We start from the raw sequence: 144,179 nt of genomic DNA, 5'->3' as shown, positions 1-144,179 counted from the left end.
AGTAAAAGACCGCAAAAGTATACGACACCGCCCCATGCCATTGCAACTACCATCACATGGGCATTGAAGAGCAATATTCCAAAAGAGGTGAATTACGCTCAACACATCCACGAGCAAGTAATTGCCATGCACAACGAGAAGCCAAAGTATATAGGAGGAGCTGAAGTTCTGACAAGAATAGCTTATGAAGCTATTGGAGCCAGAGATCAATGGCCAAAGGTTCCCTCCCAGAATGAGTGGCTTAGAGAAGCCGATGAGGAGGAAGAACAGCCTGAAGTATCCAAGAGGGCGTCCACAAGAGCACCCACGAAACTAGAAATAGTTTCAGAACCTGAAGAGAATGTGGATGAGCCGATTATGAAGAAAGCAAAGAAGAAGGTTGCTCCCAAGCAAACCAAAAGTCAGAAAGCGGCACGAATGGAAAGACTAGTGGAGCAGTTTAGAGCGGAAAGAGCTCTAAAGGGGGACTTTGAAGAAAAGTGGGTGCCAGACCCCACTAAAGTCGGAACTAGCTCAGCCAGGCCACATGTTGATCAATATGATCAATATATTAGAGCTTATGAGGAGTCAGAGGCTATACTGGAGCAGCAACCTGTCGAGCCATACACTGAAGAGGAAGTACAGCTTTTAAAAGCTGAGCTGCAAAAGGACGACAAGGGGAAGAAGAAAGTAGATGAGTCTACTGAACCTCAAGAGAAAGACGGGCAAGCAAACAAAGGGAAAGCCAAGATGACTGAGGACAATCAGCCCTCCTTTACTGATGTACCCAGCCCGAAGAAGATGGAAATAATTGTGGAAGAGACCACAGTAGAGATGGACACGGCTGGTATGGAAAAGCCGGAGGCCGGGACCAAGGAAAAGGAGATAGATCCAATTCAGAAAAAGAAAAACGATTATGAGGATCTGGTAGCAATAGGGTACACTGAAGAAGAGGCCCTTGAGGCGGTTTATGGGATCACCCTACAAAAACGAGATGATCAGAGAGGGACAGAGGAAAATACAAAGAGTACAAAAGAAAGTGATGAAAAACTGGACGAGCAGAACGTACTAGAAGAGCCGAAGCCAGTGGAGGTGGTGGCCAAAAAAGCTTTAGAGTTGACAGATGAAGATGAAAAAGACATGCACATGGTGCATGAACTGCTCAACAAGATCAAAGAAAGATCCAAGGCAAAGGAAGCGGAGATTGAGATAGCCAAACAAAGGGAAGCCGAGTTGCAGAGGAAATTAGAGGATGCTATGACTGAATCTGAAAGTCATAAAGCATCACTCTACGATGTGGAAAACGAGAGAGATGGCTTGATACTCCAGCTAGCTGAGGCCTCAAGAGAAGTAACAAGTGCACAGGAAGCAAGGGAGCGAATGGAAGACGACTTGGAGGCGGCTAAAGATGAGCTCATTGAGCTAAGGGAAAGAGTCGAGCTCCAAGAAAGAACAATCACTAGACTCAGGACTACCCCTAGAGCTAGCAGAGCAGGAACCGAACAAGAGGGAGCTCTTGTACCAGCTCTGGAAGACCAGGTCCGAAGCTTACAAAGAGAGCTAAGATTAGAGCAAGTGCAAAGGTTGCACATTGCGGAGGGATCATTGGCACCAGAGGAGAGGCTCACTTTAGAAAATCAAACACTAAGAACAGAGAATGAGACCCTCCGCAAACAGCTCCAAGATCTACAAGAGCAACAAAGAAGAGAGACAGAGACACCACAAGAAGAATCAGGTGGAGCAGCCATAGAACTACCAGAAACTGGAGAGGCAACCACAATTGAAGATCTAGCCCCAGTTCACGAGGTGACCTCAACTTCAGGAATCTCTGAAGAAGAAGAACAAAGGCTCCATGACCAAATAGAAAAGTCAGCAGAGGAGAGTGCCAAGGCGGAAATGGAATGGGAGAGGAGACTCCTCATCTCCATTAGACTTCAGGGATTAGACACAAAAGTGCTCCATGAAGAGTGGATGCAACCCAGCCTGCCTTTCCCTTTGATGAAGTTTGAAGTGATAAAAACGAAAAAGAGAATAGAGGAGGAGCAGTATGTCGCTCTTTACGAAGGCGACATCACAAAAGAGGAACAATCAAAGAAGATTGTAGATTCGCAGCCTAGATGGAGGAAAGGTTGGCTGAACAAATACCCAGCCTACCTCATCTACTTGGTGGAGGCACCAAAGGAGATTCGGGAGAATGCAACCTTCTGCCCGGTGCCAAGAGTCAGAAGCTGGAAAGAGCATGGCAGGATTGTAGAAAAGAAGCCAAATTGGCTTAATTACCCCAGGATGCCAGGACCAAAGGCAGGAGAGAGAATAGGTAAAGCCTACATGGTGAAAACCCTAACGGGCACCATCAAGCTCTTTACTGGCTCTCCTGACCTTTCGTGTCAGATGCTCAAGAAAATTTGCAGGACTCTCTTAGCTTGCATTGAAGTGTTCGCGCCAGATAAAGCCACGACCTCGAGTCTACTATCGACGGCCGACACAGTGACTGATATGATGTATGACCTTTCATTGCAGCCTTCTCCAAAAGTGTTGCACCTCCTATACCATAGGATTATGTTTTTGCCTAGCTTCCACATGCAAACATTCGAAGAATCTTTCTACACAGGCTTTTTCACCCACGCAAGCAAAATATTCAGCCCAACCTTCACCATCGGCAACCTGCGATACGAATCACATTTGCAGATGCTCAAGACGACAGGACTTTATTGACCAAGCATAAAGGTCATGTCAGGGACGACATGAACGCGGAGGGGGGGAGTGTTGAGCCAGCAGAGGATCACACCCACATTTTTGCTCACACTCATCATTTTTGTAACCATTGATTGTAATAAATGTCTTTCCGACATTGATTTTGAATTGAGCCATTCATTAAGTAACGGGACTCAATTGAGTTTCCAGCTTGTAATCCCGAAGTAATTTCACTGGCTGATGTAATTAGTTAGAGATGTTCTCACCTCCAAGGCTGAGGTATATAAGCCAAAGTTTTTGTAACCTAAGGGGATTCAGATTATTAATCAAAGTGAGTTTTTGAGCGCCGTGACTGTGTCTGAGAGAGAGTGAGAGAGAGAGAGAGAGTCTTATCTACTTGCTACGCGAGCTATGGAGCCGCCATTGGAGAAGCGACACCGCCATTGTGTTAGCAACGGCGAGAGCTACGCACTGATACCAAGAGTGCGCGCTATCGGCTTCTATGTGTGGTAAGTTCCTACGAGCTTCGGTGTGAGTTTTCTTCCAACTCGTGTGTCAGAATAGAGCGTGCAGCATATCTATAGAACCACAACGAGTAGAGCTACACATTAGTACCATCGGGGTCAAGTTTCGGTCACCTGTATTTTTCGGCCTGTCTTCATACGCGTTTACCGCACGGAGTGATTATAGGTTGATTTTGCAGTTCAAGTCTTTAGGGCGTTGTTCTTACCTAGTGCATAGACTTCCCCTTGAGTTTGAGATCGATTCAATGATTCTAGATCCTGTTTCGTATAGCATTCGTTCGTAGTACGGATTTCAGTCACTTGCGTATTTTAGAACTTAGATTTGATTTCCTTAGTAGTGATTGTCATTAGAAGGTCGAGTAGGTGATTTGACACCCACCTAGTTGTTTCCATGCGCCTGCGGGTCAAGCTTCGTCCTCGTCTGACAAATTCTGTTGTTGGTTGAGTTCTCGCTATTTAGCTTCCGCTAGCGGCGTAACCGCCTTAACACTATCACATAAATTCTACATCATCCATTTTGGCACATATGGAAGCTTGCTCATTTTTTACATGATCCTCATAAGGTACATCTTGTATATCTACATCAGTGATGGGATGATCTATGACATAATTTGAAAATTGCATAGGTTGTACATGTGCCTCAATTGGATATACATCTATATTCCCACCATTAAAGAGAGTAAACAACCTATCATACTCATTTGATGGCATCATATCTATCTTCTTGGTACTTGCTGGAAATGGTTGAACTACGTCTTCCACAAAAATTATGTAATGGAAATTGCCTATGAACTTTGAGAGTAGCGGAATTAGGAAATTAATGAAGCACTTTTGAGAGATTCTTTGTGAGCATAGCGGTTGACTCAATTGACAGTAGCAACATAAACATGGTAATTGGTTAACTTGGCATGAACAATACTTTTGCAAGAGAGAGAGTTTAGAGAACATGACAATAGTTGAGGACCGGATTCATATGGAGCCGGTACCCCTTCCAATAGGCATTTGTATTATAGTTTCTCCCATCAAGAGAGACTTGGTACAATACAATCTTTGTGTTCCTTGTAACCTAGGTGATGCAATGAATATGGAAAGCTTCATGCATCACAAGCATAACATAAACTTGAAGAAAACATTAACTATCCCAAGCCTCAATCCCAAGGCCTCAAACACCTTCGAAGGTGGAGAGAGCTAGCGGGGAATGATGATAGGGAAGAGGAAGAAGATACATTCCATAGGAGAAAGAAATAGTTCCTCACTTATCATTACTATTCTTACTAGCATACATAGCATAGTAATGAAGATGGAAAAGATGGCAAGCTTAAGCATCGAAGCACGACTCTTGGTTGGATTTGCATTCCATAGCCAAGAGTGTTGATGTAGGCTCACACTCTCACAAGCTTGGAGAAGGAGGTGGTGTTCCTCAACTTTCACCAAGTGAGAATGGCCTTGCAAATGAGTGTGAGTGTGGAGTATATCCCCCTAGCACCCCCCCTCCTTGCTTTGGGCGAGTGGTGGCCTTTCTGCATGTTGCAAGCTCCTTGGACCCCTCTCCCCCTAGCCAATCACATGCAGCATGCAATCAAGTACATGGGTAGTCTTTTGACAAGTGTCCTCCTTACCCCTGAGAGAGAGAGAGAGAGAGAGCTTGAAAATATCTAGATATTTGTTAGATGGAAGTAGAAGCTTATTGGACTCCTCTTTAGCCCAACCAATAGCATTCAAGCACACCATGTGTTTAAGCTTAGTGAGAGTCTGACATGTGCCCCATGTGCTCTTTTAGAATTCCCCTAACTTTGAGATTTTTATGCATAGGAAGTTTCTCAATCAACTTCCTCATTAAGTGTGTAGGTTCTGTTTTTGACTCAAGCATCTTACCCCCCATGCATAGGAAGCTTCTCAAGCAACTTCCTCATTAAATGTGACAAGTACCTCAAGTACCTTAAACATCAAGCATGACAAGCACCTTAGGTGGAGTTCCCACCTCAAGCACAACCCTAGCTTGCTTAAGTTTAGTCCGGGTTCCCACCTCAAGCACAACCCTAGCTTGCCTAAGTTTAGGTCGGGTTCCCACATCAAGCACAGCCCTCGCTTGCTTAAGTTTAGGTCGGGTTCCCACCTCAGCCCTAGTTTGCTTAAGGTCAAAGGACTTTTAACGCTAACCATTGGAGGTCTTTAATAAAGATAATCCTAAGGTCTTTTAAGCTTCATTAGTTAACCTTGCTCTTTGACATACCATCTCTCATTTGGGCCCCTTTACCATTGGCCCCGTGTTGAGATAGATCAGTAAGCACATGTCTATATTCTAGCCCTTGTTCCCATTTATTATCCCATATTAAATGATCAGTTTAATATGAGAAAATCATTTGGGTTGGTTAGATATTAGATATTTAATGACATTACCTCTCTCTTGAAATCATAGTCGTCCTCGACTATGAAGTAAAAGAGATAAAGTCATAGTCATTAGTCAATTTGTCTTAGCAGGTAGAGGATCCCTTTTTACCCTACGACATCATTCCAAGATGGATGACTAATCCATTTGGTGCTTGGGAGACATAGTTGCCGCAAGAATGTCTGCTCTTTAGTCCTTCATCCTCCCAAGTAGAGTGACAAATTCTACATGGTGTTTGAGTGACGTCGTCATCCCAAACATGATTCTTAGTATGCATACTACTTAAATTTGTGCACAATAAAGAGAGAATTAGTCTTATAAGACAAAACCATTGATCATTTAAAAGAAACATGTACATTTGGTTACTCTAATGCAGCATTGTAAGTGTTGACAAGGTTCATACTATCCTTAAGTTGGATTCCTTGCATCCATCTAGCATCTTCCAAAGGATAATTTTTTAACTCAATAAGATACCGTCGGATAATCTTACCATGTCATAGTACCTTGTCTTCATGCTGAAGGATAGCTTCAGGTTGTAGTACCTCTTCTTGATCTTTGATTTTGGGAGGGTCTTCAATAATTGGCTCATTTGGAGGCTCTCCTTTGTAGGGCTTGAGTAGGCTCACATGAAAAGCATTGTGTATGAGCCAATGGTTAGGTAACTTGAGTTGATAAGTCACATCATTGATTGGCTTCAAAATTTGAAAAGGACCATAGTATCTTTTTGCTAGTTTAGCATAATACTTTTGATGGCCCGTAGGATTTTTGCCCGTCGTTTGCCTCAATCGAGCCTTAGGAAACTTAAGTAAGACCCAATCATTTTCTTTGAACGGTAAGGCCCTTCTGTGCTTGTCAGTAGCATCTTTTTTCCTTAGTTGGGAGATGGATATACCCTCCTTAATCTTTTGAAAAGATGTTTGCAGGTCACGGCTATACTCATCAGCAACGAAGATCTTTCCATGTACTTTAAGTAGCAAGGGACTTCCCTCTATGATTTCAAAAGGTGCTTTTCCCGTAGAAGTATGGATAGTATTATTATACGCATACTCTACAAGAGGTAAGTACTTTTCCCATTGTGAGCGTTGATCTACTTCTGTAACATAGGTCTTTAGTAGATCAAGAATCATAAGATTGGCTATCTCACTTTGGCCATCCGTTTGTGGGTGGCAGGCCGAAGAGAAATTCAATCGTGTACCTAGATTTTCGAAGAGACCTTTCCAAAAATTACTGGTCATTCTAGGATCTCTATCTGACACGATGGATGTTGGCAATCCATGGTGTTTGAAAATATGTGATATGAAGAGAGTTGCCATTTGGTGTGCCTTAATAGTCTTCTTGACAGGGATAAAGTGTGCTTGCTTGCTAAACCTATCGACTATTGTCCATATTCCCGTATTCCCATGGATAGATTTTGGTAATCCAAAGATAAAATCCATGGATATACTCTCCCATGGTGAATTAGGAATTGACAATGGCTGGAGTAATCCAGGTTGCTTCCCTCTATCATACTTGGTCTTTTGGCATACTACACATTTTGAAACATACTCTTGTATGTCCACTTTCATGGTAGGCTAATAGAAGTACGTCTCTACTCCTCGAAGAGTAGGCTAAATGCCTCTATGCCCGCATAGGGAGGAGCATGGGATTCATACATGACTTTCTCATGAAGGGAGTGGGTAACACATAGTCAATTTCCATGGAAAAGATAACCATCCTGCAAGGTGAATGGTTCCTCTTTCTTCCTCAAAGCAAGGACTGACATTATGTCTTTAAAGCCAGGGTCAGTAGCATACTTATCTATCATAGAAGATAGATCATTGTGAGTTGCTATTGAAACAACATTAACTTTTGGTCGTCGTGAAAGTGCATCAGCCACTTGATTGTACTTTCCAGCAATGTGAGCAATGTGGAAATTAAATTGTGAAAGAAAATTTGCCCACCTCCTTTGTTTGTTGGAAATCTTTGTTTGCATCATGAAATACTTGAGACTTTGATGGTCTGTTTGTAAAATGAATGGAGTCCCCAATAGATAGTGCTTCCATGTGTCTAGGGCATGTAGAACAGCTAACAGCTCTTTCTCATAAATGCCTAGGACCTGTTCATCCGTGTTGAGCCTTCGGCTCTCATATGCTATGGCATGCCCTTCTTGAAGCAAGACTGCTCCAAGGAAATCACCACAAGCATCACATTGGACCTCAAATGGCTTTGAGAGATCCGGAAGCATAAGGACTGGTTGGGAGATAAGCTTCTCTTTGAGCTTGTCAAAATCACTTTGCTCCAAGGTTAGCAGTCCATGAATACTTAACGTTTTTCTTTGTTAAGTCATGTAATGGTCCTGCTATTTGAGAGAAATTTTGCTATGAAGCGTCTATAGTATGCACACAGACCAATAAAGCTTCTTAGCTCATGTAGATTCCTTGGATTAGGCCATGCTTTAATTACCTCCAACTTTGATGGATCCATACGGATACCATCTTGAGAGTTTATATGACCTAAGTATTGAATCTCTTGAAGGAAAAATTATCTTTTCTTTTGATTGAGAAAAAGCTTATTCTCCCTTAATGCTTGAAAAATCACTTGGAGATGTTGCTTGTGTTCCTCCAAGGAATTGGAGTAGATGATGATATCATCAAAGAACTCTCTAGTGAATTTGCGGTAGGGTCTAAAAATTTTCTCCATTAATCGATTGAATGTAGCTGGTGCATTAGTCAAGCCAAAAGGCATAACTAGATATTCATAAAGGCCAAACGTTGTATGAAACGCGGTCTTTAGGATATCTTCATTCACTATCCTTATTTGATGTTAGCCACTTTTAACGTCAATCCTATTGAAGTAGGTAGCGCCTTGTAGCTTATCAAACAAATATTCTACCCGAGGTACGGGAAATCTGTTTTTGATATTGATATGGTTTAGTGAGCGATAGTCCACACACATGCGATATGTACCATCTTTCTTTTGCACTAAAAGGACTGGAGAGCAAAAGGGAGAGGAGCTAGGTCTCACCATTCCTTTGTCTACCAATTCTTGTACTTGCCTCATGATCTCCTCTTGTTGAGCTTGTGAAAGTCGATAGGGAGGTTTATTAGGCAATGAGCTTCCTGATAGGAGCTCAATTCGATGGTCATCATCCCCTCGTTTTGGAGGTAAGTCCATAGGGATATCGTCAATGAACACATCTTGGAATCCTTTTAGAAAGTTAGACAAGTCTAACTCTTCTTGATCCTACCATTCACCTTTGATGAAACATTAGGACCTTTTAGAAATTCTTTGATAAAACTCATGTACGCAGAAACTAAGCTTTTCATTGATTTATCAAGGGCGAGAGGATTTACAAGTGGTATAGTACGACCAGACTCATTAGCATCTATATACATATTCTTTCCCCTGTAGGTGAAGTAGATTCCCCTTTCAGGGAACTTCATGTTGGCAGCCATGCGGTTGAACCATGGTATCCCTAGGATAGCATCCTCATGTTGGAGAGGAGAGATGAAGAAGTCTTCTTTGTCGACATAGCTTAGGACATGAAGCCTCAACTTCCCAATCAAGGGAGTAAAGGAGGTTTGTTGTCCCTTGAAAGCGGCATCGGCAGTTACATCATCTCCCATCTCAAAAGCTTGAATGCCCAACTTGGTGGCCAACTCCATTGATATGAAGTTGAGAGTAGAACCAGGGTCAAACAAGATGAAGGCATCATGATCGCTTACCTTCCCCCAAGCATAGGAGAGAGGTGATTTTTTGCAATGAATATCCTCTTTTGGAGCTTCGATAGTGGAAGCTCTAGGAGTATCATTGCGAGTATTTCTTTTGGGGCTAGAACGATAGCCATGTCCTTGCTCCCCACACTTAAAACATTTGTGATCCTTGCGAAAAGTTTCAAGCTCTTTACGAGAGAGTTTATTTTTACCTTTGTAAACTCCTTTCTCCTTGGACCGATTGTTGTTGTTGGAATGGCCGTGGGAAAAATTTTGGGCATTAGTTTTTCCCTTTGCATCACTTTTGTCTTTATTTTCCATGGGTTTGACATTCCGTCTAACCCCTTGTTGGAAATTGATGCGTGAAGCAACCATGGTATGGTGGATTACTTCGCTGATAGAGTCAGGCCGTTGAGAGTTGACATACTCGGACATCTCTTCACGTAATCTCGCACAAAATTGTTGTTTTTGCTCAGCAAAGTCTATCTTTTGAAAGACAATAGCCTTGAGATGTAAATCCCAAAACTTGTCCACATATTTGTGGATAGACTCATGAGAGAGAAGCCTTAAACTCCGCCATTTGGTCAGCACTTTGTCCTTTGCATCACTTGCAAGGAATTGCTTCATGATGGAAACTCATAGAGTTTTCCATGTCTTTGGGGCTTTTCCATTGCCTCAAAGGCTAGCCCACCATTGACGAGTGGATTTTTGGAAGTGCATAGCTACATGGTGTAGCTTGGAGGACTCCGTGAAGCGCTCGTCTCTAAAGGCTGCATCAAATTGTTGGATGAAGGCCAATACTTTGTAGGTAGCACCAAAGGTGCCATCATAGGTGAGAAAAGAGATACTCTTTCCTCCCTCTTTGAACTTCTTGAGCTTTTGTGACCTTCACCATGCAAGCTAAGATTTGCGATGTCCTCCCCTCTTATATTCTCTAGGAGAATAGCCATAGCTTTCATCGGTAGAGGAGGAAGGTGAAGAAGAAGGAGAAGAGGGTGACCTCTTTCTTGCCCTTTTCTTCCTTGGTTTCCTCTCTTTCCTTTTGGAGTGACGAGGAGAAGGACTATGGGTTATCCGTTTCCTCTTGGGAGGAGTTGGCGATCATTTAGTCCTCCTTCTTCATGGAGCCACATCTTCAGAGGAATTTAGGGATTCATTGCTTTCTTGATCTTTGGATTCCTCTTCTCGTATGGGAGAGAGTCTTCTTTTGGGGTTCTCTTCAAGAGGCCTCGTAAGCTCTCTCTCCTCTTAGAGAGGAAAGGAAATCCCATAAGCACGAAGTTGTTGAGTAACTTCGGCTTGCAAAGTGGGGTTGCCCATAGCTTGTTGCAACCTAGTGACAAGATAATTAACAAACATAGGGGCATCATCATTGGCACCTTCATGTGCAAAATCAAAGTTATCAATGTTCATTCTCCTCTCTTGGTTATTGTCAGGCATGCTAATTAAACTTATGTGTTTACTTAGTGTATGCTTTGGCAATTCCAAACCTTAGTTGCTACTCCTCTTAGCCTTTGAAAATAGGCACTTAAGTATCTACACCCACGGCTCGAATTGGTTAATTATAGAGAGTAGTGGAGTGAGTCTAACATAGCGAAGTTGTCGAGGGATAGCTCCTTTCGGACTTCTTATGGCTCAATAATGGTAAAGTCATAGGCAAGTCTAAAAAGACTCCATTATGAAGACCAAATCTCCCGAGATGTGCACCATATCCCACATAGTGGGCTCAACAAAACGATAATAGATCCCAGACCCACTTACACTAGTATAATTAACAAAAACAACCATTAATAGGCTACTTAAGTACCTCTCTTCTTAAGCAAGAAAAGAGAAACAAAATGCTCTGATACCAATGAAATGGAAATTGCCTGTGAACTTTGAGAGTAGCGGAATTAGGAAATTAGGTGAAGCACTTTTGAGAGATTCTTTGTGAGCATAGCGGTTGAACTTAATTTGACGGTAGCAACATAAACATGGTACTTAGTTAACTTGGCATGAACAATACTTTTTCAAGAGAGAGAGTTTAGAGAACATGACAATAGTTGAGGACCGGATTCATATGGAGCCAGTCCCCCTTCCAATAGGCATTTGTATTATAGTTTCTCCCATCAAGAGAGACTTGGTACAATACAACCTTTGTGTTCCTTGTAACCTAGGTGATGCAATGAAGATTGAAAGCTTCATGCATCACAAGCATAACATAAACTTGAAGAAAGCATTAACTATCCCAAACCTCAGTTCCAAGGCCTCAAACACCTTCGAAGGTGGAGAGAGCTAGCAGCGAATGAGGATAGGGAAGAGGAAGAAGAAACATTCCATAGGAGAAATAAATAGTTCCTCACTTATCATTACTCTTCTTACTAGCATACATAGCATAGTAATGAAGATGGAAAAGATGGCAAGCTTAAGCATCGAAGCATGACTCTTGGTTGGATTTTCATTCCATAGCCAAGAGTGTTGGTGTAGGCTCACACTCTCACAAGCTTGGAGAAGGAGGTGGTGTTCCTCAAATTTCACCAAGTGAGAATGGCCTTGCAAATGAGTGTGAGTGTGGAGTATATCCCCCTAGCACCCCCCCCTCCTTGCTTTGGGCGAGTGGTGGCTTTTCTGCATGTTGCAAGCTCCTTGGACCCCTCTCCCCCTAGCCAATCACATGCAGCATGCAATCAAGTACATGGGTAGTCTTTTGACAAGTGTCCTCCTTACCCCTTAGAGAGAGAGAGAGAGAGAGAGAGCTTGAAAATATCTAGATATTTGTTAGATGGAAGTAGAAGCTCATTGGACTCCTCTTTAGCCCAACCAATAGCATTCAAGCACACCATGTGGTTAAGCTTAGGAGAGTGTGACATGTGTCCCATGTGCTCTTTTAGAATTCCCCTAACTTTGAGATTTTTATGCATAGGAAGTTTCTCAAGCAACTTCCTCATTAAGTGTGTAGGTTCTGTTTTTGACTCAAGCATCTTACCCCCCATGCATAGGAAGCTTCTCAAGCAACTTCCTCATTAAATGTGACAAGTACCTCAAGTACCTTAGTCATCAAGCATGACAAGCACCTTAGGTGGAGTTCCCACCTCAAGCACAACCCTAGCTTCCTTAAGTTTAGGCCAGGTTCCCACCTCAAGCACAACCCTAGCTTGCCTAAGTTTAGGTCGGGTTCCCACGTCAAGCACAGCCCTGGCTTGCTTAAGTTTAGGTCGGGTTCCCACCTCAAGCTCAGCCCTAGTTTGCTTAAGGTCAAAGGACTTTTAACGCTAACCATTGGAGGTCTTTAATAAAGCTAATCCTAAGGTCTTTTAAGCTTCATTAATTAACCTTGCTCTTTGACAAACCATCTCTTATTTGGGCCCCTTTATCATTGGCCCCGTGTTGAGATAGATCTGTAAGCACATGTCTATATTCTAGCCCTTGTTCCCATTTATTATCCCATATTAAATGATCAGTTTAATATGAGAAAATCATTTGGGTTGGTTAGATATTAGATATTTAATGACAAATTACATCTTAACTAATCAAGATAGCTTGGTTTGTGGATGATACAATTCATAACCTTTGCTTTCTAAATTGTAACAAATTGAAAAAAAAAGAATTATCACTAATTTTTTGTGTTATTGCTTAGGTGCTAAAGCATAACCCAGACATCGAAAGACACGAAATGACCAATATGTGACTTCTTGCCATGGAAAGCTTTATATAGAGTGATAGAGTGAAATGCTTTCGTGGGAAACTTGAGTAGTACTTATATAACACAAAGGATAGCCTTAAGCAAGAATATATGTGGCAAAGCTTGGCTTTTGACAAAAAATCATAGTATCTCCATAAGTGACCTATTTTTCCTCTCAATATTGCCATTTTGTTTAGAGGTTCCATTACGTGCAAGGGCTTCTTCATGCTATCAATATAAATATGGATTCTATTGAACATGGCATTGTAATACCTCGTTGTTGCTATTAGCATAAAAAAAACTATCAGCATGAAACTTGTGGTATCACCATTGGTATATACCAACAATGATACAGACAATAATACGGATACTAAAAGCAATGGTAATACTGATAGTACAAAACCATACATATTGATGCTCATAAGAATGATATCTAGAGAAACTTTTTGGTTGCAAAGTCTTCACCCCATCAACCATGGCATAATTGAGGCTAAGTCTCAGTAAGTTTTCCAACAAAGGCTAGACTTTGAACGTGAATTCTCATGAAGCATAACTTAAAAATACAAACCAAGAGAATTGCAAGAATGAGACTTCAGATAATTTGTTTACTTTATTGCTTTGAAATCGTACAACCAAAAGTGATGCTTGATACAGAACATTGAGTGCATATAGAAACTCTTAAAGTAAAAAACCACGCGTCGAATGCACTACAACACATTGCACAAATACTGATGCCTATATTGACAAAAATAAATGATTTTTAAAATTCCAAAGCGTTGATATGCACGTCAGTATCATACCGTCTGAATAAGCATCAGTGTGCATACCGTCGGTATAAGGGGTAAATGGAAGTCAACAGGTTTCTCAAGGAAGAGTTGTTGTAAGTGATTGAGAATAAACCAAATGGCATGGTTGAACCACATGATATTAGACTCACACGAGGCTTTAGGGTCCAGAAACTTGTAGACCCATTTTATGTAAGGCCAAAAAAGATTCCAAATAGACTCAGTGTAGAAGTCTGGATTGCTCTTGGTGAACTTCATATTTCCTTTCGTGCAAATCTATATACTAGCATTAGACGAACACTTAGAGTGGTCAATAAAATCTAGGTTAAAAGGGACCTTAATGAACTCCCCTTTGTCCAGGAACTTTCCACCTTTAAGAACTTTGAGTATGCAATCCTCCATAGTGGAAGCAAGGAAGTTGGCCATATATACCCAAGTTTCACTAAGAATAGGTGCCAAGAAAGCTCTATTAGGAAGGACCCAGAGTTGATGGTCAACACCAAAAGATTCTACCTCAGTTTGTCTAACCGAAAGAAAAGGGAAAACTTTGAGTGGAAAACTTGGGAACCATTTCCAATAGGTTGGAGTCACTGAGGGAGCAAAGGTTGTTTTGAAATTCCTTGATAGCTTCTAGGGTAGCATTGTCCCTACAGAGGATGCCACCAGGTTGTGGGATAATAGGGGTACGTGTTGGGGTTAAGGCCTATGTGCCTTGACCGGTCGCCCAGGTCATGGGCGCCCGCCCACTGTTACCCTATACTTATAGTGAGTATACTGTATAGGGGGAGCTGCCACTTCACAATCTCCCCACCCACATCATGTGTGTGTGTAACCTTCTCTCTCTCACTCTCCGTCTGTGGTGCTCCCCGATCCCCTTCAATTGGTATCAAAGCTATGGTCACCGCGGAGAGCACGACGGCTTTGAGAGCTTCGAGGCGATAGCTCACTCGCTCTCGACGAAAGAGAGATTAAGAAAGCAGAAGACTTGCTGTGCGAATGCAATGGGAGCTTGTGAGCTCAGTTGAGAGTGATGTATGCTCTTGTGGAAGCTCAGAAAGGAGTGTGGAAGATTGTGTGTAAGTGAAGGTGCTGCCCTAAAACTGTGTGCGCAGCAACACTGTTTTCAGATTCGTTTTTCTCCTTGTAGAATGCAGATCTGATAATTCTGTGTCTACTGCCCATCCGTTTTGACGTGGCTATATTTTTGCAAAAGAAACTTTTTGCAAATTCCTCACCGTTTTGCTGATATTCACCTCAGACTGACTGTATACAGAAATTCCAAATTTTTTGTTGTTGCATTGTGTGCGAGTTTGATGCACTTTTGGAAGCACGGGAGATGCTTGAAATTGAGTACATAAATTCTGAGCTGAAGATGCAATTGCAGCTTGTGTAAAGCTTGTGATTTGAGGGTTTTTTGGTAGACTTGGACAACGAAGTACGGAGGCGTTTACACACCACCGAAGTGGTCTCTTGAGAGACACAGTTTTTTGGAGCACACAGGTGGAGCTTCTTTCACTGGTTTTCACAGGATACTTTGGCAGTGATTTTGTGCTTGGATTCATGGTCTTTGCGGATGGTTTGCATATGGTTATGGCGCATGGTTGATGCCCATTATACATGCATTTTGGCGAGCACTTTCAAGTGCCGGTGAGCTCTCTTGAGAGCATTGTTTTCGCATTGATCAAGTTTCCGGATTGCAAATCTTTTGGCGCTTGCTTATGCGCGGTCACTCCGTTGATGTACATTGAGTGCGGATTGCCATTGTATGTGAAAATGTGGAGCCATTTTGGCATTTCTACTCATTGGCATTGAGTAGTGTTATGGTTTATGGTAGAGATTGTACTTGAGTTTTTTGCTCAGTTTTCAGGGGAAATTCTGTCGGATTTTTCCCAGATTCTCGCCATAGTTTGTGATCGAGTATTTACTCTCACTTTGACAGGTTTTGTCAGTTTGGACACAGTTTTGTGTTTTTGTATCCACTCTCGCAAGAGTGAGGAGTTGTGTATCTTTCTTTGCTTGAGACAGTGGTTTGCTCTCGGGTGGGAGAGTTGTGATCTCGAGCATTGTTTGCCATAGTTTTGCAGAGCTTATATATGTATGTTGAGTGTAGTTTGATGCGCATTGATTGCTCATTGTATTGAGCTTGCAGGACAATGGTTATTTTGTGTTGATAGCCATTGTGCGTTGAAACTCTGGCGAAATTTTCCCAGGAGTTTTATGCGTATCATTTATGCGATCTAGGTAGAGATTGCGGGTTGCACTCAGCATTTGCGTGCGGTGTTCTCTGCAGGTGGGAGATTTGTGCATGTGTATGCATCAATACCACACAGTGTGAGCTTGGTGATTAGCTCACAGATTGCAGTGTGATACTAGAGCAGGCGAGGTTTGTATTGACATTGCGGGAGCTCTATTTTGGAGTGTGTCTCACAGGTTTTACATTGTGTTTCTGGCCATATTGGTAGACAGTTTCCAGGTGTTGCTGGTGAGGTGGTTTTGCTTTCTAGTTTGCTACATTGTGCTCATGGCAGAGACAGGTGATCGATCAGATTGTGACCTCTCATAGATGCGCGTGTTTGATGGGTCAGACTTTGCGGCATGGAGAGAGTGTATGCTTGATGCATTGACACAGTGAGGGTTGCATTGACCATTGAGTGGTGATGCAGGTAGACCTTCAAACATGTTTGACGATCAGTGGCAGAAGCTAGAGGAGATGGCACTATCTACGCTCTCTTTGCACCTTGCGGAATCTGTATATGCTCTTGTTATGTATGAGACTACTTCGAGAGCACTTTGGCGCAAATTACATGATATGTATGATAGATCTGAGTCATCAAGGACTCCTGTGAGACATGTACATTCACGAGTACGCCGACAGGTGATATGTTGGTATTGTGGTCATTCTGGACACGTTAGACGGCGTTGTTTTCGTCGTATGCAACATCGTAGGAGACATGGCAGTCTCAGAGATGTATGTAGTGATGCCATGGACTCAGTTGCTTTGACAGTTGAGGCACATGTAGTGTCGGAGTATACTAGTGACGGGGATGTCACTTTTACCTCGCGCTATGCACGAGATGCTATACATGTGGATAGTGCACTCCCTTCGCAGTGGTTGCTAGATGCAGATGCTATGTTTCATGTCATGCCGCATCGTGAATGGTTTTGTAGCTATTCTAGCGGGATGCTTGGCAGTGTACATTTGACTGATGGATCGGTGCATGCGATAGCAGGTACAGGAGATGTGAGACTGTCATTACCGAGTGGTGAATCTTACTTGTTACGACATCTGCGCTATGTACCAGATTTGACAGTGAGTTTGATCTCGATTGGTCAGCTTAGAGATTGTGGATGTCAGATTTCGCTACGAGAGCGAGATTTTGTGATGCATTTGGGTTCGCTAGTGATTGCGAGAGGTGCCAAGAGTGGTACAGGTTACCCATTGCATGTGGATCACGGGAGAGACGGTGTTGTCTCTTTGATCATGCAGCCAGGTAGAGAGCGAGAGAGCAGGCGAGTCTCTTTTGCTTGTGGGTTGCACGATGCTTTGCATGGAGTGCAGAGCAGTGACCTTTTTGTGCAGGTTGCATCTACGGATGCACAGGTAGAGCGGGACAACTCTAGTGAGTCACAGCAGGATGAGTCATCAGAGGTGATGACAGAGATGACTCACATGGATGCTGAGATGTCGGCTATTGTGGAGTCATTTCTTGATATGCTTATGCCAGAGCTTGATGCAGATTCAGGACAGATGGATACTCTTGGTACACATGTGATATGTGGTGGACACGAGGAGTCACTCCAGAGCTCGGAGTCAGAGTGCCATGGTCTCTATGATAGGGGACAAGATTGCCATGAGTTGAGTTCTGAGTTGGAGGTGGCAGAGGTTGCCAGGGTTGCGTCAACGTTCGGTGTCCTCATGTACGAGATGCTGATCTCGAGGCCCGACATAGCAGCTCCTACAGTGGGAGCATTTGCAGCAGGTTTGATTAGTTGTTCGATGACTGATCTCGGCTTAGAGAATAGGGGAGGTTTGCAGGTATTGGACCGATACTTGTAGGAGTTCATGAGCTCTTGTAGCTATTTGCAGAGCTTGGAGCTAGCTCTGTGTGGCTTCTGCAGCGGGATGTTTGCCTATCAGTAGAGCCGGATGCACTAGCTCATCGAGAGTCAGTGGGCATAGGTTGAGAGAATATCTCACCTTCTATTAGTTGTATACTAGTAGATCTTGCTTAAAGGCACATTGGCCTTTAAGTGGGAGGTTGTTGGGGTTAAGGCCTATGTGCCTTGACCGGTCGCCCAGGTCATGGGCGCCCGCCCAATGTTACCCTATACTTATAGTGAGTATACTGTATAGGGGGAGCTGCCACTTCATAGTCTCCCCACCCACATCGTGTGTGTGTGTCTCCTTCTCTCTCTCACTCTCCGTCTGTGGTGCTCCCCGATCCCCTTCAGTACGAATAAAAGTGGGATCGAGACTGCATAACTTCTTTAGAAGATTGGACAGTTCTGCACTAGAGGAGTAAAATTGAGCCAACTCTTGGTTGTATTGCATGGCAAGTATAAGTAGTTGAGCAATGTATTGGGAGATCATAGCAACACGATAGTTACCATCTTTATCTAAAGTAGCCAGAACTTGAATCCAGTATTCAAAGAGAGCATGACATTGTAAAATAGAAGATTTTTTTTCTGAAGAAAGGGCAGATTCATAGATAATTTGTGATGCTTTACATCACAGGACAAGGGAGGCTGCCATAGAAAGAGGTTCAAAAGATTACTCCAGGACTCGAGAGAGGGATATGGCCTATAAAAAATGTTTTGAAGAGTTAGAAGGCGATTATTTAGGGTAAGAGATTACAATGCTTTTGGCCTTTCAAGCAAGAAAGTGTCTAGATGTAGGGGCATGGGTTTTTTTAGAGGGATGGTCTTTTAGGTAGAGTTTAATTTGTTCTACAAATCCTTGCATGTTTTTCCGCATCCTAGATGACTCTCATGCGAGCAATCATTTTATACGGAGTGTGTACCCGAAAGATAATGTAAAATCAAGGTCAGAATAGGGGGATAGACCTGCAACCTTGAAATCAAAAAATTCCAAAGACTACGATAGCCATGAGTAGGAATCAAGAACTATAGTCTAGGAGGGACCCACCTAACACCAGCCAACCTAACCAAGAATTATAGACAGTGGGTCCGACCTAGCCCTATAGCCTGAGAATCTCTAAAGCCAACGTCCCAGTTCACCTAGACAACTGAGAGGACCTTGTGTGTAGGACGTGTGTGTTGCTGTTTTAAATTAAGAGTCCTACCAAACACTGAGCGAGAATTTTCGAGAAAACCAAAAACCGAGCTAGGTTCATAGAATGGAATCACAAGCTTGATTTAGTTTGATTGCTTGCATAATGCTTACATCATAAATTCCAAGTCATAAAATCCAAGGAGCTTGCATAATGCGGCTAGATGCTCTTGAAGAAAACCAATAGAATTTTACAGTGTGTAAATTCTAGTAAACACTTCAAATTTTAGCCTAAAAATTAAATGAAAATTAAATGCTTTAAATTTTAGCCTAACCAAAAAGGGCCCTGGACTCCATAGGAGCATGTAGCAAATTCTATAAAACACTATACTCCACTAGATGTTCTGCTAGATCAATAAGCATTGACTCGTTAATATTGTCTGCAGTTTTTGAAGGTTATCTTTCCAATAGATCCCTCCTTTTCAACCTAAGATTCATCATCGATCTCCTCCCACACCAATAAGAAAAGCAAAAAAAGACAATAAGGAATAGCAAGCCACAGATACATATTCCTCCAAATATAAAACCAGCTTGAATTCGTAGTCACAAGATACTCTTTTGCTGCCCATTATCCAACAACCTACAATTGAAAAATAGGACACAATATGATGCTAGTATTGTTTGGAAAAAAAACAGTGACGACTATCTTATTCACTTCTCTCACTATTACAAGTGTAGTTTTGAGTGAAACATTCAAGACACCTGCTCTAAAAGCAAGTGAATGTTGAAAATATTACAAGGCCTTACCATCATAAATGTCGTAGGATTTAGCATCATTGAGGACTTTGAAATGGCCATCTTTCGTGCAGTTGCAGCCTTGGTAACTACCATGATTTGAGGCACCGGCATACATGCACTCAACGTTGTAGTATTTGTAGTAAAGATGTGCAGAGTTGAAGAGTAGAATTAGTTCCATCACTCTTGGAAGCCACTACCCAAATTCTACAATTTGATTTGGACCACCATTGCTACTAACCACAAATACCTCAAAATGTGTGCATGATATATTATCCAAGATTGATTGACATCTTATGATCTCTAACACCTGCTCCACAACCGCATCCTCTATGGCATATATTATGAATTGAGAATGTAGTCACATCATTGGTGGAATCAATTGTGATAATACTTTGACAACACATTCACGGAGGCTGACATCTGCTTTGCTGGGTGCATATCGACATGATATGATGATCAACCATAGAGAGTTTTCTCATCAAGCGTCATCGATGAACTCCCTCAAAAGCTGAGAGAGAGAGAGAGAGAGAGAGAGAGAGAGGATGAACATGGTGATGGAGGGCTTGTTGCTGACAATGCTTTTGAACCACCCACATAAACCTTAAGAAGAAGAATCCCGCATTAGGCATTCAATGTCGAAGCCAGCCGCACACGCGCGCGCAAGAGAGAGAGAGAGAGAGAGAGAGAGAGAGAGAGAGAGAGAGAGAGAGAGAGAGAGAGAGAGAGAGAGAGAGAGAGAGAGAGAGAGAGAGATGAGAGAGAGAGAGAGAGTGATAAAACTTGCTGATGGTCTCCGAGAGAGAGAGAGAGAGAGAGAGATGACAGAGAGAGACTGATAAAACTTGCTGATGGTCTCCGAGAGAGAGAGAGAGAGAGAGAGAGAGAGAGAGAGAGAGAGAGAGAGAGAGAGAGAGAGAGAGAGAGAGATGAGAGAGAGAGACTGATAAAAATTTCTAATTGAACATTTAGAAGCTATTGAACCAACCAGGTACTAATACACCGCTACACCCCCTCTCCGGCGAGCAATAGTTTCTCAATGTTGTAGTAACACCATGTAATACCTGCTCGCCGACGAGCGGCAATTGTTGTTGTTTGACTCTAGGATGCTAGGATGCCAAACAAGAAACCACTACACTCGGCTCGATGTCGAGGAGCTATAAAGGTAAGAACCAAGATTAAGCTACACGGGAAAGAAACCGGTTGAAGTTGTAGTAGTTGCCACTTATGCACCCAGAGGGAGTTGTAAATATAAGAAATTGATCAAAGCTATGGCATTACCACGGCTAGAAAAATACATTTTCCCTAACCAATGAAATTAAGGGCAAATTTGAGATTCTCTCGGTTTTTAGGTCAAAATTTGAAGGATTTTCTGGCATTAGGGAAATATTGGACTCAAATTTGGTTCTTTTAGTGCTAGAGAGAGAATGCGTCGTGACCAATGGATGGCGGGCTACCGTAACGGTAGCATGGATTTTCTTTGTTTTTATCTCAAATTTTGGCATTTTCATAAAACAGTTTTTTGTTGCATAAAAAACCTTAACATAATATACGTTGTGATTTACTCGAATCTTGCTTGTCAAGACCGAATATAGGAAAAATGTACCATAACTCACACTCAATGCAGTTGTGCGCACTTTTTCAATAGAAGAGACTTCATAGTATTCTCGCTCATTCTTATTCATTTGCACTCAAACTAACTATTATGCTCGCATTTGACTGTATTGTGTTTGCACTTAGAAACACTCCCCCTCTCACATATGTGCTATGCATCTTGCCATACATAGATGAATCACTAATGGAGAACAGAAGACCTCAACGACCATCTGCAAGTATTAAGTCTGTCAAAATTTTCATAGCTTCGATTTGGACAACGGTCGATGGCTTTCCACCACCATTACAGTTGGAAGCTGGGTTCTCCTGTAGACGAGGAAGAGAAAGTGCACAGGCAACGAGTTTGTGAACAATTATAAAGGTAGGGTGAAAAACTTTCGCTTGTCACAAACGGGCAAAAGAGTCAAAGAGGTTCTCATTGAACACGCATATATGCACTCAGAGTTGCATCTACAAACAACATCGATAGGATTTTCAACAAACCGACCAAATTGTAAGTTTTCTTACATCCACAATGGTCACTCATGTATTGTGTGTTTAACTTGCCAGTTGTTGCAGATATTTATCCTTCCATGACAAAGAAGATTGGCAGCCGGTGGATTGCATTATTGGCATTTTTTATGTATTCCATGGAATTGTGGGAGAGCTACTCTATAACACCAGCGCGCGAAGAGTGTTGGCTGAAAGGGGGTTTTTTTTCTTCGACCACTTTTATAATGCTCCGCGTTCTGCGCTTGGCTTTGGTACTCTAGAATATCTCTCGGTTCCTTTGAAGGACAGTCCAGAGTGGCCAGTCCCTTCATCTGAAACCTCTAAGTGTTTTAGACTAAAGCTCCATCAAGAAATACAAAAGTGCTTAAGAACAAATATTGCTAGTGGACTGGTACGTGTTTCAATCTTCATGCCCATGCATGTGTTCATCAACTTTTTCCATGATGAAGTGATTAGGAAGACAGGAACTATGCTACTCTGCAAGACAGAAAAATGCCTCGATTTTCTAGATGAATCCTGGGATGTCCATGATTCTGATGGCATCTTATGCAAGGTAAATAAGAAGTCTATTGTGTGTAAGTGCATGATAGCTTCTCAAAATTTCATAGCTTCCTTCCACTACATAAGGCGATATCAAGTGAATGGTCATTTGGTAGCTTTGGACCAAGGTTTAATTGGTGACCTTAACAATCCTTTGAGAATGCTTGAGGTATGGTGTGACCTGATCTGCTAACTGTTCTTAGCATTCGAGGCAATGTGACACTACGACAAGTGCGTGAGGATTTGGACAATGAGGTTGACCTCAGCTTGTCTCCAAAATTTCTTTTCCAGTGCAACAAGTGAAAGGTAGTATGTTTTGTATGTAAACATTAATGCCGTGTTAATTATTTTCCTATTGGTTATCATCACAAAATATTGGTCTAATCTAACTGTTCGATTAATTGTTGTGCATGTGCCTCAGAGAAAGGAGAAGAAGACATTGTGCATAGAGATAAAGGATGACCAATTGTTTCTAGTGCAATGCAACTCTTGATTGAAGAAGCCGACTCACACAATATATCACATTGCTCTGTACTGTGAATATTATAGAAAGTTGTTGACAGCAAGCTTGCAATCTACATTCATGCAAAAATGCATTGTTAAGGAGTTTCTTGCAAATAAAGTCTGAGAACATTTATCTTTTAAAAATCGACTCAAGTTGTCTTTACATTGCGTTTAATAATGTACATTTTAATAATTTCTAATTAAATCTTAGTAGCTCTCATTTACAATTGAGGGGAGCTCCTCCTGGCTTGATTATCATGATTAGGATGCAAAGGCTCATGAGACGGACTGGGGGTTAGGTCATGGGCTTGGGGTTGAGAAAAACATTGTGCAGTGGCATCATCTTCCTCAGTAAAATCGGGTGTTACAAAAAGACTAGAGGTCAAGTGGCCAAAAACACGAAGGGAGGCAGGTCCGGGCGCTTGGTCTGTCATTGGTGGAGGTGTTGCTTCGTACCTCCAAGGTGGAGGCCGAGGTTGTGGTCATGGTGGTGGTACAACAAATGCATCGGCAACTCCTTCAGGACAAGTCTCCACAATATTGATCATATTGTGGATGATCATCGTCCAAAATGCTTCCACATGCAAGTTCAAATAATGTGCCAGATTCTTTCCTGCAAATGAATTCCATAGCTTTTATAGATAATTGAAAGAAATCATGTGTGCAAGGATTACAAAAGCAAAACATTGCACTTGCACTTCTACGCTCCTCAGCATAAATGCATTCCAGAAGAAGCTCTGCATTTGCAAGAACTCTCCCTCCACAAGAATGCACGTCGTCTTGCTTTGGAACCTTGCAACTCAGAATCAACACATCTTCCCAAACACTATCTTGGGTCAATGCTTCCCATGCAGAATCAAGCTTCTGAATAGACCTGCAATACATAGCATATGGTGACCACACGTTGCATCAAAATTGTAGATTCAAGAAACAAGTAACTATGTACCTTCGGACATTCCCATGAAAACCATGCGCAGAGTTTGCACGGTAGCAACACTTGTGCTCAATGTTTAAGCCTACAAGGCTCCAATGTGAATTGATTGCGCAAAAAAAGAAATTAGTTTGCTATTCGTAGTATACAAAATATTGAAGACTAGCGGTATTAAAAATACTTATACTTTGTTGTAAGTTAGAAGTAAAACTTTCATCGTGTCCATGTTCACTCGTTGAAACCAATCAACTACTTCAATCAGGGAAGTGTCCTTTGAGGTAAGCTCGACTGACAATTGTGCATCCAAAACAGCTACCTTGGACTGTGATTCCATGCAAGGTTTGAAACGAGCATGCTGCGAATTGGGAAAATTAATCGATGAGGATCTCTAATAAGCCAAAATCAAATAAATACCTCTGCAAAAATAATTTAACATACCAGAGACCGAAGTTGATAATTTGTTCCATAATCTCCCTTCCACTATTCCGAAAAACACCTATCTCGTGAGGGCCAAAACGAAAGTACAAAATTTGGCCCCATACAAGAAGCACTACGTCAAAAGCTGGGTTGAGGAAACATAGGGTGTCATTATTAGCTTGGTCAATTGCTAGCAACATCTCCTTTTTATTTGACTCCTCCGAAGGCTGTTCCACAAGTGCCTCTTAGGTCCGCTCCACATTCAAACGTGTGTTGTATGTGTGCTGTGTGGTGCTTTACATCTGTCACCTTCACTTTAGTTATTGGAGTGATTGCCAAAATGTTGTCCATTCTCCTGTCAGATAGATGGATCGGTGCAAGTGTCTTGTCGTACCTAAATCGTAACAGCCTTAGAGAATTGATATCTCGGGGTATCATTGTCACTCTGTGGGCATGAGCTGTGAGGACGTAGCTGTCTTGAAACAGCTTGATCAGAAAGTCCTCGACTACCTCGTGGAGGCAACCCATTGCACTTCTAGCCCACCGAAAATCCAAATTTGCGCTCTCACAAATTTGGTGAACTACTCTTTGAAAGGGTAACTTAGGAATAGCAAGAGAAACATGCCTCTGGAGTTTGTGCACCTCAAGCAGAACGCTTGGGTTCTGCTCGTACCTCAGACTGCGCATTGTTGCCCAAAGATCAGGCAAGGTTTTGCCTGCAACTCTTGAGGATGAAGGTTGGTTGTCTTGCACGTAAACCTTCCTTGCGGTTTGATTCTTGCAAGCCATGGAAACAAGTGTTTACCCTGGAAAGCATTGTGGGGAAGAATAAGAAGAAGATTGAGCAATGAGAAGGTTACGTTGCAAAAGCTGATTCTAAGAGGTGAGGACAGTTGTCAAACAACAATGGGGTATTTGAAAATAGAAACATTATATAATTGTCAAGGACATCATCATCATTATCAAACGTGTAGCGGCAACAAATAATTGAGTCGCTCATCATCATTGGAAAGAGTGCGTCAGTGCATGAACGACACATGACATACTGCATGTCGATTGGGGTATGAGGTTGACAATGTGGTTGTCACAACACAACACGATATGGAATGTGCCTTGTTCGACCAAACCACCTCCTCGCGTTGTGTCGCGACAAGAAAAAAATTTGTGGCACTATGCGAGTAGGGGGAGTGTACCGCAGTCAGAGATCTCCATATCACGTTGTGGTGCATACTCTCAAAGGCGCGTCATAGTGTGATAGGGACTAACCATGCCTCTCTATTGCATTGTGGTGCAACATTTGCATGTCACGTCACAACGCGATAGGGACCACCCATATCATGGACATACCTCCCTATCGCATTGTGGTGCGACATTTGGATGTCGCGTCACAACGCGATAGGGACCACACATATCGTGGACATGCATCCCTATCACGTTGTGGCACGACATTTGGATGTCGCGTCATAACGTGATAGGGACCACCCATATCTTCAACACACCTTCCTATCGTGTTGTGGTGCAACATTTGGATGTCGCGTCACAACGCGACAGGGACCACCCATATCGTGGAGAGAGCTCCCTATCGCGTTGTGTCACGACATTTCTCCATCGATGCACAACACAAGCAAGTCAACAACTGCGACATAAATCTACCACTCGCATTGTTGTGTGACACATTTTGATCAAAGCTCTTCCTTCATAATCATTAAGCAAAAAACGAAACAAAGAGACAAAGGAACAATATATAAAGACAATTGCATTATCTTCAAGGACTCCATTACAACTTCAAGAAAGAACAATCTTGTTTGTCCATTTCAATTATTCTTTTTCCTCCTTTATCGTTGGTGGTTTCTTATTCTCGGTCTTTATGGTGTTGTTTTCTTCAGCCTTTGCCTTTTGGTTTTACTTCTTTAGCTCCTTTCAAAGAGCTTTTGTCTCAGCTATCTTCTTCTCTACCTCCTTCATTTCCGCCATCATCTTTTGGGAAAGCTTCACCTTCCTCTCTTCTTGTCCTCCATACCTCCTATGTTATGTAGATGTGAGCGAGTTCTGGAGTGTGCAGTCAAGGTGCTTTATATAGCTATAGTACTCACCGCATGAAGGACATGTGTCATACGGATGGTGGAGCTTGCCTCGGTCTTTGTGCTGCATTCATTGCACCGGTTCTAATGCAATCATAAGGGTGGCTGAAATGACGTGGTCGAGTTCCTGAGGAGTCTATATATAGGAGGCCAGCTAGTCCTCCCTTGGTACTCTTTAGTGTTAGCTAGTGCCTTCCTACCTTCACCCTAACCAACAACCCAAGTTTTCTTACCTCTCTCCATAAATGGATCCCTTTCAGATCGAGATAGAGGAGGAGCTGCCTTGCTCTAACGAGGCACCCAAAGACAAGCTATACCATTTTCTCTATAGAATTGGGCTTCAGCAGTGGGAGTAGGAATTCAAGTCTATTTTTAATCGTGCCTTCTCATTGCAAGAGTTTTTGGCTTTTCCTTGCAGAGTTTTATCAGACATACGATCAATAGACGATCAATGGCACATTTGAGTTTGAGGGTTGTCGATATGTTCATATGAAGGATATCAATTCTGATCCTTTAAAGAAAGATATTTTCTACAGAAGTAGCCTCAAGTTTCCACTGCAGTCTCACAGGAATGACATCAAATGTCCCGTACATAATCAAAAGTGTCGAGTTGCAGAATACTATGCTGGATTCATACTCTTTTTGAATGTTACTGTGGACAATCATCGGGACACAGCAGAGGAGGCTAAGAGCAGTCACCGTTCAGTCTCGCTGGTGACAAGTTAGAGCAACCACCTAATGGTGCTGTGTGTGTTTCAAAAGGTGTTTAGTTGCCCGAGGGAGCTTTGCCAACAAATGTGCTCCCTACCATCTCCAGCGGTGATCATCATTATGTAATGCTCAATGACATTATGGAACTGTTTGACTTGAGAGAGGACTACTGCCTTGCTATAGTCACTCAAAATCTACAAGAGAATGGCAATATAATTGACCCTACCGATGAAAAGTATTCTGTCATGGATGCTCATGTAACAGCGGATGAGTTTATCGAACCAACAAAGGCACTAGCAATGATATACAAGGATGCAGCCGCATGTGCCGCGACGCTTCTAATGGAGTCAGAGTTCAAGGCGGTACAGGAAAGGCTTGGAATTACAGAGATGGGGAGAAGTGCTCCATCAACAACATTGACGCCATCCTCATCCTCTGCAAACGAGAGTACACTTGACTTATGGAATGATGCATTACTCAAAGAAGACAAAAATCAGAAGGTATACTCCTGTAGAAATATTTTTTTGTTTCCCTATATGAGAGTTTCATGTGTATATACCAACACTTTGCTTTTATTTCTTGTAGCTCATAGTCTATAATGATAAGTTCATTCCTCGTCCCTATGGAGGAGGTAAAGGAGACTTGGGAAAGAATTCCTCTCTTGGTCAGTACTTGGAGATTTTGAATGCTCCAAATTTCCTCTGCTTCCATTCCAGCTTCTCAGAAGACAAGGCTTAATTTCCCCTTTTTGTATTGAAAACACTCTCAAGATATCTAGGAGGCGCGGCCATCCGATGGAACGCAGACAAGGTGACGCTGCTAGACAAGCAAGCAGCGGTCTCAATTTTTTATGTAGGGCCTGGTATGTATGGACTATGCAGTCGTTACTTTTTGACACACACTACGTATGGTCTAGCTTGTGGAATCACAGACCCATGCCAGTTGCCACAATATGGAAAACATGATCTATTGAAACAAAAGCAGCCAATCATTCAACTTATAGAAGAGGCCCCACAGGTTGAGGCAACTGAGGAGACCCAATTGCTCGACCTCAATGTGCTTGCGACAAATGTTGATGATGAAATACGTCATTCAAAGAGACCAAGGCACGAGGAAGAGGGTCCTTCAAATAAGGACAAAAGGTCATAATATTATGTATCATTTCTAGATGACTAGAAATAAATAGAATGTATTTGTTTTATGCATCAAAGTTAGATTGATTATGTAACAATGTCTTGCAATGTATTTTTTTTTGTTGCAACCATCATTCACAATATGAAAAGTTGAAATTACATCTATTCTTCTAGATACATTAAGTTTGCTATTTGGATCTTGCTATGGCTAAGAGTTATGGCATAACTTGCAACGGTGTTGTCCAAACCCTTCCAACGCATTGTTTTTGTGGCCGCCAATCCGCATGCTACCTAGCCGCAGACGATAACTCCCATATCTCCTTTCTTCGCCATTTTTTGGATGATCTCACTGCATGGCCAATTTGACTTTGTTTGACTTACTCCTTGCGATATGACTTGTGCATTAGTTTCCAATACGTCCATTGGTGTAGCTCCTCTAAGCTATTTGCTTTGTCCGCACCACCTCCATGTTGAGTGTGACTGGTATAACCAGTACGAGCTTGGTAGTGGGTTTTTTCCATGCCCTATGTAGACCAAACACCCAAGCTACCATATTGCCTTGCAAACCAAGGCATGCGGTTACAGATAATGTGCTGCACACAAAGCATGCAGACATTATAAGGATGAGTATGCGCATTTCAAAAGATTATCATGTCTTCAATAAATTATTGTACCATGTAGTGAGTAATATGTTGATTTTTCCATGCACTTATGAATGTTTTGTGGTAGGTCTCCACGGCTTCTTGGAAATTTGTATAGTCGCCATCAGTCCATGAATTCAATTCGTAGAACTTGAATATTGCATCCAAAGTTTTCCATACCTTCGCATTGCGAGTCCTTGCTGCACCATTGTCTGCATGGTCAACTACAACATTGTGCAAATTTTATGAAAAACCCAATTCAATATATCAAAGCTCTTAGTGGGCACCTGAAAAGATAATTTTGAACTTTTTATAATGCACATTCGAAAGCATTCAACTGAAACATAACGATATATTATCTTAAACATAACTTCTATAAACATTGAACATCCAAGAAGGAAAATGTTGTGCTCAGATTGCACCCTAAAGTTTTGAGGATCATCCGGTCCAATGCTTGCATCCAGAGTTCTGTTCATAAGTGTGACTGTGACTCGCTCAACCTTTGTCTCCTTTACAAGCTCGCACTCATCTAGCTTGATGACAAACTTCATGACGCCGTTGCGAGTCCTTGTTGCACCATTGTTTGCATGGTCAACTACAACATTGTGCAGATTTTATGAAAAACCCAATTCAATATATCAAAGTTCTTAGTGGGCACCTGAAAGGATAATTTTGGACTGTTTACAATGCACATTTGAAAGCAATCAACTGAAACATAACAAATAAATATCGTAAACATAACTTCTACAAATCTTGAATGTCCAAGAAGGAAAATGTTGTGCTCAAATTGCACACTAAAGTTTTGAGGATCATCTGGTCCAATGCTTGCATCCAGAGCTCTATTCATAAGTGTGATTGTGACTCGCTCAACCTTTGTCTCCTTTACAAGTTCGCACTCATCTAGCTTGATGACAAACTTCATGACGCCGTTGCACTCTTCAGCAGTGACATCAAATAACTGCACAATGTATGATTGCAAGACGATGATATCATAAAAAATATTGTTATAATTGTCATAGACCATTTCTTCTTCTTTTGGCGATCTGTATGTCGATTCAATGTGGAAAGGAATTCGTAGCTTTTGAAGCACCTCCTCATTAAATTTTCGTCTTGTTTTTTGAATAGAGAAAGGGTTTGGAAGAAGCGTGTGCTTTGTTACCATATACATGTGGTAGTGATGTGTGTGAACACACTAGGACCCTCGGGGCATTTTTTCCCTCTTTAGGAGGTTTTTTCCCCCGTGCATTGTATATACGCCCATCACTCTAGGGCTATCTATTATTTCATAGCACACTAAGTAACACACTCTCTATTGTGTGCCTTGAGCTTCCTTCGTCTTCTCCAAGCTATGTGTGTTTCTCTGCAACCCTAATTCCAACAATTGGTATCAGAGCAGGTTGCGTCCTCCCGGGCTTAGTCACCAGCAGCTCCAGTACACGCCTGCTCACTTTCTCCAATTTCAGTGAGCTTTGGCCTCCGTTTCCACTACCGGTAGTAATGCACATGCTATTTCATCATTTTGTGTAGAATTTTTGTCAGTGCTTTTTTCTGCATAACAGGTGCCTTATAGTCTTCTACGGTTTGTGCTATATAGCACGTGTTGTTCCCGCTCCGTTTCTCCTATTTTCGGGCAATTTTCACATTAGGTGCAGCATTTACCATGGCTGACAACAACAACATAGATGTGTTCAAGATGTTTGCTGCTGCTGAGGACAGGTTGGATGGGGACAACTACCCTATGTGGGCTTATATGATGCAACATGTTCTTGTGTCAAAGGGCGTCTGGAACATTGTGCAGGGCATTGATGTATGTCCTGGTTCTGAGGATGTAGGCGATGTTGAGGATGTTGCAGGTCTTGCTACAAGGATTGTTGCTGTTAGAGTTGTTTTGCCTACGGCAGAACAAGCTCGTTGGGATGTTAAGGATGCGCATGCTCATGCATTGATTGTGTTTTCTGTGAAGCGCACCATTGTTCCTCACATCTGTTTAGCAAAATCTGCAAAACAGGCTTGGGACATTTTGGCTGGTCTTTATGCAAGTCGCAATGAGGCTAAAATTGCTTTGTTGCGTAAAGAGCTGGAGTTGAAGATTATGCATGAGGAAGATGATATGGACACTTTCCTTGCTAGTGTCAAGGATATCAATGAGCAACTTATTTTTGCAGGTGAAGTCATTTTAGACAGTTCCCTTGTACAGACTGTTCTTGATGCCTTACCATATTCTTACCAGACTTTTGCTAGTGCTTGGAGACTTATGACCCAAGGAAATCCTGAAGTTGTCAAGTTTGATGCATTATGCACATTGCTGTTGCAAGAGTCACTTTCCAGAAAAAACAGGACTAGGCAGCGTGTAGTTGAACAGGCTTTTATTGCTTCTCAAAGAAAGGGTGGTAACAGCAATGCAACCACTTCTTATGGTTCTGCTGCGAGTGGCAAAAATACTGTTCCTAATGCTTCTGCTCGCAACACTTCGTCTGGCAATATTGGTGATAAGGGCAAAAAGAAGATGCGTTGCCATTATTGTAAAGCTAATGATCACTTGATCAATCAGTGTCCTAAGCTGAAGGCAAAAGAGGCTAAGAAGAAAGAGGGTGGTTCCACTGCAAATGCTGGTTCCACTACAAATGCAACCATTGTTGAGTCTTCTGTAAAAGAAGACTGTAATGCTGATGTTGATGCAAAATGGGCTTTTAGTGCAGAGTACACTTACAATCCTGCTGTCCATGATGCATGTTTGTCAGTTGCTGCAGATTCACATGTGTGGTATTTCGATAGTGGTGCTACAAAGCACATTACCTCACATCGTGAATTGTTTACCTCTCTCGAGTCTGTCCCTCATGGGAATTCAGTCACTTGTGCCAACAATGCCTCTTATCCAGTTCAGGAAGTTGGAAAGATTGTGCTTACTGCTACTAATGGCAGTTCTTTCACACTTGTTGATGCACTTTATGTACCTGGGATCAAGAAGAATCTCTTGTCTATATTCGCACTTGCTAGACTTGGACTTGTAGTCAAATTTGTGGATGACAGATGTACAGTTCATGATCTCAGTTTTGGTGATGAAATTGTTGCATCTGGCCTTTTGTTCTTTGGGTTGTATAATCTCACTTTGTATGACAAGTGTGGAAAAAATTTTGCAAATGCTGTTGCAGATTCAAGGGCTATTTCCGATGCAAAACTTTGGCATGCACGTTTTGGTCATCTGAATTTTGCCAGTTTGCTGCGTTTGCAGAAATCTGATATGGTTGCTTCTTTGCCGCCTCTTGAAGCACCTGTCAAACATGTTTGTGAATGCTGTATTTTGGGTAAGATGCAGCGTTGTAAGTTTCCAAAGGATGGTTCATTTCGGGCCACATGCAGGTTGCAGCTTGTGCATAGTGATGTTTGTGGGCCCATGCAAACTCCGTCCTTGGACAATTACCTGTACTTCATGACTTTCATTGATGATTACTCCAGGCATGCATGGGTATTTCCGCTTAAAGCGAAGTCCAAAGTTTTTATGTGCTTCAAACAATTTTTGGCTATGGTGGCTATGGTTGAAAATGTCTCGAAATGTACTATGGGCACCCTCCGTTCTGATCGAGGGGGGGAGTATATGTCTCATGAATTTAATGCATTTCTGGCTAGTCGTGGGATAAAACACCAATGTACAGTTCCTTATACACCTCAGCAAAATGGTGTTGCCGAGAGAAAAAACATGTCATTGACGGAAATGGCACGATGTATAGTCAAAAGTCAAGCTTTGCCGCATTCTTTTTGGCTTGAGGCCATCATGCGTGCCACTTATGTACTTAACAGGTATCCTACGAAAGCTTTGCAGTGTATTACTCCATATGAAGCATGGCATGGTAGAAAGCCTTCTATTGAGCACATGCGTGTTTTTGGCTGTTTGGCATATGCTTTGGTGCCACAAGTGCAGCGCAAAAAATTGGATGATAAGGGTGTCAAATGTATTTTTGTTGGTTATAGTGCTGAAAGCAAAGGTTACAGGTTGTATCATCCGCAAACAAAACGTATTCTAGTTTCTCGGGATGTAGTGTTTGTGGAAGATTCTGTTCAGCCCTTGCTGTCATATACTAGAGACAGTAATGTAAGCTCACAAGACATTTATGACACTCTGTTGCCTCTTTTCAGTGGTGGAAATACGAATGTAATTTCCAATGAGGCAAATGTACAGCCTATGGGGGTTTCTGAAAATGTTATAGATCAGCCTATTACTGATGCAGATGTACATGATGTACTTGATGAGGAAAGGGCTGAAAATGAGGAGGCTAGAGGTATGCCAAAATGGCTGGTGCACACTTTGCGTGACAATAAATTGGATGCACCTTTGTCTAGAATATGATGCACTCATAGAAAATGCCATTGGTATGAAGTGGATTTACAAGTTGAAACGCAAGCCGGATGGTGAGATTGATCGCCATAAGGCTCGACTTGTTGCAAAGTGTTATGCACAACAAAAAGGCATAGATTATGAAGAGACTTTTGCTCCCACTTGTCGTATGACTACTGTGCGTTTTCTATGTGCATTGCCAGCTCATTTTGGTTGGGATGTACATCAATCATACATTGTTACTGCTTTCTTGAATGGTGACATATTTGAGGAAGTTTATGTAACGCAGCCTCGCGGTTTTGTCATAAAAGGACAAGAGGACAAAGTGTGCAAATGTAACAAGGCTTTGTATGGGTTGAAGCAATCTCCTCGTACTTGGTATGAGAAAGCTAACACTCATTTGGTCAAACAAGGCTTTCGTAACAATCCAACAGAAAGCACATTGTATGTAAAGCGTGAGGGTGATGTACTTCTCATTGTGGTTCTTTATGTCAATGATTTGTTGATCACTGGCCCAAATGAGATACATATTGCTGAATTTAAGGCTGATTTGAATGCTACTATCAAGATGAAAGATTTGGGGCTGTTGCATCATTACTTGGGTATACAGTTTAAGCAAGGTGATGGTGGTATTGCCTTGTGTCAGAAAAGTTACATAGAGACATTGCTATGTAAGTTTGGACTTGAGGATTGCAAACCTACTGCCACTCCTATGGAAACAGGTTTGAAGTTGAGTCTACATGATGCTGGCGATCCTGCTGATGTCACTCTTTATCAAACTGCTATTGGCTGCCTCATTTATGTATGCAACACGAGGCCGGATATTCAGTTTGCAGTCTCACAGGTCAGCAGATTTATGCATAGCCCAAGGTCTAAGCATTGGCAGGCTATGAAGAGGATTTTCCGCTACCTTAGTGGCACTTTACATCTTGGTTTGTTTTATCCCAATGGGGGATCATTGCCGCCAGACTTACATGCTTTTTCGGACTCAGATTGGGCTGGTTGTCTTGACACGCGAGTGTCCACAAGTGGTTTTTGTTTCATGCTTGGCAGTTCATGTATATCATGGTTGAGCAAGAAGCAACCTACTGTGGCCACTTCGAGTTGTGAGGCTGAGTACAGGGCAGTCTTCACAACTACGGTTGAGTGTGTATGGCTCAGACGCCTTATGGCTGATTTGGGTGTTGGATAGGACACTGCCAACACTATCTACACTGACAGTCGGAGCGCATTGGCAATTACGAGGAACCCAGTTTTTCATGCTCTCACAAAGCACATTGAGGTGCATTACCATTATGTCAGGGAGAGGCTCTCAGCAGGAGAGATCAGCTTGGCTTATGTGCCAACACAGGACAACCTTGCAAATCTTTTCACAAAGGCATTGTCTCGTGAGAAGCTTGAAGCTTTCCACAAAGCTTTGGGCTTACTCCCCTTTGTGGATTGATCATGTCCTTAGGGCATGGCACTTCCCTTTACTCATGTGCCATCTCTCGTTCACAGCATCACTCCAGGGGGGATTTGTTACCATATACATGTGGTAGTGATGTGTGTGAACACACTAGGACCGCCGGGGCATTTTTTCCCTCTTTAGGAGGTTTTTTCCCCCGTGCATTGTATATACGCCCATCACTCTAGGGCTATCTATTTTTTCATAGCACACTAAGTAACACACTCTCTATTGTGTGCCTTTAGCTTCCTTCGTCTTCTCCAAGATGTGTGTGTTTCTCTGCAACCTTAATTCCAACATGCTTGATGCGGAACTTTTTGACCTGTCTTTGCATAGACCCGAGTAAGAGGATTTAAGAATCAAACCCCTTTTCTAGTGGAACAGCACTACAAATGGTGCAAAACCCTTTTCTAGTGGAACAACACTGCAAATGATGCTACATACTTGAAAATGACAGCATATCCCTTATTAGATATACCAGCTTCATCCAAAATTGATTGAACGTCTCGTGCAGTTAGTTGGTTCTCCATTAAAAGGTTGTCAAGCTGTTTAGCACCGATCTTACAATAGCGCTTATCATCCAAGAGGCCAGCTACATTTTCGCGATTCAATATTAGCCCGTAATGGGCCGAGGAGGTGGTTGTGCTTTGCTCCACTTCCTTATTAGGGCGAAGCAAAGTTCTGTACAAGCATGTTAGCAGTAAGAGATGTATGAGTTTATGAATATAAACCTAAGAAGGATCGACACACTCACTTGATGGCTTGCACTCTTTTCTTAATTCCTCCCCAGCAAACTTTCAAGTCCTCGATGTCTCTTAGTTTTCTTTCTCTCTGGAAAAGCCTACCACCAATTTTTTTTCTCTGAGTTGTTGTGTAAGCTCCTTGATGGTCTCCTTGCTACCTTCAACCTGTTGAGCACATTGCACGACTTTCTAGTGTATAAGCGGACATTCTTGCTGTATACAATATCTCTCTTTTGTTTCTTGTAGCCAACTGCTTAGTATAGCCATACAAGCCATGGTGGCCATCTCCGACATAGTTCACCAAGGATGTAATATCCTTAAAAGGTGGAGTGGAGTTTGTGACGGGATGCTTTGGATACATTCTGCCATCCAGCCAAAGGTCCACATTTTTCATGCCCTGTGATCTTAAGTTCTCTTTAGAAGCTTCAGACTGCTGTTTGTTTTTCTTGCAGAGGGGTTCATACTCTCCTGAGAGCGCTATGTGCATGTGATATACATCTCCTATTCCTTGTAGAAGTTCTTCATGGAGAAGCTACAAGTGTCGACTGAGACATGAGTTGATCAAAACTGTGTGCAGAAGGAGGTGGGGGCGATTGAAGAATGGCAATTTGAATATTGCGCACACGAGAGAGAACGCAGGAGGGAATGGGGGGAAGAAGGACGCGAGGAAACATAGCTTAGTTTTCAAAAATGTAGAAGATTGAGATATTCGGCATTGAATTCAGTAGCCGCCACGCACAGTGAAGTGTTATCATGACTCGAATACTTTTTGGGGCTTTTAATAAACGTACTTTGCATGAATAAGATATCCAAATTTTAGAAAACAGGTATAAAAAGGGTTAAAATGAATTTTCTATTATCTCTCTCTATGCTGACATGGCATTTCTTACAAGGCCCAAATTTGAGTCCAAACTTTTCCTAATGTTTTCTTAAAGGCAAAGGGCTCAAAATCTAATCGGGATTTTACAATTTTAGTCAGCTAAAATACATTGTACCCCTATTTTTTTCTAACACTTGGCATTACCTTGGGCAAGAAATTTGACAATGAAGTTGCTAATCAGAGACTATTAGAGAAACATGTCCTGCTTTGGTAAAAATGTAAGTCAATTGTGGTACCCTCACAAAAGCTCAAAGTTCATAACGAAGATGTGGTCTCTTGGAGTAGGATATGCCCACCACCATGGCTATGAGGAACCTCTATACTATTTCTCCATATGCCAAGCAAAAGGAGCCCCTCTCCAAATACAATCACCTATGCATACACCTTCTAAGCTTGTGGAAGTTTGATAGAAGTTACCTTGGGAAAGAGAGTTAATGATGAGGCTATCTATAAGCGGACATTTCCAAAACATGCCATGCTTTTACATGTTTTGGTCGATATGTATACCAAATATGGTGCCCTTGCAAAAGTTCAAATAGTTGTAGATCAGCTTTAATCCTTGCCCAAGATTTCGTCTCTTCAAGTCGGTTGATTTTGGGACATGCTCAACATGGCTATGTAGAAAGATATGGACCATTGTCACCAAAAAAGGGCCCCTCAATAGATGCACACACCTATGCATGCACCTTGTAGGAATTTTCATTAGACACAAAGTAAAAAGGGCCACTCTCTCTAGATGCAATCACCTATGATGCACCTTGAAGGCCTCTCACATTGTGAAATATGTTATCGTGGTCAATATGTATTGCCAAATGTGGCATCCCTACCAAAGCTAGAAAAGTTCCATATGAGCTCCCTGCCTAGAATGTGGTGTCTTGGAGTGGGGTCAAAGCTCTTGACTATTTTCACAAGATGTAAAGCAAAAGGGCCCCTCTCTAGATGTAATCACCTCTCCAATATGCACCTTAAATGTAATCATCTCTACAATATGCAACTTGAATGCTTGTGACATTGTGAAAGATGTTGCCATGGGTGAGATTATTCATTCTGATGAGGTTGCTAGTCAATGACTATTTGAGTGTGTGTGTGTGTGTGTGTGTGTGTGGGGGGGGGGGGGGGGGGGGGGTGTGTATTTGTTGGAATTAGGGTTGCAGGAAAACACACACAGCTTGGAGAAGACGAAGGAAACTCAAGGCACACAACAGAGAGAGTATTATTTAGTGTGCAATGGGAAAGATTAGTTAGCCCTAGAGTGATGGGCGTATGTACAATGCACAGGGGGGAAAACCTCCTAGTGAGGGAAAAAATGCCCCGGCCTGTACTAAGTGTGTTCACACACATCACTACCACATGTATATGGTAACAAATCTCCCCTGGAGTGATGTGGTGAACAAGGACTGCCCCATAGAGTAAAGGGAAGTGCCATGCCCTGAGGACATGATCAGTCCACAAAGGGGAGTAAGCCCAAAGCTTTGCGGAAAGCTTCAAAATTCTCATGAGACAATTCCTTTGTGAAAATATCTGCAAGGTTGTCCTGTGTTGGCACATAAGCCAAGCTGATCTCTCCTGCTGAGAGCCTCTCCCTGACATAGTGGTAATGCACCTCAATGTGCTTTGTGCGAGCATGAAAAACTGAGTTCCTCGCAACTGCCAACGTGCTCTGAGTGTTAGTGTAGATAGTGTTGGTAGTGTCATATCCAACACCCAAATCATCCATAAGGCGTATGAGCCATACACACTCATTTGTAGCTATGAAGGCTGCCCTGTACTCAGCCTCACAACTAGAAGTGGCCACAGTAGGTTGCTTCTTGCTCAACCATGATATACATGAACTGCCAAGCATGAAACAAAAACCACTTGTGGACACTTGCGTGTCAAGACAACCAGCCCAATCTAAGTCCAAAAAAGCATGTAAGTCTGGTGGCAATGATCCCCCCTTGGGATAAAACAAGACAAGATGTAAAGTGCCACTCAAGTAGCAAAAAATCTTCTTAACAGCCTGCCAATGCTTAGACCCTAGGCTATGCATAAATATGTTGACCTGCGATACTGCAAATTGAATATCCAGCCTTGTGTTGCATACATAAATGAGGCATCCAACAATAGTTTGGTAAATAGTGACATTTGCAGGATTACTAGCACCATGAAGACTCAATTTCAAACGTGCTTCCATGGGAATGGCAATAGGTTTGCAATCTTCAAGTCCAAACTTACATAGCAATGTCTCAATGTAACTTTTCTAACACAAGGCAATACCACCATCACTCACTAAATTGTAAACCCAAGTAATGATGCAATAGACCCAAATCTTTCATCTTGAAAGTAGTATTCAAATCAGCCTTAAATTTAGAAATATGTCTCTCATTTGGTCCAGTGATCAGCAAATCATCCACATAAAGAACCACAATGAGAAGCACATCACCCTCACGCTTTACATACAATGTGCTTTCTGTTGGATTGTTACAAAAGCCTTGTTTGACCAAATGAGTGTCAATCTTCTCATACCAAAAGCACGAGGAGATTGTTGCAACCCATACAAAGCTTTGTTACATTTGCACACTTTATCCTCTTGTCCTTTCTTGACAAAACCGTGAGGCTGTGTTACATAAACTTCCTCAAATATGTCACCATTCAAGAAAGCAGTAACAATGTCTGATTAATGTACATCCCAACCAAAATGAGCCGTCAATGCACATAGAAAATGCACAGTAGTCATATCACAAGTGGGAGAAAAAGTCTCTTCATAATCTATGCCTTTTTTTTGTGAATAACCCTTTGCAAAAAGTGGAGACTTATAGAGATCAATCTCACTATCCGGCTTGTGTTTCAACTTGTAAACCCACTTCATACCAATGGCCTTTTTGCCAGGAGGCAAATCACATAAAATCCATGTGTCATTTTCTATAAGTGCATCATATTCTGATTCCATGGCAGCCATCCAATTTTTTGAATTCTGTGCTTCATCAAAAGATAGAGGTTCCTCAACATCATGTAAGATAGACACAACCAAAGCATAACAATCAAAAGATCCACTTTTTTTTGTTTGATTGTAGGGTGCCACTTTTTTCAGTAAGATTGATGGTCCAATTATCAGCAAATCAATATGCATGCATTTGGCATTTTTAAGACCTCATTTTGCACCTAAAGTGGTCAATGTGACTTTCTTGTTATACCTTTTGGTCTCACAAGTGCACGTGCATCTTTCAATTGTATCATGAATAGACTCTCTATTTAATCATATGATTGTGTGGATGTCATCAAACGCTGTAGAGAATTGCATGGAGATTATGAAAAGCATTTATATTTAGTCAAAAAAAATTGCAAGGATCAGTTGCATCCAATCTCATAGTCCCACGGCTAATGACTTAAAGAATGTTCATGACAAGATTATCCCTAATGGAGTTTGATTGACTTCTCAAAAGATTCATGAAGTTTGAGCTTTCTTAGGGTTGTCACAATGATTTTTGTCGTATATTTATGAAAAAACTTCGCTTACTGTTGTTGCATGGACTTCAAAGCCTTTAAATAACCTTGTAATGTCTCTTTTTTTAATATATAGAAAGAGTGTTGTATATATTATTCTTCAAGTTACCCTTCCTCCCTCTCTTGTTCACCTCCTCCTCCTTCTCCACTCCCATCTATTCTCATCAATTTTTGTTGAATCTCTTCAATCATCGATCCAATGTCAATTTGGTCATAAATAAATAAATATAGATTCAGTCGCCAGGGATTCTTTAGTCAATCATATTTCAATTACTATGGTTTTTCTTATGCATTACTCTCATCATAATGACGTATATTTGGTTTTGTGGAATGACATGATATATACAAACTAATCATTATTCATTTTGAGAAAAATTGTTATTGAACTCACATTTGAATGCAGCAGTCTAGTGTGCTTTGAAGGAACTTTGTTTATCGTTAGTGAGTTTTAGCAAGAGGAATGTAGGATACCAGATAGTCAAATGCAAATGGGTCTCTAGAATGGAGGTTGATCTTGAGGAAGTAAACACTTGCAAAAAGTTATCCATGGATTTCAATACATGCTTTTCTCTCATCCCATCACAACATGACATGATATGGACAATTGTGGATATATTTAGCAAGATCATATATCTTATTGCATGAAATAAAGCATTGATAACACCAAAAGCTCCCAACATTTGGATAAAAAAGATATTGATTTTCCAAAAGGGATCATTTATGATAGAGATTCACACTGTAATGAGATTTGGATGTTTTCTACTTAGGATGCAAAATGGATTCGAGATACCCTTTTTGTCCAAAAAGTCACCAATAGTATTCCTTAGGTGTTATAGACTTGACCACCGACTCATCGAGACGATTATTATAACATACATATAGCAACACTAATTATTCTGCCACATGAAAAGTTCACGCGGGGGCGACTCTTTAGAACCTCCCTATATAATGTGCATTCAAGGAGTAATTCTCTTTTTTCACATATTTGAATGAATAAAATGATCCGTTATTTTAATAATTTATTAATGAAATATAAAAACCCCTTTTGTTAATGTATCTCTGTTAATTTTCCTAAAATGTTTGCATCTAACCCCAACCCCCCCCCCCCCCCAATTAGTGTACCCATGGATTTTTCCATATACCTTTACGATGCCACAATGACATATGATTTTGCCCTCCTAGAAGATGGTACAAATTATCAACCAAGCTAGTGAGTGATATCATAGATTTTTTGGTAGAGTATAATTTGAGAAAACTCAATGGATTCAAGCATTACTTATCATGCTTCAAAATCCATCACTCATATTGCCTTTAACAATCAGACACATTAGATAGCACATAGATTTTCAAGTGAGGGAGTGTATGGCTCATTAATTATGTAGAACTCTAATCAAAGAAACACATAGGTAGCATATGATTGTAGAGAATTCATGGAGGTATCACTGTTGAAAATTTTAGGTTCCCTAATGTTGTCAATATATTGTGTAGAGCATTTAGTGAGACAACTTTATCTTGTGTAAATGGAGGCTACAAGGACTCCCTCACTTTGGGTGGTGTCGACATTTATATTTTGTAGGAACATCAATGGTTAACTTTGTGTACTCTGCCTAGTTCACACTCCATGTTTAAAATGACGTCTCATATTTTTAAGTGAAACTGAAATGTACATCTAAAATGAGCACTGTGATGTCAATTAATATAATTACATGGCGAGGGATGTGCTCATTTGTTCATGGACTTGGATCGAAGTGTGCATGCCACCTGTACGTATCACACCGTTCTATGCCAACATATCACCGCACAAAATAGTTGAAGATGAAGGTCCACAAACTTTGAAAGCACAAAACCAAGATTATGATACACTAACTAAGATAATTTTATGTTTGGTCATACAAAAGAAAATTTTGGCGAATATATTTTCCATGGTTTTAATATAATTAACATGTCGAATGCAGAAATGTTTTTCTTCCACATTACAAGAAGGTGCACAATATGTTGAATGGTCTAGTCAAATACTTTTTATTTTTTTTATTTAAACAAACACCAAGCTTTTAGGGTATAGAAAATCACCTCAAAGTAGAGTTTGGGTTGACTCATTTATTCTTTATTGACACACACATGTGGCTATTGATATTTCTTTTAAAATTTGGGACTTTAAAGTAGTCCCATATAATTTGTAATTTATTCAATCAATGAGAGATGTTATTGTGGAATAGATCGACAAGATAATATCCTTGGGACTAATCAAATACTTAAGTGCTCATTACCCATGACTCACCAATAGCTTATGAATTTTATGAGTTGGATGGGTATACCTAGTACTTGATGTTTTAGTAAAATATATTTAGGCATGATGTCTATGGCTTCTTTATCTTTGATATTCTTCCAAAATTTGAACCACATTAAACCACTTACATATTTATTTCCTTTGAAGGAAAACCAAGAAAATTTGAGAATTGTGATGCATTCTAAAATATATTGGACTCATTCGTGTGCATTGAATTTGCTAAGTTTCCTATGTATAGAACGTGTACTTACGAATTTCTCCCTCTCTATACTGAAAAGCTAAGTGCTTGTTGGCAGATGTATTTTTTTCCTATATGGAGGACATGTGTACTTAGGAATTTCTCCCTCTATATTAAAAAGCTTAAGTGCTTGTTGGCAAATGTACTGTTTTTCCAAACATTTCAAAAACTCTCTTTTTCATGTCTCATGCAATATGCATGCCAAGAATACAATTGGCTTCTCCTAAATCTTTCATGACAAATTCTCATGTAAATCATATGTATTTTTTGTATTATTGACATACCATCTGCATAGAGGATAAAAATCCAAAAGTTCGTCCTTCCTTGCATAGATGAAAATATGACTTTCACTTTGATGAAATCCTTGAGAATTAATGAAGTCTTCAACTTATGGGGCCATTAACTCAATGCATCCTTCATACCATACAGGTTCTTTAGCATTACTATGGTCAAAATAAATAAAAAGAGCAAAATATCTAGAATATGAACTATAAAATTTACATAATCATTATGTCAATGTATCTCTTTTGTGGATACTATAAGTATGACTAATGTGAACTCCACCTCGTACCGTAAAGGTTCTTAACCGTGTATGTCAAGTAAACTAGAAAGAGCAAGAAATCTTGGAGATTGACTATTATATTTACATTAATTATAATATCAATCTACATCTCTTTTAGATAATATTGGTATAATTAAGCGACCCCCATGCCATTTAATATTCATTTACAGTAATACTCTACTTATTTGTTAACATTAAAAAACTTCAAGTAGAACAAGTTAGGAAGCCTAAAATCCATAAAACCGATAAGGGTTATCTTTAAGAAGCTTGGCATAAGGTAGAAAAGAGTACTTTGGTCATACTGTTTCAAATAGGAAAGAATATGGTTATTTTAAGGCTTCTTACTTACCAAGTGTTTTGTTTAAGCTAGACCGTGACTCTTCCATTGATGGTGCAACTTGTTAGCTTGTTGAGTGGAGGTTCAAACTCTCAAGGTGGCCGAACAATTTTAGCAACAATTAACTCCAACCATAAGAACTAAATGATGGTGCAACTTGTTAGCTTGTTGAGTGGCGGTTCAAACTCTCAAGGTGGCCGAACAATTTTAGCAACAATTGACTCCAACCACGAAGTGTTTTTTATTTTGGATAGCATCCCATAAGCCATATTTGCTACATTAGGAGAGAGAGTGCTCCAATGGGATTCACATCAACTGCAATCTTTCCTACATTTCTCTCTTACCTTAAAAGGTTTGCATATTGTATGTGTGCATGCATATCAACTTGTGGGCCTTGTAAAATTGTTGTGTTAGCAAAGTTTGCTTGGTGCACTATTAATAGTGTGCATCTCCAGCAATGTGGTCATCACCATAAGAAAACAATCAACCCCTCACCATTTCTAAGAGGGAAGTCACCTCCTTTACAAGGCAAACTTTGTCGAAGTGAGACTATGGTTCACACTACACATACAACTTGAGCATGACACTTGGTGTAGCAAGATCTCTACAAGGCTTTCTACCTTTTCTTGCAATTTATAATGTGTTCAAGCTAGGTATTTGACAAAAAAGTGTTGGCATACTTTAAGGACCTATTCATAGACACAATATTTTGGGTGTAGAAACATTGTGAAAATGTGCACATAAGTTTTTTAGGGAATACATTAAAACTTGTGTCAAACAAATGAATGATCCTTCCTTGCAAAAATTACCTTGGAATCCTCGGGTCCCATGTCTATGGATGATAAAATTGGCAATTAAACCCACGGCTTTCCGTGTGCACCAAAAGAAAAGATAACTTCACAAAGGAGGAGATTGTAAGAGGTCATCTCATCTAACAAGTCTCTTTCTTATTGATGTTGTGCTTGTTAATACTTAAATTGTATATTGATAGCTACTTGCTTCATTTCAAGGTGGAATCCTAGCATCTCAAAAAGTTAACTCAAGTTGAATTTTGGGTTGTCAGTGCTGCCCGACTGAGTCACCCCTTTGCTGCATCCTTAGTAGAAATTTTGCAATTTTGTTGTTACAATAGATAGTGCTTAGATAGGGTAAACCCGCCTTCCCTACCAACATACGATTTGTGAGGAGGATGCAACTATGGAAGCCTGTTCTTATGGAGCATTGTATCTAACAAATGACTCCACCTACAATTTCCATATGCCTTCAACTCAGGATGAAGATAAACAGGGCTTTGAATAGTGGCAACCACTTTGGGACAAGATAGAGGCTTTTGGGACAAAATTGGAACCTCTCACTAGACGTATTTTTCCTCGAGTCTGATTTGCTCCAATTCCTCTTCTTCCCATCTAATCTAAGCACTTGGCAAACTAGTCATCCAAAGTTGATCAAATACCACATCCCCACTAACATCATCGGTGGAGACCTACGTACAGTGTAAAGCCATGCACTAATACATGCTCCCAACCATGCGCGTGCACACACGCACAGGTACTGTCATGACATAAGAACTGGAAAAACAACATTTTTTTTAAAAAAAATCATAACAGAAGTGATGAGAAGATGACTCACTCTAATTGAACACAAACAGAAACATTGCTTGGATTGACTAGTTCATCGCAAAGAGAGGCAAAGTCCTATCTAGTAAAGATAAAAGACCATAAATGAAATAACGAACGCTAGCGGGGGGGGGGGGGGGGGGGGAGGGTGGAGGGGAGGGGAACTAAGGAGCAGCAGCAGTGGAGAGAGCGGGTGGCAGTGGAGACAGAAAGCGGGTAGGTAACCAAGTTGGCTTAGTGACCAAAGTAATTTCATATTCATGGACCATGGTTCATAGCCAGAGTAGTACAAGTGGATAACAACAGAGAGAAGCCAAGAACGGATGATTTTGTGCTACGGCCACACACACACACACAAAACTATGCACAAATTGATGATCCTTGTACAATCAAATACAAAGCAACACAGATAAGGAGATTTTTACCTCTAAAAGCCACATTACTACTGTATATCTCTTGTCAGATATTTTTTTTATAAAAACCCAGTTTGTTTCAGCAGCCTATTTGTTGGAGATAATTGGCAAAATGGAAACAAAGCTTAAACAGAACTAATTTTACAAGTTTTAATTTGACTTCAAATCCAAAGAAACAGTAATCACTTTGTATGCCTTTTTAGCATGTTGAAACATGCCATAGAGGAGAGGGGAGAGAGGCGTACAAATTTTTAGATGCCTTTTTTTAGCTTGTAAATGAGTCCCCATATTTAAGGCTTTCATGACTTCCTCAACTTTCTGTTTTAAACTGCCAACATGAGCCCCTTCACCTTGTTTTTCAAGAGATACTGATTTTGCTGCATTAGCTTATTGCTTCTCAAGGTGGCAAGCAAGAAAATTGGTACACAGAAAGTAAGTTAGAAATGCCACAACCTCCGTAGATCCCTTCATTAACTGTCTCCTTGTGCTGCCATGAACCTTGGCCCTTCTACTTTTCATGTGCCATGTCCACTATACCCAGCATAGAAGAAGTCAAAGATGAATTGGACTGTAAGAAAGATTCATGACTGTCAGAATGGGTAGATAGTCAACATCGGAGTATCTTTATAGTCAGATACCTTCGTGAGGAGGAATGCTGGGTTGGTCTGCAATAATGCTTTGCAAGGCTACCATATCATTCAAACTGTCAAGTCATCATAAAAACCCCATCAAAAGTCATTTCTCTGCAAAATGTATGTTAGGACAAGGGTCCTATGGAAGGCAACCCTTAGGAAGCTAGCAGTTCATGGGATACTTTTAGGCAAGGGCCTATAAATATGCAGGTTTGGGTGTAGATTAGCCAGGCTCATACCCATTGGGTCTCAGGTAGAGGGCTTAGTGGTGCTCAGAGGTCCCAGCTATGGAGATGCGGTAGCCAGTGCCCTCTCAATGTATTTCTGCAAGCACGACCTTGCAAGAAGACTAAACTAGTGTAGTCTAATTAAACCAGCACAGAAATCTGTTCAATATGCTTGAAGACATTAGACATGGTATGAAACCTACTTTGATGTCAGAAAGGGAAAGACAAGACAGAGGCTTACTTTGAATTATATGAAAGAGCATTTACAGAAGCCACTTTGAGTTGATATCTGAAAGGAAAAAAGCACGTTATTTTCAAACAGATTAGTCCTTGATGCAAGGGTTCGATTTCTTACTCATCTTTATGCATGGTAAAGAGATTCTCTAATCCTTCAATGCACTCATTAAGGCTGGGTCCGAGACCAAATCTTTGCTGAGCTTGACTGGAGGTTGATTGAAGCTTCTCTGCCTTCAGAAGCTGAGAAGATTCATGCCACAATCTCTTAAACGCATCTTTTATTTTTTCAAAGTCTCTCCTGTAAACAAGAAACTTATACGTTGCTCAAGTTGAAATCACTTCAACAAGGACATCAAGCATGCAAAACTTGTCCATTAAAAGCCATAGCTTGCAAAAGATGCTGAAAGCTACATCGTTTCCTTCAGATGCTTTTCACACAGACCATAAGCTTACAAAGTGTACATTGACCAAAGCACGTGCACAAAACACAATCAAGACACACACTAAAACAAAAAACATTCAAAAGAATGCATTCCAATTTAGTTCAGTCAAGCAGTAGAAGCTGCCTTAATAAAATTCATGTTATTTGACAAAAAATGAAAGTGATTGCCACTAAATTTGTGGAAGAGAGAGAGAGAGAGAGGGGGGGGGGGGAGGGGCTGATGAATTGTCTTAATTTCAAATAGATACATAACATTTATTATTTCAAATGAAGGCAATTACATTTCCATGTAAGACTTGCCTTTGTAGACCACCTAAGTGAGGAGCATAACCACATTTCAACCTTCTATTCAACACTGTAGCTTGTCTATACAGTATATTCCAAGCATTACACAATGCGTTTATCACAACAGATGTTTTGATGGAACAGCATGACAGCCTCATTTGCTTGAAGAGGGTAGACTTACAATGTTTTATGAAGCGCACTAAATAGACTTTCCAATGTTTCTAGTTGTTTTGCAGGCAAATCATTGGCCATATTCTCTACCTTCTCTAGCACACCATAATTGCTGTTGTCCATTAGAATCTGCAAGTAGAAAACAGAAGCAAAATTGTAAAGCCAGAAGTGGAACTGAAAGTAAGCAATAACCACTTCTCGACTACAGTGCCCTTTAGCTTGAAGACATTTAAAAGCAATGACATGTAAACAGCTTCTATTATTTTGACAAGTACCTTGTCTCATGTTCCTACATTTCACTCTTGTCCGACTTTTTCCTGCTCCCCTCTGACAACTTTCAGCTAGAATTCTACCTTATACTTCTTGGTCATGAAAGAGGATGCTTTGTTACCCTGATGTAGCTCTTCCCATTATGATGATTTTCCTTTCCCTCTTCCTTCTTTCGTGTGACATTGTTGAATGTGGTGTAAATGGAGAGCTCTTTTGTTTTATCCATGTTTCAATCCATATCTGTCACAAATTGCTGACTAAGTGAACTTTACTTGAGAAGCTTCAGCAGCTGGTTACCATGGTATCAGAGCATAGCTGATTGCTCTTCTGTGGGTATTCCGATCCAGATTGGACAACAATTTTCAGCGGCTACGGAGGACGCCAAGGATATTAACAACCATCAAGAGCAGTTGGAAGAAGTTGAGGTTTAACGCTTCAAAAGAAGAAGACAGCGATGGCGATGAGGTTGAGATAGTCCACGGTATCAAGACGATTGTAGAAGTGTGCAAGTCGCTCATAATTAGAGCTTGCACTAGGAGATGCTATGATCAGAGGATCACACATTTGTAGAAGCAGATGAAGAAGAGGAGGATAAAGGATCCCTTCTTCTTAGGATCACAAAGCACATGGATGATAGGCATGCTATAGCCTAGGAAGTCACCTTTAAACAAAGATAAAGATGATTTCTGTAGATCGGAAAGCAAAGAATGCAAGAAGCCAGGTCAAGCAAGAATTGCATGCGTTACATGGAAGTGGTTTCCATCAGTTTGACGCTTCACACAGATAGATGTGAAAGCATCATAGGTGCAAGCCAAGAGGTGTACCAAGAAGGTTGATGCATGATTGCAGAGCAAATGGACGAATAACCGTGGACATACAACAATTTTTCTGGGTCAAGTTCTTCTAGCAAAGAAGCTCCCGTTTGTGAAAGCAACAGATGAATATTCTTAAAAGATTCTCAATTTGTTTCTAGAAGAAGGATCACAACACATCTAGTAACTGGTCTTTAGATATTTCGTGGTGTTACACTTGGATAAGTACCTGCAAGAACAAGAAGGTAGATCTTTCTGAATTGATTGGAGGTGGGCCAAGAGTGATTTGGTGATGCCAAATAATTTGGATGCAGTGGAGGGTGAATTGGCAGATACCCTTAGGTTTTTTTATTTTTACCTTAAGATCTTTGGTTTTGGACCTTGTAGGGAAAAAGCTAACTCAAGTCATTTCAACAATTGATCTAGTGCAGTGCCTGCTCCATAGAGGGGAGCACTCCACTCCCTTGTCAACACATTGACAGATATGTAGTCACGGTTTTGTTCTTTAGCACACCCGAGATACTGATACTGAGCTCACACTACTTTGCTCATGAGACTTCTATGAGAGATGCGTAACTTTTTATCCCTTGATAATTATGAGTTTGATGAGAAAGAGGAAAGCTGCATGGTGGTAATCTCTTTCTCTTTTTGGACACACATACACCCTTTCATTTTTATCCATGGAGAGACTACCTCTATTTAAAGAGGCTCTCTTCTCATTCTAGTCTCTTTGAAGAAGAAAGAGAGCATGCCTATGCGCTCTCTCAGGCTCCCGTGAAGGATTGAAGGATGTAGAAGCTCAACACACACACACACACACACACACACACACACACACACACACACACACACACACACACACACACACACACACACACACACACACACACACGGAGTGCTGGCTGAATTGTTCGTGAGAAAGCAAGTTTTTGAAGGCTATTGCTGAAATTTTCAACATCGAAGGATTCCACTCCCACACATTCAAAGCGCTGGAGAAGACAACTGGTTGTGTGCATTGGAAGGCCTTTGGAGTAGTCCCACAAACAGGTGAGTTACTCCAACATTTGTATGTGTGGGTGGATGAGACCACATGTGCAAGCCAGTAGAAACTAGGTACTTGTTTGCTCTTGTTTGTTGGTGATTCCATGCTGAATTCTCAGCCTATACGCTTGTAATTCTGGAGAAAATAAACTTATTCCTGTGAAGAGGCCCGGCCGTTCTAGGTCAACTCTCTCTCTCTCTCTCTCTCTCTCTCTCTCTCTCTCTGGCAACCCGATCAAGCTGCTCCTCATGGAAATCGAGATTTGTATGATGGAGCACGCAAATGGAGATACATGTGACGGTGATAGAGGCATATTAGTAAATAAAGACATCATGCCTAGTGTCTGTCTGGGGCGTAACCAAGTGAAATCCCCCAACTAGGCATACCATCAGAGCCCACTAAGATGCCATGCAACTTGTGCCCGTTGATGCGGGCACCACTAGCCAAGCAATAAACATCAACAACTCTGCGAGTCGCCTCCAATATACCTGATCCACTAAATCTGGCTCCTTGCATTAGGCTGCTAAGCTCTGACATAGATTATGACACAAATAAAAGCAAGTATTTTACTAGTAGGCAGCCCTCTCACAAATCTAGAAAGGACAAATCCGTGACCAATGAAGCTGCCAATGGTCACTCCACTCATTGTTAAGCCGTAAAATGCGAAAACCCCTCTAATCAAAGCTTGCGGAAACCTCATTTGGAGTAGCGTACCCTCCAAGAAGTCCCAATCAACTGTATCATACACCTCAAAATCAAGGACTAGTACAAGTGAGGTTTGGGTGGATCTTGCCCGCACTACTACCCTAAGAAAACAAAAGCTATTGTTTCGTATACATCTGTCTTGGACAAGTTTTGACTCCAAGCCATGAATAAGATCCTATAAGAGGGGTCACAATCTAGCATTCATCATCTTGGCCAAAATTTTATAAACGAAGGGAGAAGGGTGATCAGCCTCTACTACAAACGATAGGTGATACCTCCTCCATTTGGCATAAAAGATTTGAGGCCGAAATACAGACTTAAGCATATGTCCAGGTGTGAATATATCCAGAAACCTCTCAACTCTCTAGTGAGCCCATCCTCCTTGGGCAAGTAGATGTGAAGTCAACTATGAGGCGCTCCCAACGTTCACAAGCAACTAGGTGGTTGTACATGCGGGTATACTATTCTCTAGCAGATTGCTTTAGACCATGGATAAATGGTTGTGTCATATAGACTAGCTCAGATAATATGCCAAGCAGAAATGCAGTTTTGATATCAAGATGATGCAATGGCAGATTACATTTTGCAGCGATAGTAACTGGTAGCTTGAAAGTGGTCATGCCTAGAACAAGTATGTGTTGAGGTAGTCAATGCCATACTTTTGAGTATAGTTGTCACATGTGCATTGCACTTGAGCCACGTGGACAAGCTACTGCTACAGTCTAGCGTCAGTCTTAGTTAGCTTAGGATCTAGCCTGGCACTATGTGAGCCTCTAGCAGGACGTGCATGTTCAAGCAAGTCATAGTTGCATACCCTCTCTTGCATAGTATAGTTAGTTTAGCATATCAGCATATATGCATGTGAACAGTCCCTTAGGTTATCAGTTTTCTGCCTTATCGCAACCAAGTTCAGATTTCAGACCTTCATTATCAGCGTTTATAGCATTCAGCCTTAGCCTCGTAGTACCAAGTATCTACAGCAAGTACCCCTCAGCATCTCTAGCAAGTACCTATCGGCATCTCCACAGAACCAAGCATCTCTAGCAAGTACACATCAGCATCTTAGCATCTAGGATCATTGTAATAGCATTGTGCAAGTAATAAAAGCAAGTATTCAATCTAGCAACAGAGCAAGGGAGCCCTGGAGGGTGGTTGAGACTTGACATTCGTGTCGTCTCTCTTTTCTCTCTCTGTGTCTCTCTCCTTCATTGTGTTCAGTTCAATTTCTCTTTTCAAGTGAAGTAAAATAACCTTGTGTTTGTGCGGAGTACTAGATCAAGCTAAATCCACTCTTCCGCTACACCTGACAATAGCCGCGAGCGGAGAGGCGGGCTATGTAACGCTCGACAGTGCCGTCAAGGAGGTATTTCTTCTTGAGGAGCCACTTGCAGGTGATGATATTTGTGTTGTTCAGGGGGCGGAACAAGATCCCATGTGTAAGCTTCTTATTGGGCTTGAGGTTCCGCTTGAATTGCAGCATGCGAGAACTCGCCTTCACTGAATGATATCAATAACGGAGATGGGTAGAATAACTTCTACTAGCTCGAGTGGGGTCGTTCTTCTTGAAGAACTGTGGAGAAGCTCGTAGCAGCATAGATATCTGCCAGTGAGCGCGTGCGAACACGGCTACTGGAAGCCGCCTTGATCAAGGTTCGGCGTCGGTGGTGAGGAGTCGGAAGATGTGCAAGTGGTTGGAGAGGTAGAGGAAGTCAAGGTTAGAGGTTCTACTTCTTCAATCCTAGAGAGACTGGGATGAGGTGGTGAGGTTTCTAATTTGAGAAGGTTGTGTGTTAAGGGAAGGTTCATGCGAAGGCTCAAGAGGGAGGGGAATAATTGACGTGGCAAAGCAGGGCATTGCAATGAAGGGGTTGAAGAGGGGGTGTCACAAGACGGGCACCAATGCCAATAGAAAAGAACACACTTTTAGCACTTCATTAACAATTGGAGAGAGAGAGAGAGAGAGAGAGAGAGAGAGAGAGAGAGAGAGAGAGAGAGAGAGAGAGAGAGAGAGAGAGACGACACGCAACACGGAGTGGCGGATGTCCACCCCAGAGAGTATTGGCCCCAAACCTTGGCGCCCCTTTCCGTATTTCTTTATATTGCATCAACACAGTACAAGCCGGTACTCCAGAATCTGCACCTTCTCCAAGAAGCATGCCAGAGAATGAGCCCTAACCTCATATTTAAAGGCCCTAGGCCCCAAAAGCAGTTTACATGAAAAGCCTTCAAAACTCAAAAGCTTCTGGTCCAAAAGCAAAGACAAAAAGCTGCCATCATAAATCACGGAAATCCGTACAGCTACCACGTCATCAGCCAAAGCAAAACGCGAAAATCCGTACAGCTTTATTTCCTTTATGTCACTTGGGGCCCCATCGGACAGGGTCCCCATAAGTTGGTAGGACTTCTTCTTCTGTTACTTGTTCTTCTTAGGGTTTAGGCCCCTCGGCCGGCATCCGCAAGTTGGCTCCATTCTTCAAGGCTTTGACACGTCAGCAATTTGTGACAGGGGGCAAGTGACTCCGAGGTAGAAGGGGGTTGAGTAACGCCGGTAATGATGAAGGATTCATCGAAGATCACTATGCGGGCATGGAAAAATTTGTGATGCTCAAGGTAATGGAGACGGTAAGCCTTTATGCCAAGATGATCGCCGTAGGCAACAAATATTGTGTAGACGGTGTGGGGAGAAATCTTAGAGATGGGGTTTGTATGACGAGGATATGCGATGGAGGTATCCGCCAGATCCAGATGATAGAACCAAGCATGGGCTCGCTTCTGCTGCTCGCCCCCCCCTTGCTGCGCCATCGCTAACATCTCCCCCCCCCCCCCCCCCCCCCCCCCCCCCCATCAGCCCCTGCGCGCTGCCCCACAGCCCACCCGCTGCCCCCCCCTGTTTTCGCGCTGCCCCAAAGGCTTCCCGCTACCCTCCTCTCGCGTTGCCATCCCCACCCCATCCCCCCCGCTCGCTGCCGCTTGTGCACCTGCACATTACCCGGCTGCCCACATCGCCCTCGCCGTCCCCCCATCCCCCCCCCCCCCCCCTGTCCTCATCGCTCCTGAAGGTCTTCTGCACTTGGCGTAATCGTTTGCAGATTTTCTTCACCGCCCGCTTCTTCGACTCAGCAGTAGACACAGATGGAGGCTCTAGCTCCACCACAGAGGGACTCGCCTGAAGCCCCCTCGCCCGACCCCGCTGAGCCCACCATTCGACTTGCTCTCTCGCCGACAGAGCAAGCGAGCCTTGCCGCAGAGGTAGAACGCTTGCAGGCGACTTCTGTCATCTGCAAGGTTCTCGGCACCCGTCCTAGCAGAGGAGAGCTGCGAGACCTTCTCCAGGCCCGCCTTCTCGCAGAGGTGGGCAAGATCTTGGATGTCCAGATTCTCGGACGGGGGTACTACCAGATTGAGTTCGAGACTTCCGAGATGGCCTCCAAGGTCATAGCTATGAGTCCACTGGCCATCCGAGCATCACGCGCCCACTTTAGACAATGGCGACATGGTTTTGACCCGACTTCGGATGTGCTAGTAGAGGAGGCAGACATCCTCATCTCAGTCTGCTTTCCGGGTTTACGGAGGGAGTACCTTCCACTTCTCTCCAGGATTGGCTCCACCATCGGGACTGTCCTGGAGACACCTCGTACGGTAGCATCAGTAGCTGCCAAGGCAGCTGGCATCCCTTCAATTCGAGTTTTGGTCAGAGATACCCACACGCTCCCGAAGGTCATCCTTCTGCCTCGGGTGAGTGGGGGTTGGTTTAGACAGAGTGTGGAGTACTCGGGTCTCCCGAACCAGTGCTTCATTTGCAGACAGATGGACCACCTAGCGAAGGCCTTTCCACGGAGGAGACCACGACCCGCACCTCAGCCTCAGCCCCAGCCTGCCAAGGCTGGGCCGCAGCCACAGCCAGCGACAGCGCACAGATTCAGAGCCACCCTCCGAGCCTGGGGCTCCAGCGGAGGAGGGGTGGCAGCAGGCCCGTGGCCGTTGACGCCAGGGGCCACAGCGACAGCCTCGCACTCAGAGTGGCCCTCAGGTGCCTACTCAGCAGCATTGGGTTCCCACGGGGAACCACTTTGGTCCTCTTGAGCAGGGGGAGCCCCCTACGCCAGCCTCCACCTCCGCTTCACCCTCGCCAGCCGCTCCGCCTTCCGATTTCCCTCCTCCTCCTCATCCCCTCCCCCGCCCTCTGCTCTCGCCCACTCCCCACCTCGCCCCCCTGTCTCTGTCGCCCCACCCGCTTCTCTTTCCTCCGCCCCCCCCCCCCCCCCCCCCAGCTCCTTCTCCCCCTCCTCCTGCTTCAGTACCACAGTCGACTCAGGAGACTGGTCCCTCGCCGGCGGCTAGGAGATCTCTTGGCAGCGCCTTTGCCACGAGTCGCCTAGCGAGAGAGGGTCAGCCCTTCTTGCGGCCCCCTCTACAGATTCAGACATCTTCCCTTGCAGCTATCCCTCGTGGTCTGACGAGCATTGACCTCCGACGCCGCTGGGATTTCTTCAATTACGGGTTCACTCGCTTTCTCGGCGATTCCGCAACAGACCACGAGGCAGCCTACTTCAAGGTCCACGCTTTGTTCCTCGCCGCTAGGGGGACAGAGGCCTTGGACTCGGCAGTTGGTTTCTCCTTCCCCCTCTGAGGTAGGACTGAGACAGAGTGGTCCCTCAACTCAGTGATGGGATGGTTGCATACACAGGTTCTCGAGTTCTCTCACCACATGGGAGAACTTGGCGTTACAGATTTGCTGCAGACTTTGTGGCCACTGGCCAAGTTTGCGGTGACACCCCCAGACTCAGCAAGATGTAGACACATTGTGGTGTACTTTTTTGCTGATACGCAGTGTTTGCCTTGCTATGTATACATTCATGAGGACTCCTGGACAGAGGAGGTTGCTTTACGCACGGCTCGCTCTGCTTGGGCTTGGACCAGGCACTCACTGCAGTCTCGCCTATCTAGAGGACGCTCGGATGCGGATTACTCCCCATCCAAGCCAGCCTCGAAGATAGCCCGTCTTGCTGCTGCGGCAACATCTGTTCTCTCTCGCTCCCCATGAGGATCGTCTCGTGGAACGTGCAGGGACTAGGTGGGCCCCAGTTTCAGCGACAGCGGGGCCGATTGCGTCAGGAGCTTCAGCGTTGCCTTGTGGGAGGAGAGATTGATCTCCTTATGCTTCAGGAGCACCATTTGTCTCAGAGCCGCATTCGGCGATGTGGCCAGATTTTGCATGGACGTTATGATACCTTTTGGTCAGCTGCTTTTGGACCTGGAGGCATCCAGGGTGGGGTATGTATGACTATTGCGGACTCATTGCAGCAGGCCATTGTGGGCAGAGGGATTATTGTGCCAGGTACGGCTCAGTGGATTACTATGCAGGTTCAGGGTGGCCTTGTGGGTTTCCTGAACATCTATGCGCCCAATGTGGCGAGTGCTCGTACAGAGTTTTGGTCACAGAATTGTTGAGTCTTTGCCACAGGTTGACCAGTGGTGTGTAAGAGGGGACTTCAACATGTTGGAGGACCCTTCTGACAGGATCGGAGGCAGCCATGCTACTGTGCATGGAGTCGAGTTAGCAGCTTGGGAGAGGTTGTGTATGACTTTGAGGGTCTCGGATACATGGCAGCATTCTGGCTTTGTGAGGCCTCCAGAGAGTCTTGCCTTCTCTAGATCGGACCGCAGAGTGGGAGGAGTGAATCTATCGCGCATAGATCGCTTCTACACTAGTGACCACTTCAGTGACTTGGGGGGATCAGTGGGCATCCTGGCAGGGACATCCTTCTCGGACCATGCACCGATGATCCTCACAGTGGCAGACAGGCAAAGGAGTGGGAGCACGATGCTTTGCATCCCAGAGCGGGTCTTGTTGGACTCAGCACTCAGAGAGAGGGTCAAGGCTCTCTGAACAAAGGGCATGGACAGCCAAGCTCCACCTACAGACAGAGTGGCCTCAGGCCTAGCTCAGCTTAGCCACTTTTTTCTCCAGGAGTCTCTCGCTCGACGGGCTGCAGCGAGAGAGGAGGAGCAGCGTCTCAGACAAGGCATTGCTTCACTACAGAGGATGCAGGAGCAGCATCAAGACAGTCCATGGTTGGAGTAGTAGTTACAGCAGGCTCGACAAGAGCTTGCTTGCACAAAGGAGAGGCGCCATGAGTTTGCCTTTCACCGACAGGCATCTTAGTGGACTCAGGTGGGTGACAGAGTGATAGGTGCTTTTTTTGAGACAGTGGGACCTCGGCACTCGCATGCCAAGGTCAATCAGTTGAGGAGACCCGATGGGTCAGTTGTTTCTGAGCCCGAGGATATGCGTGCAGTTGCTACTGACTTTTACCGTGAGTTACTGTCGGTTGAGCCCCAGTCAGAGAGACAGGATGCATGCAAGGAGCAGGTTTGGGCACAGATGCCTTGTCTTGTGACTGAGGAGATGCGCCAGAGGCTAGAGATACCTCTTCAGCTTGAGGAGCTGCACACGGCTCTTAGGGCCCTCCCTCGTGGTAGCTGTCCAGGTGAGGATGGGCTGACTCCCAGCTTCTTCTTGGAGTACTGGGACCTGCTTGGCCCAGATCTTTGTAGTGCCTTTCAATACATTCTACACACAGGAGTGATGCCGGATAGCATGAGTGAGGGCCTGATTTACCTCATTCCAAAGGAGGGTGGCTCCTTGGATGAGATTCGGCAGTGGCGCCCCATCACCATTCTCAACTCAGCTTACAAATATCTTGCCAAGGCTCTGAGTTTGAGGATTCAGCCACTTTTGGAGAGCCTTATACATGGGACTCAGACAGGTTTTGTCAAGGAACGCAGTATCCTTGACAACATCTTCACTTTCTGGGAGGCTTTTGCCCTGGCACGACTCCGTGGGGAGGACCTTGTGATTCTTCTTCTCGATTTTGAGAAGGCATACGACAGAGTTGACTTGGACTTTTTAGATGGCACGCTACGCAGGATGGGCTTCTCAGATGCTTGGATCAGAGGGGTGTCAGCTTTGTACAGACAGGCTCACAGTCAGGTGCTTTTGGCAGGAGGTAGAGGTGAGCGCTTCATGCTCACACGATCGGTCCGACAGGGTTGTCCTCTTGCCCCCTTTCTCTTTTTGTTCTATGCGGAAGCGATGAGCAGATTTTTGGTGTCACAACAGGTTGGTCTGAGGGGCTTAGCACTCCCTATACAAGGAGATGAGCTTCTGGACGCTGAGTTTGCCGGCGACTCAGCCTTGTACTTAGAGGGCTAGGAGGCCAATTTACACAGATGTGAGCAGGCTTTGGAGACCTTCTGCTGTGCATCGGGCGCACTGATCAACTGGAGAAAGACAGTGGCTTTCTCGGTTGGCAGTGCTCCTGTGCCAGATTGGATGCAAGGAGAGGGTTTCAGGTGGATTCCTCCAAGGACTGCAGTTCCGTACTTGGGTTGTCAGGTTGGTTTGGACTTGTCCCCCGAGCAGCAGATTGCCCCTCTTCTCATGTCCATCAGGAGAAAGCTGTTACATTGAAGCTCAACACGACTTTCGCTGGCTGGTAGAGTAGTAGTTGCCAACCAGGTGTTGTTGGCGACTATGTGATACATCACTTCTTGCTGGATCTTCTCGAGTTCTTGTATCAGCCAAGTAGAGAGGCTGATCAGGAACTTCCTTTGGTCAGGTCGCGACACTCAGATTGCCCGAGCCAAGGTGGCTTGGTCGGTCATCACACTTCCTTGTTCTCAGGGAGGACTTGGGATCATTGATCCAACACAGCAGAGCAAAGCCCTTCTTGGGAAGTTCGTCGTCAGAGGACTTCTTCCAGGCGAGGAGCCCTGGAAGGAGTTCTTGCTACAGAGGCTTCGTGCCAGGGTGCCTCAGTCAGGAGGCCCTTGGCAACCTTCGACCAGATGGATCTTTACAGAGTTGCGCCGAGTTGGTTTGAGCAGGAGACTGGAGGACCGATTCGCTGTGAGTTTGCTTCGATCTTGGGAGCTCTTACGGCATGGTCTGGAGCAGAGACAGCCGACGTGCACGGAGGAGCGCCTACGGCAGGCCCTCGTCTGGAACCCCATGGTTAGCACTCAGAGAGGCCACTTGGTTGGGAGTCGGCCTCATGTTTCTTGGGGTCCCATGGCAGCAGGTCCAGCGCGCTCTCTAGGTGACTGGCTAGCGTTCACAAGTTTGTCAGAGAAGGTGCAGGCTGTCCAGCTACAGGGCATGAGAGGGGTGCAGAGTATGTGTCAGGACATCTCAGAGTCAGTTCCAGCTGAGTGGCTCACGCCTCTCGAGCTAGTAGCACCCCGGTGGATGGGAGCCTTCACACGACTGGAGGTTCTCATTTCAGTCAGGGCTTGCTCAGAGACTGTCCCAGCCCTGTTCTTCGAGCTTCAGGGTGGGGGACGATTACAGCGAGTTGCAGTAGAGGCCCCGCAGGTAGCAGAGTGCTGTTTCCAGAGGATCCGAGTTGTGGGCATCTGTGGGAGGACTTGCGTCATCGACTCTAACCCAGCAGCTCTTGAGACAGGACATTGGAGGCTATGGGCTTGGGAGTGTTGTCCACTGGCACGAGTACAGTGGGATCCTGGTGAGTGGCTATGGAGGGATCCCTTCTCTTCTGCAGACCGCCCAGGAGTCCCCTTTTTTCAGTACACTCTTCGGCTTGGACATCATATACTTGCAGCACAGAGAGAGGCCCGCCACGCTGTAGCACGTCATTGGCAGGAGGAGGGCCTCACAGTCGAGTTCTTGGCAGCCTTTTGGCGGAGGCTGTGGGACTCCAGACAGCCGAGGCGTGTCACTTTGTTCCAGTGGCTGGTTGCACACAGAGCCACAGCAGTAGGGAGCTAGCTTGTGCATAGAGGTCTCTCGGCCGCATGTGCAGCCTGTGACCAGTTGGTGGAGAGTCAGCGTCACTGTCTTTCGGACTCTCCCTCGGCCCAGCAGGTGTGGCTACGAGTTCTTCGGCTGATGCCTGCCCTCTCCACGGCTCGACAGTACACTTGGGGGGCAACAGCTTGGTCCACCCTCATGGGCCCGGCACTTCAGTTTGAGCTATCTTCCACCAGCAGGATGATAGTGATGCATGGGGGGGCGACCTACACTCCAGCCTGCTACAAAGCTTACTCCACAGGAGTGGTGCAGTGAGAGAGAGGAGTGTTGGGAGCTCATCAGTGGCCTAGCTCTCTGGTTCATCTGGCGGGCCTGCTGTTTCCACATCTATGAGGCTCGCCCTGTGCCACCAGCAGAGACTGTTCGTGACTTTTGGCTAGAGCTGATCCATACTCTCAGAGGACAGCTTGAGGGACTACAGGGCAGCTCCGACCGCATGTGGGAGTGCCGCGAGGCTTTCCTTCGACTCTGGCGCCCTGGGCCTTTCTACACCATAGTCCAAGGGGTGCTCACATGGCACTACTGTCCACCTGTGAGGCTCTTCCCTCCTCCCATCTCTTGATTTAGCATCATTGTATATATGCTGTCTTTTCATTGGGAGAGTCTCCCCATCATGCTTGTTGTAGCCCTCTCTTGCAGAGGTGGATGTAGCTCTATGGGCAGTTTTCATTAACTAATAGAAGGATCTTTTCCTCGGAAAAAAAAAAGTCTGTTACAGTGGTATCAGAGCTCAGCCGATTTCTCTTCTACCAAGAAATCGGATCCCTTTTTCTGTGACACACATGGATTCAGGAGATGACTCCCGCAAGAATCAGACGAACAATTTTGTATTGCATGAAAGCACGGAAAATTCAAATGGAGCAGCAGACAAAGAGTATGGGCCACCTCGACCTACGGAGTACGAACAGACGGAGATGCAGTGCCAACAGCAAGTTGATGATTGTGCAAAACAAATGCTCGAGTATTCAAAGGATCCCTAGTACGCGAAATTTTTCCCTGTTTCCGCTTGATGAGATGCATTCCCGGTGGCGTACGGCCATCGACTCACCATTAAAGTCGACCTTGGAGAAACCTCCTGTCCCACGGATGTTCACTGAAGATGAACTCGACAACATTGTCAAAAGACGAGTCAACCAACTTTTGGGTGCCAAGAAGCCTTTGAAGAGACGCAGCAAGGGAGCAGACTACCTTGGCTGTTTAGGTCCTAAATCTTCTTTTTTGAATGCAAGAAAACAAAAGAAGCATGTACACCTCGAGGGTTTGTCTAGTTCGTCTCATCTTCTCTGACAGTTTCGACAGCTCTCCCTCTTCTGATTCGAGTGATAAGGACAGAAAGGGCAAGAAGCGACGAAAGAACCAGAGACATGGAAAGAACAAGAAGAAGGCTAAGAAAAGCAGACCTTAACGCAGATCCTGGTAATATTCTAACAGTTTTGACGAGGATTCATCCTCTTCTGAGAGTTCGGACTCTGAGGACCAGATGTTTTTATTCAAAGAGAAAGCATTTTTATAGAGCCAATCAATACGACTTTCTCGAAGATAAGAGCTGTTATGAGCGCGTCTCAAGCTAGAAAAGAGCGAGAGAGGAGGTGCTCACAATGTACAAGAGCTTGGGACTTGATTATAAAGATTACAAGAGTTGACACTTAATCTTGGTTACAAGACTTAATACTTTATTACGAGAACTTGATACAAGACTTGGATTACATGACTCGAGTACAAGACAAGGCTTGGTTGCAAGGACAAGACTTGAACATAAGACAAGACCTAGAAGAGGGCTTTCCTCATAGGAGCCTCACAATTGGTGTTGAGAAGACCGATTACAAAAACAAGAATTGATAACAAGACAAGAGCTAGGAGAGGACGTACCTTGCATGAGTCTCACAACTTGTGTTGGCAAGACTAAGGGGCTTGTGGCCCAAGACCCCTATTTATACTAGTGTTTGAGGAGGTTACTTGAGAAGGTTAGAACTTTCTAGGTTCTTCTTGAGGAGGTTAGAATCTTCTAGAACCTTCTTGATCCTTCTAGTTCTTCTAGAACCTTCTAGATCCTTCTTCAACTTTCTAGGGCTTTCTAGATTCTTCTTCAAACTTCTAGAACCTTCTAGTGATGATGCAGGTGATGACATAAGAGATGATGCAGGCGATGACATATGTAAAGATGCAAGCGATGACACAGGTGATGACATCAGCGATGATGCAGGTGATGTCATAAGCGATGATGTCGTCTTCTAGAGTCTTCCAAAACTTTCTTCCAAGACCTTCCAAGACTTTCCAGAATCTCCTTAGTACTTTCCTGTAGGAAACTCGAAAGACTGACTCTCAAGCCCCCATGACAAGAGCAAGAAGACCAAAGAATTCAAAGTGGGTGGACAAGCAATCAATTTGATACCTTTCCAAGGTTTAGAGATGTCCACAGAGCCCTTGCATTTATTCAGCAATTTGACATAGCTTTTTTTGGAGAGCACTACTCAGAGCGCTCAAAGATTAGAAGGGTGGCATCTTATTTGAAAGGAAATGCTCAGACATGGTGGAATGCAAAACGGAGTCTCGCGTTAAAACTGAAAGGAAACTGTCCCATTACGTGTGGGAGCCTCTGAGACACGCGTAGACGTGTTCACTCCGCCCAAAATGATGCGAAACAAAAAATTACAGCCTGTTGTGTTTTCCTGCAGGTTTAGGGTTTCGCACCTAAACGGCAAGATATCGCCAGGGGAGCCTTGGGAAGGCCTTGGGTGCTTGTATAGGACAGTTTAGAGAGATTTCCCACGAGGAATCTCGTCTAATTCAAGGAGCAAGCGACCCTACAGGTGCGAGAGCTCGAGAGCTACCCAGAAAAGTGATTGGCACGCGAATCGGAGAATTACTAATTTTTTTGCAGGTTTTTGGTTTTGGCCAGTTTTGATGCCTACAGGTCCCAGGAGCTTCGGGGAAGCTAGGGAATCACCAATGGCGCAAATTGGAAGCCAAAAACAAAAATTTCAGTGTGCTGTAATTTCTCGCCAAGTTTTGCAAAGTGCGTGGAAAGTCAATGTTTACTTGGGATTTTGTCCGTGGAGACTTCTACTGTGGTTATGCTGCCGAAATCGAGTTAGAGTAGAGGAATTTCAGCCCGATAATGGTGGGACAGCTTGTAGAGGTTTACATGTTTTTCTCAAGTATAATAAGAATAAAGAAATACCGAAAGGGGCGCTAGTCTTTGGGACCGACTAGGTGTCGATGTCTGGTTGGTAGCGCTCCAGCTGCCAGGCCGTGGGTTGTCTTGAAGTGTTCAATTCTAGTCACAGGCTTATTCGTGAAGTTCCTTTGTGTCGTAGAGTTAAAGTAAAGTTATTGGGTGAAAGCCAAAGTCTACCGCCCTATGGGCCGGTTACATGGTTCCGTCGCCATGACAGAATCACTTTTTCCTCAAGAAGTGAGCCTCGGTTGGTTTGGTGAAGACACAAAGCACAGGAACTTGGAATTACACTATGGCTGACAGGACGGAAGAGGGTTCTTCTTCACAGGACAGACAAGAGATTCCGCATGTTCCTACATAACCTTTTCAACGTTCACTCTGCCAAAAAGTGGTGCTGATTTTCTGCTGCGTTTTTAGGGTTTGCAAGTATGAACCAAGATGAGATAGGGAGAGGTCTCACGATGGTAGACTGGCCACTAGATCTCCTGCGGGAGTGATGTGTGTCTGCCAGGTGGCACGCTGCTCGCCGATTCTCTGAGGCAATTGCTTGGATTCTTTGACGCATTGGTAAATCATCTTGAAATTTGAGCGTACTTGATCGTGGGTATACGCTACAGTGTTGTGGAATTATGCTCGTCTGCAAAGGCAAGAGCCTCTTGCACAGGTAAAAGTTAAAGGGACAGGTTGCAAGATGCTATGTGGAAGTTCAAGAACTATCCACCTATGGATGAAAAGTGGATGGAAGAGCATGAACTATCAGAGTCACCAAATGTATTGTAGCTTTACCTTGAGGCCTTTGGGTTACACCCTACGTATGCCCCAAACCAACGTCTGCAAAGGAGGGGTAATGATAGAACTAGCACATCAAATGTACTCATGGATTCAATGCAATAGCAGTGTACACTGTTTGACAAAAGTATGAAGGTCTCATTAAGTCATTTGTACACAAGTTTTCACAATCTTTCTTGCGGATACATGCGATGATAAAAGGGTGCTTACCACACTAAATCATCTATCGCATGTATATATGGCACCCAATCGAGTACGTTTGCGATTTTAAGAGGGCGATATGTCACGAGGACATGGCAATTGGTAACTTGAGTTGTTGGTTTATTTCCGATGATTTTTGTTTAATTTTTGGGACCCTCTTTTTGAAGTTGCAAATGGTCGGACATTGTATGGCCAGTGTGAAACGGCCGACGACCGAGAGTTTCACCCACAATCGGGAAGGGCAGGTCACCACGAGTTGGTCAGGCCAATCAGCATTGGAATCCGAGCAATAAAAGGGTGTCTAGGCTCAATTCAAAGTCATTTAGGCCCCTCGCTACACTTATAAGTCAGTGGGTACTAGGGAATTAACTCAAAAGAGGCAAACTACACAAGGCGGCTCTAGATGCATCTGCCAGAAGCATCAGCAAGAGGGGGGCCCATTTCAAGAGGGGAGGCTGATTTTTGCCCATTAGTGTGCTACACTGTGTGTGTGAGTAGTGGGTGCAGGTGATCACGGCTTTAATGGAAAGCTTACCTTCTCCCTTGCTCTATGTAGCCCGACGATTTGCTCTCACGTATCTCTCTCCCCTTTGCACATATGGTAATGCCCCTTTAGTTAGGCTTCTCAGATGACCATGTACGTATGGGGGTTTTATGCGCGTTTGCCAAGGCAAGAGCCTTCTGTACAGGAACCGGATTAGCTAATTGCTAATCCTCTTCAAGGATGCACAGTTCTATCGCAAAGGAATGCGAAACGAAGAGTTTTCTCGCGTAAAAACTCATCCGATTTGAAAGGGAACTGTCCCATTGCGTGTGGGAGCCTCTGCGACACGCGTAGATGTGCTCGCTCTGCCCAAAATGATGCGAAACAGAAAATTACAGCCTGCTGTGTTTTCCTACAGGTTTAGGGTTTCGCACCTAAACGGCAAGATATCGCCAGGGGAGCCTCGGGAAGGCCTTGTGTGCTTGTATACAACAGTTTAGAGAGATTGAATCTCATCTAATTCAAGGAGCAAGTGACCTTACAGGTGTGAGAGCTTGAGGGCTACCCAGAAAAGTGATCGGCGCACGAATCAAAGCGCAAAACAGAGAATTACAGCTTGCTGTAATTTTTTGCAGGTTTTTGGTTTTGGCCAGTTTTGATGCCTGCAGGTCCAGGAGCTTCGGGGAAGCTAGGGAATCACCGAACAGGTGTTTTGGCACATAATTGGAAGCCAAAAACAAACATTTCAGGGTGCTGTAATTTCTCGCCAGGTTTTGCAAAGTGCTCTAAAGTGCGTGGAAAGTCAATGTTTACTTGGGATTTTGTCCGTGGAGACTTCTACTGTGGTTATGCTGCCGAAATCGGATTAGAGTAGAGGAATTTCAGCCCGATAAAAGTGGCACCAGTCTTTGGGGCCAACTGGGTGTCGTCGTCTGCTTGGTAGCGCTCTAGTTGCCAGGCCATGGTTTGTCTTGAAGTGTTGAATTCCACTCAGGCTTATTCGTGAAGTTCCTTTGTGTCGTAGAGTTAAAGTAAAGTTAACGGGTGAAAGCCAAAGTCTCCCGCCCTACGGGCCAGTTACAGTCCACTCTTCTTTTACAAAAAGAAGCACCGACAGTGGCTAAAATTCAAGCGACTTTTTATTTCCTCTTGGCTTACTCAGGAGTACGAACGTGATGTAATTACAACTTGGAATCATCTTCAGACGACCAAGGGAGACACATTGGATTTATATTGCGAAACGTTCTGGGTGCATTTTCTACCTGCCTCTTCCTTCAGAAAGATCAGTTTCAAGCAGCAAATCGAGCGATTTTGTTGTGGACTTCCCAAAGAGATTAGAGATTATTGTTTACTACAAAAGTCCGAGTCCATCATGATCTTCCACACCTCCAAAGCGGTTCAACAAGCATCCACATTTACAACAGCAGGAGGACCAGTAGAGGTGGTCACCTCCTACATCTACCTGGGAGTCGCATTCACCAGCACACACGGGAGTCACATTCACCAGCAGACAGGGACCCTTCTCCATGGCAAGGCCGCCACTGACAGACTCACCAAAGGATATGCAACACTAGCCATGCTAAGCACATTTTCAAGAGCCCCGCACGAAGGGGTAACTATTCGACACATTAGTCACTCCAACCCTGATGTATACAGCAGCAGTGTGGGCACCCGGATTGACAGATAGTCAATGGGCACGAATTGAGAGATCATAGATCTATATGATTTCTCGCATATTTCGAGGGAAGCACACAGTGCCGCTGGACATCATCAGGCCAGATCTTGCCACAAACCCACCCACCCCCCCACCCCCCCCCCCCCCCAAAATGGTAGTGGAGGCACTCTTCCAAATGGTCTGCTTCATCCAGAGAGTGCGAGAGCTCTCGACCGACAGACTCACACGACGAGCATTTGAGTCAGCTATACATATATCAGAGACTAGATACGACAGAGCATGGTACACAAAGATTAGAGCATGGTTCAGAGCACACGGCCTTGACCTGGAGAGTTTTTCACCTGTCCAGTACAACCCCAACTCCCCCCGGCTTCATCTCTCACATAGTGAGAGAAACATAGTGATCCGACACGATGTCTGGCAGCTCTATATCAGACATAGTTGGATCACATTCCCCTCCGACGGAAGATGTCACACTACAAAGACTATTTTCTTACCATACTCGAGGATGGGTTCATACAGCAACCATGCTATATGGACACCTACATGCCACAGCTCACGGGTGGCAATTGGTCAGCTCAGCGTGGCATCACACAAACTAGAGATCGAGGTGGGGCGAGCTCATGACATTCCCATGGAGGAGAGAGTGGCATCACACACACTAGAGATCGAGGTGGGGCGAGCTCATGACATTCCCATGGAGGAGAGAGTGTGTAGAGTATGCAGAGAGGAAGTGAAGAGTGAGGAGTATTTTGTTTACAGATGCAGAGCTTACGCGAATATCAGAGGTCAACACAAGCCTCTATTCAGAGGGCAGCCTACCTTTTGAGATATCATGCACTCTCGAGATCAGGGACAGCTGGGCCGCTACTTGCTAGAGATACAAAGGCACAGGGACACATTTCTATAATCACCTACAGAGACCCCGGGGGAAGCCAAACAGTCACACCTTACAGATTTCTTTCAAAGAGCTACACCCCTTCCACTCCCAAACCCACCGAGAGGAGTGACCCTTCAACAGACTGAGGCGAGCCGGGCACGATGACACTCGTGGGCTACCCGAGGCTAGGCCCCACAACTCCACCGCATACAGATCGAGGAGATCCAGACTCGAGCACATCGAGCTGCCGAGGAGAGACGAGCCCAGATGATGCCTCACCCAGAGGCGTCATCAGGGCATCCCTTGCTCCCGACCCTCCAATGTATTACATTTTACACCCCCCCCATTAGCACAAGATGGAGCTAGCTAGATTGATGCATTCGCATGGTTGTACTACCCTTATATATATATATATATATATATATATATATATATATATATATATATATATATATATATATATATACCTTCGTAAGTTCAAAATAGTCTGAACTCACGAATTATAAGAGGGAATAAAGCACTCATAAAACTATAAAAGCAAGGAACCAAGAAAAGAAAAGAAAAACAAAAACAAACAAACAGAACAAACTAAATCACTTTGTTTGCTACGAAACAAAACTAGATAAAACAAAACATTATTAACTTAAAAATGTTTTTAGAAAAGGTATGTGTAAAATAAGTTGACGCAACTTACTTGGCTTAAAACAGGTACTCAACTTTAAGCAAAAAAGATATGTGTAAAATAAGTTGACGCAACTTACTTGGCTTAAAACAGGTACTCAACTTTAAGCATATACACATGCACATAAACCTAGTACTAGTGCTCCACCCATCCCCATAGATTTCATCACCCACCAGGCGTCCTCTCTTTTGTTTTGTACCAGTCTGCACTATTTTGTCTTTTCCGGTAGACAAAAGACATACACACATGTATACTTGATTTGTCTCATAGGCCGACTTCGGCCTCACAGAGACGTTAAAAAGCTCTCTCTCTCTCTCTCTCTCTCTCTCTCTCTCTCTCTCTCTCTCTCTCTCTCTCTCTCTCTCTCATAAGAAGAGGAAAACGGTATAACCTTTCTATCACCCAAGTGTGGTAGATTGGTTATGCCATTTTCCTCTTAAATATACGGTCTTGAGTTCAACTCTCCTCGTCGGGTAGAAATTTAAGGTGTCACGTGACACATCCAACCCTATGTGTCCGTGGACAAGTTACAGCATGACAAGGGTTCAGTTCAGTCAAGTCAGTCTAGAATAGGAAGTAATCTGGCACTTTTGTGAGTCTATTCGCAGACCGTGCATGCCCAGGCACTTAGAGTAGATGCATATCCTCTGGTTGCACACAACATGATCATCAGCATTACCATTAGAATCCATCAGGAGCATTTTCAAGTGCATTAAACCTATTTTCCTTATTTTTGACATTTTTCACTTATTATTTTTAAGTGACTTTTGTTGGGAACTGGGTAGGGCAATTCGCCTAAGTTAATATATAAGGAAACCCTAGCACTAGCATTTCTGGAAAAAGGAGGAAGGAGAGCAACAGGCACCCAGTGCAGCAGGCCCTCTGGAGCACCTTCTCAAGCAAGATTCCCCCATTGAACCCCCAGCACTCCAGCGTTTTCAAGGCCGTCGCTTCAGCGTTTGAAGCTCAGCAACGGCAGCGTTTTTATTTCCATAAACCTGGCGTTTTCCAGCCTCTCAAGACCAGCGTTTCCAGCATTAGTACCAGCAGCCTAGCAATCTTGCTACCCGGCAGATCGTTGGCGTTTCCAAGCAACCTCAGCCCAGCGTTTCTGTGTACGGGTAGCAAATCGTTGGCGTTTCCAAGCAACCTCAGCCCAGCGTTTCTGTGTACTGCAGATCCCCTGGCGATTGCAGATTCAGCCTCAGTATTCAGCCCTCAAGAAGTCTAGCGATTTGCCTTGTTGCAATACCTTGCCGCATCGTCAATATTGCGAAGTACCCTAGATCTCCGGCGTTTTGCATAGCCTTTGCAGATCTTCCATCAATCTCAGATTTCAGCCCATAATCCATTAGCCTCGAAGAACCACTCTTTCTGTAGCAGATCCTCGCCGCGAGAGCTTGCCACGACCCGGATCGGCAACGGACAGTTTTCAGCCATATGACAGTTCACTCATTTCAGATTTAGCCTCATTTCAAGGATGCTTTCCTGTATTTTAATCACCGTCCTTATGTGATCCCTTTTCCTATGCATGCATGACATATTGTACGTTGAGCACAATTCACTCATGAATGAGCACGGATGTATGTGGATTACTCATGGAAAGACGAAATGTTTGCAGTCACGGAAGTCACATTCCATGTCTCTTCCTTGGCATGACACAATTTCAGAAAGATTGAGCATCAAGCATGGGCATGTCCATTGTGATTTGCCACAGTTGATTGATTTAGATCAGAAACACAAGATTTGATCTCATTGTTTCCGTGTGTGTGGTGAATGGGTTGGCACTCCGTCTATTTGTTCATCTACATTGCATGCACAGTCTTTAGAGAAGACGAGATTTTTTCCAGTCACTTTATTACATGGAATGGGTATGTTCATGTTTTTGCGTTGGAAGTGGTTTCAAGAATTTTCAGTCTCGGAGATTCTTGAAGAAGGTAGACGCATGACTATAGACGAAGTGGAAACATTGAAGATGACTTTGTGTCGCTTTTAGCGCGGCATAGAGAAGAAGGCATTGCAAACCTTTACGCAGTTCAAGTATCGCACGACCCACACATCAGAGTGGGCCGGCGATGAGTCCTTTCCAGGATCCTAGACCCTGTTGGTGATCTCCCTCGACGCCATACAGTTCGGTACCAATACCTCACTTTGAAAAGGAGGGGATGTGAAACCGGCCCGTTGGGGGCGGTAGGCGTTGGCTTTCATTTGAAATTCTTTACTTTAGAGACACACACACACACAGCACTTGGCAAAGGAAACCTGCGACGGGAATTAACACTTAAGCACACACACGGCTCGGAAGCTAGAATGCTCCGAGCAGACGTCGACAATCTGTAGGCCCCGAAATTGGCGCCCCTTTCGGTATTTCTTTATACTTTGAGAAGGTAAATTACAAAGTAGAGTCCTGGGAATCCTTTACCTATATCCCGCTAGATACTACCAGTTTCGGCCAAATTCGGCAACATAACAGCCCCAAAACTTGCGCGAAACCAATTCCCCTACTAGAACTCACTTCCACTGACGTATACCCTCTGATTCCTGCCCAAAAACAGTAAATTCAGCACGTTGTATTTACTGTTCCCCTAGCTGTCCTCTGCCAGTGGGGCACGATTCCCGAGGGTTCTGGCGTCCGTATGGCTGAAAAACAGTCAATTTCAGCGCATACACAGCGCTGAATTTGCACCTGTACGATGAGGTTATGACCCTTACCGGTGCCTGCTTTGGAGTAGCAGCTAGCTACCCCTATTCCTGCTCAAGGAGGCTCTTGCCTCAGCACAAAAGCATGAAACCACACAGCTGTACATCAGTCAAATGAAGAGTCCTCTTGTGGGGCATCACATAACTGCACGTAGGGGAGAGAGAGAGCAATGAGAGCCTACAAGGCATCACTCCTAGCACCACACTGTACATGAGAGGGAAAGAAAGCACTCCATAGCACTTAACCAATGACCAAAAACCAAATGAGGCCTCTTCCCAGTTTAAAATTCAGCGCCTAATTTTTTGAATGAGGCAACTGCATGAAAATTTGCCACTTGGCACGATTACAAGCTTTTGCCCGTTTCGGGGTTGCTGCCTAAAATCTCCCAACTGGTTGCCCAGTTGACTTCGCGGCAGAGTTATAAAGTGTTCCCTTGGTCATACTGAAGGTAATGACGCGAACACATTTAACGGCCCAAAATAGGAATTTTTAGGAGATGCTTCTATTGGGCTCCCGCTGGTTATCTGACCATCTATTCTCATTGGGACCGCATCCAAAAGTGCAATGTGGCCTAGCTGCCGGATACTTTCTGTTGGTGATCCCACCTTGATTTTATGCCTTTATTGAGTTCACTTCCTAGTATCCACCAACTTGCTAAGTGCGACAGGGGGACCTACGTGATCTTGCTCTGAGCTTAGACATCCTCTTACTATACGAATTCCAGTGCCGACCACTTCCCGTCTGCGGGTGAAACTACTGTTCACATTGGCCATACAATGTCCGACCGTTTGCTACTTCAAAAATTGGGTCTCAAAAATAAAACAAAAAACATTGGAAAGAAACCAACTAAGGTTAGCAGTTGCCACGTCCTCGTGACATACCCCTCTCTTGAAATCGCAAACGTCCTCGATTGCATACCATAAATACACGCCACTGATAATCTTGTGCTATAAACACTCTTTTATCATCGCATGCATCCACAAGAAAGGTCGTAACACGTAGATACAAATGACTTAATGAGACCTTCATACTTTTGTCATTTCCATCTATTACACTGAATTCATATGTACATTTGATGTACTAGCTCTATCATTACCCCTCCTTTGTACACGTTGGGTTGGGGCATAGGTAAGTTGTAACCCAAAGGCTTCAAGGTAAAGCTGCAATACGTTTTGGTGACTCCGACAGTTCATGCTCTTCCATCCACTTTGCATCCATAGGCGGATAGTTCTTGTCTTGCAACCTGTCCTTTAACTTTTCTGTCCTTATGTGCCAAAACTTGCTTAGGTACTAGGATCTCATCCAGTTCCTCAACTTCTCGCCGATCCTCATCTGGCACGTCACCCACGAAGGGTCTAAGAAGACTCACGTGAAACGCATTATGAATCTTCCATGCATCAAGCAATTTCAGCATGTAAGCCACATCGCTGATCTTGTCAAGCACTTGAAAAGGCCCATAGTAACGCATGCAGAGCTTAGGAAACAGCCGTTCCTTGCCCTTCATCTTCTTTAACCTTGCCTTTTCTAACCTTAACAATACCCAATCACCAGGTGATAACAGCAATTCACAACGATGACGATCAGCAGCCTTTTTCTACTTTGCCTGAGTCTTCTCCAAGGCAACTTTAATTTTCTTACACATTTCATCCATGTTCTCAACATATCGATTTGCCTCAAAGATCTTGTACTTTGTATGCAAAATGGGAGAAACTTTTTTGCCGCCTTCGACAATCTCAAAAGGTGCTTTGCCAGTAGATGAATGCACCGTATTATTGTACGCAAACTCAAGCATAGGCAAATACTGTTCCTACTTGCCTTTATTATCTTACAGATAACATTTCAGCAGATCTAAGACAGTAGAACTAGCCTCTTCTGATTGTCCATCAGTTTGTGGATGAAACGAAGACGATAACTTGAGCGTAGTGCCCATGTTCTCAAACAATCCTCTCCAGAACAAACTGGTCGTGTGAGGATCACGATCACTGACAATCGATTTTGGCATACCATGGACTTAAACACATTGTACATGAACAAGCGTGCCATCTAATCAAAATTATCTTCTTGCTGACAGGGATAAAATAGGCCTGCTTGTTGAACCTGCAGATAATGGTCCATATACCATCATTCCCTGTTGGCGTTCTTGGAAGATCAAAGATAAAGTCCATAACAATGCTTTCCCATGGCTTATCCGGAATCGGCAATGGTTGTAACAACCCTAGTGCCTTTTGCCTGTCAAATTTGACCTTTTGGCAAACTATGCATGCTTGCACAAAGGCATCCACACATCTCCTCAAGGTAGGCCAATAGAAGAATGTCTCTACCGCTTTCACTGTCGCATCAATACCACGATCCCCTGCATACGGTGGGACATGACTCTCTTCCATGACCTTATGTCGCAATGGCCTAGTGACACAAAGTCCGCCATGCATCATCATAAAACCATCTCTGAGGAGGTAGTGCTCATGATGTTGCCCCTCTTGCAATTGTTCAAATATCCTTGCAAAATCTTCAACGGTAGCATATTGTTCCTTAATGTCATCTAACTCATGATGATAAGGAACTGACACAGTTGAAATTTGTGGCTTTCTTGATAACACATCAGCCACAACATTCTTCTTGCCTTCCACATGCATAATCTGGAAGTGGAACATAGAAAAAATGTTTGGCCATCGCATATGCTTTTCGGATAACTTTGACTGTGTCAAGAAGTATCACAAGGTCTGATGGTCTGTTTGGACAACAAAATCAGCACCTAAGAGGTAGTGCTTCCAGCTAGAAAGCGCATCAATCACGGCCAAGAGCTCTTTTTCATAGACTTGCAGTCCTCTCTAGCCCTTGCAAAATTCGGCTTTCATAAACTACCACCCGTCCATCTTGCATTAGCACTGCTCCGATGCTACTGCCACATGCGTCACACTAGACCACACATGACTTCCTAAGATCAGGCAAAACAATTACTGGATCTGAAGTCAACTTTTCCTTTAAGAGACTAAAAGCTGAAATCTCTTTTTGGGTCCATCTGAAAGTGACCTCTTTCTTTTGCAATGCGTGAAGAGGCGATGCTATTTCTGCAAAATTCCTGATAAACCTTCTGTAGTAGGAACACAATCCCAAGAAGCTTCTGACATCGTGCACAGTCTTCAAGTCTGGCCATGTCTTAATAGCTTCGACCTTTGCGGGATCCATTCTGACACCATCCTTTGAGACTATGTGGCCAAGGAAGTGGATCTCTTCCAAGAAGAATTCACTTTTCTTAGAATTGACAAGTAACCTGTGACTGTGCAGCTCTTCGAACACAATGGTCAAGTGAGCCTATGCTCCTCTTCATTCTTCGAATAGACTATCATGTCATCAAAGATCGTCCCAACAAACTATTGATGTGAGCAGAAAATCCAGTCCATCATTCTGTTCAACGTGGTAGGAGCATTTGTTACCCCAAACGGCATCACTAGAAACTCATAAAGACCAAATGTCGTTCTAAACGCAGTCTTGTGCACATACTCTGACCTTATACGAATATATGATGGTACCCACTCTTAAGGTCTATCCTGTTGAAAATCGAAGCACCCTCTAAACGATCAAGAATATCATCAATTCGAGGAATAGGAAACCTATTCTTGATGGTATTCTTATTCAACGCACGGTAATCAATACACATTCGCCATGAGCCATCCTTCTTCTGCACTAGGAGCATTGGGAAGCAAAAGGGTGAAAAACTAGGCTGAATCAGCCCCTTCTCTAATAACTCCTCAACCTGGCCCATAATCTCTTTCTGCTGCGCCGCACTAACCCTGTAGGGAGGTCTATTTGGTGGGCTGTGTAACAAACTCCTGACGTGTCAAAGCCTAAAGAATGGAGCCAACTTACAGATGCCGGACGAGAGGCCTAAACCCTAAGAAGAACAAGTAACAAAAGAAGTCCTCCCAACTTATGGGGACCCCGTTCGATGGGACCCCAAGTGACATAAAGGATTAAAATAGAGCAGGACCCGCACACACGCAAAAACTGATGACGTGGCAGATTTCCAAAAATTACGCTGGCATGATGACGTGGTAGGCTATATGGATTTCCGCGTTTTGCATTGGCTGATGACGTGGCAGGCTGTACGAATTTCCGTGACTTACGCTGGCAGCTTTTTGGCTTTGCTTTTGGACCAGAAGTTTTTGAGTTTTAAAGGCTTTTTATTGTAACTGCTTTTCAAGGCCAAGGGCCTTTAAATATGAGGCTAGGGCTCATTCTCTGGCATGCTTCCTGGAGAAGGTGGTAGGTGCAGAGTCTGGAGTACCGGCTTGTACTGAGTTGATGCAATATAAAGAAATACCGAAAGGGGCGCCAAGGTTTGGGGCCAATACTCTCTGGGGTGGAATTCCGTCACTCCGTGTCGCGTGTCGTCTCTCTCTCTCTCTCTCTCTCTCTCTCTCTCTCTCTCTCTCTCTCTCTCTCTCTCTCTCTCTCTCTCTCTCTCTCTCTCTCTCTCTCTCTCTCTCTCTCTCTCTCTCTCTCTTCAGTTGTTGTTAAAGCGCTAAAAGTATGTTCAGTCTATTCTTTTCTATTGGCACGTGGTGCCCGTCTTGTGACAGTGGTATCAGAGCATCATGCGTGCGCTTTTCTTAAAGCATATCAGTCCTACAAAAGAGAAGACAAAGCTATTGGAATTTTATTTGAGGGATCTTATTTTCGCCCTCGAACACCCTCGAAACCGGACTTATTAGCCACTCCCACCCTTACTTCATCGCGCATCGGGCGCGCTCCCCTCTTCACCGCTCATGTCTTACAGGGCATAAGCCAACTAAGATCACTTGCAAGAGAAGGATCCAGATTTGTTTCAAGTCATTGTTTTCCTCAGAAGCAGTGCCATGCATATGTTGATGTCTATAGCTACCAAGCCGCACACTCCAAGTACTTGGCAAGCTTTCAAGAAAAAAATTTGTCCGAAGTTATATGGTTTCTGACATCTTCCTTCGAAGTGCAACTTCTGGCAGAGTGGGGTATCTTGAAATGCTTGCCATAGAAACCCTAGCAGATTATAACTTGAAATTTCTCGACATCTCTCAGTAGATGTCTCTTCACGAGCAAATAAACTTGGAAGTTCAGTGTGATTGCTATCTCTTGGGACTACCATCGCCGCCAAAGAAACACTGTCTGTCCAAGAGCTGATGGACCATGCTGTGCTGGGCTACGACCTCATGGAAGAAACTTAACCCTAATTTTTGGTGCAGGTTTCAAGATGGAAAGTCAGTCGACTTTTCGAGCTCGACTGATGTCGAGGTTGCTTTTTAAGTTTGAGTTCTGTTTGATCTTGTTTGGTGATCTTGTTTGGAATTTGTTGAAATGGATGGTATCTATTTTTGAACCTGTTTTGGTGCCGATTTGCATTGTTTGACTCTGGTTTGATACTGGTTTCAATGATTGGTGATTTTACTCCTGGGTGGAGAAGTGAGAAATACTGTTTTGGTATTGTTTGAACCTCGGAACGACGCAGGCCGATGCTTGGGGAGCGTTTTGTTGTATGTTTGAAAACCTCGGAACGACGCAGGCCGATGCCTGGGGAGCGTTCCGTTGTATGCTAGAAAACCTCCGAACGACGCAGGCCGATGCCTGGGGAGCGTTTGGTTGTATGCTTGAACCTCCAAGCAACGCAAACTGCGGTCTGGGGAGCATTTGGTTGTACAGTCCTCTGAGCTCATGGCCCGGACCTTTTTAGGTTATTTGTCGGGGCAGTGACAAGGTAGTCATGAGTAGCTTCATACCATAGACCGTTTGTCTCGGGGGAGTGCTCAGCGGCGTTGTTTGTTGTGTCTTGTAACATGCATATATAAGCATTTGTGTTGCATTGTGATGTGCCAATTACTGAATATTCCTAATTGGATGAGATTGCCTGGGTATGTAATTTTAGTGCATCAAGACACCCGTCGAAGATCAATACGGTCTGGTGTGATGGCTAATTTTACTACGCCAGAATATCAAGAGTTCCGATCTAGACGAAAGGAGAAGCTAACTCCTTGATCAAAAGAGCAGAAAGGGAGAAGCTAACTCCTTGATCAAAACAGCCGAAAGGAGAAGCTAACTCCTTGATCAAAAGAGCAGAAAGGAGAAGCTAACTCCTTAACAAAAAGAGCAAACTGATTGTCCCTCGGAATGACCCTCGGAAAATTTTGAGCTAACTTGAGTTGTTTTGCAGATATGCTGTAATCACGGACAATTACTCTCTTTCAAGAAGGGGAGATGTAACAAACTGCTGACGTGTCAAAGCCTAAAGAATGGAGCCAACTTACAGATGCCGGCCGAGGGGCCTAAACCCTAAGAAGAACAAGTAACAGAAGAAGTCCTCCCAACTTATGGGGACCCCGTTCGATGGGGCCCCAAGTGACATAAAGGATTAAAATAAAGTAGGCCCCGCACACACAAAAACTGATGACGTGGCAGATCTCCAAAAATTGCGTTAGCATGATGACGTGGTAGGCTGTACGGATTTCCACGTTTTACGCTGGCTGATGACTTGGCAGGCTGTACGGATTTTCGCGTTTTACGCTGGCTGATGACGTGGCAGGCTGTTGTTGGGGTATAAAGCCCAATGTGGTCGCCCACGTAAGTGGGCGGGCCGCCAGGTATGTACACATATTCTTTTGTAAAAACCTAATAAGAACTCACTATGCTCTACACATTACAGTAGAGCGAGTTCACCATATCGTCGTGCTCTTCTTCTTGCACTCTCTCTCTCGCGTCGCACTTCCGCTCGTACTCCTTCAACTGGTATCAGAGCTCAGATGGAGGCTCGGGACAGCACTGCAGGAGGCTAGAGTCACCAGCTCAGATTGAAGTGAAATTCAACAGGCAAAGACACGGCCCCAAATCCTGTGTGCGAGCCCGAAGGGCTCGGTGTTGTCAGAATTTCATTCTGAGGTCATCTCGGCCACCGTTCGGCTTCGACAAAGGTCTACGCAGGCCATTTTCGACTACGTGGTCTCGACGGGTGCAGATCCGACTCTGCAAATTTGGGGTTTTCGGCCTACGATTGCAGGTGTTGAGGATATCGACACTCCCAGAGTGTTGATTTGTGGCTGTCTACACATCGAAGGACGGCTCACAGTTCTTGGAGGCGTGTCACATACGACACGGACGCATCTACACACAGACTGTAGGCGACATCCACTAGTTCATCAGGTAGCTTGTGTTTGCTGCTTGATATTCCAAATTTCATCCTGACATTGCAGGTACTTCCACATGGGATGTATTGTCAGAGATGATGTATGTCTGTTGAGGGTTTGCTGGCTGTGAGTCACGCAGCAAACAATCGCTGCAGCGGTTACAGCATATAGTGGGAAATTTGTGGATGTATGACTTTGTGGGAAGTCTATGTACTGTCAGATTTACTGCAGCCTTTGTTGAGGGTCGAGTGAGGTTTTATTGAGCTGGGGGATTCTCGAATGTTGAGATCCTTTCGGTGATACAGGTCTTGGAGCGATCCCTCGAGCACCCTAAGATAGGCAGCTAGGACGTATTGACTGTGAGTTAGACAGTTGGGATTGCATCTTTGCTTTACTGCCGTTGAGGCATTGTCACAGTCTATGCTTACAGGACAGTGACAGGACAGTGAGAGACAGTACAGGTGCAGGACAGGTTTACCCGCAGCTTACAGTGTCAGAGAGACAGTGTTTTTTGAGCTGTTTTTTGAGTACACCAAAGCCATTTTACAAAGGAGACTCTGCCGAAATTTATGCAGAATCTGAAGCTTTCTTGGTTCATTTGACAGGTTGATATTGGTTCAGAGGTCAGTTTACAGAGGAAACTCTGCCGAATTTTTCCCAGGAAAGTAAACCACTGTGAAGCGTAGCTATGGCTGGATCACAGGACACTGCTCTTTACAATATCAAGAAGCTGGATGGAACCAATTTCCATTGTGGAAGAAGCAGATTTGGCACGTGTTGGTACAAAAGAAGCAGATAAAACCTATAAAGCTCAAGGGGATAAAACCAAAAGATATGGACGAAGATGAATGGAACGAAATGGATGAATTGGCACTTTCTACCATTATGCTGACTTTGGCAGAAAGCGTTTACTTCAATGTAGCAGACGAGATGTCGGCTTATCAAGCATGGTTAAAGCTGAGTGATCTTTATGAGAAGCAGAGTGCAGCTTCACAGGTATACTGGCTTAAGAAGCTTGTTGACTTGAAGATGAAAGAAGGGACACCTATGTCCAATCATCTGAATGAATTCAACACAATCTACAGTCAGTTGTCAGCTCAAGGTGTCAAGTTTGATGAACCTGTTAGAGCTATGTTCCTGTTGATCACATTGCCGGAAAGTTGGGACACTTTTCGCACAGCTTTGAGTAATTCTGCACCTCCAGATGGTTTGAACATAACAGGTGTAGAAGGAAGTGTGCTTACTGAAGAAACCAATAGAAAGACAATGGACAAAGGCAAAGGAACAGCCTTAGTTGTCAGGGGAAGGACCAAAGAAAAGTACAAAGGTGGAACGAGGAATCAGTCTCGTAGCAAGTCCCACAGTGCTAAAGGCAAGAGTGACATAGAATGCTACCATTGTGGCAAGAAGGGTCACATGAAAAGAGACTGCAGAGAATGGAAAGCAGAAAAAGGCAAAGAGAAAGCTGAAGACCATGGTGAGAAGAACAAGTCCTCAGTGAAGATTCAAGAAATAAATGTGACAAACACTGTTGCAGAGGATGACAGTCTAGTGTCAGGAGACATCTACTTCTTGAAGAATACAATGGACTCGGCTCTTCTTACAGCATCTGATGGAAATGCACTGAGTGACTGGATTATAGACTCAGGGGCATCACTTCATGTGTCTCCAAACAAGGAGTGGTTTACCTCTTATGTGACCACTAAAGATCATGTTCGGCTAGGCAATGGGCAAACATGTGAGATCTTAGGTGTTGGAGATGTTCAATTGAAGTTTCAGAATGGCTCTTCTTTCACGCTGAAGAATGTGAGACATGTTCCCGCAATTACAAAGAGCTTGATCAGCACAGGTTTACTTGATGATGCTGGCTACGTCACCACTTTTGGACAGAACATGTGAAAGATATCCAAGGGTTCTATGACAGTAGCACATGGAGTAAAGTTTGGAGGACTTTACATGATTTATGTATCAAATGTCTCTAAAAATGTAATCAATGTAACCGAGCAGCAGAACGTTTCTTTGTGGCATAGCCGGTTAGGACATATGTCCAAGAAGGGAATGGAAATCTTGTCTCGTTCTGGTTATTTGTCTGCCTTTTCATTTAATGATTTTGAATTCTGTGAACATTGTCTGTATGGTAAGCAAACACAGCAGCCACATAAGCATAGAAGCAGTAGAAGAGATACACAGTCGGCACTTGTTCATAGTGATTTGTGTGGACCTATGCCTAACCTATCTCTAGGGGGAGCTTCTTACTTTATGACATTTATAGATGATTACTCGAGGAAAGTATGGGTTTACTTTCTCAAGCACAAGGATGAAGCGTTTAGTGTTTTCAAAACGTTTGTGACACTTGTGGAGAATCAGAGTGGCAAGAAGCTTAAATGCTTATGCACTGACAATGGTGGAGAGTATGTTTCAAAGGCCTTTCAGGACTTTTGTGAGTCAAAAGGTATAAAACGTGAACTTACTGCTCCTTACAATCCTCCTCAAAATGGTGTTGCTGAGAGGATGAATAGGACCATACAAGAGAAGGTCAGAAGTATGTTGTCTAATGCACAGCTGCCAAATGGGTTTTGGGCTGAAGATGTATCAACAGCTGTTCATCTTGTAAATAGATCTCCTAGCAAGGTTTTGCAGAAGGATTCAGTACCAGAGATGGTATGGTCAGGCAAAATGCCCTCATACAAGCATCTCAGAGTCTTTGGTTGTGAGGCATATACTCACGTTCCAAAGGAATTTAGGAACAAACTTGAGCCTAAGAGTAGAAAGAGCATCTTTCTAGGCTATGGTAATTCAGGCGAGATGGGGTACAGACTTTGGGATCCCGAATCCAGAAAGGTTGTCCGCAGCAATGATGTTCACTTTAATGAATCCAAATATCATTCTAAACCAGAGAGGGTTGAGGAGATTAGAAGAGTTGTCTTCCAAGAAGATGGACCTGCACGTGCAAGACAAAATGTCAAGGCTCAAGAGGAGCAAGGACTGGATAGAGTGGAACCACAGGTTGTGGCTGAGCCTGAGCCACCTATTGTGCGTAGATCTGGACGTGTCACGCGACCTCCTGATAGGTTTGTTCCATCTATGAACTATGTCATGTTGACTGATTGCAATGAGCCTTCATGTTACAAGGAAGCAGTGCAAATGAAGGACTCCGGGAATTGGCAATTGGCCATGCAGTCAGAGATGCCAGCTCTGCATAAAAACCAGACATGGAAGCTAGTTAAATTACCACGGGGCAAAAAGACTCTACCCTGTAAATGGGTTTACAGGTATAAGATCACCGCTCATGATAGTCAACCAAAGTACAAAGCAAGGCTTGTTGCCAAGGGCTTTAAGCAAGAACAAGGCATTGACTTTGATGAAGTCTTCTCTCCGGTGGTCAAAATGACTACATTGAGATGCTTTCTTGCATTGGTTGCCATATTAGATTTGGTGTTGCACCAAATGGACGTCAAGACAGCGTTCTTGCATGGTGATTTAGATGTGGAAATTTACATGCAGCAGCCAGAAGGGTTTGTTGAGAAAGGCAAGGAAGATTGGGTATGCCAGTTGTTAAAGAGTCTTTATGGCTTAAAACAATCACCGAGGGCATGGTACCATAAATTCCACAAGTTTATGCTTTCTCAAGGCTACAAACGTAGTGAGTTCGATCACTGTCTATATACAAGGAAGGCTAAGGATGGTAGTTGGCTGATCCTTATTTTGTATGTGGATGACATGTTGATTGCTGGCAAGCACTTGGAAGAGATTTCAGCTTTGAAGTCAAAGATGGCAAAATCGTTTGACATGAAAGACATGGGTGAGGCAAGTCATATACTTGGTATGCGCATTGAGAGAGGCAGATCAAAGAAGTTGATTTGGTTATCTCAAACAGAGTATATTGACAAGGTTTTGCAACATTTCAATATGGAGAAGGGAAAGGCATTGAGTGTTCCATTGCCACCATATGTGAAACTTAGCAAACAAGATTGTCCTGTGTCTGAGGAAGAAAAGGTTGAAATGGATAAGATTCCATATGCGTCTGCAGTGGGTAGTTTGATGTATGCAATGATTGCTACTCGCCCAGACATTGCATTTGCAGTGGGAGTAGTAAGTCGATACATGTCAAACCTAGGCAAGAAACATTGGGAGGCAGTGAAAGGAATATTGAGATACCTGAAAGCTACAAAGAGTATGCGTATATGCTATGGGAGTCAGGAGCTAAGTGTAAAGGGTTTTACAGACTCAGATTATGCAAGTGACTTAGACAACCGAAGGTCTACGTCAGGGTATGTCTTTACATTGGCTGGTGGAGCAGTATCATGGCGTTCTAGATTACAAGATTGTGTTACTCAGTCTACTACAGAGGCTGAATATGTTGCAGCATCAGAGGCATGCAAAGAATCAATTTGGCTTAATCGACTAGTAACAGATTTGGGAATCAAAGAAGAGATGCCTGTGTTATATTGTGATAGTCAAAGTGCTATACAATTGGCTCGCAATCCAGTTTATCACTCAAAGACAAAGCATGTGGATGTGAAGTATCATTTCATCAGGGAAATGCTCGAGGATAAGCAACTTCAGCTTGTCAAAGTTCACACCACAGAAAATCCTTCTGATCTACTTACAAAAGGACTTCCCTCAGAGAGCTTTGCGCATTTTCGCAAGCAGTTAGGTGTAGGGTAGTACATCACTTCTCTACATCTCTTGTATATTAGCTTGTATAGTAGCTTCTCTCACACTTAAAGTACCACATTGGACTTTAAGTAGGAGGTTGTTGGGGTATAAAGCCCAATGTGGTCGCCCAGGTAAGTGGGCGGGCCACCAGGTATGTACACATATTCTTTTGTAAAAACCTAATAAGAACTCACTATGCTCTGCACATTACAGTAGAGCGAGTTCACCATATCGTCGTGCTCTTCTTCTTGCACTCTCTCTCTCGCGTCGCACTTCCGCTCACACTCCTTCAGCTGTACGGATTTCCGTTATTTATGCTGACAGCTTTTTGGCTTTGCTTTTGGACCAGAAGCTTTTGAGTTTTAAAGGCTTTTTACTGTAACTGCTTTTCAGGGCCAAGGGCCTTTAAATATAAGACTAGGGCTCATTCTCTGGCATGCTTCCTAGAGAAGGTGCAGAGTCTGGAGTACCGGCTTGTATTGAGTTGATGCAATATAAAGAAATACCGAAAGGGGCGCCAAGGTTTGGGGCCAATACTCTTTGGGGTGGAATTCCGCCACTCCGTGTCGCGTGTCGTCTCTCTCTCTCAGTTCAGTTGTTGTTAAAGCGCTAAAAGTCTGTTCAGTCTGTTCTTTCTATTGGCACGTGGTGCCCGTCTTATGACAGGCTGCACCCTAGCATCAAATCTATCCGATGGTCCTCAGGTCTCTCTTGCGGCAATTGCAACGGTAACGAATCAGAAAAACTATCACTAAACTCTCGCAAAAATACTGACCTTTCTTTATCTAACACTACTGACAACTATCTGAGACATCACGTGCAAAAATCAAGTACACAAAAAGATGATTCTTTCTTAGAGAAGTGATAGCAGAAGCAGATACAATAGGGACAGACTCTCCTTTTAGCTTTACATCCAAGATGTGAGTTTTGCGCCTATGCTGTACAGTGATTTTTTTGTTGTAGGCATCCAAGACTCTATGCACTCGAAACATCCACGGGATCCCCAACAAGGCATCACATCCTTCCAACGGCATGATGTAGAACTCTTCTATGTCCACATACAACTGGTTATGCAGATGCAGCTTTCCAATAATGGGAGTAACACACTCTGAGTGGCCACGACATGCCAACCTTGCCTCTACTGTGTACCCCATCTCTTCAGCTCTGATGCCCAGCTTCATAGCTAACTCTGGTGAGATAAAGTTGGCTTTGGCACCTGGATCAAAGAAGATGAGTGCCGTCTGATCCCTAACTTTACCCCATGTCCTGCATAACTCACTAGCATCTGTACTGGGCCTATCACCCACCATATCTGGCAACAAACCTGCCGTGGGTTTAGGCTTCTTGCCTTTCTGGTCTTCTTTATCATCTGAGTCAGCTGGTCTTTTCCTTTGTGGACAATTTCTAGCAAAGTGACCAGGCTGCTCGCAAATAAAGCATTTATTTTCAGCCATTAGGACCTTTTTTTCCTCGAGCAACTTGCACACAAAAGTCTTCCTTTTCTGTTTCTTTGCCTGCGCTCCAGAAGTCCCGGCTGAATCCTCGACTTTGGTGGCCTTTTCCGACCCCTATGACGCATCAGGAGCCGTTTTCACAAAGGGCTTCTTCGCTGAATTTTTCTTTTGTTGCCCTCCTTTCTTGTTGCTCGGAAACCCAATGTCCTCTCCTTTCAGCAAGGCAAGACCAATGTTAGCAACTTCCATTAGCTGAGTGACGGTAGCCACTCTGTTCTTGGTACAATAATCGCGAAGCCCTTGAGGCAGCCCACAACAGTACTTCTCTATCTGCTCTGTCAATGGCACAAATCTGTAGGAGGTCACTGAGAGAAACGCTTTACAAAACCTCCGATTGTACTCCAACAAGCTCTTGCATGTAGCTGAAGTAAGCCGGTGTCAATCTGTCATGACGTCGGCTTCAAATTCATTTGATAGCCAAGCAGATGCAAACATTTGCTTGAAGTAAACCCAAGTGGCGGGTGCCTATCCTTGCATTAACAATGTCGTCCACCATGTAAGCACATTGTCCTTTAAGGAAGTGGCAGCTTTCCTGACCTTCGAGGCCTCTGTAAAATTCCCTCCTGCATAAGCTGTATCAAACTGTTGGAGGAAAGTAAGAGCCTTTGCTTTATTTTCAAAGCCACTGAAAGTACTAAATTTCACAGTTGCACCACCTTCTTTGTAAGCTTTTGGCTTTTCCAGTGCCCCCAAATTGTCATACGGAATGGTTTGCAACATGGGCACTGTAGTAGGCATGATCGGCACATCTTGGCCATTCACATTTTGCGTCAAAGGTGTGATATCTAGCTGCTGTCCAAAAAAACCAGCCATGCCAAAATGACCATGTGGCACCCCAAACTCGCCCTGGTTGCACTGAAAACCCTATTGCATGCCGATACTACCATACATGGGGTTTGGCATCATGCCTTGCATATCCCCAAACAATGTTCCTGGCATGTACGGCTTACTTCCAAGCGCATAACCAGTCATACTTTGGAACACTGACCGAAATACCCAGGATGTACCGTGGGTGGTGGAAAAACTGGGTGCATAGCCTAGTATCCAATTCCCTGTCCATTCAAGACAGCATGCGGGCTCTGAAAGGTGGCAGGCTGAACTGGCATAACTTGTGGAATAGGCCTTCTAGCCACCTGTTCAAGCACGGGAGGAACCTGTTTTGGAGCCCCTGACTCCGCAACATGCGAGTGTTCCCTATCCTCCTGGGCCCCATGAAACCGGCCCGTTGGGGGCGGTAGGCATTGGCTTTCACCCAAAATTCTTTACATTAGACACACACATAGAGCACTTTGCAACGCAAAGCTGCGACGGGAATTAATGTCACAAAGTGATGACGTGGCGGACAGCAGAAACCCTAATTTCTGCCAGAAACCCTAAAATTCCTGCAAACCCTAATTTTCGCCAGAAACCCTAATTTCCGGAAATCGCAGAGGCGGCTTTTTTTTTTTTTTGGTGGAAATTTTGAGCGACGCAAATCTCGGCTTTTCGCTTTGATTTGGGAGAAAGAAAGAGAAAAAGAGAACTTGCTTTTTACTGACTCTCATTGTGAGAGAGAGAGAGAGAGAGAGAGAGAATCTGCTTTTGCTTTCAAGCTTTTGGGGCTCTGCTTTTGGGCATCCCTTGGAACCTTTAAATTAGTGGTGAGGGCCTCACTTCTCAGAGCATCTGGACGCAGAGTCTGAGAGTGAAACCCTAACCGCTCTCTTGTACTTTGATGACTGATTAATACAAAAAGAAATACCGAAAGGGGCGCCAGTCTTTGGGGCCAATATCTCTAGGCACGGAACTCCGCCGGGCCAGTGCAAATCTATTGTGATCTGTGAATTGTTTTGAAGTGGTTATTTGGTGCTGTCGCGGTTGATTCTTGACTTGGAGTGTCCAAGTCTGTTACAATTAACACTTAAGCACACACACGGCTCGGAAGCTAGAATGCTCCGAGCAGACGCCGACAACCTGTAGACCCCAAAATTGGCGTCCCTTTCGGTATTTCTTTTTACTTTGAGAGGGTAAATTACAAAGTAGAGTCCTAGGAATCCTTTACCTGTATCCCGCTAGATATTACCAGTTTTGACCAAATTTCGGCAACATAACAGCCCCAAAACTTGCGCGAAACCAATTCCCCTGCTAGAACTCACTTCCACTGACGTATACCCTCTGATTCCTGCCCAAAAACAGTAAATTCAGCACGCTGTATTTACTGGTTTTAGCTCTGTTTTCAGCCCCAAACAATCCCCTAGCTGTCCTCTGCCAGTGGGGCACGATTCCCAAGGGTTCTGGCGTTGGTATGGCTGAAAAACAGTCAATTTTGGCGCATACACAACGCTGAATTTGCATCTGTACGGTGAGGTTATGACCCTCACTGGTGCCTGCTTTGGGATAGCAGCTAGCTACCCCTATTCCTGCTCAAGGAGGCTCTTGCCTCAGCACAAAAGCATGAAACCACACAGTGTCAAATGAAGAGCTCTCTTGTGGGGCATCACATAACTGCACGTAGGGGGGAGAGAGAGTAGTATGTAGCGTGCAGGGCATCACTCCTAGCACCACATTGTACATGAGAGGGAAAGAAAGCACTCCATAGCTCTTAACCTGCGACCAAAAACCAAATGAGGCCTCTTCCCAGCTTAAAATTCAGCGTCTAATTTTCTGAATGAGGCAAGTGCATGAAAATTTGCCACTTGGCACGATTACAAGTTCTCTTCTCTCTCTATCTCTCAGTCTCAGCACCTTCATTCACAGTGTTCATCACTTTGTTTGTGTCCATTGCACTCTCTCACTAAAGGAATGGAAGGCTCTCCCTTCCGTAAGTAAAAGGAACCCTTGAGCACAGTTCGGAGCACTCATCTTGAGCAAGGTTCAACATTCACTTCCGCTCCATCTTACATAAGTCTCTTCGGATAGTTTCCTATGACATTAAAACTCTCTTCTCTTCTAAGTTATGTACGTACTCCAGAAGGGGATTCCGACGTTGTTCATTCCATCGTTGGAGTAAAGCAGGGATGCCCACTGTCCCCTACTTTATTTGGTATGTACATAGATGAGGTATCAGATTACATTGAGAGAGAAGGTGACAGAGGTGCTCAACTTGCAGGGTCATGGATCCCTTTGTTGTTGTATGCAGATGATATTCTATTGATAGCAGAATCACCAGATGGAATGCAGAGGCAGCTGGATGCTTTACATAAATTCGCGGAGGACAGTGGACTGTCGATAAACTTGGGTAAAACCAAAGTTATGGTGTTTAACACCACACCGCAGTGGGTTAGGAGATCGGCACCTACATTTGCATATGGCCAGGATACAGTAGAGTACACACATGCATACACATACCTTGGGGTGGTATTTGCAGGACCGAAGTTTACTCTTAAGAAAGCAGCGGATGCTAGATTATCTAGAGCCTCTGCGGCCTTGGGAGGGTTGGAGAGGATGTGTTCACAAGTGCAGTTTCAGGAACCACGAACAAAACTTTGGCTCTTTGATACTATGGTGGCTTCGGCTATGCTTTATGGGGTCCAGATTTGGGGACCATCTTCGGATCAGGATAATTGGAATTCAATGGAGAGACCTTTGGTATCTATGATTTCCCGAATGATTAGAGCCAAGGCCTCCGTACCACACGCGATTACCCGAGCGGAACTAGCGGCCCCTCCGATAGAAATTGAAGCTCTTACCAGATCAGTGTCCTTTATGCATGGTTTGTTGGATACAAATAACTGCCGATATACTAGACTGGCCCTCGAATCCTCTCGACAATTGGCAATGAAAGGGGATACATCATGCTGGTATGCGCAACTGTCCTCGTGGTTTCAAAGACACGGGTTCAGTATGGAAAGATTACCCCCCTTCAAATACTCGCTTGAGGCTCCATCACTGGCAATTACACGAACGAAGATTAATAAGATCATCCGACACGATCTTATACAGTTGGATACTAAGAGGACATGGGTAGACCCTACACAAGAATTGGGCACGAAGATGGCCGACTACAAAGAAAACTTCCTACAACTATCTGAAGATGGATTTGTGATTCGCCCGAGTTACATGGATACCCACCTGTCTCATGGTTTGAGATGTGCTATTGGTCAGATTCGTACATCCTCACACCAGTTGGAAATTGAATTTGGCAGATTTAGGGGAATCCCACCTGAAAGCATAATTTGCAAGTTATGCGGAATGGAGCCGGAGACAGAATTACACTACATATGCCACTACACAGTATACTACGAGATACGTGGGCGTTTTCACTACCTCTTTAAAGAAGGCTTTGGACCTCTAGATAGAATCATGCAATACCAAGATCAAAGATGCTTAGGCTTGTACCTACTGGAACTACATCGGCACAGGGATAATCTAATGAGAAGACAAAGAGCACTACAGCCTCAAAGGCAGATCACAAATTTCTTCGGATCGAGAGAAGCAGGAGTGGAAGGGGAAGCAAGAGGCCAGCAGCCAACACAAAGGAGTACCCACTTCATACCAAAGGCACCCTAATTGACAGAGCGATTGAGCTTAGGAAATTGAGACGACCACGACCAAGAGGCAGAAGCACACTTCACCGGAGGAGACTACAACAAAGGATTAGAAGCATTCTAGCCAGACACCCAGAATGCTCCTAAGAAGTTTATTTAATACCTTGTATTTAGTTTTTCACATTCACTTTCACACTTTTCACACCTAGTACTTTAGTACTAAGGTACCCAGACATTGTAACAGATTCACCACTTGTATCAGTTTGGTCTCATAGGTCATTCTAGCCTTTTGAAGACGTTAATATAACATTTCATTTCATTTCTCTCTCTCTCTCTCTCTCTCTCTCTCTCTCTCTCTCTCTCTCTCTCTCTCTCTCTCTCTCTCTCTCTCTCTCTCTCTCTCTCTCTCTCTCTAAAAGTTTAAAGTTTAAAGGCCTTTAAGCTTTGAAATAAACTTTTAAAGTTTAAAAGTTTTTAAGCTTTCCCTAGTGCCCTACCCCACATTTGTGGCTCGGGTTCGATGGATCCGCCTACCGAAGGGGAAGGCCCGGGTGTAGATAGCTACACCACTCCAAAAAAAACAACGGCTACCTTCAAACGGAGAAACAGAGATACTGTACTATCACCAGGATCCTTACGAGTCGGGAAAACCTCCAGGATACATGATGAGCTACTGATGGAGAAGGTCCAAGTGATGCTCAAATCAGAGCTAAACTATATGAGGGATGACATCAGGAAAGAAATGCACGCGAACGCTGAGAGCTACAGGAACTCCTTGTACGGAGACATGATGAGAGAACTAAGGAGAGAGATCCGGGGGATACAGAATGAGGAAATTCAAACCGTGAAAACGGAATTACGAAACCTAATCAAGGCCGAAGTAAATGTAATAGAATGCGTTATGCAAAAGAAACTCGATGAGGCAATAGCAAGTTTTGAAGCATGGAAAACAAATATGGAAAAGCACATGGGGGAAAAAGATGCAATAATCGAGGAGCTAAAAGGAGAACTTGAGGCTTGCAAATCTGCAACTAAGGAGAAGGGAGACGACCAACCTTCGGTGCTGAAGGAGCTCGAGAACATGAAGGATCAGATGAAAGCTCTACGAGAAGGAGATGAACAGAAATCGAAAACGGCATCTTCATGGGCGGAACGTCTTGTTGAGACACAAGAAAAGGTTGATGAAGCAGAGAAATGGATTGAGGATGCGAAGAAAGGGAAGGCACAAATGCCTGAGACAACACCTACCTCCACCATTATTAATATGACCATTGAGGAAGAGCAGAAAAGGAAGAATCGGGCTCTGCATGTGCGGGTCACAGGAGTCAAAGACAAAGAGAATGTAGATGAAGAAGTGAGGGAACTGCTACAACGCATGGGCATCACAGAGCCTACTCACACAAGTGCATGGAGAGTGGGCAAGAAAGGAATCGACGAGAAGGGAAACGTAAAGGATAGGGCACTTATTCTCCGCTTCCCTAATATAGAAATAAGGAAAGAATTTCTAAAGAAGAGGCCAACTCTTAAGAAAACCGGTATTTTCCTAGGAGATGACCTTACATTGGCACAAGTGGCACACATGCAAGAGTTGATGCCAGAGATCGGGGCAGCAAGAGAAAAGGGGAAAATCGCCTTTTATAGAGGAGGGAAAGTAGTGGTTCTGGAAAAGCACTCATCATGACGGTGCGAGACCTATGGGGCAACGCTCCGGATAGCGGCGTGGAATTGTAATGGATCATATAAGCTAGATGTAGGTGCCTTTGAAGACAGCTTTAGGGACAGAGACATAGTTTTCTACTCAGAGACACACCAGATACCGGGACAGCTTATGCCACATGTGAAGGGGTATTTACGGGAAACAGCTAGTCGACCAGACAAGAGATCTCTACGAGGTAGCCGGGGTTCAGGAGGAGTAGCAGAGAGGAGCTGAGACCACTACTACAGATTATCAAGAAAGATGAACAAGCAAGGTATATGTGGGTGAGAATGAGAGCCGAGACAGGTAGATTTCTATATATCGCTATATGCTACTTCCCTCCAAGTACATCAGTCTACTCCTCACCTAAAGGACAGTCCCCTTTCTCCATATTGAATAATGACATATGGGAGTTCTCTAGAGATGGAGACATCGTTCTCTTAGGAGACTTTAATGCCAGAACGGCCAACTCTCAAGCAATATTCTATGATACTTCTGAGGAAATGCTCAGAGAAGTGGATTTATCACAGGAGGGGCTTACTAGAAATTCACAGGATAAAGAATACACTGAATATGGGAGACATCTCATGGAGATGGCAACTACACATGGTTTGGCCATACTTAATGGTCTAGAGAATTTCCCTTTATCTGGGGGATTCACATGCTTCCCGCACAGGCATGGGGCCAGTACAGTGGATTATGTCATGACTTCACAAAGCTTTATTTCTAGTATCGAGGACTTTAAGGTGGGACCCAGACCGGTTGGGATTGCAGTGGATCATGCTCTCTTCACCTTATCAATCTCCTTCCAATACAATGCCTCTCAAGTCCAAAGGAAGAAGACACACACAAGATATACTTTCACGCCAGAGACTGATTCAGTCTATGTGGAACAGATCTATAATAGGATGTGGGCAGCCGAGCCAGTATATATTGTAGAGGAGATTACTTCTCAGCTAACAGAGATACTACATGGAGCAGCACAAGAGGCATACCCACATACTCAGCCTGATCAGAAGAGAGGATCTGGGAACATGCCTCAAAACAGTTGGTACGACGAGGAATGCAGAGAGACGAGAACCCAGGTCCAGAAAGAGCTTACACTTGGGATCATCACATATAAGCAGTCTCGGATTGCTCTTCGACGTATAGTACGTCGCAAGAAAAGGGCATTTTTAGCCAAACTGGAGAAGGATTTATATCAGCTCTTCTTGAGTCAGGACTCACATGAGGCCTGGCGTTTATTTCACGAGCACTCATCACCCTCGACAATTACTTCTCCTGAGATTTTGGGTCAATATGTAACATCATTATATACGGTATATGGACAGCCTCCATTACCAGATCCGCTAGAGCCACGCCCTGCTACTAGTACTTTCTTTACTGCCGAAATGGTGGAAAAAGCCATTGATAAGATGAAGACAAGAAGAGCATATGATCATGAGGGTTTAGTAGCAGAACATCTGATCCATGCAAGAGATCTACTTTCAGAAGTCCTTGCTCGTCTGTTTAATCGGGTCATGTGTGAAGGATTACCTGAATCTTGGAAATTATCTACTATCGTACCTATTTTCAAGTCAGGGGATCTATGATACCCGGGAACTACCGTACCATTATGGTGGGTCACACATTGACCCGACTGTGCGCATCCATTCTGGAACAAAAATTGAGTAGATGGGCAGAGAATGAGGGCATAAGGGCAACAGGACAAGCTGGATTCAGGAGGGGTTATTCCACTTTAGATCACATTCTTACGCTCAGAGCCATTATTGAGGAAGGAAGAGCAAGCGGGAGAAGGATGTATTGTCGCTTTGTGGATTTTCGGAAAGCTTTTGATACAGTACCAAGGGCCAGATTGCTGCGCACAATGCAAGAGTTAGGGGTCCCCAAAGAGATTATCTGGGGGATCATGGCCTTATAAGGGTCAGTAACTGGTTATGTACGTACTCCAGAAGGGGATTCCGACATTGTTTATTCCACCATTGGAGTAAAGCAAGGATGCCCACTGTCCCCTACTTTATTTGGTATGTATATAGATGAGGTATCAGATTACATTGATAGAGAGGGTGACAGAGGTGCTCAACTTGCAGGGTCATGGATCCCTTTGTTGTTGTATGCAGATGATATTCTATTGATAGCAGAATCACCAGATGGAATGCAGAGGCAGTTAGATGCATTACATAAATTCGCGGAGGACAGCGGACTGTCCGTAAATTTGGGTAAAACCAAAGTTATGGTGTTTAACACAACACCACAGTGGGTTAGGAGATCGGCACCTACATTTGCATATGGCCAGGATACAGTAGAGTACACACATGCATACACATACCTTGGGGTGGTATTTGCAGGACCGAAGTTTACTCTTAAGAAAGCAGCGGATGCTAGATTGTCCAGAGCCTCTGCGGCCTTGGGAGGGTTGGAGAGGATGTGTTCACAAGTGCAATTTCAGGAACCACGAACAAAACTTTGGCTCTTTGATACTGTGGTGGCTTCGGCTATGCTTTATGGGGTCCAGATTTGGGGACCATCTTCGGATCAGGATAATTGGAAGTCAATGGAGAGACCTTTGGTATCTATGATTTCCCGAATGATTAGAGCCAAGGACTCCGTACCACACGCGATTACCCGAGCGGAACTAGCTGCCCCTCCAATAGAAATTGAAGCTCTTACCAGATCAGTGTCCTTTATACATGGTTTATGGGATACAAATAATTGCCGATATACTAGATTGGCCCTCGAATCCTCTCGACAATTAGCAATGAAAGGAGATACATCATGCTGGTATGCGCAACTGTCCTCGTGGTTTCACAGACATGGGTTCAGTATGGAAAGATTACCCCCCTTCCAATACTCTCTTGAGGCTCCATCACTGGCAATCACACGAACGGAGATTAATAAAATCATCCACCGGGATCTTATACAGTTGGACACTAAGAGGACATGGGTAGACCCTACACAAGAATTGGGCACGAAGATGGCCGACTACAAAGAAAACTTCCTACAGTTATCTGAAGATGGCTTTGTGATTCGCCCGAGCTACATGGATACCCACCTGTCTCATGGTTTGAGATGTGCTATTGGTCAGATTCGTACATCCTCACACCATTTGGAAATTGAATCTGGCAGATTTAGGGGAATCCCACCTGAGAGCAGAATTTGCAAGTTATGCGGAATGGAACCGGAGACAGAATTACACTACATATGCCACTGCACCGTATACTATGAGATACATGGGCGTTTCCATTGCCTGTTTAAAGAAGGCTTTGGACCTCTAGATAGAGTCATGCAATACCAAGATCAAAGGTGCTTAGGCCTGTACCTACTGGAACTACATCGGGACAAGGATAATCTAATGAGAAGACAAAGAGCACTATAGCCTCAGAGGCAGATCACAGATTTCTTTGGATCGAGAGAAGCAGGAATGGAAGGAGAAGCGAGAGGCCAGCAGCGAGCACAAAGGAGTACCCACATTCATACCAAAGGCACCCTCATTGACAGGGCGATTGAGCTTAGGAAATCGAGACGACCACGACCGAGATGCAGAAGCACACTTCACCGGAGGAGACTACAACAAAGGATTAGAAGCATTCTAGCGAGACACCCAGAATGCTCTTAAGAAGTTTATCTAATACTTTGTATTTAGTTTTTCGCATTTATTTTCACATTTTCACACTTTTCAGACATCGTAACAGACTCACCACTTTTGTATCAGTTTGGTCTCATAGGTCACTCTGGCCTTTTGAAGACGTTAATATAACATTTCATTTCATTTCTCTCTCTCTCTCTCTCTCTCTCTCTCTCTCTCTCTCTCTCTCTCTCTCTCTCTCTCTCTCTCTCTCTCTCTCTCTCTCTCTCTCTCTCTCTCTCTCGTACATGGAGGTCTTGTACATGGAGGGGCTGCCCTAGGCTGTGTTCATCACACAAAGGGCTGTCCACAGTTTGGGGCTGATTCAGAGGAGGTTTGATAGCGGCATTGACAAGGTTGGTGGTTGTCTGTGATCAAGGAGTTCTTCTTCACCGATCACCTTTTCCGTTGCACCTTTGACACCAAAAGCACCCCCATCAGTGCCAGATGGCCCATTTGCACAAGAGCTTGCACCAAAAGACTCAAACGCACCCTTGGCCACCATAGCTAAAAAGCTTTACTCCTTCCCCAAAAGTCCAGAAAAGGTGATGTCTCATGTCGCATGCTTGGCCAATGCCCCATGTTCATCAAATGCTGCTGCACTTGTTTGCGAATCGCCCCTTGAGGATCTCTTTATGGTGCTGGAAGTCTTCGCTTGTACGTCCTCTTGGTCTTTCACTTTGGATTAACCGATCATTTCCATTGCCAAAAAACTGTATTCATTAGTTGAGCCTTCATGTGTCTCACATATTGAGGATCTTAAGAATAATGAAGGAAGTGCTCCATGAGAAATCGGACTTCCTCCTCCCTCGCTATCTTTAACCTCTGGAGAATCAGGTTGTGCCTCCGGCTCACTATTGGACCACCCTCGTCACCTTCCTCTTGGTGTGCCGACAACTCATCATCGCCTTCCTCATCTTCCTTCTACTTGCTCTTCCTCTTCACATACTTGTATTCTTCCTTAGAATCCATGATTGCTTGCTCTGAAAAATTGGACCAGACTCTCGGTAGAAGAAGAATTGACCAGTGCTTTGATACCATATAACCGGCAGGTGACTGACAAGGTGGTAAAATACAACGATTACACCACTTACTAAACTCAAACAACGGAATACTTGTACGTCAAAGAGAACTGAACACTTGAGACAAGACACGGTGGGGTGGAGTTCCCGACTCAGATGGACTGACCCCTGAGGCAAGTCCCCCATGCGGAGCTTTTTATTGATTGGACCTTCACAAATACAACTGCTGGGAAGAGCCTCTCTGCAACTGCACAGCACGCAAGTCCACAGAGGCTCCCCGAAGGCCTCATATTTAGAGGCATAGTGGTCCAGCTTTTACAAGTTGACCCCAAAAGCAATTGCTAACAATAACTGGCGACTTGTCAGCTCCCTTCTTCCGGTCAGTGAGGTCATGCCAGATCATCACTTTGTGACATATGATGGACGGGCTAGAGAAAAAGGAATTAGGGATCTTGCCAAGAGAAGAAATGGTGAGAGGCTATGGGATGCGACCGTAGGATAGCAAGAAAAGAGGGGGCCTGGGGATATAACAAGATGAATAAAGCTAACAAAGGCAGTAGCTGCAGAAGTTGAGAAAGCTGAAGTAGATAGATGATAGAAACGGGAAATGGGAGAGCAGTTCACATACATAAGGGCTAGGGTGAGCTACAGAAATTAAGCTACATGCTTTCTCGTGCATAATTTCTTAAGGTTTAGACACAAATATTTCTTTTCTCTAGCCTGTAATAGACAGAAATTGAATGCAAACTCTACAACAAAATCTTAAGCCCAAGGTTAGCAAGAAGCTTACCGGCAACCTCTCAAGGATTGAAACAGCACTGCTGAAAAGACTCAGAAAATGTGTCTGCAAGGTGTGCCATTTATCAGCCTCTTCTTTGGCTCTCTTATATTTTTGACCAAGTTTTCGAAATAACTGGTCCATGAAATGCTTCACCAACTTAAGAGTATCTGAAAAAGAAGTAATCCTTTCAATTGAAAACAGATTCTTACTAACAATGCAATAATCCAGCCACATAACCCAGTTTACCTGGCTTCGTTGAACACTGACCCAAGATTATTCTTAATCACAACAACTGTGTACTATACACTCAGCTGATTGTAAGCTTGGTACGAAACTTCTCCATAGAGATTCTGCTGTCAATATTGCAACAACGGAGATAGATCAATGATAATGTAAACCACTACTAAGAGCAAAATACAAGAACTGAAATGATTGTTGAAAAGATGAGTTTTAGATCGTTTTCAAAACTGTAAGCCCTTATACATGGAAAAAAAACAAAATTTGAGTGAACTGGTCAAATTAAAATGGTTCCTTTCCTCTTAGTTGCAAGATATTAAATGAACTTTATACCTGTTGGGTAAAACTTCAAACATTGAAAATACGTCTCTGGTGCACTAGATGATTCCAAGAAAAGCCCAGATTCACCATAAAGAAAAGTGCAAGTCATAGACTCATGGTAGCTACAAGACAGAATAACCATCAGCTCCATCATGGATAGTACTGACTAGATACCAATCCTGAACTCATAAAACGAAGTGCACACTCCTTGCCACAAGTCTCAAGTTTCTGCCACAAGTGTTCTAGACATTCATGTACTTACAAAAGTTAAGCCACAACAAATGTGCATTTGCTCCATCGTCTAGATGAATATGTTCTCGCAATTTGGTGACATAGCATCATCGTACCGATTGGTAGAGGAAGTGTAGGGAAGAGGCAACTGGTGATAGAATCCCGACGCCAGAATTTGAGCAAGCATGCAAAATCTACTGACGTAGTTTTTTTTTTTTTTTTCTAGAAGTGCTTTATGGCAACCAGTTATTGCAAGTAGATGATTCTCAAAGAGCGTGTCTGCATGTTGTAGACCCGCGATAGCGCTCGCTGCTGCTCCTGCTAGCCCTGCGCACCATCTCCCCGTCGCCCTGCACCTGCCTCCCCCCCTCACCATTGCTCTCCCCTCCCCCCTCCTCCCTCGCGTTGTGCGCCAGCCCGGCTGCCCACTGCGCCAGCCTGCCATTGCCACCCAGCGCCCCCCCCCCCCCCCCCCCCCCCAAAACCAATATTGCTTGTGGGTTGTTCTCAGCTTGTTAGCTCCAACACCTCCGCCGCTCGCCTTCTTCCACAGCAAAACAGACACGAATGGAGACTCATGCTCTGCCAGAGAGGGACTCTGACGAAGCCCCCTCGACCGACCCCGCAAAGCCCACCATTCCTCTTGCCCTGTTCCCAACAGAGCAAGCAAGAGCCTTGCAGCAGAACGCCACCTCTGTTGTCAGCAACATCATTAGCAGTCGACCGAGCAAAGGCAAGGTGCACGACCTCCCTCAAGCCCGTCTCCTAGCAGAGGTGGGAAAGATCATCAACATACAGCTTCTCGGGCGAGGGTACTATCAAATCGAGTTTGAGAATCCCGAGATGGCTGCCAAAGTCATTTCGATGAGCCCACTGGCCATACGCGCAGTCAGGGCTCATTTCCGACAGTGGCGCCATGGTTTCAACCCAGCTTCGGATGTTCTTGTCAAGGAGGCAGATCTGGCATCTACCCATTTCGGTCTGCTTATCCGGCCTAAGGAGAAGTACCTTCCGCTTGTTTCTAGGATTGGTTTCGAGATCGGGAAAGTCTTGGAGACCCCATGCACGGAAGCTTTAGTTGCTGCCAAGGCTGTAGGTGTTCCTACAGTACGCATTCTAATCGTGACACTCATACCCTCCCGAAGGTGATTCTCCTACCTAGGGTGAGTGGTGGGTGGTTACGCCAGAGGGTGGAGTATTCGAGACTCCCGAACCAATGCTTCATTTGCAGGCGGATGGGCCACTTAGCAAAGGCCCATCCTCGCAAGAGATCTTGACCCGCAAAGCATGCTCAGCCCCCCAAGGCTGAACATGCCCAACAAACAGGTACCCAAGACACACAGGTTGGCACTTCGACAGAGGCCAACGACTACCCAGTTGATGGTTGGCAGCAGGTGTCCGGCCACCATCGACACGGACGGGCTCGTTACACCGCCCCCCTTGGTGGCCGACCTCTTGCAGCCCAGCAGCAATGGGTTCCGACAGGGAACCGTTTTGACACTTTGCAACAGGAGTCCCTTGAGGAGTCTTCCTCCACCTCAACTTCACCGCCGCCACCTCCCACACCCCCTTCCACCTTCAGACTCCTCGGCCCCGCCGCCACCTTCCCCCCCACCTCCCTCCCCCCCCTCCACCTCCTCCACCTCCTCCACCCCCACCTCCCACTCCCACCCTTTCCTTTATTGGGCCCTCAACCTCGTCACCCGACCCATCCCACACCCCTCCTCCAACACAGGGGACTAGACCCTCATCTGCAGCTCGACACTCTCTTGGTAGTGCTTTCACGACGACCTGCATGGCTCGGAAGGGACAGCCCTACTTGAGGACGCCACTTCTGGTACAGGCCTCTCCTTTTGCATTAGTCCCTCGTGGGCTAACCAGCTTTGACATTGGCCGACGGTGGGATTTCTTTGACTACAACTTCACCAGTTTCTTTGGCGACCCTTCTCCGGACCTTGAGGCAGCTTCCTTCTGAGTTCATGTCCTCTTTCTAGCAGCCAGAGGCACCGAGGCTATGGACTCGGCGGTAGGTTTCTCTTTTCCGTTGTGTGGCAGGGATCACACAAAGTGGACCTTGTACACAGTTCTTGATTGGTTCCAGGTCTAGGCTATAGAGTTCTCACACCACACACGAGACCTAGGGGTGACAAATTTGATACAGACACTCTGGCTCCTAGCCAAGTTCAATGTGACGCCACCGGATGCAACAGGATGTAGACACCTTGTGGTTCACCTTTTTGCCGACACTCAGAGCTCTCCTTGCTATGTATTTGTACATGAGGATTCTTGGACAAAGGATGTAGCCCTACGGATTGCGCGCTCTGCTTGGACCTAGGTGGGACAGTCACTTCAGACGCATCTATCTAGAGGTCGCTCGGATGCGGATACTCCCAGGCTCGAAGAAAGCGAGGTTGGCTGCCATTGCAGCATTAGACTTCTCTCACTAATTCCATGAGGATTGTCTCATGGAATGTGCAAGATTTAGGTGGGCCCCAGTTTCAGCCTCTAAGGGGCCGCTTGCGTCAAGAGTTTCAGAGATGCCTTGTGGGTGGTATGACTGATATTCTTATGCTTCAAGAGCACCAACTTTGTGAGAGCTGCATTCGAAGATGTGGTCAGATTCTGCGTGGCCACTATGAGACATTTTGGTCAGCTACTTTTGGGCCTGGAGGCATTTAAGGAGGGAATGACCAGCAAGCCATTGTGGACAGAGGTATTCTTGTGCCTGGTAGGGCCCAGTGGATTACTATGCAGGTTCACCGTTGCCTCGTGGGCTTCTTGAACATTTGTGCGCCCAATATGGCAAGTGCACGAGCTGAGTTTTGGTCACGTATTGTAGAGTCTTTGCCGCATGCAGAGGAGTGGTGTGTTGGGGGAGACACCAACCCCTCAAATAGGATTGGAGGTAGCCATGCTACTGTACACGGGGTTGAGTTGGCAACTTGGGAGCGTTTATGTATGACCTTGAGGATTTCAAAAGGATGGCAGCATGCAGGCTTTGTGCAGCCCCCAGACAGCTTATCTTTCGAATCTATCTCAGATAGATCGCTTCTACGCGAGTGACCGTATCTGTCACATGGGAGGATCTGCTTGCATTCTCGCAGCGGGACTTCTTTCTCGGATCATGCGCCAATGATTCTTGATGTGACAGACAGACAGAGGAGTGGGAGTGTGATGCTACGCATTCCCGAGAGGATTTTGCTAGCTACAGAAATCAGAAAGAGGGTGGTGGCAGTTTGGACAGACAGTTTGGACACTCAGGGTACCCCTGCTAGTAGAGTGGCCACTAGACTTGCTGAGCTCAGTCACTTCTTCTTTAGGAGTCTACAACTCGCTTGGCTATAGCCAAGGAGGAGGAGAAGTGTCTCAGAAGAAGCATTGCTTCCTTGCAGCGGATGCAGGAGCGCCACCCTGACAGTCCTTGGCTAGAGGAGTCGATGCAGCACGCTCGACATGAGTTGACCACCATTGAGGAGCAACATCACGAGTTTGCCTTTCATCAGCAGCATCTTAGGGGACCCAGGTGGGCGACAGAGTTACTGGCAAGTTCTTTGAGACTGTGCGGCCTCGCCATGCGCGTACCAATATTAGCCAGTTGAGGCGACCTGATGGGTCAGTAGCTTAGGACTGATGATATGTGTGCGGTTGCTACTGACTTTCACCGTGAGTTGCTTTCAGCTGAGCCACAGTCAGAGCCCCAGTGTGCTTGCAGAGAGCAGGTTTGGGCACAGCTTCCTTACCTAGTTAGAGACATGCGTCATAGACTTGAGATGCCTCTTCAGCTAGAGGAGCTACACTCGAGGTAGTTGCCGAGGGGAGGATGGTTTTTGACTCCCAGCTTTTTCTTGGAGTTTTGCAAGCTGCTTGGTTCGGATCTATGTAGCGCCTACCAACACAATTTGCACACTGGTGAGATGCATGAGTGAGGGTCTAATTTACCTCATTCCCAAGGAGGGAGAGTCCTTGGATGAGATTTGACAGTGGAGGCCCATCACTATTCTCAACTCAGCCTACCAAATCTTAGCAAAGGCTCTGAGGTTGAGGATTCAATCGTTACTTGAGAGCAGTATACATGGGACTCAGACAGGTTTTGTCAAGGAGTGCAGTATCCTTGACAGCATCTTTACCTTCTGGGAGGCGTCTGCCCTCGCACGTCTCAAAGGAGAGGATCTTGTGATACTCCTTGATTTGAGAAGGCTTATGACACACTTGACTGGGATTTCCTGGAAAGCACTCTACGTAAGATAGGCTTTTCAGATGCTTGAATCAGAGGAATGTTAGCTCTTTACAGATGTGCGCACAATCTGGAGCTCTTGGCAGGGAAAAGAGGGGAATGCTTCATGCTCGCAGGTTCAGTTAGACAGGATTTCCCTCTTGCCCCCTTCCTTTTTCTCTTCTATGTTGAGGCGCTGAGCAGGATTTTGACTTCACAGGAGGTTGGTTTGTGTGGTTTAGAGCGCCCTATTAGAGGAGACGAGTTGCTTGACACTGAGTTTGCTGATGACTCAGGCATGTTCTAGGAGGGCCATGAAGCCAATCTACACAGGTGTGAGCACGCTCTCCAGGTGTTTTGTTGTGCATCAGGAGCACTAATCAATTGGAGGAAAATCGTGGCTTTCTGGGCTGGCGGTGCTCCTACGCCTGACTCGTCGCCGGGAGAGGGCTTCAGGTGGATCACCCGGGGACTTCTGTACGTTATCAAGGTTGTCAAGTTGGCTTGAATTTGTCTCCAAAACAACAGACGGCTCCCCTCCTCCTCTCCATTTAAAGGAAGCTGCTTCATTGGAGTTTTGCACAACTCTCTTTGGTTGGTATAGTTGTAGTGGCCAACCAGGTGCTTTTGGCTACCATGTGGTACCTCATGCTGGATCTTCTCGAGCTCCTATATCAGCCAGGCTGATTAGGAACTTTTTGTGGTCAAGGCGCGACACACAGTCAGTAAGGGCCAAAGTGTCTTGGCAGGTCATCACTTTACCATGTTCTCGAGGAGGGCTAGGGATCATCGACCCTGCACGATAGAGCAAAGCCCTCCTTGAGAAACTTGTGGTCAGAGGACGACTTCCAGGGGGGGGGGATTCCTAGAAGGATTCATGCTTGAGTTCCTCATACGAGCGGCCCTTGGAGCCCTTCCACCAAGTGGATCTTTACAGAGCTGCGTTGAGTCGGCCTGAATAGGAGCTGGGAGGACTGCTTTGCTGCGAGCTTGCTTAGGTCCTGGGCGCAGCTGTGGAGTGGCCTGCAGCAGCACCTGCCCACTTGCATGGAGGAGCGCTTGAGACCACCTCTTGTTTGGAACCCATGGTTAGCACACAGAGAGGCCATTTGATTGGCAGTAGGCCTCATGTTTCTTGGGGTCCCATGGCAAAGAGTCGAGCCCGCACCTTTGGTTTAGTCCTTCTAGAGGAGGTTCAGAGCATCCAGCTACAAGGCATGAAGGGGTGCAGAGCATGTGTCAAGATGTTACAGAGTCTATACCAACTGAGTGGCACACCCCTCTTGAGGAAGCAGCTCCCAACTAGATGGGAGAATTCACGCGCTTGAATGCACGTGATATTGTACTTTTACACATAGTGAACCCCCCGAGAGATGAGGGCAGTTGAAATCACAAATGCCCCGACATTGCATGCCAGTGTGAAACAGTCGTTGGCCGAGAGTTTCACCCACAGAAGTCAAGGCTAGGCAGCCACGAGATGGTTGGGCCGATCGGCACTGGAATCCCACTAATAAAGAAGTGGCTAGGCTCAATTAAAGTCATTTAGGCCTCTCAGCAAGACTTTATAAGTTGGGTACTAGGAATTAAACCAAAAGGAGCAAACTCGACACATGGCAATAGGAGAGCGACTTGCAGGTCAACTCACACTCCAGAGTCTCTTATCCCAAGAGGGGGGGCCCAAAATTGAGGCTGAAGGCTAATTTTTATCATTGTGCTACACAGAGTGTGTGTGAGAGTAGTGGTTGCAGGTGACATAGTCACAGGGGACACAGGGGACGGACCCTAGGGACGGGGGACGCCCGATTCCGAGACGGGGACGGGCGGGGACGGGTGGGGACGGACGGCAAAAGGGTTGCCAGGCCGGAACGTAGGCAAAACGTCCCAGGGACGGCAGGAGACTTTTTTAAAATTTTGAAAAATTGATCATTTCTAGTGGCTAGTTCCTCTCCAATAGCCATATGTTTGAACTTTGAAGCACCCCAATGGCTATAAAAGCCACCCTTTGGTCCTCATTTCTCGATGTTTTATAAGCACATTTGCATCTATATCACTCATGTTATTTGGTCTAATTAGTGTAAATTTGTTGTCAAAGTGATGCTCTATGTGTGTTACATGTGTGTAGGTCAAAAAATGCCAAAAAAAATCTTCTTTTTTTTTTGCCGTTCCGACCCCGTCCTCGTTTCTTAACTTTTGCCGTCCCGTCCCCGTCCCCGTCCTCGTCCCCGACCCGCCGTCCCATGTAACTATGGCAGGTGATCACAGCTTTAATGGAAAGCTTGCCTTCTCCCTTGTCTCATGTAGCGCGATGATTTGCTCTCGTGCATCTCTCTCTCCCCTTTGCACATATGGTAATGCCCGTCTAGTTGGGCTTCTCAGATGGCCATGTACAGTTCTAGGGGTTTTATGCGCGTTTGCCAAGGCAAGAGCCTTCTGTATAGGAACCAGATTAGCTAATTGATAATCCCCCACAGGTACCCACAGTTCCATCACGAAGGATTGCGAAAACGGAGAGTTTTCTCGAGTAAAAACTTGCCCAATTCAAAAGAAAATTGTCTCATTGCGTGCTGGAGCCTCGAGACACGCGTAAACATATTTGGTCCGCGCAAAATGATGCGAAACAGAAAATTACAGCCTACTATGTCTTTCTGCAGGTTTAGGGTTTCGCATCTAAACTGCGACCTATCGCCAAGGGAGCCTTAAGAAAGCCTTGGGTGCTTGTACAGGACAATTTAGAGAGATTTCCCGCGAGGAATCTTGTCTAATTCAAAGGGCAAGTGACCCTACACGTGCGGGAGCTCGAGAGCTACCCACAAAAGTGATCAGCACACGAAATACAGCTTGCTGTAATTTGTTGCAGGTTTAGGGTTTTGGCTAGTTTTGATGCCTACATGTCCCAAGAGCTTCGGGAAAGCTAGGGAATCACCAAACAGGTGTTTTGGTGCAAATTCGAGGCCAAAAACAGAGATTTCAGCGTGCTGTAATTTCTCACCAGGTTTTGTAAAGTGCTTGAAAGTGCATGGAAAGTCAACATTTGCGTCCATGGAGACTTATACTATGGTTATGCTGCCGAAATTGGGTTAGAGTAGGGGAATTTCAGTCCGATAAAAGTGGGACAACTTGTAGAAGTTTACAGGTTTTTCTCGAGTGCAATAAGAATAAAGAAATATTGAAAGGGGTGCCAGTCTTTGGGGCCTTCAGGGTGTCGCTATCTGCTTGGGAGCACTTTAGCTGCCAAGCCGTGGTTTATTTGAAGTGTAATTCACAGTCACAAGTTTAATCATAAAGTTCCTTTGTGTCGTAAAGTTTAACAATGTAAAGATCGGGTGAAAGCTGAAGTCTACCACCCTACGAGCGGGTTTCATGGTTCCGTCTCTTCACTAGGCCAAAGTTTTCTTTGAAGAGAGCAACAAAGCCTAGACTAACCAAAGCGTATGCGGCCTTGGGAGGATTGGAGAGGATGTGTCCGCAGATTCAGTTCTAGGAACCCCGAACAAAGCTCTTGCTTTTTGATACCTTGGTAGCTTCAGTTATGCTCTATGGGGTTCAGGTTTGGGGACACTCTGTGGGTCGGGATGGGTGGAGAGGTATGGAGAGGCCCTTGGTATCTATGATCTCTCTGCTGTTCAGAGCCAGGGCCTCCCTGCCACACGAGATTATTAGAGCGGAGTTAGCGGCCCCCTCTATGGAGATAGAGGTGCTTACCAGATCAATCTCCTCTATGCACATGCCACAGCTTATGGGATACTACCAAAGACAGATATGCCAGATTGGCCCTTGAGTCCTCCAGACAATTAGCTTTACAGATGGACACATCATGCTGGTATGCACAAATGTCATCATGGTTCCGCATACATGGCTTCAGCATGGAGAGCTTGTGCCTCCCTTCCGGTACTCCCTTGATGCACCATCGTTGTCTCTTACACGGGTGGAGATTACTAGACTCATTCGCCAAGACCTCACCCAGTTGGACACCAAGAGGACATGGATAGAGCCGACACAGGAGTTGGACACGAAGATGGCTTTTTATAGAGAGCATCTTCTCCAACTCACAAGGGATGGGTTTGTGATTTGAACCCAGCTATATGGATACACATCTATCTCATGCGTTACGGTGTGCCATTGGTCAGATACGGACATCTTCACACTAGCTTGAGATTGAGATTGGTGGATTCAGAGGGATACCAGCAGCTAGCAAGATATGCCGCCTATGCCATACAGAGCCAGAGACACATTATATATGTCAGTGCACAATGTATTATGAGAGATGGGATAGCTTCCACTGTCTATACAGAGAAGGTTTCGGACCCTTCACGAGTAATGAGCTATCACGACCATAGATGTGTTGGCCTGTATCTACTTGAGTTACACAGACACAGAGATAATTTATTGAGGAGATTTGGAGAGAGACAATCCCAAAGACAGATTATTGATTTCTTCATACCAGACACCAGACACATAGAGGAGCAGCCACCACTGCAACGCTCAGCTTCTATACACACCCACGGTACTCTCATTGACCGAGCATTGGATCTAGGGAGATCGAGACGATTCAAGCCATGTTATCTCGACATACAGAGTACAGATGAGGATGGATTCATCACCCATAGTATCTTTCTCTTGTACTTATTAGTGATCACACATACCCCACACATTTCCAGCTAGTAGCACTTCTAGATTCATTTTAGTATCTCTTTTCTTGTACTCGAACATGGTACCAGATTCACAAGTTTGTGACAGATTGGTCTTGTAGGTCATTTTGGCCTTTTGAAGACGTTAATATATCATTTCATTTCTCTCTATCTATCTATCTATCTATATATATATATATATATATGTGTATATATATGTGTATATATATATATATATATATATATATATATATATATATATATATATATATATATATATATATATATATACATATATATGTTCCCTTCTCTTCTTCTCTTTGTCCTATGAGGTGATCAATAGCCACGGAGGTCTATAGAACAAAGAGAAGCTAACATCCATATCTCTCTCTCTCTCTCTCTCTCTCTCTCTCTCTCTCTCTCTCTCTCTCATAGAAGTGTAGCGACGTACCTTGGTCCTGCTCAGGTGGCTACAGGATTGCCAGTCTACTCATGGCTCCGACTTGGCTTCCACTTGAACTCCTGTTCCTGCCCATCTCACTCCTTGAGAACGCTACAGAAGTAACAGAACGGCTCTGCTCGTTGAGAATGCTGCTTGAGAGATGCTACAGAACGCTAACTCACTTCACGGCTAACGTTAGCAAAACAGCGATGGCCTAAATAAAGCTTTGGCGATAACATCAGCACAAACAAAGAGCAACGCAAGGTATGCCGCTGTAGTTAACTACAATTGTGATTGATTCCAGTACGCTCATCTGGACCCAATGGAGGCTGGGATATTCATGGATATGTGCTCACACTTTTTGCGGTACAGCTTGCTCTCAATCTTGCATGGCCTACGCTCTTATTCGGCATGAAGCAAATGGGACTAGCTCTGGTAGACATTTTGGCGCTTTAATTGTCCCTCTTTGCTTGTATCCTTGCTATGGAGGCGATAAACCGACTTGCTTTGGAGCGCAAGGTATGCCTTCTGTATCCGCACCTTGCGTTCTGCCACTGCTCTCACCTGCCACTATTGGGACCTCAACCCTGAGAAAACGGCATAGCTCTCTCTCTCTTGTAATATTCTGCTCTCTGCCTCTTTGTCAATATATAAGCAATCACATGAGTGGGATTTTATTAAAAAAAAAGAGAGATTCAAGTAGTATGTCCTACGGAAAAGGAGAGCGAATCTGGGCAGATGCGGAAGTAGGAAGGGGGGCTCGGGGGAAAGCAGCAGAAGGCCTAAGAGTGCAGGGGAGGGAAGGTGAGGCCTGCGAGAGAGGGGGAAACCTGCCGAAGGCCAATGAGCGCAAGCTGAAGGCAGGGAAAAAAAATTTCCTTAATAAACGATGGCACTGGCCATGGTAGTTCAGCAAACATGCTCGATTGGTTACCTTGCTGGTTACTTGGTGAGCCAAAGGAACTTTTTTCTCTATTTGGTCGTAGAATCGACCACCTGGCAGAGCTCAAATTAAAGTAAAAAGACAAGGTCGTGAAAAGCTGTTAATAAAAAACGTTGTCGTGAAAATAAAAGCAGCGTCGCATCAAGAGCAGGTTCGTAGAGGCAGCAGTTCGAGAGCAGTTCCAGAAAGGCAACAGTTTGAAGATAGAGGTTCACAGAGGCGCAACAATTCGGAGATGGATCCAAGTAGGCAATGCTATATATCGTGTGCTGTACTGCGGGCTTCTAGACTCTCAGAGAGCACCCACCTACGCGACCTCTTGTTGTGCCCCCACCTGCTGACGGCCCTTGGCATCTTCCAACTGCGCGCTCAGCAAACAGGAGACAGACAACGTGAGTGGGGGAGAGAGTCTGTAGGCCAAGCTCCTCCCTATTCATTCCAGCAATACAACGGTCGACAATGTCACTATTTGCCCCATCGGCATATTGAGTCGGCCTTCTTTTGCAGTGAAGCCTCAATACCTAATTATAAGCCTACCTGCAGCTTCCCCGCGTAGCGCTCATAGCAGCTTTGTATGCAACAAGACCGAGTGGCCACCTGAACAGTATATCCAGCTTCAACTATGCCTTACTCAGCTCGTTTTTGCAGGCGCAACTACTTATGGCCAGCATTATGCCGCTCCAAGTATAGCTCATGCAGATTCAACAACCCTGTGCCCTCGGCCATCCTTCAATGTTCATGGAAATGATATGCAGCAGGTCCCATGCCTAATTCTCAAGATTCACACCAATTGTTTTCCGCGCAGTTTGCCCATGCAACATGCACAGCAAGCCGGGTAGAACCGGATTAAAGGAGTACCGGAGACCTTTCAAAGTCTGGTTATAATATTTCGCAGATCAAGCTGGAGGTTACTTTGGATTTGCAGAGATGATGACCACTCTCAAAGATCAGATATTTCGTCCGATCAACCCATGACAGAGGTCTGTTCTAGTGCAGGTACCTACGCTGTTAACCAGGAACAAAAGAATAGTCAAAGAGCAAAAGCGGAAGCTAATCCTTTTTTAATCCACATAATGAGATTTGATGCTGGAGAAACCGAAGAACAAGGACTGCAGAGTATTGGATTTTTGGAGACGGGTATACCCCTATTAGCATCCAACAACAGTTCAAACTGCTGATCATTCAACAACTGGGTGGGATAGCAGAAACTTTACAGACAATATGGCCACTATTGCGGCTTGTAAAGAGCTTCTCTTGCTAAACCATGTGTAGGCGGCAGCCAATGCGGGCGCAGTTGAGATTAGCACAACAATATACTGTAGTGTTGCTCTTCAGAGCTGCATACGAAGAAGGGAATGCTGGTGGTGTGGGTTTGAACGCACAATAGTTACTGCTTCGGAGCTCCCTTCTTGCCAATAACCACGATTCAGTTCCATGTACGCAGCAGCTCTCGGATCAAGTTCAGATGGCTGTAGATGGCAGACATTAGTTTGGTATGCTATTCCAGGGGGTGGTGTGAAAATCTATTCAAATCTTCTCAAAGGTCTTTTGTGCAGCAGGTGGTCAAGGTAGAAACTCCATATAGCAGCTATAGTATACCGAACGGGCCGAGTGAAATTATTGCCAACAACGACTTAACATTCCATAGCGGCGCAGGGCATGCTACTCTTGATATATAGTCTGAGTACGGAACCAATTTCAGCATCAAGAAGACAAAGTTTGTCTATTGTTGAGTGCATTTTCCAACCTCAAGATTCAAAAATTATTTTATTCAGTTATACACTCAATATATCATACATGTTGCGTGCCAAGCAGCCTCTTGTGCAAATACATTCCTCATAATGCTGCATCTTATCTCAGTTTTCTTGTAGAGATGAGACACTTTCTTTGCATCTCTTACTGGCTTAGCATATAAGATCCATTACATCGACAAAAATTTGAGGAGGGTTGGCTGGGATGCTGCGGATTGGAGGGCCGCCAGGGCTTGAGAAGGAGAGTTGGCCGCATGGGGTGGTACATGTGGGTGACATCAATGGGACTGAACATATGGAATCTAGTGGTATGCAAAAAAGGGCACAATTGTTGTGTCGTTAGGGTTACAATGAGCACCATCGGAGGAATCTCCTTTTTCCACGTGGTTAGAGGCAGGACGGGAATTCCTCCCCGTTTAATATATAGTATAGCTTAACATTTGCGTAGAACACAATTGGTTAAAAGATAAAACTTAAAGGTAAAGTGAGATATTTATGAATACTGAAATTCTTTTATAAGTCCTTATGTGGAATACACAATCAATTTAGAAACTCTCAAATGAAAATTCAGAAGAGCCCAAGGAGCTTGAGAGGTATCAAGTTTATTGGTAAAATTTCTATTTTTCATCCTTCAAATCAAATTGTAATCTCAATATCTATTGATTATATACATTTCTGCCTCCGGCGGAGAGAAATGAAAGATAGGATATGGAGCTAGGGGTGGGCTTTGGAGGCACAACCAAGCCAAACTTGAGCCTGCATAATGGAATGCCAAGCAATGTGTTGATCATAACTTTCGCATTAGGGTCCGCATCGTTGGTGACATCAATGGATACATCATTCACACCCCCTCCATCATCTCCGCCACCACCACTGGCAATAAAGTTGAGCCCATATGCAACGCGTGTGGTGTGGCAACTAAGGTGGGCTCCCAGGCTATCATCTATATATTAAAATGGAATGAATGTGTGTGTGTGTGTGTGTGTGTGTGTGTGTGTGTGTGTGAGAGAGAGAGAGAGAGAGAGAGAGAGAGAGTTGTGTATCCTTTCTTATACACATTTTTCAAAAAAAAAAAAAGAAGAAGAAAGAGAATAAGAGGAAGATGGACATTCAAAGATAGGTTGTCTGGGTTTGGAGGGGAGAGAGATTGTGACCATTATGATAGAGGCCGAGAAGAGAGAAAGCGATCTTGCAACGTTGTGCATGAACAACACAGAGTAGATGGATCAATGTGTGTGTGTGTGTGTGTGTGTGTGTGTATTGATTGTGTTTGTATTCTAGTTTACGCAGGCTGAGAGAATTCTCGAGCTAGTTGCAATTGTGCTGATCAAGACCAGTGTCAACAATTGCACTATCGATCACTACCATATTTCAAAGCTTCTCCCCCCTTGCTATACCTTGCCTCTTCTCCACCATGTTAACGACATCTTCTCCATCTATTGTCACCCCGACTACGACCCTTCACATTGTAATCGATGGGACCTCGCTTTCTTCATCCTCGCATCCCTGAATCCCATCCGCCCTACCTACCTTTGCAACTCTTACCCCTCACCGAGCATTGTGTAATCACACATGCTTGAATAATCAAAAGTACATTAGAGAAACATGATAGCTTTGTAAGAAATGTACCAGAGAAAATGAAGTGAAATGAAACATTATAATAAACGTCTTCAAAAGGCCAAAATGACCTATGGGACAATCTTGGTGAGTTTAATACAATGTTTGGGTACAAAATAAACTGAAGTAAAGTAAAAACTAAAATGATGATGATCATCATCATCAATGTCTGAGGATGCCCGATATCGGGCACTGTCCAAGAATGTATTGCATCGGTCTCTGAAGAGCATCGTCAATGTACGCCTCTGTAAATAGTCATAATGGATGTCTTCCATGTCATGCTAGAATAGTCCCGTTCCTTTGATGGATCCTACATCGATGTCGTGGTCGTCCTCGTAGACATGGGCGTCTAGCTCTCCCAAGCTCAATGGCTCTCTGAGTTGATATACCTCTGGTATAGGTGGGCTATGAGGTTTGCTGTGAAGCTTGCTCGTCTCACTATCGAGTCTCTGCTCTAACGAAGTGATTGATCTCCTTTCGTGGATGTCTCCCATTGTTCAAGAGACTCTCCCTTGTGTCTGCGCAAGCCAAAATAACCCAAGGCATCCCTGATCCTCATCTCTCATGACTCTAGTGAATGGTCTAAAGAGAGAATTTTAAACGTTAGCGAGAAAAAACGAAGGGACCTATTGTGCCTTTGTGTGTGTGTGAGAGAGAGAGAGAATGAGAAATGAAATGTTATATTAAACGTCTTCAAAAGGCCAAAATGAGAAAACTGATACAATCTTGGTGGATCTTATACAATGCCTGGGTACAAAATAAATTGTAGTAAAATAAAAGGAGGATACTGCGTTGTATGAGAGAATGTCTTGTCTTTACAACAGCTCGACCTTCGTCTTCTCCTTCTTCCTCTCTGACTCAGACCCATTGCAGATCAAACTAGCTAGTCGTATCCTCCGTGATCTTGTGGTGCCGTGATCCAGCCTGCGTTGCTCATCCTCGTAGCACCACCCCTGGAGCTCCATCACGTAGCAAGGCCACGGATTCCAGCTTGCCGGTTTTGTCTAGCTCTGCACCTTGGCCACTTCTCTACCACAACAGGGCCTTGCAGTGTCAAGCCGCTTCTCTGCCACAACAGGGCCAAGGCTCGAAGGACGATATTGGCACTACTGGCAAGCTATGAGAGAGAGAGAGAGAGAGAGAGAGAGAGAGAGATTGCAGATGCGTAGCTGATTTGGTCGGTAAATAAAGAAGACAAAGGATGGATTACATCTGGGCTGAGGAGCATAGGCAGCTGCTGGAACGGATGCACGATGAGCGAGAGTCCCTTCCTTGAGCTGCGGAGTTCTTAATATTGTGCATGATCTGCGCTTGGCTTTAGTGCAGCTAATTGCCCTCGAGCTGCGGGCAGCTCTCTCTCTCTCTCTCTCTCTCTCTCTCTCTCTCTCTCTCTCTCTCTCTCTCTCTCTCTCTCTCTCTCTCTCTCCCGCCTTGATCTGCTCTCGGCTTGAGTGCAGCTTGCCCTCGAGCTACAGTGATCTCTCTCTCTCTCTCTCTCTCTCTCTCTCTCTCTCTCTCTCTCTCTCTCTCTCTCTCTCTCTCTCTCTCTCTCTCTCTCTCTCTCTCTCTCTCTCTCTCTCTCTCTCTTTGTGGAATGAGATCGCCAGCTCCTCTTGGTTTGCGGCTCCATCGTGCATGGAACCTCTTAATGTGTGGCAAGGAGAAGGGGAAGCCGAGGAGCCCATCCACACCTCCACGTGAGCTGACAGCACTGCCAGCTCTGCGCACGCCTAAAACACACTCTCTCTCTCTCTCTCTCTCTCTCTCTCTCTCTCTCTCTCATCTACATGGCATAGGCTGAAAGCAAAAGCAACGCCTTAGCTCCTGTGATTGCATGCTTTTGCAGCCACGTGGAGGTAAGGGTTGTCTTTTTAATATAGATATAAGATTTAGCTTTGGTATATACTAGGTTTGTGGTTTTATCACACGGAATCTTTGTAGATCCCGATTGAGGCCTCAGCTAACCCGTGCGTAGGTGCCAACCAAACAGTCCCCAAAACTCTTAGATAGAATCGAACTCGAATGAATGCATGTAGAATTCCAAACCACTTGGAGTAACCACCTCACCGAAGGAATTTTGGTGCCCCGCAGTTGTCCGCATGTCTAATAGAAAAAACACCTCTGCTCCTGCGCGCAACACTTAACCCCAACCCGCCCTTTCCTCAACTGCTCTCTGCCTTCGATCGCCTCACCGAAGGAATTTTGGTGCCCCGCAGTCGTCCGCGTGTCTAATAGAAAAAACACCTCTGCATCAGCTCCTGCGAGCAACACTTAACCCCAACCCGCCTTTCTTGAACTGCTCTCTGCCTTCGGTCGCCTCATGTGTTTTTTCTTGGATTTTTTCCCAACAGCTTCGTCGACATCTATTGAAGATTCGTGTCAGTTCAGATTTTTCTAAAATCGTCAGGACATACTAGCGGATCAAGTAAAATCAGCTTCATAATCCATGTGTTTCTTTGTGTGTATAGGAAATCTGCCATCGGGATTTGAAGCTTGAGAATACTCTATTAGATATAAGTCCTACACCAAAGCTTAAAATGTGCGACTTTGGTTATTCAAAGATGAGGCTCTAGTTCAAAGATGAGGCCAACAATATAGGGGCAAATGTGGGTCTAAGAGAGAAAAGGGGTTGTGATTTTGTTGGTAGTCTACTCTGCTTCATTCTCATCCTACTCTATTGTGGGAACACCTACCTACATTGCTCTTGTGGTCTTGTCTCCGCAAGGGATATGATGGAAAGGTTCATTAATATTTTTTCACTTCTATTTCTTAAGAAGATTCTTGACTTGTTAGGTGTTAACCCTCGTGGCTCACAGACACCCTATGGCCTACGACGGACGCCGTATTATTTATTTAGTAGAGTCAGGCATCGGGCTTGTCGGTCCAATTGAAAAAGGGTAGAGTGATCGCCGATGAGAGGCGCACTCTAACTGGAACACGCAAGGGTTAGTTGGCTAAGCATGGGCATCCAAATGTGAATGGGGCGAGCTCATATAAAAGTCACCTAAACCTAAAATTGACCCATTCTCTCAGTGTGCAATAGAAGAAGCGCTCTTGCCCTATCTCCATCCCCATCTCCATTGTGTGCTCACAGGTGTGTGTGTGTGTGTGTGTGTGTGTGTGTGTGTGTGTGTGTGTGTGTGCGCGCGCTTGAGGGAGAGAGGGAGAGAGTGTGTGTGTGATCGAGCATTGCGACGACACTTGCGGCGGCGAGGCGGTTGAGCGCAGTAGGGCGGCGGCTCCCTCTTCTTCGCGGTGAGGAATCCTTCACGACGACAAGCGCAGGGAGGTGAGTGACACACCCCTGTTCTCTGTGAGCTTGCTAGGCTTGCTAGTTGTGTGCTTGCAGCCTTCGTGGCTCGCACACGGTGCTCGGCAAGTCCCTAGCTCCGACACGTGCGGCAGACGCGCACATTTTTGGCACCGTTGCCGGGGAGTTGCCCTGCACCAAGCTCCGGGAAGCACTTTGTGCTGCTCCGTGGAGTCACTAAGCTTAAGTAGAAAGGAAGAAAGAGAAGCCTGGTGACTGTGTGCGCAGATCTGGTGTAGATTTGCAAGAGTTTTGTGTTGTGAGTTAGTGTACGAAAGGTCTGTTTATTTGCACAGTCTATTACAGTTCTGCTGCAGCTCACATAGTTCTGTTTGAGCTCATAACAAGTTTGCACATTTTGATTTCTGCTTACAGTTCGGTTCAGCACAGTCAATTCAGTTTGTTTTCTGTACATCGAGTTCAGTTTGTGTTCTGCACAGTCGGAACGGCTCAGATTTGGTTTGCACGATCCTGTTATCCGCACTTAGTTCAGCTCAGTGCGTAACAATTTCACGCCCCACAGATCAGCACGTTTTCGTCAACATTATCTTCAAAAAAAAAAGGAAAAAAAAACAATTGTTGAAAAAAAAAGGAAAAAAAAGATTTGTGGGTGAGGTTTCATGCGCAAGGCTCTCTTGTGAGGGGAATATTTATTTCCACACAAAAATTAGTTGTAAGTTTGTCCCAAAAAGATAGATCGGGATCGTTTGATGAGCTTGAGCTTGGGCTTGGTCTTGGTCCTATGATATAAGGTAAATGCTATTCACTATATATAGGCTAGTGCTCAAGTGAAAGGAGAAAGCATGTGGGCAAAGCCTTCACCTTTCCCTCCACAAATCACCCTTCAACTTTCTATTTTAAGCCATGTGCCCAAGTAGAAACTAGGAGAAATTGATTGTTTTAAGGACTTTGGGAGCTTCCGATAGTCAAACAGTGTTCTATAAAGTGCGCCTAGATCTCCTGAGCGATACGCTCGTTTCGAGCTATCACACGTCCCAATCCGTTTTTCGAACCTCAAAAAACATCAAAAACAAGAAAAAATCAAGTAGAAAACGGGGTGCAAAACACCCACAAAACAAAGCGAGTAACCTTTGAGGGTACTTGCCAACACTTGTAGGGAGCCCAAAGCACATGTATCTATCCTCTGGTCGTGTGCTAGAGTCCAAACAACTAGCTAGGGCTTCGATTTACGGGGGTACTCACCATCCTTCCACGCTAGGGTCTAGGCCCTCGGCGGGGACCCAAGGTAGTGCAACCCAAGACCCAAAAATAGCGGCTAGCGACTCTTCCTCTGACTACGATATTATGGAAGAGCATCTTACACAAAGCCCCGGGGGAACAAATGAAACCATACCTAGCTGAGCCCAACAACCTGGAACTAGTGTTTTTAGCCGTTTGATGGAAACTTTTAGTAGAGCTACGTGCTCTGAACCTGCGGCTAGTGAAGTAAACGAAGGGGATGGGGAAGTAGAATCACCATTCACATCTCCTGTGGACCCCACACTCCCTCAGAGTGTCCATGTTGACATTCTACCTACCTCATTTAATGAGGGCCCTACCGAGCTACCACCTTCCAAAGTCGCCTCTAAGGTAGCGGTGACAAAGTCAAAACACGAGAAGCAACATTGTATCCACCGCACGGCAACCCTCTAGTACACCAAGTTTGGACGGGGTATTTCTCAATGAAAATTGGGAATATGACCTACACATGGAGACTTTGACCGACCTATACATGGGCTACACATACCATGTGGGTTGGTTAGAAGTTTTACAATCCACATCTAGTGCCACTAGTCTAGAGGAACAACAACACATGATCTGCAATGTCATCCATAGGATTATCCAGTCCGAGAGGCAAAATCGAGGAATGAACATACCTTCGACGGGTCCTATGCAATTTTTAGACACGGGCAAAGGGAAACAACCCACTCTATCACAAATGGAGACTCCCCCAGTGAGTCCCATCGATCCCCCATATGTTGTTTCGTCAGGGGTCTCAATGCAATCTGAGCCCACAGGTGATAGCTTTACTTTCCCAAGTCTAGCTCAGCTTTCCCTGGATGACACCACGGATACCATGCCTAGATACCATGCCTACCCCAATGATGGGCATGCCAAGAAACACACCATGGACCTCGTTTGTTAGTAAAGCACCGGTACATGGTAGCTCAATGCCTGCAATAGTACCTACAAGTGCCTACCAATCGTATGCACCTATGGGTCCACGTACTCATGTAGTCTCTACCCCTCCCATTGTTTCAACTACCTATGCTCCACAACCACAATACACAAGTTCTTATATCCATGGGACTATACCGGCTAGCATTAGCATGTCACATCTGACATCTGCTATGCCTAGGGCCACTCATATGAACTATGGACCACCACATGGCACAACATCGTACCCAACGTGGAACCCAAGGGCTTCCTATGCGCCAAGCCCAATGCCAATACCTACTCTACATGTAGTCTCTGGCGCGCCTTCACCCACGGTGCCTGCTCACTTAGGTGATGTGGCAACATTTGCTCAAGCTATTGGTCGATCTATTGCTGAGAATATGCGTAACACGCCTGATAGAGAGCTTAGAAGTAAGGCAGTACAAATAGTCAAGCTCACACAAAAATTTAGTGGTTACGGGGATGTGAGAAAGCATATCGAAGTGTTTGAACAAATATGTGATTCTCTAGGAGAACACAATGACCTACATAAGAGCAATGCTTTAAGCCTAACCTTAAGTGGAAAGGCTGGGGATTGGTATAGAACCCTAAGGGTGGAAGATAAAGCGATTTACCCTACTCTTAGGAGACTGTTCTTAAAAGAATACATACGAGAGGGAGTGCTTTGGGGTGTAGCCTCTCAGGTCCAAAAATCCCAACGAGAGGAAGGAGAGTCGGTGAGAGACTTTATAAGTCGCTTGAAGCATTTGAATTCTTGCTGTAATCCAAATGAGCGCTTCAACAATAACCAATTGCTTGATAGATTCATTAGGGGATTACGACATGAGGATATCTACAATGGTCTAGTCATTAGAGGTATCACCACTTGGGAAGCAGTCACCACCAATGCGATCCAATTGGAGGATAATTTAATGATTCAAGGAGAAAGAGTGTCTGTTGAGACTAAATCTATTAGCTCGCAAGCATCAGGGCATCAGCCAATGACCCTAAAGCCTATTGCTAAGGAGCCAAAGATATCTGAGATGACTTTAGCAGATCCCACCAAGGCTATTCAAGAGAGTCTTAGAGACAATCGTGCTCCGCAAAACACTCATATGTATCCAAGAAGGGAGCAACAATGGTGCTCAGTATGCTATGGACCGCATAGTACCAGTGAATGCCCTACTTTTAGAGTAAAATTCAATGGGAATTGCAATGCCTGTGGAAGGTATGGTCATCAAGCTAAGGATTGCATAGTATTTAAGCGTGCGATGGCCAATAGACCAACCTTAGCATGGACAGACACACCTCGAGTGCCTGCATTGATGTCGGCCGCACCTTTTGAACAAACAACACAACACATGGTCCCTAGGGCCCAAAATGTTGTCCAAACAACACCCTTACCACCTCCAGTGCTAGGACCGCAACCACCACATCCGAGAATCACTTTTGTGAATCAAGTGGGTTGTGAGTCATCTATTGCTTGTTTGGAAGGCTGTGAGGAAGATATAGATCCTAATATTGCCTATGGGATGGATGTGCTTGAAGAAAGTCCACAATACTACATGGAGGACTACTAGGGACATGTCAAACCTGTATATCAAGTAGCTGCTCTTGCTACAAGAGGCCAAAATATCAATTACACTGCCAAGAGACCACCTCTTCAATGCTATGAGTGTGGAGGTCCACATCGTGTAGCCGAGTGTCCTATTAGGCTACAAAAGAACGCCACACTAATGCAAACCAATCAAGCGAGCACGTCTACAATGCCAACACTCATGTGTAATCGATGTGGCATAGATCATTTGATTGCCCAATGTCCAAATAATCCAAATGCACCAAAGATCACGCCATTAAACTTTATTGAAGTTACCGAGGAGCCATCACCAAGTACACCCGTGGTACCAGTAAACGTACTCACACGATCGATGCTCCAAAAACAAAATTATATTCTTGAGGAAAGAGACACGGCATCAATTGCCCAATCTTAGAAAAAGAAGAAAACGTGAAGAAAGAGATCGCAAAAAGCAGCGAAGTCAGACCCCAGTTCAAAGACCAACATAGGGACTGGTGACGACCCCGTATATATGAACGACGCTGAAGAAGATTCTGATTCAGGTGAAACCATGGAGACCAAAATGACCACTAACATAGAAACCAACAAGAAAGATCTTCATGAGCCACAATGGCCAGGATCCAAAAAGAAGATAGGAACTTACCCAAACCCTACAGAGGAGATTGAGCGAGTCAAGCAATTAAGGAGTTTGGTAGAAGATACCCAAAGGGATCTAGAACCAGCACCTAGAAAGATCCAATTTACAGACACTGTGTTCCCTACGCAACAACAACCTCACCAAGTCCATAGACCCTTGGACATACCTAGTGTCATCCAAGAAGAAAGTGACTTAAAGTCATGGGAAAGTGGGCGTACTCACTTCTTGATGGAAAGAATGTTTATAGAGGGACTACCTGATCCTATCGAAGAAATGGAGATCCCATCTTCCCCACGTCAAGGGATTCAAGGCAAAAAGGTGCCGTTAAACATTGCCAAATTGATGGATTTCATGTCTTCAGAAGTTAGAACCACCATCATGTCCAAACTATATAAAGACCCCGAGCTAGTCTCAGCTCTTCGAGCCTTCCTCAATGGAGAACTGAAGTTTGGGCTACCACAATTTGCACAGATGGATGGAGCTGGGGAGATGCCAATAGAGGAGGAACACTTAGATCCACAACCCAACCTAGATGAGAACCTTGTTATAGAAATACCTGTTAACAAGTTGGGACAATACTTTGAGGGTGATGAATCCAATGCGACCATACCAATCACTACTAAGGGATTAACTATGAAGGGAGTCCTTGATGGTGGCGCTAGGGTTAGCATTGTGACTAAAAATTGTTGGGAAACTATGGGAAGACCTCACCTTGCGACCACAACCATAGTAGTGAAGATGGCCAATGGGTCTATTGTTAAACCTACTGGGATGCTAGAAGATCTCAAGATCAAGGTCTTTGGACATAAAATAAGGATTACCTTTATTGTTATGGATTTCTCCAAACACACTATGGCATCGGAGATGATCTTAGGACGTCCTTTCATGAGGGAAGCAAAAATGGTGCATGGCTGGTCTAAAAACCATGTCTACTTGCAGTTCCAAGTGGATCTTGCGACGGGTCGAGCACATCCTCTAGGAAATAGGTTTATAATTGATCATAGATCTGACACCACAGTTCACTCGGCCCCATTGCAGTATTGTTACACGTGTAAAGCGGACACTGATGTTGGGGAAGATTCTCCTTATATGGATGTACTACCTGGGATGACTGAGTCAGACAATGTGGATTGGGTCCACCTAGCAGCAACCATAGACACTTGGGGAAATAGGGGGACGACCTGGATAACACCAGAGGGGGATGAAATACCACCACTTGTACCCTTAAACATGCTAGAAGCAATGCATATTGCTTCTGATGATCTACAAGATGAAAGTTTGACTGGCATTGAAACCAGTAGCGCCTCACAAGACTACAGCCCACACGATTTGGGGTCAGAATCATCAGTTGAAATTGACTCTGAGGACGAAGAATCTGAGTTAAATCTTAGTGCAAATGTGGGGACAAACCATTCAGGGCCCAGTGGTAACCTAGATGATAATCTATCCAAGGGGGCAGAAGACACAAGTAGTGATTCATCTAGTGAGTCTTCACTAGAAATCGACGTAATCGAGAATTAAACAAGAAGAGTAAGAGATATAAGAGGTGACGATATCGAGTAAATGTGCGTGCTAGAATAAATGAAAAGAAATCTACCCCAGAATGGCTTAATTATATAGGGGCATGTGATGCTCATCGAAAGTTGGTAGATAACTGGGGTGAATACCTTCAAAGCGCTATGTGGTGTAGTCCACAACCCATTGACATCGCACAACTAGAGGCTACAGAGAAGCCAAGGTTGAGCCGTACCATAAGGAGACGACAAAATCGAGAGTTAGCTCAACAACAAAAGGAATCAAAAGTTAAATCACAGTCCACAGAACAACAGGACTCCATAGACTTACACCCTGCACCTAAACATTTCAAATCCTATACCACAGAGGAACGTAAGGTTGTGTATACAAAGGCTCAAAGAAAACCTATCGATGGGAGCAATGGAGTCTATGATGGTCCAGCGATAGTTAAGGAAATAGAGTTAGCAGACCCAGGAGAAGAGTCTAAACCTGTCTTCATTGCCCAAGATTTGACAACGACGACTGAGGAGCGTGTACTTAAAGAAATTCTCAAGGAATTCAGGGATATATTTGCTTGGACATATCATGATATGAAAGGTGTTCCACCTTCCGTGGTGCAGCACACAATCCCCATGAATAGCATGGCTAAACCAGTTAAGCAACGACCCTACCCAATGCATCCTAAATATGCAAAGATCGTTCAAGAAGAGATTGAAAAGCTTGTGGAATGCAGATTCATATACCCTATTGAGCACTCAGAATGGGTGTCTTCAATAGTGATTGTGTCAAAAAAGAATGGGAAACTCAGAGTGTGCGTAGATCTCAAGAAGGTCAATGCCGCCACTAGGAGGGACCATTATCCCTTGCCATATTCGGAACATGTGCTTGAAAGAGTTGCAGGGAAGGAAGCTTATAGCTTTTTAGATGGGTACTCTGGCTACAATCAAATCACAATTGCGCTAGAGGACCAAGCTAAAACAACCTTTATAACCGAATTTGGAGTGTTTGCATTCCGTGTTATGGCCTTTGGCTTAACCAATGCCCCTGCTACCTTTCAAAGATTAATAAACACTGCTTTTAGAGAATATTTGAGGGAGTTTTGCGAAGCTTTCTTAGATGATCTTTGTGTTTATTCCTCTTGGGAAGAACATCTATCATGCTTACGAAAAGTGTTTGAGAAGTGCAGATTGTATCACATCTCCTTGAATCCTTTCAAATGCCAATTTTGGGTTAAACATGGAGTCATTTTAGGGCATATAGTGTCCAAAAATGGGATTTCCACAGATGAGAGCAAAATTAAAGCCATTGTTGAATTGCCACCACCTACAAACTATAAGGGAGTTCAAAGATTCATGGGCCATTTTGGTTATTACCGACGGTTTATTTTAAACTTTGCCGAGATAGCTCGTCCTTTGTACAAGCTTCTTATTGAGTTCCATTGGACTACGGAGTGTGACTATGCTTATGAGTCATTGAAAAAGACCTTGACTAGTGCTCCTATTCTACGAGTGCCCGATTGGAATGTAATTTTCCATGTGCATATTGATGCATCAAACTTTGCTATTGGGTGTGTTCTAGCTCAACCAGGAGAACATAAATTAGACTACCCCATCAGCTTTGCAAGTCGTCAATTGAATGATGCCGAGAGAAACTACACCACTACAGAGCGAGAAGGGTTAGGTATGATTTATGCAGTGAAGAAATTTCGTTACTACCTTCTAGCCAACAAGTTTGTGTTCTATGTTGATCATCAAGCCTTGTTGTATGTAGTAAATAAACCTTGTTCCACGGGAAGACTTACACGATGGTTGTTAATTCTCCTTGAGTTTGATTTTACCGTTGTGGTGAGACCTAGTAAAAGACATATCATGGCTGATCATTTGTCTCGCATACCCAATGATGAAGCCCCTACTGGAGTCGATGATGAATTGCCTAATACTTCTCTATTCCTAGTCAAAACCATACCTGAATGGAGTGAGAAGATTGTGAACTTTCTAGTTAATGGTTTTCCACCCAAAGAGCTTCGTAAAGACATAGCTCGAAAACTGTTAAAAGAATGTGAACCTTACTCTCTCATTGCGGGAACTCTCTACAGGCTAGGGAAGGATGATATTCTTAGACGTTGTGCCCGTGAGAATGAGTATTTATATATACTGCAAGAAGCCCACATGGGTATAGCCGGAGGACATTTCTCAGGGGAACTAACAGCTAGAAAGGTGTTGCAATCAGGCTATTGGTGGCCAATCTTAATTAAGGATGCATCACTTTTTGCAAAAGGATGTGATGAATGCCAACGTTACAAGATCACACAACAAAAGGATAGGATGCCCTTGCATCCTGTTAAAGTGACTCAACCATTTGAAAAATGGGGTTTGGACTTTATAGGCCCAATTAGTCCGGCAGCTCGTAGCACTCAATCTCGATATATTATCGTTGCCACTGACTATGTGACAAAGTGGACGGAAGCCAGGGCGACACATAAGGCCGATGCGAGGTCGACTGCCAAGTTTCTCTTTGAGAACATTATTACAAGATTTGGTTGTCCCTTTGAGATTGTGAGTGAAAATGGTACTCATTTTATAAATGGAGTAATAAAAGAACTCACTACCAACTTTATGATAGCTCACCATAAATCCACACCTTATTATCCACAAGCAAATGGCCAAGCTGAGAGCACCAATAAGACCTTAATCTCTATCTTAACCAAAACGGTGGAAGCTCATCGCACAGATTGGGATTTAAAGCTTACATCAGCTCTATGGGCTTATCGTACTGCGTATAAAGTTGTCATTAACTGCACACCATTCAAGATGGTGTATGGCCAAGAAGCGGTTATGCCATGGGAGTTTGTCATTCCTAGTCTTCAAGTAGCTTCTCAAGAAGGTTGGGATGGTAACCCCTTGGTTGAGCGATTATATATCCTTGAAAGGCTAGATGAAGAGAGGTAATTAGCTGTGCAAAATGCACTTGTGGAGAAAGATAGGAGGAAGTAATGTTTGACCGTCATCTAAAGAACAAAGATATCAATGTTGGTGATAAAGTCTTTATGTATGGAGTGTGTAACGAAAAGAAAAAGTTGAAATATGTGGGAAAAGGACCATATAGAGTATGTGAGATCACCCCACAAGGAACCATTCGTGTGGAGACTCTTGATGGAGTTGAAACCATTGGATTCCTCAATGGGAGCAAATTTAAAAGATACTATTATCCTTTAAGCCAAGAGGAGCTACGTGCCATCCATACGAAAAAGACAGCCAAGGCTCAAACAGAATTGAAAAAGATACAAGCTCAAGCTGAGGCGAAAGAGCGCCAACAACGCATAAGACGCCAGAGAGAGGCTAACCTTGGAGTTACACATGCATTCCACGTTGAAACAGAGGATGATTGGTTGGACTTTGACACGCCTCTACGATACCCTATTGAGTTAAATAGTGTCTATGGAAAAGTGCTATATAACGCATTATTGGACACGGGTGCTAAATATAATCTGCTATCATATGGGGTGTGGTGTCAGTTAGGGAAGCCACCTCTATCTGAGAGTATTATCCAAGTCAAGGGTGTCAACAAGAAAAAAACTACGGTTTTTGGAATCTGGCACACTTCTGTCAGTTATGACAATAGGGTTGTAGCTCAAGACTTTTTTTGGTCATGCCTACTGGAACTATGGAGGGTAATATAAACCTAGGACGCACGTGGATGATAGCCACCAAATACACTAATGATTGGGGGGCTGGGGGTGTCACAATGCAAAAACCAACTCTTAGCCCTGACACGCAAGCCATAGTCCCTGAGATATTGCCTCTTAAGGAAATAAAACCCAAAACATTGCATGTCCAAGAGGTTGAACCATATGTCCCCATAGCCCAAGTCTCTAGAGCTTCAACTGATGTAGTTGAAATAAAGCTTGAGACACACAAGACCCATCTCAATATAACAAAGAAAACATACATGTGGGTCCCTAAAGCTTCTTTAGCAACCATAGCCAATGCTAAAAGACAGCAGCCTGGTAAGAGACGTCCCATTCGTCCCAAGAAATGTAAAGAAATGTTGCGTTGGATTCCTAAAAAACTATTGGAAGCCCAAGGCTACTATGAAGGAAATGATCAAATATGGGTTCCAAAACGTAAATTGTGCTCTTACTTGTCACCGGGCCCATGTGAGATCAATCCTGTGGCTCCAAAACAAATTGAAGGTTGTGGAAAGGAAAAAACCACGGAATGCGACACACCTGCTCCAGAGCTAGTTTGGGTACCAAAGAAAGAACGATTTGTTCCACCTAGCTCAGGAACGGGGAAAGCAAATGAAGCTTCTTGCTCTTCATGTAGTTCCTATACGGAAATAGAAGCTTTGACACAACCTCCACCTACCATTGTACATATCCATACAAGCAGGAAAGAGTTTGCACCTCCCGTTGTAGGTTCACCACCTACAACAATGTTGTAAATAAAATCATGGGAGAGTACCTTACCACCCTTGCAACTAGATGAAACTCCTAGGGCGATCGAAAACTATTGGTTAAAGCCTTCACCTGTAACAACTTGGAACAATTGGTTTCAAAAGGTGACGACATAATTTCAAAAGGTATGATCTACCCAAGGAAGGGGGGAGTGTTTGCTGACATCCATCATTCACTTGCTTCCCTCTCAACCTTTTTCCGTGACCTCTCAATCTCCAATCCTAGGGAATGTATATATAAAGCCTTATACTAGTTCTAGCAAAAAAAAAAAAAAAAAAATATTAAAAAAAAAGGAAAAAAGTAAAAGAGCAAGAGCGACTAGCAACGAGAGAGCACCCTATCAGATCCTACACATAAGTCTAAATTCACCATGTCACATCAAGCAGCACACAAAAACAACTCATGTTTTAAAGACCTAACCAAATCTATCTGTATTCTCAGAGATGGCTAGTTCACCAGAGGCATGCGCTTCTATTTTTGATGAAAGGTACCCTTTTTCTTTTTCTCAAGTGTTTCACATCTGCTACCCTGTACTTTCTTGCGAATGGGATTTGGTAGAGAGACTTGCGCGTGAGCAAAATTTTGAGGAGTTAGAATGGCTGATACGTCTATGGATAACTAGTGATCCCTACCCAGTAGCGAATGTTTCTCCGGTGGCACATGCTTATTCTTTTGCACAAGATGATTATCCACGCATCGCGAGGTTCTTGATTAACACGCTTGTGCAAGAGGATGATGAAGAAGAAATAATAGAGACCGAGGAAGACTATGGTCTCACGGAAAATGATTTCGTTTATCTAGATGATGAGGATAGAGGCCTAGCCTTAGGGTGGCCACCTGGTTTATATAATATCCTCTTTCCTTGATTCTAAAAGGGATGACAGATAGGTATGTTAGGGATCTGGATTGTGTTTTGAGTTTGTTTTCTAGGAGTTTTAATTTTTTCACACTGACATGCCTCCTAGAGGTATAGTGCTTGTTTTTTGGATGTGTTAGGTAGGACTTATATGGATTTCCATCCACATGGCTGAGGACATCTGCTTCGACGAAATGAGCAACTCCATACCTCCAAGTGTACTACTTTCCATGATTCATGTTGGTAGATATGTATAATTGCTAATAATGATTTTTCATGGTTTGTTTGAGTGCAATAGTTATGTTTGTTATCTGCCATTATAGATGTATAAATTTGTATTTGCTTAAGTTGATGGAACTAGAGTTTAATCTTATGGATGAGCTTTGAGATTAGGAGACCGTGACTTTCCATGATTCATGTTGGTAGATATGTATAATTGCTAATAATGATTTTTCATGGTTTGTTTGAGTGCAATAGTTATGTTTGTTATCTGCCATTATAGATGTATAAATTTGTCTTTGCTTAAGTTGATGGAACTAGAGTTTAATCTTATGGATGAGCCTTGAGATTAGGAGACCGTGACTTTAGGTTAACTCATTTACTTGACCACTAGGCCTAGCTGATAAAATTATCTGAGTATTTGAGACCTTAGGAATGTTTAAGGCATAGAGAAGCTTGCTCACTTAAACAACAAAAACACTAGTGAGAATACAAAGGAAATGGAAGAAAAAAACATAAGTGCCACAAATGAAAAATCTAATGTTGGAAGAGAAATCCTGGCTTGATTTGGTACTTCACTCACATGTATTGTCTATGGTACTAGAGCCCTAGAGATTCCCAGTGTGGACGCTTTTCTTTGAGAAGCAAAAAGCCCCGGACATACAAAATAAGCACACACGTCAAATGATTGTGAAACAAAGTTTAAAAAAAAATAAAAAATAAAAAATGAATGACATTTAAAAGACTTCCATAGCGCTTACAGTTAACATTTCAAGCTTTTGTTTGTAGTTGTGAGAGCTAGTTGGCTAATCAAAGCTGAAAAGCACCATTAGGGAATCTTGGATTTAGATAATCTTCTTAGCTTAGCTAGTACTAGAGTAGTTGTTTTAACCTTAGTCATAGCTAACTAATTGATAGACTCACCCATAAGCCCAAAACTCTTGATTAATTAATTTACTCAAAGTGCGATTTATTTGTCCTTAATGCCAGTCTAACATTTCATAAATCTTGCATTTACTCATTTCCACATGTACTTTACATTCCCCTCATGATTTATGGCCATATAATTCCGCTTGCTGAAACAATGACTTTGCCTTGCAGATTCAAATCCAGATGCTCTACAACATGGACATAACAAGCTTCAACTCAATAGCTTCCGAGGACGGAATCTACATCAGGAAGGGGGGCATGTTAATCCTCGTGGCTCACGAACACCCTATCACCTACAACGGACGCCATATTATTTATTTAGTAGAGTCAGGCACCGGGCTTGTCGGTCCAATAGGAAAAGGGTAGAGTGATCGCCGATGAGAGGCGCACTCTAACTGGAACACGCAAGGGTTAGTTGGCTAAGCATGGGCGCCCAAATGTGAATGGGGCGAGCTCATATAAAACTCACATAAACCTAAAATTGACCCATTCTCTCAGTGTGCAATAGAAGAAGTGCTCTTGCCCTATCTCCATCCCCATCTCCATTGTGTGCTCACAGGTGTGTGTGTGTGTGTGTGTGTGTGTGTGTGTGTGTGTGTGTGTGTGTGTGTGATCGAGCATTTGCGACGGCACCTGCGGCGGCGAGGCGGTTGAGCGCAGTAGGGCGGCGGCTCCCTCTTCTTCGCAGCGAGGAATCCTTCACGACGACAAGCGCAGGGAGGTGAGTAACACACCCCTGTTCTCTGTGAGCTTGCTAGGCCTGCTAGTTGTGTGCTTGCAGCCTTCGTGGCTCGCACACGGTGCTCGGCAAGTCCCTAGCTCCGACACGTGCGACAGACGCGCACATTAGGATAAAAGGTTTGTGTGTGATGATGGTGGCTAGGAGGCAGTGTTTATTTCTCAATGTGGGACTATGTTCAGAATGGTGGTTGCACTTTTAGAAGTTGCTCTTGCAGATTGCCTAGAAAGTACTATGTATTCCCTATGTGGGTCCGTGTTCAAATTAGTGGTTACAATTTTTGAACTTGCTTTTGTAGATTGTTGATGTGTGGTCTTGCGGTGTTACTTTCTATGTGATGCTTACCCATTCGAGAAACCTCAAGGTCCTCAAAATTTTTGTAAAACTAGTTCTGTAATGCCAATCACCACCCTTTGTATGGTCTGGATTTTTAAAAATGGTTTTTTGTATCCATCTCCTTACTCTACCTTTCTATCTTCTTTTGGCAACAAATTCTCGGTGTGCAATGTTTTATTCCGGACTATGTGCACGTGTCTTCAAAATGTCAACAGCTTCTAGCTTGGCTTTTTGTAGCTAATCCCGCAAAGGTAAGATGATCATATCTCGAGGATATAAAAGCCTATTCTTGTACTTTTGTTATTGTGAAGTGCATATTTGACATTCATTTTGATGCTCGACATTTCCAAAGAATAAATATTGAGGAAATCAAAAGGCATCCTTGGTTCTTGAAAAAATTGCCCAAGAACTTGTTGGAAGGATCGAAGAGGACATACAACCATGATGATCCAAATGAGCACTTAAAGATGAATGAAGAGATCATGAGGATAGCCAATGAAGCTAAAATCCCAGGCATAAAAGTGTCGGGTGCAAGTGGATACCCAGATGAGTTGGACTTGGGTATGGAAGCTTATATGGATGTGGAGACTAGTGGTGATTTTGTGTGCACTGTATGAGGATGTGATGATGACACGCGTTGTTGATTATGCCTCGGTTGAGGTTTGTTGAGGAAGCTATGGATGCAAAAACTAGTATTATCTTGTTTTTTGCACTTAAGTTATTGCTCATTGTAGAGCAAGTAACTCAAAGCAGATCTTGGTCCATGTTGCTCAATTGCAAACCACCATTCAATTTGATACCTTGCAAGTGTACTTACAATGTAATTAGCCTGTCATTTGACATATATAGATTCTTTAGATTTTTTGCATGCTAGTGTCGAGGTGCCATGCGACTATGTTGTATGGTGTCATGTAACATTGCAAACATCATCATGTGCTCAAACATTGCTTTGAGGCAAATTTGCTTGCTTACATGGAGTATGTGATCTATCATCCCTAACAATTGATGCTTGGTGGGCTGCCTACCGCACTCTTAGTGTGATTCTCCTCTTGAGATATATCCTTTCTTTTAAGGATCAAAGCTCTTGTCAAAATGGTTGCCTGCCATAGTGGATGTAGAATTTTGACTTTTTTTTAATCCCTTACCTTGTTTCATATGAACTCTACTTTTATACGAACCCATTAATTAGTTCACAAAGATGCCAAAGAATCTTTGAATCCAAAGCAAAATCTTCGATGTCGTCACCATGACGCCCCCTGTGCAGGCTTGCCCAGGCTTCCCATCACTCCCAGCGTGCCCATTTCCTTCCAACATGGTTGCCAGTGCAACATGCAAACAGAGTCGCCAACCGCTTGCCAGTGCAAAGCATGCCTTGAAAGGGCTGGAGCTCGGGAGCCATCCTGCAATTTCTTTCCTATCACGAACAATGGACAGAGCGCCTTGAACATCCTCGACCTGTTGGGGAAACTCTAGAGAGGCCGAGAGTCACTCCATTCCCTCTTCTCACAATCGATTCCGCGAGCCATATGCAGTGTTCAGGAGCCCCTCTGCAGCATGATTCCCCACTCACAGTTCCACACTCAACCTCCTGAGTGCTCTCCTACAGCTCCAATCGGCTCTGTAGAAAATGCTCGTCGACTCTTGTCTACTCAGTACTGGTTACCTGCAGCCCTCGCCACACAGTTACTCAAGTCTGCCGATTGCTTGCATTTTGTTGCCTGCGCTTGACGACGAACACACGTTTTTGCCCAACCAGAACCACCACCACCTGTCCTGACAGATGCCAGAACGCTTGGCTCGGGTTCACTTTCCTTCGCGTCGCTACGTTCGCATCTGCACTGATTCCACTTAATACGACCCAGAAAAAGTCGTTTTCGAGATCTACCTCAACATCACTCCAAAAGTGCAACTTTTTCTTTTTTGATGGTGGACTTTGATGCAATGGAGACTCGAAGGGTTCAAGGGGACTCTTGATTCACATTCAAGGACGTGCCTCTCATTGTGAGACAAGAAACAAGCTTGAGCCAAACATTGAATATTGAATCCATACTTGAACGAATGGAAGGTATCATATGTGAATCTTATACCCGAAGGATACTTGTGATCTTCACCAAACCACCGGGCTTTAATGTAATGATTTTTTTTTTCTTTTCAGGGGGCGCATGCTGGGGATCATGACATGATGCACACGTGAGACTTGGTTAAAAATTTATATGCATAGTTGAGTCTCATGCAAAGGTATCGCGGATAGGGTAAAACCCCCAACTTAAGGCCACCTAAGGGGCCTTGCAAATTGTTGCCAGCATACTCCACCGTTTTCAGGTTGGATGTGTGCAATTGGAATAGCTCATCAATGCCTTCCTACAGAAAAAATCTCGCCCACAAACGATGCTTCGACGACGATGCACAATAACGTCGAAGATTTTATGTGTAACAAAAATGGATGTGAGTTAAAAGCCACACCAAGGGAGTATTATGAGACATGGCAGCCAACAAGGCTTCAACCTGGATCCAACGACTGTGATTTAAAGTTGAGCTGAGCTAACCACCTCACCACAAGGCCACTTGTGTCCCAATATTGGACCTTCACAATTTTAAACTTGGGGGGTCCAGGGGACGAGGTGGCCGGTTTTTTATTGGCCCCTTTACCCTAGGCAGAAGAGGTCTTTTATCACCCCGTCTTGTAAATCATCTATTTTCTGCTCCTTTGCGGGCTTTGAGTCGAGTGAGGTTGAGTGCTTGCTTAGCTTGAGCATAAAGCACATTCAACTTAGCTTGAGGAGCTCTAATTATGAAGCTTGCAGAGAATGCATAAGCTATCAATGAACTCAGTGACTAATGATTGGGTCTCTATGGATCTTGACTTACTTGAGAGGAGGATTCGGTTCCTCATCAGCTTTCCTTAACACACAGGCAGTGCCGCTGTTAGCAAGTTAGTGACAACCTTGTTTTAAATTAATTTATAAGTGGGAAACCCTCAAAGCGAGAGTAAAACTGCACTCAAGAGTTCTAAATTATATGCATCCGTGTCCCTTATTTTGTATGAGTCATAAGTTGACAGGTGCAAAAAGAGGCGTACATGCTGTACAATTCAGCCCTATATTTAAAATAGACCATAATTCCAGAATCTGACACAAATTACAGAAACAAAGAGTGTCTTGCAACGAAGGCAGGGATGCGCCCTGAAATTCAAAACAAAATTGCGAAAAGATGTCAAGGGAAATCTTGCCTTAAGCCTTGTCGATAGCAAAAGGTCCTTGGTTTCTGCAGAGAGCCATAGAAGATGCAAAATTGTCTCCGTGGTTTGTGAACATCTCATACAACGAGGTGATGTAATACCTCTCATGCACACACACACACACATACACACACATTATATATTGCAAGAAATCTTGTGTCTACAGTGTGAGGCCAAATTCATTGACAAATACATGTTGAGCATGATGGGGAGTCAAAAGCAAGGATTGGACTAAAAGCTTGAGCTCACACTAAGGATTTGTACCAACTTAGTAGGATATACATTGAGTTGGGTTACGTCAAAAAGACGCATATTTAGGGAGCACATTGGTCAGTGTGCCTCGGGACTAAGTAACACACAACATTTAATGATGGGTGGTGAGGGGATCCATGGTTGCCAAGTCCACGCACGAAAATCACTGCAATTGCAGCCACATGCGTCACATCAGAACTAAACCTAGGCAAAAATTATACCTCCTAAATCCTGGTAGAGCACGTTGAGTTACCATAAAGGATCATAAAAACGGGTTGGGTTACATCATGTGCGCGCAGATGAGATGGTTAGCCCATGTGTCTCAAAGCTTGGGCATGAGGTTATGGGTTCAAAATCAACTGGTCGAGCCCCTCTGTCGCCTTGATTTTTGCGCTGCCCAAGTTTAGCACGCCTCAATTTTTGCACAGGCTGGGTTTAGTCCGTCTTCGGATGGGTTAAGTGCGCCTCAGGATCACGTCGTCCACTTCCGAGTCGTCGAAACCCCCCCCCCCCCCCCCCCCCCCCCGGGGCCGCCCCTTTCCCCCAATTATATGTTGTGTGTCACTTAGTCACAAGGGTGAGTGTGTACGACAAATTTGGTACTCTCACAAAAGCATGAGAGTTTCTTGATCGGCTTCTTGTCTGAAATGTAACCACTTGGAAACATGGATTTAGCAAGGAAGCACTTTGTTTTGTTTTTTTGACATACAAGAGGGCCCACAGGGGGAGGCGCTTATCCCTCCAAATATTATCCATGTTACATGGTCGTGCAAGGGCCGTGTACCATCGCTCAAGAGCCACGCGTAGGCATCACCATGGCCACCTAATTGATGCACCACGTGCTGGGAACAACAGAGAGAACTCGTAGCAACCAGCTAGGAACCTCGTCGTCGGGTGGCCCACCCTAGGAGAAGGATGCACTCGAGTATCCAAGGGCAAGAGCCCTAGTAGCGTGAACACCAGGTGAGCACAAGGTGTTCCTCTATAGAGTGTGACCCAACGGGGTATTTGAACCCACAACCCATAGGTTGAGAGGTCAAAGCCTTACCATTGGACCAACTCTTTAGGGACAACGCTTTGTTGTTTTCATTAGATGTGAAGGGAAAACATCTCTCCATGCAAGCACGTGGGACGACCTTTTTCCAAATGCTTCACTTATGCTTGCACCTCAAAGGCCTATGACCTTACACAACGGATCGACATGGGTGAGAGAATTCATACTGTGATTGTTGGTCAGAGACTTTTGGAGAAAAATGCCATGCTTAGAGGTGCTTTGGGCGATAAGTATGCCAAATGTGAAACTGTCACAAAAGCATGGAAATTTCGTGATGGGCATTCTCTTCAGAAGGGAAGTTGTGGGTTGTCTTTACCCAGAGCTTCCCTGTTTTAACCATATGCGAAGGAAAGGCCTTGCTCTAAATGCATTCATTGATTGCACCTTAAAGGCATGTGGCCTTATGTAAGTAAGGTCTTCACAATGTGGTAGAATTCATGATGAGATGGCCAATCTGTGGCACTCACTATTGTAGAAAGATGTGCTTGATAGTGCTTTGATCAATATGTTTGCTAGTTGTGATACCTTCATGAAAGCACATAAAGTTCTTGATAGACATCCTTTCTAGGATCGCATCTTGGAGTGCATTGATTGTTGGTTATGCCTAATGTGGATGTGGTAGAGATACCTTGGGCTATTTTAACAAGATGCAAAGTCGAGGTTTCTCACTAGACAAAGGTTCTTGGAGTGCTCTTATAGGAGAGTGGTGCATAGTAAGGGCTTGCTCTAAGAAAGCTTCAAACTATTTTTGGTGGATGCAACACGAGGCCAACTCCCAACTACAATCAATTTTTTTAGTGTGCACAATGCATGTAGTCACTTGGCATACTACATGAGGGCCAAATACTTTCATAAGAAAAGATGATATCATCATTTTACATGAAGAGTACCACATTTTCATGGATGAAAATTTGGATTGGAACGAGATTGTTAGTCAGTCAGGGGCTCCTTGAGAAAAATGTTATGTTGGCCATGTTTTAATTGACATATATATCTTAAAGGACAAATCTCTTGGAATGTATTTATTGCAAGATATACTAATGGGAGGCGGCTAGGAAGAATGTCACCAAGCTTAATGACAAAGGTTTAGTCGGCAATAATGCATTGGTTTGACAATTCACACATGAGAATTCAAATAAAAGGGTACATAAAAGCCTATTAATCTGTATTTAGTACAAATAGTGAGATTAATAGTGCAATGAAACAAATGCACTAAAATTTGCACATTGTCATGGGAATAGCAGGCTCCCATGTATTACAAAACATTTGGAGGACTGTGCAAACTCTGTCATGCAAGGAAACTTGCATGCTTTTCTTTTCTCTTTGAACATAATTAGTCTTGCTTGGTGGGCCTTTGCCATACATAATCTCATAGATTTTGGAGCGGAGTCTTGGTTAGTTGGTTGTGATTGTTGTTTCCTCGGGTTTTGTTGTGGAACACGAGCAGATGACTAGAACCAATTGAAAGGCACCAATAATAGCGAAGCTCGAAACTTGATGGGCATTGGGAGGAAGCAAGTTGTATCCAATAGTGCTCCCTATACAACAAAGGGCTACTAAAGAGTGTAATAGAATCGAGCAAAAAGGGTTGCAGCTTAACCTACTCCTTAATCTACTTTGGTAGTTGTTTGCAGATTGCCATTTAGCCTAGTAATATCGACCATTTAGTCTCTAGACCGTGGATCCATCTTTGAGACACCCATATTATTCTCAGTCAAGCGTAGTCAATTGTCCTTTATTTCTCATACAACATGTGTGTGTGTGTGTGTGAAAGAGAGAGAGAGAGAGAGAGAGAGAGAGAGAGAGAGAGAGAGAGAGAGAGAGAGAGAGAGAGAGAGAGAGAGAGAGAGAGAGAGAGTAAACATGTACTGAGTGCATTGAGTATTCCAATACATAAGTTGAATTGCCGAACTCTGAGAAAAGAAGTGCGTGTCTATTTGATATATAGATACGATGATTGAGATTGAGCATGCATTGGTGAGGAAAACGTGTGGCTAAACCAAATTTAAGGAAGCTTTGACAAACTCAAAAAATCTGGAAAGCATCAGCAGACTATAAAAATTGAACTGCAGTATCGACTTGATAATCGTGTACAGGTGTCGTCCAATTGTGCAAGCCGGAGGACAATGTTTGAGTCAAGCTACATAAAAGCAACGTGAATAGTTAAACATTTCGTCTTGCAGTCATATGCAAAGGTGAAAATGCTAATTATACAGGCATGTCATGCAAAAGTGCCATGCAAATGTATGGTGGAGAGTTGGCACTGTGGTCTCTCCAAAAGTTATAAGAACCGGAAGGTGTGCCCTACCCCGTAGCATTTATGTGTTGCGCCAAGCAAACGCATAGGCATGGGGAATTGGATGCAGATAACAAACCTTGAAATTCTGTCGAGCTAGAGTCGTGGTTGTGCAATCAAATCATCCATTGTTGTGAATATATGTCCTTTCTATCACACACAAAACAAGAGTCGGCACAAATGTCATTGCCTTCATCACGTATGTTCTTAGTATCAATCTACGGTGTCATTTTGGGATTACGCTATGTAGATCATCCTCTATTCTCCTTTTAGAAAAAACTTTCAGGCCAAGAAAGTAAATATAGTAATCCTTACCTTGCCCCTCCACGTGGCTCACTCTTGTGGCAATGAATGTGAAAAACTTTTTATACTTCCTTGCTGCAAAATAGAATTTCATGCAGTACCTTGGTGAAAGAAGCATCAAGCTCTCGAATAAGAGGTTGTAACTGGTTGTAGCTCCTTTCAAGGCAAACTTGTGTACTTTTGTACATGTTGAGGGTGGCAATGCTTCTTTGCAAATCAAGACAGTGGTAAGAGACCTCTTTCTGAGCAAGGGCTTCCCTGGTTTCCTCCAGGTTTTGAAGGCTTGCATCAATTCTTCCATCTTCTAATTCTTCCAACTTCAAAAGAAACCCTTGAGTATGATGGAGGAAGCCAAATCCCTTGCCTTCAATATCTGCAAGTGAAAAAACAAATTATGCATGTGTTGATTCTTTCCAAAAACCATCAACTATCACCTTCTCTTCCTCAGGCAAGGATGCATGCTTTTGCATGAATTGGTGTATGGAGGCAACCATTGATGAAGTGCCATATGCAGTCTCAATACTTCTCCAAGCTAGAGACAAATACAGAGAACTATCTCTTCCAAGAACATCAGTATCGACAACACTTGATTGAAATGCTTGATGGATGGAATGTTTGAATTCTGTTTGTGATCATGGGAATGGCTTCTACAAGCCTGGGTCTTTTCAAGCACGGTGCCTCAATGTTGGACATATGCAACGGTGTCTTGGACGTTGATGTGGGGGACATGGATGTCCGACCAGGTGGGATGTGGAGGGCAAGCCATTTCTGGTAGGCTTTGAGGAAAAATTGGAGAAGCCAGGGAGGGTCCTTTTGAATGCCAAATATGTGGAAAATGCTATCTTTGGAGAGGCCCTTGGGGATGGAAAAGCTCTGCACGTCCAACACAAAACCCCACTTGTACACGCACTTGAGAAAATTAGTGATGGAAGAACTACCATCGGGTGATAAGTATGCACTGTAGATGCTTCTGGTAGAGGAGTTGTTGATGCACACTCGGACGACTTTGCTCTTTTGCAGGCCAAACGAACGTCTTGTTGTTATGAGCGTAGCATTTTGCTACCAAAAAAGCTGACATTAATCAAGCCTACAGTAGTAGATTTGATCAAGGGTTATTGTTGTGCCAAAAGAGAAAAGCATCTTAGGCTCACCAAGTTATTATGTAGCCGTCAAAAAAATATCAGCTATGAATGGCACTTGGCGCCGAAAGCCAAGTCGAAAGGAAAAGCAGAGTAATCGTACGATTATGGCGGTATATAACTCTTCTATGTGGACAATGCTACGAGGTTATTCGAAAAAAAAAAGCCTTATGTCACAAAACAAAAAAAATGAGGATGTGAACGTGATGAGAAGAAGCAGGCAGAATCTTGAAATCCAAGCAATCTGGCTTATAAAATTTTACAGATCTTTGATTCTCCAATGGCCCCTGTTTTTCTCCATGCATGTTTGCAGTCTTGCTTTTAGGGGGAAAACAACATGATTTCTTAGGGAGAATGGCTCTATGGAAGCCCATGAGATCCACGCACAGACACATGATCTTACAAAGGCTATAATTTGTTCTATCTAATCTGGTTCCTCCAAACTTCGTGGATGTTTCTTTAGTCTTTGTTCACTGGGGGGGGGACATGTGTAAGACAAGGGGAACTAGAACCTAGGAGTCCACCTCCCAACCACCCACTATATAGCATGACCCCTGGCCCTTTGCCCTAGTTGGACTCCCTTTCCACACTACGTAGCCCGGCCTTGCCCTTGTCTAGTCCGGCCTTGCCGTTGTCCTGACAATACTCCCCCCTCAAAGAAGAGTTTTCGTCCTCGAAAACAAAAGTGGGGAACTTCTTCTTATGAACACTAATGTTTTCCCAAGTGGCATCCTTCATGGATCCATTTGTTTGGTTGACCGAAACACGGTTTCGTAGGAGGTTCAATGAAACCAAGAGTAACATCTTGATTTTCCACATTGTTGTCCATTTGCAATCAGCTTGTGTTACCGATTACTATCCTATCATTGTCTGTAGACTCCATTTAGGTCACACATGAGTATTCAAAACGAGTTATCACACAAATATGTACCCTAAAGAGTACCTCTTTTCACTTTCCATGAAAGTAACTTGCTAACGTACTCATCAGCCAAGTTTAAGTCCTTGACTTGTTTTCCAATTTCAGCAGTAAACAACCCCACCATCACTAGTGTTCAAGGTTGAGAACTTGATTTATACATGAAGAGACTACACCTAGTCGCAAACATGCTTTAACTTTATAAGCAAACTCCAAGTAGAGCAATAAATGCTTACTAATTGGATCGCTTGGTGCTAATGTATGCACTTGCATATCCTTTAGCACAAGATTACACTTTGTAATCTGCATATCCCCTTGGATAAGTGACAGTACTGAGGTGTGTCTCACCCACGGTTTACAGCCAGTCTTTCGAGATGACTGGTAAACGGGGATCACAATATCGTACCACATTGCTGAGGAATCAACAATTGGATGAATAACTATTGTGGTTAACTTGAAAAATCTACAAGCATCCAAACCGAGCCATGACCTCTATTGGTGATTGGTAGACCGAAAAGTAAACTCATTGAGATATTGCACATAGAGTGCAAAAATGCTTCATAAGCAACAACTTGAGGAATATGCATGCCGTTCCAAATCAACCTTTAATAAATAATAGGGCCCATAACACCTACTGTGCATGCATTTAGCAAAAAACAAAAAGATCCAAACCTATATATCCATGGTGATCCTTGCCAATACTTATGGCAAATGTGATGCACCTAGCACACATTAAAAAGGAATGTAAATAGTTCTAAAAAGAAACTAAATACTCTCAGTTGCAATCGTGTGCAAGCCTTGCTGAAACGTTTGAACCATAATAGAAGGTGAAACATTGATCACTTCTAGGTACAAACAATGAAACTTTTTCATTAACAACTTAGAGCTTTGCTATATGTATAAACAACAATATGAAATGTTGTTTAGCAGTACTTGTACCTGAACAAGCCATTCTAAATATCTGACAATTTTTTGCCATGAAATTGCTCCTGATACGTCGTGCTAAAAATGGTCTAGAAAATAGATGTGACCTACACCTAGGGACTTTGTCATGACACATATTTGAAATAGTGGGTGCTAGTGTCAGTCCCAGAGACTCATATTCGCCACATGTGGAATATGTCTGAACTAAGGATGTTTGAAAAAAGAACATCCTATAAGTACAAGATGTACTTGTTTGTGGAGGTAACTCTAAATACTCTGCGACAAGAGTGAGAGGACCCTCATTCATTGCTCCACACTGGCTAAACCGAACTCCTTGAGTCTCTAGACCATGTTGTATCCCATGTGACAACATGTGCCAAATCGAATCCGACAAGTGGATTCATCACAACATAATGTATAGTGGACACTACGGCCCAAAATACTTGTTTCGACATGCCCTTGGCATGGCCCTGAAATATTCAAGCATTTTTAAACGACTTGAAAAAACCAAGCAATGCATACTAAAAATTGGAATAACACCAAATCAATAGATGCGTACCTTGAACTGTATGTTCACTTACCCGTATTCAAATACAGAGGAACACGTCGTCCACCTGTGAAAAAAAAAAGCAACATTGCACTGGAAACCCTGGGTGTTGCCTTTGCAATCCAACCCTTCGATGAGAATTTACATAGTCAAACCCTTTGGTAAAAATCTACGAAGTCAAACCACTTGGTAAGACCCTTTGTAGAAACTGCTCGACTAGCAGGTAACGGTAACCAACATAGTCAACCGTGTACAAAATGATTGGAATCAACTTGAGAAGGTGAATTTGTCTGCTACCGCGTGGTATATTGCGGACTTATTTCCTTGAAAGTATAACGATAATAGATCAACTGTGATCCTCCATGACTAGGGTGATTAAGTAAGCACCGGGGTCGTATCCCAAAACAGTACGTCCATAGACACTCCGTAGTGCTATAGAAGGAGCAGAAAAACAACAAAAGTGAAATGCCTAGCTCTTATGGACAGCCATGCTGGCTCAATACTTCCTTGTAGAGATCAGCTGCTGTGAGTGGAAGATTATCAAAGACTCAACTTGTGTGTCGCACTGAAAACATGTAGTGCAAAAATGACACCCTAGACATCCGTACTGACAAGACTCTTGCTTGTTCAATAACATCGATGTGTAATTCCTTGGGTAGAGCTATTTGATCTTGAAAATCATCACCCAAAGAATGCCAGTAGTTAGGTCTTACCCTTGGCCTGACAATGGCTCTTAGCCAATGTGGCTCATAGCCATGATGCAAATTAGTGTTCAATGGACGAACCGATGAATACTAATTTGAATAGAATTTTACTCACGTGTTAGCTAAGAGGTAGAGCACCTTGGCTCAGACAGACTCACGAGCAAAACATGTATCAGAAGCTTCTTAAACGATTTGCATTATTCCCTTAAAGAGAGAGAGAGAACACGAGCATGCTGGGCTGAGGAACTTTTCTTAAGTTTTTAGAGTGTGTACGCAAGCTGTGTGCTCTTACGCATCTTATGTTTAAATTGTAGCTTATCGTATAAGAATTCCACAATTTTCAGGTATGACTCTCTCATCGAGAGAGGTAACAGAAAAACAGAAAACTCATTCCGACCCACCTACCATGCAGGGGTCGTGATTGTATGAGGATGACTTAGCATCGGCACTTTGCCCGTAAAGTTTGTCCTAGAGTTAGGTTCCTTTTAGTGTTGTTGTGTGTTGATAGTAACCAACAATCATATTAAACAATCCCTTTTTTAGTCTATCCGTGTGACAGAGTTGCAAGTGTGATAGCGGAAGCATAATTCATGAGGCGGTAGAATTGAATCCACCTAAGTAGCATGCCTTGCATCCAGTATGGTAAGCCCTTGCCGAGAGTGATGGCCTCAACCGTAGAGATTCTGTGAGCTGATATTCCCTATTTTGTCAGTTCCTCGAAGCCTTGCTTCATATGAAATTTCCAAAGCACTTTGCTTTGCACAATGCGAGTAATTGCCAAGTAAAGTTTAAACGAGAAAAACCAAGAAAAACTTAAACTTGGCTAACCTGCTCGTTGTTGCTGCAACTAGTTGCCATGAAATTTGGAAGAAAAAACTTGTTCCAAAATGGCTTATAGCCATATCTGCACATACGCTATCGTATATCCTATACACCTATCTGGTACATAATGAAATAACCTACAATATGAAATAACCTGCAAACACATTGCCTATTTCTTCCCAATTTTGTATGGTCATACCATATGCCAAACATGGGGAGTTGCAATGCATATAATTTCATCTGGCCTCATTGCCAACAAACACTATTGGCGACAGATGTCATAGCAAAACAAAGTCGACCGTGTCGACCATTCACAAAAAATAGACCTTGTCCATTTGTAGATCTGCTGGAAAAAATGGAATTATGTGTGCAAAGTATGTGCATCTTGTACATACTTTAAGTCTTATGAATGATATCCATGATCAATCGTATACCATAGTGGTCAAGCACATGCTGAATAAACAAATATCAATTGCGTACCTCATTAAGTACACCTACTGATGAAGCATGTTGCCGGAAAAATCAAATGAGTTGCCAACAAGAAGAAAACCAAGAAATGATTTTCCGGATACTGATGTTTGGTTCAATAGACATGGCCGACAGTGGATTCAACTTCACCATGTCGGATTGTCTGCTGCTTAAAATGAAAGAATGATCGTCCTTGCCAATCACAGATGCCTTATAAGGCACAAGCCATGCCTAAGCTGCCTTCACTATGAGACAATTGTGCATCTAGAAATCCGTGTAGAGGTTATCTCTATCGAAGCTGTGCTCCTTAGTCCAAATCATGGTAATGACTACCAAAATTGGACGTAATCTGTTGACCTTGGTCATACTGGATCCGTAGATAATCTCTCAGGACACCATGGCCGAGATCAACATAATACATAGTCTTGCAATACAATTGTATACATAAAGTGATGAAAATTGCAAGAACTTGAAATTGCGAACCTGATAATCCATTCGTATTCGTGTCCAAGGTCAAGCACTTTCTTCATCATCGATTGATGATCTTCTGCATATGTCCTTGGATGCACCATGCAGGCGAGTTGCATATGGCTTGTGCAACACGTCGGAGCTTGGCCTTGATGGCCTGTCAAATTTGTCCTTTGAATTCTTAATACTGCGTACCCGAGGGTGCTGAGGGCATCAGTTATTGTACTATGCGCCTGGTGCGGGGCTCGTGCATGCCCTTTGCATGAGAAGGCCTGCTTGCTGAAAAACCCCGTGGGTGACCGTCCTTAGCTGGGATTAGGGCGCTTTTGAAAAAAATAAAAGATAAATAAAAAAAAAGCATCATTCTCTGTAGCGATGGCAGCAGCAAAGCCTTGCGAGGGAGAAACGCCATCGCCGATGGCCCTCTGCTCCGAACCGGGGCTCGCCCCTATGTCGAAAAAGACTTGAGCAGAGTAGGGTGAAATGGAAATTTTTTGGAGGTGGCCGACCTGCCTCGCTTCCCTCTGCTAGGTGTGCTTGCACACGGCTCCCGTCTTCGTCATCCCCGCCTGTCAAGAGGTTATGCACACACCGTGTGCCTCGTCCCCCGACCGTGAACACCACGGCTTGTATGATACATGCACAACCTGCTTTCTTTAACGAGGGAGAGAGAACCGACTCTGGAGAGAGGGAGGCCATGCCTCATGCTGCTGCTCTGCTCTGAGAGAGAGAGAGAGAGAGAGAGAGAGAGAGAGAGAGAGAGAGAGAGAGAGAGAGAGAGAGAGAGAGAGAGAGAGAGAGAGAGAGAGAGAGAGAGAGAGAGAGAGAGAGAGGGAGAGACGGAGAGAGAGAGACGGAGAGAGAGAGTCCTTCCCCTTCCTCCATAGCTCTCTCCTCCCCTGAGCTCTGGTACCAGTGTAAGACAAGGGGAACTAGAACCTAGGAGTCCACCTCCCAACCACCCACTATATAGCATGACCCCTGGCCCTTTGCCCTAGTTGGACTCCCTTTCCACACTACCTAGCCCGGCCTTGCTCTTGTCTAGTCCGGCCTTGCCCTTGTCCTGACAACATGAAGGGCATCTGTCTTTGTACTTGTGCACAAGATCCAATTGCAACATTGTGTGTTTTGAAGGAATGTTGACCTAAAGTAAAGATATCTTTTCATGGTTCTCAATTCAATTGAAACTCTCAAAAGAAGAAACATAGTCGTGATATTATTCTGTGTAGTATAGATGTGATTCGCACAGAACATGCTTTAACATAGCAATTCAATGAATAGTGTGTGGTTCTCTTGATTGTTTACTGAGAATTGTTCTTCTGCAAAAATATTCAAGGCTGGGTTGTTTGTATTCGTATTTGATTAACTGCATGAAACAATATATGCAAAATTAAAGAGGGGGAAAGGAGGACTTAGGAAATTGGAGACCTATTACATGTCTGACTTCTGCTTATAAATTTTTTGCTGTGGACCTAGCTAGAAGACTAAGGGCCATAATGCACATCATTATTCTCCCAGAAAGAAGGGTTTTATCAAGGGTATATTCATTTTGGATGCCATCATCACTCTGTGGGAAGCTTTTGATTATGCAGAGGAATCAGAGCAACTTTTTTGTTTTTTCAAAATTGACTTTGACAAAGCCTTGACAGGATAGAATGGGATTTCAGTTTTTGGTCTTTATTTGATATAGGGTTTGGTAAAAGCTTTATCAAGTTTGTACAGGTTCTGTTTGGAAATGTTTTTGCAAAACTAGCAATCATTGGAGATTTGACAGATGCTATTGTCCTTCAGAGATCTATTAGACAGGGCTACCCAATTGCTCCTTTGTTGTATGCAATTTTCTCAGATGCCCTTGGATAGCTTGTCAGATCAGCTATGGACCAAGGTCAGCTAAAGGGGATTGAAATTCCTCATGCCAACCACAATCTTTGTCTACAGCAGTCTGTTGATGATACAAATGCCCTCATTCACAATGATCAACCCTCAATTGAGTGCTTTTGGCAATGCCTTGATACATTCTACCTAGCAAGTGGTTCTGTCATTAATCACTCAAAAACTGGTGTTAAGTCTTCTACTGGCTGTATCCCTCAATATATCATAGATGCTAGTTGCAGTTCTATTGGGAATGTATAGATCTTCATACTACTTGGTATTCCTATGGGTTTTAAATTTTCCTTCAAGCAAAGGTGGGACTGGGTTCTTCATAGGATCAGAGGCAAGATTAGAAAATGGTAGGGTCATCCCTACTCACTATTTTCATTAGCTATCAATGGTTACCCGTAGTTGAGAAATCAAGTTCCAAGAATCATTTCTTCTTTGTGTGCACCATCATTAATTTGCATGTGTCAATTGTACAAGATATTGGTCAATGTGAGTGCTTCCGACGGAGTTTATGGTTTTTTAGACTAACAAAAACGCACCGTGGAAAACCTTCTAAAAAGGTCTTGATGACACTTCTAACAAGAAAAATCAAAATCCTTTTCAATGTTTCAAATGTAGAAGAACAAGCCACCTAACAACAAAAATGCAAATGCAGAGCCCGTGTGATGGAAGGGGGGGCAACATCGCCAACGAATCTAGCGGCCGTTGGCACTGCTGCGACAATTGGTTTTCCTCACGTTGCTCCTTTTCCTACTATATGTGCTCACCACGAGACCGTTTTGTGCAATGGCGACAAACCGCCGTCTCTTCTCCTTGTTCGTGCTCTCTTGCCGCTCCTAGCCATTTGTGCATGCAACACCGCCTTTTGTTTGTCCAGGAGATGCCAAGATGGTGGTCCTATAATAGCTACTATGCACTGGGCTCCAACATGTGCTCTGATACCATGTCAAACATGCAAGATTACAGTAACAACTCAATAACTCTAGAGAGAGAGAGAGAGAGAGAGAGAGAGAGAGAGAGAGAGAGAGAGAGAGAGAGAGAGAGAGAGAGAGAGAGAGAGACGAACCAACTTGCATTAACTCTGTAACTAAAATGGACTATTGACTTTGTGATTCAGTCCCAAGACCTTCAGAGGTGGAGAGAGCTAGCAGGGAGTGAGGAAAGATTGAGGGAAGAAGAAGTATCGTACAAGAAAGAAGTATGCTTCTCATCATAGATTACTCTTAGAGCTTAGCATAGCATAGTAATGAAGACGGAGAGAAGATAAGCATGATTTAGCTTGTCTGTTGCTTGGATTTGCATTCCATGATCAAGAGTTGTTGGTGTAGGCTCTCTGCTTCTGAAGCTTGGAGAAGGAGACTAAGCTTTCCATTAAAGCTTGGCACTTTGTCTTCCTCACAATGGGAGTGTGAAAGAGAGTAGAGCACTCCTTGCTAATGGCTTGAAGAATGCCCGAAATACACTAGGGACCTTGGCTTTGTGTGAAGGCTTGCTCAAACCTTGAGCCTTGTGAGTAGAGCTTCCAAAGTCAAAACTTTCTATACACACTACACACACACACATAGAGGGATGAAAGTCTCCCATGCCCCCCCTTTGTCTCTCTCTTGCCTCACTTTCCTCTCTCTCTTAGCTACATGGGCCCTTGGCCTTCTTGGCCCATGCCTTGCCCTTTACATGCTTGATGCCTATTGGATAGCCTAATGAAGCCTTATAGAAAGTGAGAGTGAGCCTTTGTACCTTCGTCAAGACTTCCTCCCTGAGCCAGATGATTCACCTCATCTTCTGGAAGTCTCCTTGAGCCCATGTGTGTTCCATGCCTGCTCATGTGCTAATCCTATGTGGCATGCTGACATGGCATGCTTAGGTGGCATTAACCTTATACCTTAAAATGACCATGGTCTTTTAATTGAACCATAAACATAAGGAACATAACATAAATCATTAGGACCATCTTTTAGCTATACCTTAGGGAAGACTATGCGGTTGCCTCGAGGTAGCAGCTACCTTCTAATTTGGGACTGACAAATTTAATCAGTCCTAGGTAGTCTCCTTATACCTTATACCACATACTCAGACTTCACTGAGTATATTGACTAACTCAAATGTGCTTCCTAAAATTTAGGAGTGTTCCCTGTAATTTAGAAATTACTAAATTATAGCTCATAGTGTACCCTAACTTCGTATCTAATGGTCCTAGCCTTAAGCACTTGTAACATTTACCTTTGGAAACTTTAATGAAGCAAACCGTCAGTTCCTTGAGCTCCATTACATGATCATTGGTAGACTGTCTCCATTTGGACCTTTTTAGGGAGATGCTAACATCTCTCTCTTCTTGATCCCGTGTTGAGACAAGTCTAATAGCAGGTTGTAATATTCTAACCCTTGTTCCCTTTATCCTCCCATACTAAATGATCAGTTTAATAAGAGAGAATCATTTGGAATTGTTAGTTATTAGTTTTTATGACATTACCTCGCCCTTGAAATCATAGTTGTCATCGACTATGGTAAAGCATATTCGTTAGTCCGTGTTGCATAGCGGGTATAGGATCCCTTTTTACCCTACGACATCATGCCCAAATGGATGACTAATCCATTTGGTGCTTGCTTGAGAGACTAAGTTGCTGCAAGCATGTCTGCACTTTATAAATTAGTCAATATCATATTTCCAAAGTAAAGTGACAAGTTTTACTTGGTGTTTGGGAGATGTAGTCGCCATAAACTTGATGCTAAGCATGCATATTTTCAAATTTGTGCACAATAAAAGAGAAAGAGAGTCTTATAAGAAAAAACTTTATTCATTCATATCGTATTTACATTTGCTTACTTGTATCATTGTAAGCATTGACAAGGTCCATGTTATCCTTAAGTTGTACTTCTTGCATCCACTTAGCATCTTTAAAAGGATAATTTTTTAATTTGATAAGATATTGTCTGATAGTCTTAACACTTCTTAATACCTTGTATTCATGTCGTAGGATGGACTCTGGTTGGAGTATCTGTTCTTGATCTCCAATCTCGGGAGGATCTTCTATAATGTCTTCTTTTGGAAGCTCTCCTTTGAAAGGCTGGAGTAGGGTTACATGAAAAGCATTGTGAATGAGCCCGTGGTTGGGTAACTTTAATTTATAAGCCGTTTCATTGATTGATTTAAGAATTTGGAATGGACCATAGATCTTTTTGTTAGTTTAGCATAATACTTTTGGTGTCCATTCTTACCTGTAGTTTGCCTTAAGCGAGCCTTGGGAAACGTAAGTAAAACCCATTCATTTTCTTTAAAGGTTACGGCTCTTCTGTGCTTGTTAGCAGTAGCCCTTTGCCTTTGTTGTAAGATGGACATAGCTTCCTTAATCTTTTGAAAAGATTGTTGTAGGTCTCGGCTATATCCATCAACAGCAAAGATGTTTCCATGTACCTTAAGTAGCAAGGGACTTTTGGGTCTACCTTCTATGACCTCGAAAGGTGCCTTTTCTATAGTAGTATGCACAATGTTATTGTATGCATACTCTATAAGTGGTAGATACTTTTCGCGTTGATCTACTTCCGTGACATAGGCCTTTAGTAGATCTAGAATGGTTAGGTTAGCTATTTCACTTTGGCCATCCGTTTGTGGATGATAGGCCGAAGAGAAGTTTAGCCTTGTACCTAAATTCTCAAATATACCCTTTCAAAAATTACTGGTCATTCTTGGATCTCTTTCCGGTGGATCTCTATCCGACATAATGGATGTAGGCAAGCCATGGTACT

The 144,179-nt window shown here is 44.0% G+C and overlaps 1 protein-coding gene across 11 annotated transcripts; it reads right to left on the bottom strand.

The window, feature by feature from the left end:
* Positions 1 to 45,256: 45,256 nt before the first annotated feature.
* On the bottom strand, positions 45,257 to 105,271 carry LOC147437436 (Pentatricopeptide repeat (PPR) superfamily protein). Of its 11 annotated transcripts, none has more exons than XR_015184864.1 (9): positions 104,391 to 105,267; positions 94,556 to 94,659; positions 94,319 to 94,476; positions 47,157 to 47,275; positions 46,367 to 46,546; positions 46,253 to 46,300; positions 46,024 to 46,170; positions 45,791 to 45,855; positions 45,257 to 45,720 (listed from the first exon to the last, which is right to left on the bottom strand). XR_015184864.1 is itself a non-coding variant. In XM_086486977.1 (8 exons), exons 3-8 carry the CDS (start codon positions 94,448 to 94,450, stop codon positions 45,661 to 45,663), a joined length of 567 nt encoding a protein of 188 aa, XP_086343103.1. In that variant the 5' UTR covers positions 94,451 to 94,476; positions 94,556 to 94,659; positions 104,391 to 105,269; the 3' UTR covers positions 45,257 to 45,660. The 11 variants fall into 11 exon arrangements, 6 of the variants coding, with proteins under 6 accessions (XP_086343103.1, XP_086343102.1, XP_086343101.1 ...); XR_015184866.1 differs by having other exon boundaries at positions 45,257 to 45,683; XR_015184862.1 differs by having other exon boundaries at positions 45,791 to 46,170.
* Between the last annotated feature and the right edge of the window lie 38,908 nt (positions 105,272 to 144,179).

Source organism: Adiantum capillus-veneris, chromosome 17 (assembly GCF_014529385.1).
Source record: "Adiantum capillus-veneris isolate H3 chromosome 17, ASM1452938v2, whole genome shotgun sequence".
Classification (NCBI taxonomy): Eukaryota; Viridiplantae; Streptophyta; class Polypodiopsida; order Polypodiales; family Pteridaceae; genus Adiantum; species Adiantum capillus-veneris.
The sequence above is the reverse complement of the archived record's forward strand: the minus strand, read 5'-3'. Positions and strand labels throughout refer to the sequence as shown.

Bases quoted from the DNA above. Each gene is read 5' to 3' on its own strand.
- LOC147437436 (XM_086486976.1), bottom strand. From the start codon at position 94,450: ATGGACCAGTTATTTCGAAAACTTGGTCAAAAATATAAGAGAGCCAAA. The intron at 45,856-46,252 runs GTAAGCCTCTGT...ATGACTTGACAG, and splicing joins GCTCTTTCATATAATTCAAA to TTTGAATGATATGGTAGCCT. The intron at 45,721-45,790 runs GTATCTGACTAT...TCTTTCTTACAG, and splicing joins CAGCATTCCTCCTCACGAAG to TCCAATTCATCTTTGACTTC.